The 144,179-nt window shown below is 38.8% G+C and overlaps 10 protein-coding genes, 1 long non-coding RNA gene, 1 other non-coding gene and 1 pseudogene across 12 annotated transcripts in view; 10 read left to right on the top strand and 3 right to left on the bottom strand.

The window, feature by feature from the left end:
* b3glctb (beta 3-glucosyltransferase b) overlaps positions 1 to 4,985 on the bottom strand; it is a 22,610-nt gene extending 17,625 nt beyond the window's left edge. Inside the window, exons 1-4 of the mRNA XM_042499625.1 lie at positions 4,925 to 4,985; positions 2,435 to 2,472; positions 2,297 to 2,336; positions 1,101 to 1,210 (exon numbers count right to left, since the gene is read on the bottom strand). Of these exons, the coding sequence (XP_042355559.1) occupies positions 1,101 to 1,210; positions 2,297 to 2,336; positions 2,435 to 2,472; positions 4,925 to 4,985 (249 nt within the window). The remainder of the gene's footprint in view (positions 1 to 1,100; positions 1,211 to 2,296; positions 2,337 to 2,434; positions 2,473 to 4,924) is intronic.
* A 3,198-nt stretch (positions 4,986 to 8,183) lies between these two features.
* On the top strand, positions 8,184 to 10,606 carry LOC121952088 (mesenteric estrogen-dependent adipogenesis protein-like). Its single transcript, XM_042498565.1, has 5 exons — positions 8,184 to 8,407; positions 8,827 to 8,963; positions 9,668 to 9,783; positions 9,882 to 10,055; positions 10,169 to 10,606. The coding sequence occupies exons 1-5, from the start codon at positions 8,208 to 8,210 to the stop codon at positions 10,181 to 10,183; spliced, it is 642 nt and encodes a 213-aa protein (XP_042354499.1). The 5' UTR covers positions 8,184 to 8,207; the 3' UTR covers positions 10,184 to 10,606.
* A 24-nt stretch (positions 10,607 to 10,630) lies between these two features.
* Positions 10,631 to 15,377, bottom strand: LOC121952089 (arachidonate 5-lipoxygenase-activating protein). The gene is made up of 5 exons (XM_042498566.1): positions 15,227 to 15,377; positions 15,044 to 15,125; positions 12,802 to 12,872; positions 10,979 to 11,060; positions 10,631 to 10,891 (listed from the first exon to the last, which is right to left on the bottom strand). Exons 1-5 carry the CDS (start codon positions 15,294 to 15,296, stop codon positions 10,729 to 10,731), a joined length of 468 nt encoding a protein of 155 aa, XP_042354500.1. The 5' UTR covers positions 15,297 to 15,377; the 3' UTR covers positions 10,631 to 10,728.
* Positions 15,378 to 18,661: 3,284 nt separating this feature from the next.
* Positions 18,662 to 18,733, top strand: trnae-uuc. Its single transcript has one exon. It is a non-coding gene; the product is annotated as a tRNA-Glu (tRNA).
* An 885-nt stretch (positions 18,734 to 19,618) lies between these two features.
* On the bottom strand, positions 19,619 to 33,321 carry uspl1 (ubiquitin specific peptidase like 1). Its single transcript, XM_042498981.1, has 9 exons — positions 33,179 to 33,321; positions 31,448 to 31,593; positions 30,933 to 31,055; positions 29,857 to 30,826; positions 28,442 to 28,552; positions 25,799 to 25,928; positions 23,837 to 23,962; positions 22,966 to 23,126; positions 19,619 to 21,968 (listed from the first exon to the last, which is right to left on the bottom strand). The coding sequence occupies exons 2-9, from the start codon at positions 31,571 to 31,573 to the stop codon at positions 20,164 to 20,166; spliced, it is 3,552 nt and encodes a 1,183-aa protein (XP_042354915.1). The 5' UTR covers positions 31,574 to 31,593; positions 33,179 to 33,321; the 3' UTR covers positions 19,619 to 20,163.
* A 3,636-nt stretch (positions 33,322 to 36,957) lies between these two features.
* hmgb1a (high mobility group box 1a) lies at positions 36,958 to 41,105 on the top strand. The gene is made up of 5 exons (XM_042499145.1): positions 36,958 to 37,051; positions 39,356 to 39,516; positions 39,791 to 39,936; positions 40,071 to 40,245; positions 40,395 to 41,105. The coding sequence occupies exons 2-5, from the start codon at positions 39,370 to 39,372 to the stop codon at positions 40,563 to 40,565; spliced, it is 639 nt and encodes a 212-aa protein (XP_042355079.1). The 5' UTR covers positions 36,958 to 37,051; positions 39,356 to 39,369; the 3' UTR covers positions 40,566 to 41,105.
* A 26,027-nt stretch (positions 41,106 to 67,132) lies between these two features.
* On the top strand, positions 67,133 to 112,044 carry ubl3a (ubiquitin-like 3a). The gene is made up of 5 exons (XM_042499178.1): positions 67,133 to 67,768; positions 102,692 to 102,800; positions 105,973 to 106,059; positions 108,120 to 108,197; positions 110,081 to 112,044. Exons 1-5 carry the CDS (start codon positions 67,742 to 67,744, stop codon positions 110,131 to 110,133), a joined length of 354 nt encoding a protein of 117 aa, XP_042355112.1. The 5' UTR covers positions 67,133 to 67,741; the 3' UTR covers positions 110,134 to 112,044.
* Positions 112,045 to 115,622: 3,578 nt separating this feature from the next.
* Positions 115,623 to 117,541, top strand: LOC121952446. Its single transcript, XR_006106447.1, has 3 exons — positions 115,623 to 115,681; positions 117,255 to 117,318; positions 117,458 to 117,541. It is a non-coding gene; the product is annotated as an uncharacterized LOC121952446 (long non-coding RNA).
* Positions 117,542 to 125,882: 8,341 nt separating this feature from the next.
* On the top strand, positions 125,883 to 126,868 carry LOC121952762 (annotated as a pseudogene).
* A 2,579-nt stretch (positions 126,869 to 129,447) lies between these two features.
* LOC121952761 (olfactory receptor 6C4-like) lies at positions 129,448 to 131,718 on the top strand. Its single transcript, XM_042499588.1, is given in 4 exon segments — positions 129,448 to 129,642; positions 129,645 to 130,402; positions 131,150 to 131,184; positions 131,705 to 131,718. Coding segments are annotated over 4 exon segments (1,002 nt in total).
* Positions 131,719 to 132,311: 593 nt separating this feature from the next.
* On the top strand, positions 132,312 to 133,295 carry LOC121952760 (olfactory receptor 1-like). The gene is given in 3 exon segments (XM_042499587.1): positions 132,312 to 132,606; positions 132,609 to 133,000; positions 133,002 to 133,295. Coding segments are annotated over 3 exon segments (981 nt in total).
* A 2,401-nt stretch (positions 133,296 to 135,696) lies between these two features.
* On the top strand, positions 135,697 to 136,684 carry LOC121952795 (olfactory receptor 146-like). Its single transcript, XM_042499621.1, is given in 4 exon segments — positions 135,697 to 135,768; positions 135,771 to 136,025; positions 136,027 to 136,335; positions 136,337 to 136,684. Coding segments are annotated over 4 exon segments (984 nt in total).
* Positions 136,685 to 139,931: 3,247 nt separating this feature from the next.
* Positions 139,932 to 140,939, top strand: LOC121952759 (olfactory receptor 1-like). The gene is given in 3 exon segments (XM_042499586.1): positions 139,932 to 140,408; positions 140,410 to 140,806; positions 140,809 to 140,939. Coding segments are annotated over 3 exon segments (1,005 nt in total).
* Positions 140,940 to 144,179: the final 3,240 nt, after the last annotated feature.

Here is a 144,179-nt window from a genome sequence, read left to right as displayed (position 1 = left end):
CATTTAGTCACTATATACACAACATGAGCCCTTAAAGCTATAGTTATATAGCTTTAAGTATAGCTATAGTCATATTTGCTAAAACTACTACTGTATTCACACAGAATGTAACAAGACAAATAATCTGTGAAAAAAAATCATATTCCTCAGCGTACTCTATTGCCGTGTAGCACGTCTCACTGCATATTAAACAAGAAAAACAGATCACAGTCTCAGAGTCTCTAACGCAGCTGTCAATCATGTCAATCACTGCCCGTGAACTGTGGTCAAACTGTCAAACTCATTCATGATCAGAAATTAGTTAGCAAGTTACTGCATTGCCTATTTTGCACCTCAAATGCTCAGAAACATGTTATACCGTCTATCTGTGAAATAAGACATAATTATTGAGGCATTAGTGTGACGCAATGTGACAAAATATGATGGTGCCCATGACATAAAATTTTCTAGGTGCACGCTGTGAAAGGAAAGTGTTAAGAGACACTAATTTAAGTACCTTATGAGGAACCATATTAAGGTATACAGGTGGGTTTATGTTGTAGTCCATAGATTCATAGTTTACTTAACTGCTGCTACCTTTTCTACAAGGAACTCCAAAGTTGCTGATACTAAATAAATAAATATTGTGAAAGTAATAATTATATTAAAGTAAAAAATATAGTAACAAGACCAAGAGTATTCATCCTCAGGGGATGAAATGAATGGCTGGACAAAAATTAAAGGCAATCCATCCACTATTCAAAAATATTTCACCTAAAATCACATAATAAAATAAACAAAATACCTAACTCATGGTGGTGCTAGAGGAAAAGTCAGGGAATTACCAACATCAGTAAGGTGACAGATCTTAAATTGTTGCAATCTCGACCAAAGTGGTGGACAAATCAACTGGAAATCTAAACTAAGTTTAACTCAGTATTTTTGAAAGGTTACGGGTCTCTTATTATTTTAATGGTGAGATTTTAGTTTGATTTTTTAATGACACACAGAGAATCTACCTAACACACATATGTGGTGGACACACAAACAGCACACAGGAAAGACCAGTGTTAAGATCTATACCCAGCAACAGTGCTGATCCACTGCCTGCCAGATGTTACCTGTCCCACTTCAGCTGCCTGCTGCAAAATCTCTGTCTTCCTCTGACCAGCTCGACGGGCGTGGAACGAGTTCCTCTGACTCTGAATCACCACAACAACCTCCTCCAATCCTTTAAAAGAAACAGAGGATGCAGAGCGATGACTTATGAGGAAACTCAAAGAGGCAAAGAAAGAGGGAGTTTGTGAAATGCAAGAATTTGTTTGCTTGCCAGGAAAACCTCACAGTGACAACAAGACTCCACAACGTCACTGTCTGGCTTTCCCACACACAACCACTCGTAAAAATACAACTTGTGTGCTTTAGTTTTTGTATGGATTAACCTTTAAACACCTGGATCAACATCAGTTTTCTTGTGCTGCATTCAGGCACCTTTCACAATCATTTTTACCTCTGAAACCTGAGAAAATTTGTTTGATTTTTTTTTTTTTAAACTCTGGTACAAACATAATAAGCAACTTGGCAGGAAATGCCCAGCAAACTACAAAAAAAGCAAAATTGACAAGATATTATTAATGATGCAAGGGAAAAATGTCCAGAAAAAAATAAAATATTTCTATAATTCCATTAGTTAAATTTTTTGAATTATGTACAGATAGAAAGAAAGAAAATACTTCATTTTTAGCACTTTATTGAGGTAATTTTCTTGTTTTTGTTTTGTTTTGTTTTTTTTTCCGTTAATTTTCTTGTAACTTCTTTACAAATTTCTAGCTAATTTCTGGGCATTTTTTTGTTCAGTTGCTCATCAATCTCCCCTGTTTTTGATAGTAATCAAGTTATTTCGCTCAGATTTCAAAGGGTAAAACAAACAGGATGTAGTGGATTACTTAGTTAGTGGGTTTTGTAACCTTCAGTAAGGGCCAGGCTTGCTTTTTCCCTCTGTTTGTCTCCTTACTAAGCTGAGCTAACCAACTGTTGGCTGTTGATTCATATTTAGAGCACAAACACAACAGTGGTATCAATTTTGTCACTGGCAAGAAAGGAAATAAATGCATTCCCCCAAATGTTAAAATCTAAGAAAATAAGATTTATTGACTATAATGAACAATCTTAGATTTTCTATGTCTGGGTCGAGCTTTTCATTCACTCTCTGTAAATCCAATCAAACCTCATTATACGCACCACATAACTGATTTGCTTTCCTAAACAGTGCGTCAATGTGGACAAAACATCAGATGATCTGAAATCCCTCACTCACCAACAGAGCCATGTGCCGCGTGCTCCTCTTGTCCTGCTGCCTGCAGGGAGTCAGAGGGATTCTCGTTAAGTCTGACACACACTGCTAAGCCACATGATGAAGCCATAATCACAACAAGAAACTGGAGGCAGCACTTACATCAGCACGACCTGAGCGATGGTCTCCAGCAGAGGCACCTTGAGGCGGCAAGAAAATAAGCTACGGTGTTATCATAGCATTAAAATGCATTAAATAGTTTTGCTGACATATGTGGTCAGTTCTTCTTTTTGTTACATTTAATGATCTGTGGATCAGCAGAAAGCTATATATCAAGCTATCAAGTTTTGGACTATTTGTAAAACATTAAGAACATAAAATATTTAATCTTAAATTTTTGATTGTGATGACGCTGTTCTCTACCACTCATACATTACACAAGACACATCAATCAATAACATCAATAACTGTTAGCTGCAGCCCATTAACAAGCAAATATTATGTCAATAGACTTATCTTCACTTTAAAGGGACCGTTCACCCCTTAATCAAAAATAAAGTTTCCCTTCCATTTGTAGTGATATTTATTAGACTAGATTGTTTTGGTGTGAGTTGCAGAGTGTTGGAGATATCGGCCATAGAGACGTCTGCTTTCTCTTGGATATAATGGAATCAGATGGCATGCAGCTTGTGATGTTCAAAGCACCAAAAAATTACATTTGAAAAACTCAATGTCAATGTCTCTTTGCAGAAATCATGAGCCGGTTATTCAAGACCGACCGGCCCATGCTCGTGACAGTACAAGATGTAAACATTCACGGTTTACTCCTCAGCTGAGCTGTAATGTTAGCTCGTTCAGTGGTGCTCAGCGAGCTGCTGCACACTTCTTTCTGTGCAGTGACATGATTGGCAGATCTAATGTGGCAGAGCAAAAATACTTATGATACAGCTCACAACAAGGTCTGAGGATTATCCTGAGTAACCAGGTCATAATTTTGTTTTTAGACATTGCTGAGCACCACAAGCCAAATGCCGTCTAGTCCCATCACAGTCAACAGAAGGAAGACAACTCTATGGCTGATGTCTCTAACATTCAGCAACTCGCACCAAAACAATCTAAACTGATGAATAGCAATACAGATAAGAGGAAAATGGAGTATTTTCAATTTGGAGGTGACCTGTCCCTTTAAATATTAGTGCAACAAGTATTAACTATGCAGGACAGGAACCACATTTAACAACAAAATGTCATCGTATGACATGAAATAATGGTGCAAGCAAAGTAGCAAACTCAGCAGTAGTAATGAAGTTAACCCTAACCCACCAACACCTCATCACTATCTTCACAGGATAAACCTAAAACTATGAATGCAAAAAATTTTAAAAAATAAATAAAAAAAAAAAGCCTGAATCCAGGACAGCTATATTTGCTACTGCTCAGTGATCAGACATATTTTTTCCAACTGTTTTCATTTGTAAAAGCAACATTTGTGAAAGTACAACATTTACGCATTTATATAGGCTATTTTTTCTTTTGCTGCAACTATAACATCACAACTCAAGATGTAGCTAAAGGGGGAAAAAAGACCCAAACAAACCGGAACCAAAAACAACATTAAAGAAAGTTTTTCAAAAGGCAAACAAAATGTGTTTTACATACCCTGGGCTACTTATGAGTGTCAAAAAGTATAACGGTGTACAAGATTGTCATTTTTTTGACAATGTAAGGAATATGGCTGGAAAAAGCAATTGTGCCGTTCTCTGTGGGCACAGTTAATATTGGATATTTCAAGAAAATAAATATCCAATATATTTCCAGCCCTATTAAGCAAAATGCTGCCTGCAAGACCGACATTTTACCTTGTTGTGGTAGGAAAATGTGTAATTAAAAAGATTGATATTTGACTGTCCAGGTAAGCCTAATAGAGGATGGTCAGGTGTAACGCAGTTTATTCCACAGGCCCTGCACACTGCATGTCACAGACCTCCTCTCAGGACTGTGTGATTGACACTTCCCATACTCTCCTGTTAATTTTAAAGCCCCTGTTAAAGACACTTTACAACGTTCACTTTAAACAGACTGGAATACTTGCAAGTTCAATTTGCAAAACTAAAGTTTAGCAGAACCACGGGGTTATAAATACACGTTAAGTTCAATTTCACAATCATCTTCATTCTTCCTATTAAAGCTTCTGTGAAATTCTAACTGTGCATACTCTGGTAGGAGGCATATTCACGGATGAGAAAATATCTTTTACATCAGATATTTGATTACCTTGACGTGCATCGGTGTACTTTCACCTGCATCTTGTTAGCAAACCCCATGGGATCACCTGAATTTGTTTGTGGAGCGTCAAGTTACACAGCATAAAATCACCACTTCCTATTTTAATTTCAAATTAAAGCAAAACTATCAATATTTCGTTGAAAAGCAAGTACCACTGTTCCCCTTAAATATGTATTAACAGATCATTTAAGCTCTAAATTAATCTGCTGATACATTTTTTAAACTGTGAAGCACTCTGTCATGTTATATTGCATTGACAACTTTACTTTGAAGGCTAAATCGAGCCGACCTGACGCAGTGTAACTTGCTTCATGCTAGCGGTTGAGCTAACACAGTAGCTGTCTTAGTAGGTAAGGACCCACTTACCAAGACAAAGAAGGAGCACAGCGACCAGTTTGCATCCGTTCGCCACATTATGGTGTGACATGGTTCCTGTGGCTGCAGCTTTTCGTCTGAAATCACCGTCTTTTCATGGCAATGTGGAGAAATTGGTTAGCTGTTAGCCACATTCCTCTACTGGCAGAGCTCGCCTGTAGTGACTGTTAGTGCGGAGCTTTAGCGACCTCTAGCGCTCAGCAGATTATCTAGTAAATACAAGACAGTAAATAACAACTAAATTAATACATATAAAATACACGAACAAAATTTAAAAAACAAATAATAAATTAAATTAAATAAATACTACAAATAATACATAAATAGGCTACACCAGAATAATACTGTATTCTTGTCATCATATGTGCAATATTTAATGTAATTTATACTAGCAGGAACTGTTTCTCATGTTGAGCAGCTCTAAAATGTCATCAAGTAGGACAATTTTATTTATTGTGCCTAGTAGCTGAGATACTTTTTGTTTGTTATTTATGTGAGGGGAGGAGATGGTGTAAAACAGAGGAGGTATGTAAAATCATTTTTTAAGCACCAGGGAGGGACTAAGGTTTTTTTTTATGTTTATTTAGGGAAGGGACATACAACTTTAAATGGTTATGTTTTGTTTTTATTTTAGGTAAGACAAGGCAACTTTATTTGTATAGCACATTTCATAAAACAGGGCAATTCAAAGTGCTTTATAGGGCAATAAAATAAAAAACATAATAAGGGATACAGATTTACATTAAAAGAGTAAAGACAAGACATATAAATCGATAACATTAATTACTAAATGATTTACAATTTTTAAAAGCAGTGTAATAAAGGAAAGTTTTTAGCTTTGAATTGACAGCGGTCAGAGTCAGGGCTCTGATTTCTAATACCTGATGGTGTGTTTAAAATAGTATTTTTTTTAATCTGTCAAAATCAAACCATTTATCATAGCTAGAAACTGTAAAAACTGTTTCCAAACATCAGTCTTACACACACACACACACACACACACACACACACACACAAAATCAAATTAAAGTAGTCATTATCATGGCATCATCATGGCAGAGGTCTGAGTTGTACAGCAAAGTTACTTTTCCACACTGTTACTCTAAACCCTATGCTGATCTGAGAGCAACGAGCCTGAAGATCTTTCTCTGTCTGTCTCTGTCTGCCCTCTAAAGGGAGGTTAGAGGTTGACCACAAAACAAAAAGATCAGCTGAACTTTATGTGCTTAAAAAAGTGTTTTTGTGTTAGTTGTGGAGAATACTGTATTTTGTTTTCCACATGGGGCAGGTGTTGTTTATAGACTCACATGAGCAAGAAGTATCCAAAAAGGAGGCTGAAAAGCGTGATGTCTGTTGTAGGCCTGCAGACTGGTAAAGACATCCAGAACAAATGAGTCAACGGCCTCCTGACCACTGAGTCTACTTGTTGGCTGCAAAAATTAAACAGGTCGGCTCTGCTGTGAAACCACAGCTGTGAGTGATCACATTTTTGCGTGACTTAAGTGAACTTTATGGAAAGAAATTCAAACCAGAGAGCTCTGTTCCAATGCAGCTCAGAGGGAATCGGGAAAGTATAAAAACTGGATGGGTAGAAGATAAAGCTGCTATGATTCACTCCAACAACTGGGTCACTTGCAATAAAAGCAAAGCTTTGATTTATTCATCTGTTTTGGACTGCCTGGTGTGTTGTTTGCTGAGGAAAGCTATAGTAAATAAGAAGGCCTATTCATTTCAAAGGTCTAGACAAACACATGGCTTATGAATAAAAGCTGCAACGTGATCGGAAAAGTCTGCAAGTGCAATAGGTTTGTTGATACGAAATACAAACATGAAGCACATTGATGTTGTCATTGTTAAACAAAGCCTCTCAGGTGACTCATTGTGTCTGAATTAGGTGCTATACTTTTCCTGCTCAGATCAAAAGTCCACCTGCTGTTGTTTCCCTGTGCAAGGCCAAATACAGCCTTCAAGTGGCTTCTCTTAAAGTCATGCACTCAAGAGTCATACTTTTATTAATTACTTATAACTTTATTTGCACAGCCACTCACTGGTATGTATGTGCATTATGTAGGCTGTTATTTATGCTTTACATGAATGTAGGACAGCGCCAGCCAGCCTTGATATGAGCCTTAATTAGTTAATAAAGTCCTTAGAAGTTACTTTGGAGGAATTGTGTTATATATACATACAACTGTGTCCCTACGAGCCATGTCATGCTTCATAAAACAGGAAGTAAATACACCTGCCTTCAAAATAAAGTTGCTTTGAGAGAAATTCCATGAGAAACATCAGATATCTCAGATATAATGAATATATTTGTATACTTTGAATTCACTTTAACTCTATCAGTTACGTAGGTAATCTGTCTGAGTCGCTGTCTACGGTGGAGTCTCTCTTAAAGACGTATTTCTATCGAAAAGCATATCCTGATTTTACCTGAGCTGTATTTTAATGCTACCTTATTGATTCATATTCTTGTTTCTTGTTTCTTATTTTGTCTTTTACTTTGATGAAATTTTAGTTCATTTCATTCTCCTTGTCTTTTAAATGTTTTTAGTTGAATTGTATAGCACTTTGTTGCTGTTTTTTTTTTTTTTAAATGTTCTAATAAATTAAGGTTATTATTATGATTAATCTGTTACCTCTCGGTAATTAGCATGACCAGGACAGGGTCTTTAACTTTGGGTCTTTAACTTTACTTTTGTACTTTTAAAATGTTATTTTCCTAATTAACCGATTGATTGTTCAGTCTATCAAATGTCAGAAACTACTGAAAATGACAATAACAAATTTTCAAAGCCAAGTTGATGACTTCAGCATGTCCAGTCCAAGCCCCCCAAATGTATTACTATGATTTACAATTAGCCTATATAAACTGGCTATTTCTGTTTGCTTATGGTTAATAAGTTCTCAGAACTGCAGTAAATACATTTTGATTGACAAAAATATGAACTGACTGTTCATGTCACATAATCTACAAATTAATGTTTTTTTGATGATATTATGAATGAGCCTAGGACATAAGACAAGCAGCAAATCTTTAAATTTAAGAAGCTAGTGCCAGGGAATGGTCTTTACTTGATAAAAACACAAATCGCAGCCACCAACAGTTTTCCAGATGAGTTTGTCTATTTTGACTAAAGGAGACCGGAAGCCTTCTCGTGTCAACATATTTAACTTGACCTTGGTTATTAAAGCCGCAGGCGCGAGGCACACTTTATAAACAGCAGCAGCCGCAGCAGCTGGAGGACTCACAGGAGAAACGCGTGACAGCATGACGATAAACAAACTGTCCCGCAGCAGGATGACAGTGACACAGGTGGAGGACTTCCTCACAAAACCTCCGAAAGGTTTCTCCGTGGAGGCTGTCCCCTCGGGGTATCGAGTCCACAGCGACTCGGAGAAAAACCTGGTGCTCATCGATGACTTCGACTCCTGCAGAGGGAGAATCGTTTTCCACAAGTCGCTGGGAAGGTGAGGTAGAAAAAAATGTAGGCCACTGCATGGATACTCTGAAGGTGTACACATTTTTGCTCCAGCTGCCATCCCACTGGTGACCAAGCTGTAGGAAAATTGCACAAGATCATTTGATCATTTTGTCATAGTTTTTTGCATTGTTTTTATTTTTAGTATTGTAGTTTAGTGTTTTGATTGCCTTTTATTACACAATTAACATTTTGATTAACATTTTAATTGTTTTATATATTATCTTCTTTTTATGTTTTATCCTGTATGTTGTCTGTGGTGTCCAAAACTGTGTTAATGGATGCCTTGCACGTCATACTACAAACCAAATCTACCTACGGGTAAAAATAAAATAAGCTGAACCTGATGCACAGCTCTGTGAATTTACATTTAAAAAGTGTATTTAAAACTGTCTGATTTTCAAACAGGAAAGTCAAAATGCACAATTTATGGGAGTACACCAGCATGAGAAAGAGTCTGCTGTCCAAGAAGATCTATCTGCTGATGTCTGCCTGCGAAGAGAACTTTTCAGTGACCAACAAAAAGGCAGCAGATGAAGCCAGAGGTAACTTAACTCTTTGAAACCTTGTGCTTCTTTCAGATGTCTTTCACAAGCTTTTTAACTTTGAACCTTGAGCAAATTGGTGTGATTTATTTCATAAACATGGGGAAAAAGGCAATGAGCAACTTGGCAAAAAATGTTTCAGAAGGAAAAAAAGGGAAAAAGTAACTATGAAAAAGTCAGGGGACAACCACGTGTAATTATAGTTACAGATCTAAGATTATTTTTTGCAAAATAGTTTCTTTCATTTCTTCCTTTTTATTTAAATTAAATTTCAGGTATTTTTTTAATACTTTCACCAATAACTTGCTTATTTTTTGGGTCATTTCTCCTCTCGTTGCTCCTTGCCTTCTTCCCATGTTTTTGAAAGAAATTAAGTCAATTTGCTCAGGTTTGAAAGGGTTAAACTGTAGCCTACTACCCATTTTACCACAAGACCTCAGCCCGACACAGTTTAAAAACACACAAAATGTAATGAGACTGAAATAATCTAGCTGTAAAAACACAAGTGGTCCTCAAAAGCACCCCTTGCATTGCATTGCTGAATGGGTCATGCAGTTTGGTGGCATGGGTGACTCATGCTGGCTCTCAAACGTGGGATGTTTGCACTGGGTGGAGTAGAGAAATTACAACGGCAGCACAGTACTTGTGGTACATGACAACATGTTTTTCTGCACTCTCTCCTTCCTTATTTCCTCTTGAATCAGTTCTGAAGCAGTTTGTGGTGTCCATCGACGGCAGCGATCCTTTCATCAAGTGGCAGATGGAGAGAGGCCTGGACTGGACCATCTCCTCTGTTGCTGGGGAGAGCTACAGAGTTGATGTAAGCGGGAGTTTTGGTTACTTTTACATTGTTAACTTCACTCCAGGAGCTGCTGTGTTTTGTTTTTTTGTACTGAACGTGTCTTTTTCTCATTTTAGATTGACTTGACCGAACTGCTGGAGAGCTGGGCAGCGAAACACATCCACATCATAACTGACAAACAAATAAAAGTCAAACCTGTGTGGAGAGACTCCTCCTTTACCCTGAAATACTACTCTGATGCCCTCTTTGACTTCCCACACTGGTTTGGGTTCAGCAAAAGAAAATTTAACGTGAGTGCCTCTTATTACATGTTACATGTTGATAGTAACCTTAACATTTTCTGTATTTATCAGCAGGCGCTTGTCTAACTTTTCTTCTCTATTCATCTTTGTTACCATTAAAGTTGAGACTGACATGAGCCAGCGGTGGATGAAGAGCAAGAAAAAGAGTTTATCACACGCCTGGTTTTTGGTGGAGTCTGCTTCCTCAAGAAACTCTCTTAAATCAACAGACGATGTTTGTAGCCTGCCAGGTGAAGGACAAGCCTACCTCTTGGGACTGCAGGAGCTACCTGATAACTGGGTCCAGAGATTTCTCATGATCAGTGAGTGGAAACCACTGACAAGGACTGACAATGAAATTCTGAATGCCATGAAGTTTATTTAGGCAACTTTTGTGTCTATATTGATGTTTTTTCTTTCTTTTTTTTGCTACTAAACTCGATTTACATTTGTTGTATGAGGGGTTAAAGGGGTCAAATCTGATTTACTGCACAACTAAAGGTTTGTAGACTTTTGTACTAAAGAATCAGCACTTGTTTGTGAGAAGTTTTTATTTTATACCAAACATAATAAATGTTCTTTTATAAAACAAAACAAATGAGTACAGGGTTTTAATGGCGTTTTCATCAATTGAAAGATAAATGTGGGGAAGTGTTGTTGTCATTATGTGACAAACACTGGACTACGGGATGAGGAGAAGTGTAGAGGCAGCTTTGGTTATGATCTCTACATATTCTTTGTGGTCGTTGCCATAGTGGCGTATCAGCAGGTAGCTGAAGATGCCCACGACGCACATCAGGAACAGGAAACCAAGGATGCGTTTTCCAAACAGGTAACCTGGGGTGCTACAAAGAAATGTGAAAATATATTAATTATATGCATACCTATAAACACAAAAACACACACAAAATAGATCGCTTGTGTTCGTTTACCTCTGAGAGGTTTGTCCCATGTATCCAACAAAGTACTTCTGTCGTACTACAAGATAGATGATCCCAGCAAAGGCAGCAGGAGCTTCAAACAGATGGCAGAAAAGGCTGAATTCAGTATATAATCTCTGTGGTTTCATAATGCACTCTATGGCCAAAATTATACAGACACCCCTGTCTACTGTTGGTCTACAGGCTGTGTTTCACTGTTTGATCTAGGCTCATTTTTTCAAAGATTGTAGTCATGTTTTTGTTTATGTATTTATCTTATCAGTCAAAACTGTTTTCAGAGGGCGAGCACGCACATGCCGACTGAGTGTTTGTGCTGAAATTCCTGCTCCCTCCTCAGACAGTCAAACTGTGAGACTAGGAGGCTCCCCGTTAATTGTTTTATAATGTGTTTTATATGCTATTTTAATGTGTTGAGACGTGGTTACTGATGAAGCTCTGAGGCAATGGTGAGTAAGCTTTCCTTTGCAAGTAGCCTAGAAAATTCATGTTAAAATTGTTAATAAAAAGCATGTTAAACACTTTTTTTAAAGGGCAGTGGATAAACTGGAGTGTTTAAAAAGAATAACATTCATGGGTAAAATATGACTTAAGTGGGGAAAGTTGGGTTTCGTATACATGTTCACACATATACACATAATAATAATAATAATAATAATAACAATATTAATAATGCTTCTGTGTTCTGTGGACAAGATCTTCCACTAGACATATATGAGTTAAATAAATAAATAATAAATACATGAATAAATACATAAATGTCAGTTTTAAGTGGTCATTCTTAATATTGGGTTAATTAAGTGCTGAGCTTATGAGAACCTAAATGTGTCAAAATTGAATTTTGACCTATTGTGCTATGAGTGTGAACATGAATTTATGTGAAGCTTATAGCAGAGTTTTCAGGAGCAGGACCACACCTCTACTGCACCTCAACCGCGCCTCTTCCGGCTTAAATATCCTCCTAACCCGATCTCCCCCTTTCGTCTCGTTATTCTGCACCCCCCACCCCCCCCCCCACCCCTCCCTCGATCTCTTTCTTTCTCTTCCCTCTCCGTAGGGTCCTAGGGGTCCGTCATGCCCGGGAGCCACGGCGAATTCCCACCGGAGCTTCCCCACACTGCACTCAACCATCCATTCCAATATTCAGAATCTATGTTTATACCAAATTTACATTCATGTCAATAAATTGTCAAAATCAATTCACGTTGAGGTGTGGTCCTTGCTAGTGAATACATAAATTCGTTCTGCAGAAAGAAACCTGTCTGATAAGAACAAATGCTGCTCCCCTTATTTCTCCTGTTCAAAAAAATTCCATGAAAAAATGATTTTCCCAGTTACATGGCCTGCACAGATCCTTGACCTCAGCACCATACAACACCTTTGGGATGAACTGGGATTCCAACTGTGAGCCGGGTCTGATCACCCCACCATAACCTAATGCCTTAAATCTCTGATGCCGGGGTGGCTGAACAGGAGCAAATCTCTGCAGCCAGGCTCAGAAATCTTGTGGAAAGTCTAATCTGAAGAGTGGAGGCACATTAATGCACATTGCTTTTGAATGAGATGTTTGGGTGTGTTCAAGCATCCACATACTTTCCACCATATGGTGTACATGTTGCTATTTTTAGTATGGATGCAGTTCTGAACGTGCTGGCTCTCAAACATAAAGATTGATCTATAGACAAAAAAGGATATTTATAGAACAAAACATACATAGGAATGTTTTTCCTCCGCTGAGTTGACTCTGTGTGGGTGTGTTGTGTTTACAGGACACAAAAGTGTGACCGTCTCCTATATGGTAACTGATTAATGATTACCTTGACTGAGACACAGGCCGGCACACCACATTACTGCCAGGAAAGTGGGATAAGCATCCATGCAGTTACGGCTGAGAGAAACAAACAAGAGCTGCAATTAACACATTTCAAGGAAGTCACCTGCAATAAGGAACCATGGAGCAATCTGCAAACTGTTACCGACAGCGTGGCTGCTTTTTCTATGGCTGTTACGAAATTTTTTTCAGACTGCAGAGCAGAAGTGGCTGTAAGGGGGAAAAAAAGGATCCAAGGGATAAAACAGTACATGAGTTAGAAAACCCAATGTGTCTGTCTGAGTGTTGGAGGAACAGAGCTGAAGTGGGAAGCCAGGAAAAGTTGAGCCCACTCTCCCAGTCAGCACAAACTGGCTGTTGCAATACATTGCAATAATCACTACAGTGTGTTACACAGAGCAGTGTCCCTCAAACCTTTTCCAATCTCACACGTCAGAAGAGTCCTCCAAAAAACATCATTCCTCAGAGCAGGGATTCTCAACCTGTCGGTGGCGACCTGAGAAGGGGTCCCAAGATTAATCTGAGGGGTCACAGTCTGATTTCTTTTTTTTTTTTTTTTTTACACAGAATTATTTATTTCCAATGAAATAATGGATAGTTTTACCAATAGGATATATTACAAATATGAGTGATTTTTAAAATGTCACCAAATGTTTGCATCACATTTGAGAGGCAAATGTTCAAAATCCTCCCATTACATACAAGACAGGATGTGGCTCAGATAAAAACAGGAAGTGCATTGCTGCTGGTGGACTAATAAAGCCTCTGGACTAAAGACGGAGACGTTGTGTCAGTTACACTTATTAGATTTGAATTACGAGTTTAAGCCTGATTTTCCAAGTACATCAATGTGATGCAGTGGTGCAACATCAAGCATTATCACTGAATAGCTGCAAATTATGATTACTTTTAAGATAGGGTGACTATTTTTCTGATTAGCTTATTAATTGTGTGGCCTAAAACAGTTCAGAAAAAAATGAAATAATTTTCAGATTGTCTGATCAGCAGTCCAAAACACAATCACATTCATTTTACATGATATGAAACAGAGGAGAGCAACAAATCCTGACATTTAAGTTAGCAGAATAACAGAAAGTAATGAGTTTTAGAAATCTATTCATCTGAACATCAAAGAAGTGAAGACAAATTGCCAGAAATCTTTTTTTCTCTTGTTTTGTTTGTAACATTACTTCTCGAAAAAACACTCAACTGAATATCCTCCTCTGAATATCCTCACTTGTTAACACACACAAAACTGCACGACTTATTTCTAAAGGAACATTAAATATGTCATGATTCTGAGTTAAAGGAGCAGAGCATTTTATATAAGACTGCAAAAATTCAGTTAATTAAGTTAATTTAACAAGACGCTTGTTTGAGAAACTTTTATTTACATTTCTGTAAGATATCGATTCAAGTTTGTTGGTTTTACTAGTAATCCTGTGTTAACTGGATTCAGGTTTGTTAAACTTGAAATTTATTGTTAGTACCACTAAAATAACTTGCTGATTGAACTTAATGTTTAAAGTTGATGGGACTAATTTGTCAGCTTGACACTGATCGTCCCAACTATTTATTCTATAAGTTATATATACTATAAGTTTAAGGTACTCAAGTTTCTCAGCTTGCCTAATTTAATATTTAAAGGCAGCCAATAATTTTAAGCAGAGCAAGCTTGTTTTCTTTATCTCAGTGTGTCTGGCATTTTTGATAATTAACAAAATATTTGTAAACTCAGCAGTTAATTGAGTAATTGTCAGGTACATTTACTGTTGAGTTGGCAAACCTTTATGCGTCAAGTGGTTTTGCAATATGCGTAAAAGTCACATTTTTGAGAAACAAGCTTGATTTCATGTTGCGTATGACATCAATTTTAAATATCCACCGGTCACAAATTGCAAAGATAAGAGCAGTTCTCACTCCTGTAACTTAAACCCAGAATGATGAGTCACCTAACTAGGAGGCTGGAAGAATAAATGTTTTCCTAATGGCTATTGTCGCCTTCCCAGCAAGCATTCAAATAAGCTCTGCACTAGCTTTTTTTCCGCCTATCTGGGACTGTGCAGGCAAATGAGGCCTGCCTCTCAAAGGACGTCATATTAGAGGAAATGTTAAACCCAAATGGAAAGTTCCAGAGTGTTATTGTAGGAAACAAAAAGAACAAAAATCCTCATTGTTTTTTCACCATTTGTTTCATTAGATTCACAGAGTACGAGGATAACACTTACTTGGCGCAAGAAACTCGTTCAAAAGCAGATGTGTTGACATTTTGTCTGTTGCACTCCTTCTCTACCTTCAGGGCGAAGAATGCTTAAAACACAGAGATCAATAATGGCATCGCAAAACATTGAATTTTTATCATCTTTACTGAATAAGAATTTTAAAACTTGATGCTTTTTGCTCTTTCTTACCATTCTGAAGTACGCTGATGAGGGTGACGATGACCAGGAGGTAAATGCTTTCCACCACTATGACGTCCATGATGCGCTTGCGAGCTATAGGAGCAGGTGGATGTAGAGGTTGAGCTTCTCTTTCATGTCCAGAAGTGTGTCTTTGCAGTCAGCTTGCAGAGCATAAACCTGATCTGTCCCTCTATGACGTCATGTGCTCTTCCATCCCCTTGCCACCACCAACACACACACACACACACACACTTGTTTGTGGCTTCCTCTTTATGTAAATGATGCTCTGGCTTAATACAGGGTGTTACAAACAAACTGCCTCCTCTGTGTGTGTTTGTGTGATAGTCATCAGATCACACGCACATCGACAAATACAGTTTTACTTGAAGAAATTTGCATCATCGTCATTGTACAGGTTAATGTTCTTTGAGGCTCTTTGAAAGACCTTTATAGAGTTTTCAGGCAAACAAGCAAGACTAATGCATGTGAAATCTGCTAATATTATGAATATGTGTTTGAGAGTAGTTAACCCTATTTCACATTCTTGATTGCAGAGGATACCATATTGTTAGCAGTCAATGTCTTAAATACCTTACCACATGTGGTGTTCCTTCTATGACAGGTCAAAACATCTGCCGCAGGGGTGGAGGAAGTATTGAGATCTTTTTCTGAAGTAAGACCAGAAATTCCATATTCATATCTTACAGGTGCTTTATTCTATCATTCTAACTTCATATCATTGTTTTCTGTCTCTGTTTTAATTAGTGCTTTTAAATTTTCTGGGTTCTGGGAAACCCCAGTCAAAAGCAGCCAATTCTGCCGATGCTGTTTTCAGAGATGGAATTAATTATTGAGTTCATGTTTGCCATGGGCCCTTATTTAGACCTTTTAACCCTGGAGTGACATTATGTCCTTGTGCTGCTTTCAGATGACTTTCAAAGGTATTTAAACCTTGAAAAAAATGGGTATGAGGAACTTAGTTTTTGCTTCATTTTTCCTTTTAATTGTACATTGCCTTCTTTCCATCTCAAAGGTCTCAAAGGGTTAATGTATCAAACACTATTAAAGGGTGTGTGTCACAGGGTGAAGTTGGATGAGGGCTCAAATGCAAAACAAAATGATAAGCCAGGTATACAAACAAAAAGTGACTTATAACGCACATAAAATGCCCCAGAACATGCAGATATTCATAAAACCCAAAGTATAAATGAAACACGAATAAAACAAACTGAACTCAAACCAACCAGGATAACAGGGAAGAATTTGGGTAAAGACAATAGCAAAAAACAGAGAGGTTAAGACAGCATGGTCAAAGCAGGGCTAACAGCAAGGATAGCAGACAAACTGACAAAGAACAAGGGGGGGACACACAGGTATTTATACACAGAGGACAATGGACAGACGACATGGATGAGGTAGCGGACAATAGGAGGGAAACAATTGGCTAACAAATGAAGGTGTAGTGGGAAACACAAGGGTGAAGCAGAATCGACTAAAACAGAACAGGTGTGCAGGGAAGACTCTAACAAGGGAGGACAAAAGAGACTGATAGAAGACAGGTGAAACTAATCAGGGAAACACAAAAACAAGGAGTAAAACCGGACATGACACATGAGGGTAGATAGTACAAAAATTAAGCTTGAAACAGAGTGCGGGTAACATGAAAAACATGTCTAAACCCAAAAGCAGAGTCCACAATATGATATATAATCATGACAGTGTGCTCTACTGACGACCCTAAGTATTGCTCTTCATAATGTAAAATGATGTTCAACCAAAACAGAAAAGTAACACTCACAAAGGAGCACTGGCTGTAGACTTAAAAGTATAAGAAACAAGTGTCACACACACTGGCTCCATATGCATTTCTCTTTTATATAGATGACATTTGGGCCCACAGGCCTTCTTCAAGACCATTAATCTAGTTGACAACAGTCAATCAACAATTGTCAATCTTAAGAAGGCCCGAGGGCCGAAATGTCATCTAAATAAAAGAGAAATGAATATGGAGCCAGAGTGGGCAACATTTGTTTGCTATTCCTGAGATGATGTTCAAAGTCAGCTAACTGTAACTTAAATGTAAATTATCCTAAAATAAAAATCTTTCATTTTTTCTTAAGAGATTAATAACATGACAAATATTGTTTAGAGAAGCAATAAATTAATATTTTTGCTATGATAGTTATTTCTTAGTAGTTTAACCTTGGGGTCCCTAGTCAGTAGGCCTTGTATGTTAAATTTGGATGAGGGTTAATGTTTCTAATCATTATTTCTCATAAGTATTTTATGTAATATGGATGTAAATTCTTGATCTTTAAAGTAGGCTGTCTAACATAAAATGCAGCACTCTAGTAAAACACAAGTGCCTCAACATTGTGCTTAAGGACAGTACTTGAGTGAGTGTTTCCCTCAGCCACCTGTGATAAAAGGTTTTGAGTGTTTGAGTACAGTATAGTATGTACAAGCTGTCTCAATGACTTGGCCACCAACAGTCAAACAGCACCTGCATGTGCTGTTTAATGGTAATGCAGCTGCTTTTATTCACAGTGATTATAGTCTTACTGTAATTTCTCAATAATTCAATCCAACAGATGTTGCATAGAAACCTGTACAATATTCTCTTTTCTCCTTTTGATGGAATGAATCATAAAAAAGCCACTAACTCCTCCTCTGACTACAGTGTTATGATCACTTATTAAGATGATAAATTGAGTGTTGTCAAGGTGATACATTTTCTAAAGATATTAAAAAATGATACATTAAATTGCCCAACAATTGATAGCATAAATCAAAGCCCTTTAATCTATGAAGGGAAATAAAGGGAAGAGAACGTTAAATGAATGAAAGAGAAGAGAAAGAGAAGAGAAGGTAAAATGAATATGAAATAATTTTAAATCTAAAAATATTATAATTTTAAATAAATACTCCCGTTTTTTAAAACTATTCTTTTTAGGTAATTTTCTTTTTACTTGTTTTCTTGTCTTTTTACTAATTTCTTGCAATTTAGTGATTTTATTATTAATTATTAATTATTCAAATAAATTAATCTGATTTGCTCAGCTTCCAAAGCCTCAAATAGAAAACTGACTGTCATTCCAGGTTTCAAAGGGAAAATTAACTCGATTAATGTATTAATTGATTATCCTAAAACACTATAAAACTCTATTATAATTACTCTGGCATAGGCTAATTACAGCATACAAATGAGGAGATACACTATGGTGTCGACGTAGCAAACTGAGGCGCTGGTTTTGAAAAAATGGTATTGGTACAGTATGTGAGCAAACTAGCAACAGTGTCAACATTATGATCAAAGAGGAACTAACGAAACGTGATAGTACAGACTACATAGCACGCAATCTTGAAAAACAAACTGAGGCCTTACCAGCGTATCTCTCGTTTCTCTCGATTTAAAAACATTGATGGAAAAATTTTACACGTAAGTCCCATATGGTCTAGCGGTTAGGATTCCTGGTTTTCACCCAGGCGGCCCGGGTTCGACTCCCGGTATGGGAACTACCGTTTTGTTAATGATCCTGTTCAGAATCATTGTCTTATATTTACGTTTATGTATGTATGCGGGTTTGACAATACATACCAGTGGTGATCTTCACACAAGCTGCTGGATAGCTTGTTAACTCGAGTGTACACTGCTTAACTGATCCATTTCAGCAGCATTGATTGATTCATTGGTATCAGCTGATATAAAATTTAACTGGTAATTGCAGAGTGTTTGAATATATATATATATATATATATATTGAAGACAATGATAATCTGGATTTAATGGAGGTTGTTTTTTAAGGTTGTTTGTCTGAGTCCATGTATGTTTCCATGGAACATTAGAAAATTACACACAACACTATATTAGTGTAAAAATCATTATTTGTGGGTCCTAAATGAGAGGTGCATTGGAATTCCAACAATGAAAAGGTAGATCTTTATTCCTTTTTTCTTATAGGTTGTAACACCACATTATTAGATTTGCGGGATTCATCTATCTACAAAGTTGTATTGCATTTTCACTTCCATTTTAACCATATGTTTTTTTTTTTTTTATTTCAAGGGTCTGATACTCTATTGTCTGAAATTTTCAACTATGATTCGTAATATCTTTCTCAGGTAACCACTGATATCAACACATTAGAGGTCAAAATGTATGTCTCTCTAAACAATGCATATTTGATGTCTAATTGAATGCATCCTAAATGGTGTTGAGTTCTGTTAACCGTTTTATTTCTACTTTTACGAGATTATTCATCTTTTAGTTACAGTATATGTCTTAATCAATGAAACTTTTAATGCTTATCAGTACATAGACTTTTAGGAATTTGTAATTGTATAAAACTTTGACTCATAAGTAACTATGTATTTTAGTGACTTCAAACAACTAACATTAAAAAAAGCACAAAATATTAATATTTTATTTCCCTATGAGAGCTGAAACAAAACCGCACACACGATTTCTTAAATTTCCTAATAATAATGACATGTTGTACAACAACCATTAGTCACCTAAAGTATTTATTAAGTGACACTTTAAAAAATTATTTCATGAAAATCTTCAAGTAATTTTTCAAAATAAAAAAAACGAGCAAACAAACAGCTTTGGCTGTAAACATGATTGCCTCATACCGCCCAGTTACATACAATATCTACAAGACAAAGTGCCAAACTTACAAATATCAATCCATGGTTCACCATACAGTCTCCAACAATGAACAAGCATCGAAATTTCATTAACCCATCAAAATTAACAGCAACACAAATACAAAGAGACTTAACTACTGTAAACCTGAAAAAAAAACTACATCTACTACTACATCTCCACTGCTTCGGACTGACATGTCTGGGTGACAGATGAGGTTTAGGCTTCATTTTGTGTAATTTCCAGAGTCCGGTTATCTGTGCTTGAAGCTTGCAGACAACACCCATCGCCCCACAGCTCAAATAAAGAGTTCAAGCGCACTGAGCGCTTCCGTCTCCATCTCAGTCGGTCTCTGAGCCACAGCCTGCGAGAGGTACTCATCCAGGAAGTTCTCAGTGTGGGGCTCGTTCATCTGCGACACCGCACCGCCTGCACCGACTCCACAGTCCAGCTGCTCGGCTCCATCTTGCCCGTTGGCGAGCAACTCCAGGAAGTCGGTGCTGTCCGGTGAAAGGTTGCTGGCTGTCGTTGCTGGAGAGAGCAGATCCGAGAGGAGGTCGCTGCACACGGAGCCGTCGTAGGTGCTGGAGGAGACCGTGTTGGGAGAGCACAGGGCGGTACTGTCCGGCTGGAGACCGGCTCCCCCCTGATGACCCAACTTTTCGTTCAGCTTGGCGAGCTTCTTCTTCTTTGCCTTCAGTTTCCTCATCAGCTTGTACCTGAGAGCTTCTGTGTCGCTGAGACCCGGGGGAACCTTCGAGGAGTGGCTGCTGTGTTTCTTTGAGGAGGATATTTCAGGGAGCCGCTTTGCTCCAGGCGCAGGAAGCAGTGTAGCAGACGCCGCTGTAGTGTTCATGAGGGATTTCTGCCGGTGAGATGTTGTAGGTTGAATCAGCTTTGATTTGCCATTAAGAGGTGCAGGAGATGAGAGCGGAGTCGTGGCGTTCCAGCTCTTTGTACCGAATCCACCGTACATTTCTGCAGCTTTTAGCGGGAGACCCTCGCTCTCCTCTGTCCTGAGCTGTGGTTTCGGGAAGAGTCCTCCGGGGGTCTGCTGTCTTCTCACTGGTATGGGCGTAGAGTGAGCAGGAGGAATGGGCTTTGCTCGTGTGGCCGAGGTAGGTGTGTGGGTGGGGGAGAGCTTACCAATCGACTTGTGACATTGGTTTAGTGGGTGTTTGCTGAGCAGGAAGGACCAGCTCGATTTCTGATTCGGCATTGTGGGACTTTTCTGAACCGAGGACAGGGGTGAGGCATCTGTCGAAGAGACAGGGGATGCTCGCTGTGTGGTTTCAACAGGCGGTATGTTATTCTCACGAGCATCAGCAGTTGCAGGTTCACGACCGACTGCTCTGGAGGACTCCGAAGACGCAAGTGGTGAAATCTGTGCAGCTGCTTTCTTTCTACCTGTTTGTCTGCTGGCTGTTTTATCTCTGCTAACTCCTCTTCCTCTCCCTCGTCCTCTCCCGCCACCAGGCACAAACGTGGGATCGCTGGATGAGCCGTCCCCAGAATCAGATGAAGAGGAGGTGGAGGGGAGCTCAACATCACGGTTGCACGACTCTTCACTAACCTTTACAGCGGAGGAGCTATCTGGTGCGGAGTTAAGTATTTCATTCCCGCTGGGAACACTAACGTCCGCCGTTTGTTGGTTTTCATTTAAAGGCTGCATTTCTGAACCAGGATTTAACTCCACCAGCGTGAGTGTGATGATGTCATCATGGGAAAGGCCCTCGAAGGCGCTGAGCAGTGTTGTGGAGCCGATCGATGTATCAACACCGGCTGTTACAGTTGTGTCTATGTTGCCCTCAGAAGCTGAGAGTGCGCTGACGATGTCAGTGTCGTCGTGGGACACGAGGAGAGAATGATCCGGAGTGCGAGCCAACAGTTCATCTGCTGTTAAGTCTTTGCCATCCACACTGGTGTTCATCTCATTTTTGGATGGGGGAGATTCAGGAAATGTGCTGGAGGGAGAACAGGCACGAGGCTCTTTATCCTCCTCCGCCTCCCAGAAGACGATGTGCATCTCCTGAGCAGGGACCGGGAGCTTCTGATGGGTCTTGCAGTCTGGATGTTTCAAATCGTCATATTCGAGCCATGACCCTGAAATGTACAAGAATACATGGTTAGAGCGCGCACATGCACACACACACACACACACACACACACACACACACAAGCAACCAAAATTATCAATAAATGACAATGAAACCATCCCTGATTGGCTGGAGTGTTCTGCAGTTTAACATTGCATGAATTGTTCAGCAGAATGAGAAAGAGAAAATATCAACCTTCATGTGACTCAACTATGAGCTAAAGGGTTGTTACACAACAAGTGTAAAGTATCTTACAAATTAATACGGAGAAGCACAAAAAAAAAAGAACAACGTTTTGATTCAGTTCAGTGATTCATGTTAAAAATACTGAAACAAATTAAATCCTCTTAGAATGGCAGTGATTCATTAAATATATTTTAAAACTGTTCTCTGGCATGTAAACCAGGCTGTCCAGTTAATGAATTTACTTACATTTTAATAGTAACGATATCATTTACAGATAAATGGTAATAAAACACACGTACTCACACACCCACAGGCCACTTCAAATGTGGTTAAATACCACAGCTGTGCCATGACTTTGGCCTTTTCAAAGATAATGATGTTCAGTGTTGAGAGGTAAGAGAGGTATCAATATAACTATTTATTATTAAGGAAGTAGTTTGCAGTGATGTCAAACAGAGAGGTGTTACGGATATTTAATCCACCTATTACATACACGAGGGGCAGAATATATGAAGCACCTTCTCAATATAATGCACTCAATACATCACATTAGATTGTAGAAGAGTAGCTAATGAATTGGCCAGTAAGTAAGGCTGGATATTACACCAGACCAGTACCAATACCCCAAAGGACACAGATACCAGGTGTGTACTTCATTTAATACCCTTCATGTATACAAAGGCATTCAGATGCATGCATCTGGCGCGCTAAACTGCAGCAAATACACTGTGTTTGAATTCTGCGCACCACAGAGTGTATGATATTGAATTAGTGAGACAGATATTTAGATATAGATACTCTAAATACAAAATACTTACCATCCAAATTACGAATCCAGGTGACAAAGTGCTTGAGTTGATGGTTGTACTGTATGACAGTGGTGACTGAGTAGCGTTTCCTTTTGAAGGTGAAGGTGTAGACTGTGACATCGTTGTGAGGAAGCCCCTCTACAAAGTGCAGCTCAAACACTGGAGGAACACTGAACAGAACAAAGCAGAAATCGGGTTAAACTGATGGAAAAGTAAAGGTCTACGAAGGACTTAATACGTTGTTCTTACTCCTGCTAATACACAGAAATGTTGTTATTACAACATATGCGCTTTTATATGATGGTTAGTTTGAATATTTTAATGTGGACAATGAAATTCCCAGTGCTGAGTTCTAATTAACTGGTTTATTTCATTCACCCGGGAAATTATTTACAGTTGCTTTAAGCAGGTATAAGAAGAAAATTAAAAGTGAATTAGTCATAGTTGGGGAGGCACACAGTTTCTGTCCTGCAGAGAAGTTTTTGTTCTTCTGATAACCTGCAGATTCCTGGGGGACTTTGAAATGAAGGTTTTTTTTTTTTTTTTATGATCATAAAATTTATCATATCAACTTGCCCCTTGTGTTTCAAGAATTACAGGATAATCATTTCTTGGCAGTACATGTAATTACCTTGCAAATGATCTACTTTGAAGCAAATTTGAATTAAAATTACACTACATAATCATTGTTTGTTTACAACACACACACACACACACACACACACACACACACACACACCCCCCATACGCAGCTCCAACAACAAGTTAATGCATCTTAATCAAACAGTTACTTCCAAAAGGGCCAGTGTTTGCAAAGCCTTTGTTATTTAACAACATTTTTAAACTAAAGAGGTAGATGCATTAACAGTTTAACTCTTACCTCTCCAGCGTCATGGTCCTCTTCTGATTCTGCTTGCAGCACACATTGCACGGAGCCAAGTGGACTGCATCAAGTGGACTCCAATCAGGTAAAATGTTTGTGAACGAGGGGAGCGTTTTCGTAACCCTGAAAAGCACAGCATGAAATACGGTTAGAGATTTATAGTTTCATAAAAGACGAGTGTGATTCAGAGAACATTTATTTTCCTGACAATGTGGTGTTTACGTGGCCACACTAAAGTCAGATGTCGTATAAGCTATAGCAACATAAAATGACCACCAGTCAAACTTGTATCGTCTATTGGTTTAGTTGCACTTAATACAGCTGTCCCGATTAGCGTTTAATCATTTTGCTGGGGTCAAGACTTCCTCATTACCAGAATGTTTAGAAAGACTAACATCGAACCTCCATAACCATCTGTCTCAGCCATCCAGCAGATTAGTATTGAAACATTTAGCCCCTTAATCAATTAGTCAACTGATCTTTACAGTTTGATCATTATTTAATTCACTTTGGGCTCTGGGAAACTGTGACAGGCATTTTACTCACTACTCACAAATAAAGTGAAAATAACCGACAAAATACTCATTAAAAAAATTATCTATTAGTGTCACCCCTATACTTGATTCTCCAAAAAATTGGAGTTCTCCCAAACACAACAGAGATTAAGAGTTCATAGCAATTACAGGAGCATATGAGTGATAGCATAATTATGTATCATATTACCAAAATCTGACCATGCACTGTTGGACAGGTTTCAACTGACTTTCTTTGCACATGTTTTTTTGTCCATCAAACCTTTGGCTAATAACCAAAACTAAGAGATTTAAGCGAGCACTCGAGATCAATCCACTAGTCACGTCACTTGTCAATATATGTGCCAATGTTCTCTGACACTGAGGACAAAAAAAGCAATTTCTTACAAGAATTGTAAGAAATGTTTACCAACTAAAAAAAAAAACAGGCAGGCAAAACATGAAGCCATTACGGACGCGCCAAAAACTGCAGTTCATCGAGAAAGTAGATCCCCATAGATTCCCATGTGAAAATGCCCAACTTTACAGCAGAAATAAACATGTTTACAGCCTGGTACAAAAAACGGTTTTAGTCTCTATAGGTAATTTCAACAATCATAACAACTGTCGGGGGGTGAATTTTTTTATTTGTTTACATTTTATCAAGGATTACATTTACACATATTAAAGGGTGGGACCGCTTGAGTGACAGGCTGTCTGTGAGGTATTGGTCCAATCTACACCTCAGTCCTCCAAAGCTACAACCTCTTGTCCAAATATGGTCACTTCTGGCTCCAAGAAACCAAGATGGCAACAGCCAAAATGCCACACTCATTGCTTCCAAACGAAAAGTCCACAAACCAATGGTTGACTTCAGGGTGGCTACAACCATTATGTATACAGTCTAGTTTAGTGAATACTCACATATCTTATGTGCCTCACATCTCAGTGTGAAAGGCTTGCTTAACCCACTTCAGATCAGCTTTTCAACATTTCCTTTTTCCTCTCCAGACGTGACAGCGTGTTAATTTCCACTAGAAGCATGGTGCATTTAAATCAGCAACACAATAAAGGTATTTTGCGAAACACCGGACATGTCTTGAGACAAAAATAGCTAAAACAATGAATTCAAAACTTTTCTAAAAACATTATGTTAATTCCAAACCATTTCCAGGCCTTGAATTATTTTTCACTATCTTTTCCGGGAATTTCATGACCATAGAAACCCTGCATTAATCTATACTTTTCCCTTTCCAAAACAAGCCTGAGGCAGAGTGGGCCCTATTCCAATTGCTATATTGAGCCATGTATTTGTTCCCGGCATAATCACTTTCAACAAAATTACTTTCTGTGCGCTCTCAATCTCTGAGGCAAGTTTCAAAAGGACAAAACACTCCAGTGAATATAGTAAAATCTATAGTATTTTATGAAAGATTTCGTCATCTACCTTTCTTTCGTGGTGGTTTTGCATCCGCTGCACTTGAACTCCCAGTGAAAGGTTGACTGGAAAAGAGGCTCTGCCCAAGAGTCCATCTTTAGCAGGAGCGGCATGGCAAAAACGGGAGTTTCCATCCGACCTGAAAAGCACAAACATACAGCAGTTTAGAGCATCATCACAGGCAACGTCGCTGACAGAGGCTGTGGTTACACTCTCCACTTCCAGGTAATTTTAAAGAACTTAATCTGCGGGTGAGTTACGGGCTACATTTTAGAGACCACATGTGGCCACACGCCTAAAAATGAATAGTGTCTCTTCTGTTTGTAACTAAACTGCTTCTGCATCGTTCGCACCCCCCTCACTGTCTCAGCCCATCCTTTTGTGTTTTCAGTTTGCAAGTGACAGCCAGTGAGTAAGTTTTCCCACTTTCATATAAGGCCGAGCAAAATCCAAGGTTTGCCTGTCTGAACCTGTCACTTTCTGTTATCAGGCGGTAATGGCTGCTTTGAAATTTCAAGATTAACTCTTGCCTTGGATTCTAAACAGGGACAAGTGCCAAATATCTAAAGCAAAATACATCCAAGGTGGAAAACAAATGAAAACACTGAAGGTAATTAAGCAATTTAGCGGTTTGAAAATCTTACAAGGAGCCTTTCACGATGTGCCAAAGCTATGCCATTACATTTTGCAGAATCAACTTGCCAAAACAAGGCTGACTCCTTTATATACTTCTTTTTGTCACTGCAATCTGTTTGGCAAAAAAGTGGCATTAGGCAATATGACATCTAATATTCATGAACAGAAGGCTTGAGGGGCCCTGGGAGCCCTGTGTTGTTGAGTTTGAAAAACATTCGCTCAGACATCTCTCCCTTGCTCACAGTAGCTTGGCATAATTTGCATATTGTTGATCTAAGACTGGTTTCCTATCAGTGCTCCAGAAACACAGTCCAAAGAAATATATTATTTCTATATATTTATTAACTTTTTTCCTTCTATCAACTTCTCTACAGCTGTGTGGGACCATCTGTTCTTGCCTCTTACACTTATTAATGAAATTGAATCCAAAAATTAGCCTCAGCTGACCTCTGGTGTAATTTAAAATTTTAACCGTATGTTGTTTCATTAGTGTGTTCTAATGGGAGAGATCTGTCGAGTGTGAAATTATGGATCTAGATATACTTTGCACACTGTTCATACCAAATTGAACGCAAGACGGGAAAGAAAAGAACACTGCAGCAGCGCTCATCAACTTAAATTTCTTCTCTTTACTTTCTCGCCACATGTACTTTTTGATACAAGTGTGAATAAACCTGGAGTATGATACATATCCATTCAGAATACAATTTCTAAATCGATTTTTGAGCGGGAATTTCACATCTTGCCCACAGATTTGGTCACAGCCCTTTTTGGCTGCTACTGGCCTGCAGTGATGCACAGGTCAACCCACAGCTGGCAGGTGTGCGGTTTGGGTGAAGCTTGTTAAAAAGGATTGCGGGTCATAGAGTGGCAAAGCAACCTTATGAGTAAATATCAATACAACTTACAGAAACATTGTGCAATAATGCTAATTATGCTGTCTTAGCAAGTGCCTCCCTGTCCACACTGAATCAATTAAATATGCACCTCTTTAACGACATGTAAACAAACCACTGTAACAGCCAGCTGCCCGCTCATGTAACAAACCACGCAGGTTTATCACCTGCGTGTTTGAGATCATACTTAGCCTCTTAACGGATAGGCGAGTAATACTTAAAACAGAAAACACTTGATTATATTGTCATATTTACTGGAAACTACATGCATCAGCCTACAGACAACAGCAAGCAGGGTTGTTTTTGTTTCCAGTTTGCGGGTCAGGTTTGGGCTTTGATTAACGCATACCTTTACGGCTTGGGCGAGGCAGACAGGCTGTCGTAATGCTCCAGGTTGGTGTAGGTTTTAAACATCCTGACCCGTGCATCACTACTGGCCTGGTAAGAACGTGCAAACCGCAGGGTTGCATATTGGTGAATGTAAAGACCTGCACCAATGGTTTAAAAGTCCAGAACAGCATCTTGGTACTGTGCATCAACTGCGACAAAGACGTTCACTGTGAACAGGGTTTTCCATACATTAACTTGTGGTAGCCCCCCCACAATATCAACATGATGGCTGCATATTGATTTTCTTTTTCTTATTTATTTTTTTACCATTTAAAATGGTTTAAATCTTATTTCATTGTAGACTTGTGAGCTGCACATTGTCTTGCTCAGCCCCTCTCCGCCTTGCTCTTTCTCTTTCTGTTCATCAGATGACAAGGGAGACAAGAATAAGCCAGTGTAGCCAGCTGCCCTTCTACGTCATTTCCCGCTGCTAACAGACTACTTTGTTGGAAGGAGAGCAGGTGGCAGTGCTGCAGAAGGACCTTCAGTTAGCAGCTGCAGCAACTATAATTCATCCAGCGAAGTCTAGCCTGTGTGACAGCATCAACAGAAAGTTTGCTGATCTTATAGGGAGTCAGGCGGTCTGGGATCAGACCCCCAACTTTGGGGTATGAACTGACTGAATTTGAAGGTGCTCTCAGCCAACTGAAAGTCCACCTTCCCCTCAGCAACCAACACACACAGAATGTAGTTTTATGGGAAAACACTGGTTAAGAGTGACTGAGCTTACCCAGTTTGCAGTGCAGCTTAGACTGAAGTAGTTTGAAGATCGACATCCTGAGACTGTGTAGATCTGCATTGGCCTTTTGCAGCACATGATTTGGCACCCTCACAACGCCATCTAGAACACATGTACAAGGATTGGGATGTATTATAAAAACATATAAAAATAATTACCAAAAAAACTGAACCTTTATGGTCACCAGGATTTGCACATTTTCCCTGATGGCAGCACTATATTTACAGTCGGATGGCAGTTTATTTGTGTAAAGTCCAAACTATTTTCATTTCATGCAAACATTTCAGGGTCAGTTCACCCAAATTACACACACAAAATCTCAATTAACCCTTGCGGTATGTAGCAATGCAAGCTTTTTCTGGTTAATGTGCCCAAATTGTGAGTCTCCAGCATCCCAACACAATAGAGGAAAGTCCTAACATTGCCATATTTCATGTTCAATGTTTTGTTTCAGCACAAATACCTCTATTATTTTGAAGTAGCACAAGTAATCTCAGAGATCTCACTTATCACCCGGGCAACTCCACCAAAACAATCTGCATGACGATATGCCACAATCAGGGCTCGAAATACAACATATGTATATGCACAACAGTGCATAAAATTTGAGCTGTGCACATAATTCTCAGCTCTACATGTACCAGTGCACGTAACTTGGTACAGAAAACATACTGTAACAACAATCCCACTGTGCATGAAACACCAGATTCCCGCAATTGACACTTTTCACACACTCACAACACCATCCTTTGTCTCACAAAGTGGAAAAAAAAAATCTATAACTGATAGAAACCTTACAAGCAAAAAAAGACATTGACAGCACACAGACAAGACAGATGAGCACAGCACAACAGCAGCCCTGTAAATCACTGCGGTCAAGCCCGGCCGCTGCACTGCGGTGAAGTTAGATTGAAGTCGGATATTTAAAGTAAGGTAAGATAAGGTCAACTTATTGGTTTCATTTAAGAGATAATTACTCCAGAACCAGCGGCATCTTTTTATTCAGCGGCATCTTTTTACCAAATGTTGGTAGAAGGAGGATGGTTAGTTCGCCTCCCTGTCCTTAGTTTAACTGCTGGGGGGTTATTTTGGGATCATCGGTGTACTTCAGTTTTAAATTTGAGATGCACCAGTCCAACACTGCCTCAAACAGCTGGATCAGGTATCGTGACAATAGGGCCAATGCATTCAATTTAATTGTTTAATCCTGAAATTTTAACTCGGTTCTTTAAGTGACATTAGTAATTTCAGATGAGTGCATTTTTTTTTTTACAAACAGGAGCAAAGAGGAAACTCAATATTATTCTTTTGATTTTAGATGAAATACTATGAAATAAAAATACCACACACACTGTTATAATTATATTACACTCAAAAGTATACTGTTGATTATCTGTTTAACTTACCTTTGCCAGTCCGCTGATGAACTTGGATGGCGGCACAAATGTCTTCATATTTCCTAAGCAGCTGCCAGACAGATAACCGCTGCGTCTCATCTTTGGGGTGACACCTTTTCAAGCTCTTACAGTTTACCAGAGCAACAAGCAGTGAGTCCAGCCAACACAGGTTGTCGCTGTTCCTCCAGAAAAGCTGATTGGGAACAGATACAAGCTCCTCTGACTCCATTATCGAGGTAGAGGACAAATTCTCAGTTTGTGACTTAATGCCTCTCACGTCCTTACACGCAGTGATGTCTGCAGTCAGTGATTTGTGTTCCGTCCTTGCTGTCTGCTCGTGGTGCTGAGGCGATGGAGTATTGACTATGGTTGAGTAAATGTCCTGATTTTTGAAAAAGGACTGACTGGAGTCCAGACTGCAGCATCTGTTCGGCACCTCAGGAGGACTGTTCACCTGCCTCAAGTCGTCCTCTGCCTCTGATGTAACAGGAGCACCACTGTGAGGAGAGAGCACAGACCCATCCTCATCAGCGGTCAACAAGGCTCCTAACGAGCTCTGCAGCGGTCCAGCTGGTGTCGAACATGCAGGAGCAGAACTGCCATCTGCATGAGCATCATTGACTACTTCCTTGTCCAGAACATCATCCTCGACTTGTTGTGACTCCCGTCCTGTTGTCTCTGCAACTGGAGAATCCCTGCATCCATTTACCTTTCCATCTTCCGTCTTGGGTGCCTCATGTTGGCCATTACTGACACAGTTTACAGCACTGTGCTCTGCTTGGCTTATAGATGTGTCAGTACTACTTTGTGGCCCAAGACTGTAAAGTTCACTTGACCGCAGGCGTTTGTGTACGGGTCTAATCAAGTCTTCCTTTTCCAGTGCCAAGGCATGTTTTCTTTTCTTCCCAATAGTGGGCTCCACAGGATCCAAGCTAGCCAAAACATCCTCCAAGGAGCGGCTGACAAGAGGGAAAAGGCACTGTTTGGGAATGGATACAGAAAGTTAACATGGCAGCAAGCAGAAAAGACATAAGTCAGCTGTATGTGTGAGTGTGTGTGTGTGTGTGTTTGAGTGTTGGACTTACCTGTGGGTTTGTGCAGAGGGTGATTGACTCCTGGAGGTTGATGCGGTAAGAACGCAGAGCATAGGTCAAACCCTTCGAAGTACACCAGGGACAATGCTCCAGTAAAGCGGCTCTTTCCTGAACCTTTAAAAAAAGGGGAAAAAAACCCATTAAAATCACAGAAAAGTTGCATTAAAAAAGACCACAGACCTCCAAAACAAGAATGAGTTGTTTCACTATTTCATATCTAAACTGAAGTTATCAAACATTTTTTAAAGAACTTGTAAAACTGAACAAAACTCCATGTTCATTACAATTTTGCCTGCATATATTTTCATCAGAAGAATGCATTTTGTTCCTACATAAAGAACTGGCATCAAGCCAACCCAAAACTTTCGCCTTTTACAACCAAAGATTTCCATTTGTGTTTTCGTTTGTTTAATTTGGATTGGTACTGCCAAGTCACAGTATTTTTCAATTACAATTCAGCTTTGCGCAAGTGACATTTGTTAGAGGAAAACATGAGTTCTACTGACTTTTCCCAAATACCCCACCAGTGGCGAGGCCAAAGCCCCCAAACCAGTGTCTTCACCAGTCATTGGCAACCCGCTGCTGTTCTTCTGGTCCATAGCTGTCTGGTGCCATTCAAAAAATATTACCATGTCGCTGCAACTTGGCTCACCTGAGGAGAACAATATAGCACCACAGGAATCATGTTACTCAGTGCTTTCAAGTTATGAAGGTACACTGAAATGCACTAAATTCTGGTGCAGAATTATAAGCTTATACATAGACTACAAGACTTTGCCAACCAAGACTTTTGTGTATTGTTCAGATGGTGATAACTGCTACTATAATATCTCTAGGTATGTTGAAGTCCACTGGTGTAATGTAACATGGTAGTACTACTTGGAACTTTACTTGAGTTTTTACACTTCTGTCAACTTTCACTTTTACTCCACTACATTTCTTCAAAAAAATGTATCCTTATACTCCAAAAAAATTTCCATAATCATCTTAGTCACTAGTCATCTTAGCCCACTGGAGGGACTGACAAACAAAGGAATGGGAGGGAAGGAAAAACTGGATTTTGTTCTTTAAATCCTTTAAGTTGTGAAAAAAAGGTCTTGCTATTCTGTCACTTCATTTCATAATTCTCAGAATTTTTTTCTATTACCAGCATGTACTTGAACTTTTACTTTCAATACTTAGGTACATTTCATGCTTATAATACTGAGGTTCAGTAAATATGAGATACTTTAAGACTTTTAGTCAAGTAATATTGTAATTGGTGACTTTAATTTCTACCAAGGTTATTTGTTGGTAAGATAACTGTACTTTTACTAAAGTATGGATTTCATGTACTTAATCCACCAATTTTGAGGAAATATTGTCCATCAATCAGCAAAGGTTTATTGGAAATATTGGGTTTATAGGATTGTGCATCCATGTAGTAAAGTACCTTAGTCTCTCAGGTATTCAAATCGCCAAATCTGTATACGTTTATTTTAAAAAATCTTTTAATTTCTTTGTGTAATACTTGATAGTCCTGTTTATTTTGACACACTATCTAATTCATACTGTCCATCCACATTCTGTAGGTTTTGTATAAATATATATAATTTTAGGAGTTTAAGAGTATTTGTGTTCTTGTACATCAACAGGCTGTTATAACAATAATAATAATTAATTTTATTACTTATATCAACAATGTTAAAAGAAATAAACCAGAAAACAAGGTGTTTCCCTTTCCAAAACTAGCCTTTAGACTTCTATTGTGTGCATTAAACTAGTCTAAAGGCACATGTGGGACCACCGGGTCACCCACGCTGGAGCACAGGAGTAAATGCATTTAACTATTTAAACAGCACAAAAACTTTAAAATATCATAATATTTTATGTTAGAATGAGCAGTCTACATAAAGGATCATAAGAGAAAAACACAAAGCTGATAACATAAGTAACGACATATCTCAAATACATACACTCAACTTAACTGCATATAGGAGCAAAGTTTAATGTAATTTTCGAAAATGCTTACCGCCTATCACCCATCATAATGCACTGTGGTGTAATTTGATTTATAATTAAACCAGTAAACCTATTGTTGAGATAAACTCTAGAAAAAAGCCGACACGAACTAACTAAACCATCATCCTTTGCACGGGCGGCTAGCATGCTACTAACACATTAGCCTAAGGCCGGGCGTTCATTTCAGCTGCCACACGGACTTATTTTCTGTTTTCCTGAATAAAACGCATACTTACCGACACCAAATTTAAATCATATTTGATATTACGATGCCGATCGGTGAAATCCATCCACACAAAGCTGGATTTAGTAATCCCTGCCAGCTGAGTGAGTCCATGTGCAACCCTTCGCCAGTTCGTGTCAAAAACGTTGTTGTTCCGCTCGCCGGCGGTTGTGCAGCGGCCTTTGTGTTCCCCCCCGTGACGCTCAAAGGTTCCGCTGGTCCTCACCTCGCAGCAGCATGTGCTTAATTGTTCATGCTGCTACTGTTACTATTAAAATCCATAGGTACTACTTCCTGTCGGCAAAGCCCATGAAACTGTTACTACTCAGTGCGTGTACATAAACACGGACGTAATAAAAGATATGCTGCATTTACTCACATTATTAATTATAATAAGCATTATTGCTTAACAGTAATAGGCCAAAGTAATTATCATTACGTCATGTCTTCAAAGGCATCATTGCTGAGGGAAAATATAACTTCAGTGCCATGTTTAAAATAGTGAAGTATAAACAGCTTAACTGAAGTTTAAGAATGTAACAAGTTCAACAGCAATTCTGTTTTTTAATATCTATTTCAACTTTTTGGTATATAATGATAATAACAACAACAACAATAATAATGTCAATAATAATAATAATGCTTGTTGTTGTTATTATAATTATTGATAATAATAATAGTTTATTTCATATTAGTAGTGGTATTAACATTAGCACTTTAATTAGATATTCAATGATTCATATTAACAGTACAATAAAAAACTTGGGACCAGAATTGTTAATTGTCAGTTTGAAACTGATTAGCCTTATTTTCTATTCTGATCTTTCAGATATATCCTGCTTGCAATACAAAGTCATCTTCCTACTTCTCATTAGAAAAACTAACCTGCACTGACTTGTCCTTGATCCAGTTTGTAGTTAACTTTTCTGATTTTGTAAATATGGCTGATTTATTGTTTTATTTGAGAGATGGGTGGAGTTGATTAGGTGGGGGTGGGGGTTACATATGTCCCTCACTCTGGTTTTATAATACAGCCCAACTAACATACCTCCTGTTCTTGAACCCCCCTCTACCCACACACACATACACACCTCCCTCCATACAAACGTCTCCCTCCACCCAATCCCGCCTCCTGCATGTGGCCTCCTCCCTTAAGCCCCTCCTGTATCTGCTGCTCTCCTGTCCTCTATTTTCCTCTTGATGACAAAATGAATTTGCATATCTTTCCCAGGGAGCGCTCATTAGAATGCATAAACCAGCCGCCTCCTAGCCTCATGAGCAGGCTATAGCTTTCTGCCGTGGCATCTCCTGATGCAAAATGAGACACAGACAGGCAGCATCACAGGCAGACATGTGGCCTGAGTCTGGGTTGTGATTGGCATTTGGAATCAGTTCACCCTTCCCATTCTTAATTCAAGGATAAGAATAAACTCTATGTCAGCCATTTTTCTTTGTTTCTAAATTAGTTGCTAAGCAGAAGCAGATTTTTTAGCAACTGATTTTCTCATTTAATGCATATAGAAATATTTAATCATTCATTAAGCACATATGATTGGAATATTGCCTTCAGTGGATATATGGCTATATTTTGCAAATCATGAACATGGACATTTTTCTTCTTTGAGTACCCCACCCCCCACCAGCACATTTAAACACACAGACAAGCCTTTAAAGTCACATAACTGCATTAGCTCCACTTTGAGCAAAAATAAGGAAGTCATCTTAAGAAAAGGCCTCTTTCACGGTTTGAAATCACTGTCCTGAAATGTGCGCAAGCTGGCCCGCTTTATGGATGTCCATTTCCACTTCTGTTTAAATGTGACAGCTTTACCCATGGTGGCGCCTAAGCTCAGGTCACAAGGTCACCAACATCAGTATTCTGCCTACTGAAAATGTGACTTTATAAACAGAAATATACATATCAATACAAATCACAATTCTTACAGAACATGTAAGTTATATTCCTTTGTATTGTTAATTTACACTAATGCACACGGCAGGTGTGATGTCTGCATATGTTATGAATCAGGAGATACCGTGAAGACACAGTTAATGGCAAATAGATTGGTATTTTTGTTAAATAAACTCTAATCTTTGTCTGATGGTGGCCTAGAGCAAGGTCACAGGGTCATCAAACTCATTACAGGAAGATTGTTTGAGTAGCGTGCATGTGCAGAGCAATATATACTACAAATATATATATATTTATATATATATATATATATATGCCTAAGCACAGGTCACAAGGTCACCAACATCAGTATCCTGCCTACTGAAAATGTGACTTTATAATTACAACTTAATATAATATATATTCTGGATTGTAAACTGTATGAAATGATCAAAAAGGAGAATATTAGTGTTAGTGTTTAAACAAAATATTAGTTATTAATTTGGTCTAGCACAATGCAATTGCAATATAATTAAATATAAAAATCTTTGTGGTAAAAGCGCTGATCTGTTTACATACTATGGGCGGGTTGCATTAAAATGAGCTAATCTTCACTGCTGTCTGTCTCCAATTTAGCCTAAGTGTGTTGTAATATAGGGCTTTGGCCATTTCTTTGCAGATAACATTGTGTATGGGGGAGTAAAAAGACCACTGCTAAGCTATCATACAGACCTGGCATATATATATGTGACCTGCAATTTGCAGGTTTGAATATATTATTGCAAAACAACAGACGAAAAGCAGTAAAAAATAAATTAATAAATAAAAATTAAAATAATAATAATAATAATAAATCCAGTGGATCCAAATTATTGCCTGAATCCTTATTGTCTAATCCTCTTGCTATAATTTATTTTCCCCATGCACTCACTTTGGCTTAAACTGTACTGTTGCTCTCTGATCTTCATAAGTGCGTTTTAAATGTGGATGAGCAGACTATCACCTTTCCATTAGCTACTGCATAGGGAGACTTTTAAAATTAGTCCAAAAACATACTGTGATGAAAAAAAACCCAAAACGATCAATTTCGAGACCTACTATACACATTTTATACATTCATAATGATTCGATGTCTGCCGATAAATTCTCATACAAGCCTGATAGGGACTATAGACTCATTAGCAAACATAGCTATAGCACTGAATAAGTGCCTGCTAAAGAAATAATGTGCACATGCCCTAAAGACTAAGAAAACACTGATTGGTACAGTAGGCGGAGGAACGTTTTCAAAATAAAAGGCTGAAATGAAAATCACGGCTTATACAGTAATTAATAAGCAGAGCATTAGCTGAAGTGTTATTGTGTTTTCAGTCAAACTCAGAGCCAAATCGTTTAAAATGTCAAATCCGGTGCGTAACTATCCCGTATGGAACGAGCAAGCGTCTCTTTTGTCGTTTACACGTGAAACCGCGATGTTAACCTTATGCATTTTCAAAGTCATAATTTGCAAATAAGCTCACGTGTATTGGGATGAATGCACAATGGGGCTGGTTGATGAAGAGGGGACAGCCCATCCGACACCGTCGCACGGCGTTTCACAGCTGCCCCGGTCACTGACTACAAGCGCTCCACGTTGTCTCATTCATTTAACTTGCCTACTGTACACTGAGCTCAACGTAGTGAATTCAATACTATGGCAAACGCACTACACTACTACCAGCTCCAGCATGCTGGGACAGAAATATTTTTGTATCCACGCGCCTCAGAAAACTTCAGTGACGTTTCACAAAAGGCAGCCAATGGGACCTCGTCTTCTATTAGGACAATGAAAAGCCACCGGCCAATCAGAGGAGCGCCAGACTGGGCGCTGGCCAATGGCGTGAGAGCCCCGCCGAGAGTAATGTTAGAGAGCCGAAGACTGAAGACACTGCGTATCGCCTGTGTTCTCTCACATACAGCCATTGCAGAGCATTGAGATCCAGCGATAGTCCCTAGGTAAGTATCACACACGAAAATTTTAAGTGTTCGTAATGATGGTAATGACAATAACATTTATTAATATCTTACTTGTGTGTTAGCCACAAACAAATACGAAGCCTTTCACAGCTTGTAAATGATTTTATTGCGGCGAAACGTGAAGAAAACAACAAAAAATATCCGGAGCTGAGCAGGTAACGTTAACGGACATTTACCCTGCCTAGGAGTGTGGAGCAGACGCTCCATAAAAAAAAGGAAGAAATGAATTTTAATCTCGAGTGAATTCGACGAAAACTCTCGATTTCGTCAAATACGAATAATTTTGTATATTAATGTCGTGTCGTTTTCACAAAATGGAGTCAAATCAAACGGTAGAAATCGCGTAAAAATTCAGGAATGTCTAGCGGACAACACGGTTAGCGACAATGGTAGAAGACTCACCGTTTGCTAGCCATTGCAGTGCATTGCGAAGCTGAACGCCTGTCATGGGAAGACTGGAGAGCGTGCGGGTTTTTCATCCAAACATAAAAATTTGCAAAAACCCAAGAAAAAGAGAGACCGCATCGAGATATACACGGTCACATGTCTGTTTGTGAAAATTCACCCGAGAAGACGGTGAAAAAATTAACTCACGATCTGCGCTTTACTGTAATGGCTGACTGTATTCGCATAGGAGGCAAGGCAGCGAGGCAAATGGGAAGCTAGTGACAGAGGCGCAGTTCAGTTCAACTTTTTCTAACCGTGTTTTCTCGAGAAACAAACCCGTAACTATTAAATGTAACGACGAAAAAATAAAGTTCAACCTTTCGTGGTTCGAACGACACCATTGCGAGATTTTTCCGATGCTCAGAAAAGGTTTTAATCCGGGGTTGAAATGAAGTAGTCGCCGCGGTCGCTCTGCCCTCTATTGCATGCAGTGCAATGGCTGTGCGTTGACACAAAGAGAAGGAGCCATATTCTCCATGTTAGTGGATGAAGACGAGCGGCCATTAGGAGCTCATAGAAACCAAGGCAGTAGCACAGCCCGCTCATAGACACAGTGCAGACCCAATGTATTACTATACAAACCGGCTAGTGCAATAGGAATCAATCGGGGAAATATTTTGTCAAGATCGCCGGCTTTCCAGACATATTTGTCGTGTTGCAAAGCGAACTGAAGGGCGGGAGGAGACATTTGAGGGGGACTTTCTTTCATGAAGAAGGCATTCTCACAAAATGGAAGAAGAAATATTGCCGTCGTTGTTGACCTCCTTTTCCTCAACGAAAGCCTATGCGCCATTACTACTTCGGTCGACACCGCTTTACTGGGAGTTACAGTAGCATATAATAGGAAAATATAACGGGAAAAACGAGCGGTTTTAAACACATTCGCAAATTTTGCGGAATTTATCCAGATTAAGCGTACGTTCAGACTGATGAGAGAAGATTGTCAAATCACACTGAATCGCAGTTTTGAGTGTTTTATTTTCAATAAACACGCCTTTATGTGTAATTTGTGTCTTTTTGTGTCAAAGTTATTTGTTTGATGCAAACATGAACATAAATGAAATAGGGAGTTTCCAGAAGGCCTGTTGTTATTGCAGATGGGGTTTGAGGTTTTTTTTTTTTTTTTTTTGTGCAAAAACACGAGTCATTTTGTCTGAGAGCCAGGTCCACTGTTGTAGTCCCACTGAGGGCTAAGGTCTATGTTATGCAGTTGCACTTGGGGAACTTTTGTGATACGCACGGAAAGTGCATCGCAGCACGGAAAAAAAACATATTTATGGGTTTTGATTTGATTTTTATTTTTGAATACGTAGCGAAGTGTTAAGCCAGTTTTAACGCACACAAAATGGGAGTTGACCACGGACCATTGAGTTTTATGTAAAGGCCACAGCACATATTACATCAATAAATAAAGTCGTTTTCATCGCCTGTGCCGGGCGGCTTTATTTTAGCGGATTGTTATAAGGGACCCAACTTAGTGGCGTTTGACAGCAGGGAGGGCGGGTCACTTCAACAGTGCTACCAGCGGAGGGAAATAAAAGCTGTTTCCATTGTATGGCTCAAGTAACATGGTAGGCGGTCATATCTTACCTATTAAATATGATTTATATTTTGATTTTGAGATAATTAATGTATTTAAAAAAAATCAGAAAGCCACTTATGGATTTTTTAAAAAATGTATTTCACTGTTTATAAAGATTTTTAAATATAGAATATGGGACATTTATCACAATTACACAGCCAGTTGTCCACCTGTTCATCTTTACAAAGTACACTCATCATATACATTTCATATACTTGTGCAGTTGCATAGCTAATCTAAACCTTTGTTTTTAGATACTGCCGCCAAGATGGGGAAAGAACATGGGAAGCCGAGGGGCAAGATGTCCTCCTATGCGTATTTTGTCCAGACCTGCCGGGAGGAGCACAAGAAGAAACACCCCGAAGCTTCGGTCAACTTTGCAGAGTTCTCCAAGAAGTGCTCTGAGCGATGGAAGGTAGGGTGGATGGATGATGGTGATCTAGTCAACTTGTTGTCCGTTTCATAAATATCATTTTTGAGAATGTATTATATACCACTCTTCATAATCAAAACAACAAATTCAGGTCCAGGACTTTGTTGGGTAGTTTTACAGCTGTCGATAATTGCACCCAGATGCTTAGGATGTGCATATTGCAGCACCCTAAAAAGCCAAGGGAATATGAGCAATACTCTTAATACTTATTGTTGCCACCGAAAGTACAATCAGAAAGTTACCTCTCTGTTTTCAGACAATGTCTGCCAAGGAGAAAGGAAAATTCGAAGAACTGGCCAGGCAGGACAAGGCACGCTACGAGAGGGAGATGATGAGCTATGTCCCACCCAAGGGAGGAAAGAAGAAGAAGTACAAGGACCCTAATGCCCCCAAGAGACCCCCGTAAGTACTGCAGGTCAACACTTGGCGATAGAAAAGTCTCTTTCTGCAGAACAAAACAAATCTGAATCACGTGCACCATTTTTACATTGTAAAGACAATACAAAGCTCACTTTTTTTTTCTTCTTCTTGTACAGATCCGCCTTCTTCATCTTTTGCTCAGAGTATCGCCCTAAGGTGAAAGGTGAGACCCCTGGTCTGTCCATTGGAGATGTTGCCAGGAGGCTGGGTGAGATGTGGAACGGTACTGCATCAGAGGACAAGCAGCCCTTTGAGAGGAAGGCAGCCAAACTGAAGGAGAAATATGAAAGGGTAAAGAAACTGTGATTTGTTGCATTAAGTCGACCAGTGAATGCACATTTGATCATTCACGCTGTGCGGCGCTTCCTCGCGAGCTTAAATCAGGAGTCAATGTTTGGGTCTCTGCATTAGTTTAATATGTTTTCATTCCATGGTTGCAGGAAGTCGCAGCATATCGTGCAAAGAGCAAAGCTGGTGGCGGAGGTGGTGGCGGGGCAGCGGCGGCAGCAGGAAAAGCCCCAGCCAAGGCAGAGAAGAAGGATGACGACGATGATGATGAGGACGATGACGACGACGACGACGAGGAAGACTATGATGATGATGACGAGTAAACGGCGGGTGACATATGTAGTGGTCATTTTCTTGTTTATAAAGCATTTAACCCCCTTGTACACACTTCACTTACCGAAAGAAAATACATTAGTATCCAAGGGGTAGGAAAAAAAACAACAAAAAAGGCTGTGTATATCAGTTGTTTTTATGCTGTACAGTTTTTTTCTCCTTTTGTATAGTTGACACTACACAAGTATCGTGTCTGTATCTTTCTGCCAGTCTTATTTTTTCGGTGATAGTTCCTAGACCACTATCCTGCCTGGTACAGTGTAAAAGGGTGGGCTTACAGTATTTACCCTAGCTAGAGGTGCACAGCACATAAAAATGTCCTGAGTTAGATCTGAGTGTTTCTTCTCTTTTTTTTTTTCTTTTTTCCTGTGTGTTTTTATTTTAAATGACATGTTATCGAAATTGACGTATCACAGTTGTTTTACTGATCTTTATGTACCACTGTAATAGCAAGAATAAGAGAAAAAAACGCCTTGTTTATTGTTGAGATTTAAATTGCTTCTGATGTCAATAAACATTTTTTTTAATAAGTTGTGTGATGTTGGTGTTGCTAATGCTAATTTTCTTGCCCCTTCCTAAGATTATATAGGTATTACTGCATTTGAGCGAACATTAAAACACAATTCCTCGTAGTGAAAACCGAGTAATATGAATGGTCTGGAGGAGCAGAAGTAAGATAAGTAAGAAAAACAACAGCTCTGTCAAAACAAATATGTTTTCTGCACTGCCAAAATCATGCAAACAAATAGATGATTAAATACAATATTTTATATGACTGACAATATTCTGAACAGTAAATGTTTAAGACCAAAGAGTCTTTCTGGAGTTTTGTTTACCAATTTGCATTGCTGTCAAAATAACATTGACTTGTCATAATGATGCTGGCAGACAACTGAATAGAGTGGGAAAACACTAACGACTCAGGCCTTGATAAGCTTTTCTTATGAAGTATGACTCATCAACAAAATGGTTTACGCATCCTGTGTTTTAGCCCTCTGTGGTTGTATGCAAACAAGCTGTGTATTGAGGCTCCTTGGCTTGGTGGAGATGCGCTGAAAATTGTAGCATGATGGCTCTGCATGCCGACATGCATCACTGACTGTTCCTGTTTTATTTAGATACAGCTGCTTCATCTCTCACGTACTCATCCAGGGTTAAAAAAAAGACCATTTATATAAGAAGGATTATGTGCTTTGAAAAACCCAGTGACATAAGAATATGGCTGATGTGTACAAACCACTCCAGTCCAAACCTAAAAGGCACACACACATAATGTACATTTGTCAGCGACAGTTTTTCCCATGGGAGTGAGCTTATTCAGATAGGGGGTTACCAACTCAACTCGAGCATACACAAGTATTCACAGGAATGAGCCGAGCAGCACAGACATGTCTGAGATCTGTGGTGTAAATTACAGGGATGTATTTTCTTCTGTGCTGCATATCTGCTCAGTCTCAGCACTAATGTCAGCCTTGGCCTACTAAATGAGCCTTGCTATCAAGTACGCTATAGAGCACAGGCAGACACAGGGCAGCAGCTGACCTCTGCACCGCTCTGATGAAGCCCAGCCAGTCTCTGAAGGTGACATGGCCTCCTGCTATCCCTGATCATTCCTCACACTCACTGAGGATGCTTGCTTTTCCTATTAAATCCAGGGGATGATTGCAATCATGGCAAACTGTCCTAAACACCCAACCTTGAGTCATATTATGGATGTGTTGTCTAAATCCGCTCTTGAATAATAGGAAAGCTGCATGGAAGGCTAACTGGAGGCAAACATATACAATTACCAAACATGTGACAGCTGCAAGCTGCTGTCACTGCTGATTATTATTTCCCCACTGTTCCTGCGTGCACTGTGCAGTATGTCCTGCCTACAGTTACAACAGATTGAGGGAAGCAGTTAAAATGGATAATGTTTACACACACATCCGCTGAATTGGCTAACAGATTGTCCTTTCAATATTGCAGTGGATCATGCAGGAAACTGGGAAAGTAAGCTGGGACGGTTGCAGCACCTTGTGGCTGCACTCAGCTGTTGATCAGGATCTGTATGGGCCTGTACAGGCCAGAAGTGCGCATACAGTATAGCAGCTTTAGCTACACAGCGCCACTGCCGGCCCCAGAGCCTGTTAATCCCAGCCACCTGGTGTCCACTGTATACACTGTGCTCAATCAGTGGTCTCTGGTGACACCTAGTGCTCATATGTATACAACTGCATCAAAACTGGTGATGAAATCCATCATCAGCGGTGAGGTGAGAGGTATTTCCAAAATGCAGGCAATTTTCAATCCATTGGGGTGGAGGAAGTATAGATCATTGAAACTCAATTCACAGCCCACAGGCCAAATCTGGCCCCCAATAGGGTGCACAGTGGGGTTTTTTTGTACTCTTAGTATACATAAGGGGCCAGCTAAGCCCCCAATGTCCTTTAATCCTAGAAACATCCTAAAATCCTAAAAATGTCCCAAAATCTAGAACTGTCCTAAAGTCATAGAAATGTCCTAAAATCCTAAAAACAGCTGAAAATCCTAAAACTGTCATAAAATCCTGGAAATGGAAGAACAAGCAATTACTTTTCATAGGTGAATAATTCCTGAATGTGCACAAATAAGAAATCCACAAATTGTATCAAGTAAAACATTACAAAATCAATTAACAGTACATAAAAACAGTTTAACAATTAAATGGGGATTTTAGTTTTTATTGGTAATTATTTAGTGATTGTCACAGTTTAACCACAACTACATCACAGATCATATTCCAGTGCTGGTCTAACCAGTTATAAAAATGTTGTAGATGTTGAAAATTCATGCATATTAGACTCAAAAGGCAGCAAAGATTAATGACAGAATTCATATATTTCACAGCCCAACACAACACTGATCAAACTAAAATTAACTGATCAAATTAACAATTTCATTTCTAAACATAAGAAGGTGGGCAGGGCGAGGTGCTGCTCGCTCAGGAGCACTGTGGATACTTAAAATTACTAGTTTACAAGAATGTTAATATCTGCAAAATCCTAAATATATATATGAATCTTTGTACTTTGTGAGGATATTTATTATTTTCCCATGGAGATTCGTTGTCCTGAAAAGCATCTGATTCTGTGTGGAAAACTGCTTTTCAACAAGATTTGTTACAGGGGATGAATCCTTAGCTGTCCGGTCATTTTTATCTCCACCTGGAGGTAAATGTGAACTTTTACAGTTCGAGAAAAAGCAGTTAGTCTTTATCCTGAGTCATTAAAAGTGGTGTATTTTCACAGTTTCCCTGCATTAAAGGGTGTTAGTTTTATTTTTGTTGACAGAGCAATGCACTTATTCAGTCTTGCCACTCCTCATAACCCCCCATACCTGTCACAGCTCCACCAGCCAGACAACGACATCCGTTCTGTTGCATTGTTACTAACTCCGAGTCATGACAGATCAGCCTCTTCCTCCTGTCCTGCAGTTACCCTCCATTTCCACCATCTAACCTTCACACCCACTTACTCACCTGCTTCCTATTTCTCCTAATCAGCCCAGTACAAGGCTACCAGCTAGTTTCACATCAATCCTGCTTGTTTCCTGGATTCTTCATCCCCCCTAAATTTTCTTTCACCTGGGCCCAGTTGTTCAAAAATTCCTATCATAAATGATCCATATTTGGAAATTCAGGAACAGTTAATCCATTTTATTTTTGTGACAGTTTATCAAAGCATCATTGGATTAGAACAACCTGACTGAGATTTAAGGCTTAATGTGTATCCTAATGTTTAATTTCACTAACAAGATCATGGTTGAGGTGTGGTAGAAAAATAGTTTTATTGGATAAATGGAGGAATAGGGTTGATGGGGAGAGAGTCGAGTTCGATGGGATGATGGGGACTGAGGGAAAGGATGAGAAGAGGGTCTTTTGCCAGGGAATGAATTAGACCCTGAGAGTATCAGGGACATCTATGATGGGATGATGGGGGTGGGGTCGAGGAGAAGGGATGAAGTTCGTGACCACGGATATTTCGTATGGAGTCGTGGAGAGGCTGGAGCATGTATGAACCCAGGGGTCGAGACTTAGAGTGGGGGATATATCTTGATCAGATCTTTGCTGTGTAATCCCCCTGGGGTTCATAACTAGGAACACCTGATGTGAGGCAATGGCGCTGCTGAGAAGGAAAAGAGACGAACAGGGTTAAGGGGGGAGGGGTTGTGAGAAGTGAGACGAACAGGGGAGAGGGAGTTAGACACACCTCAGCAGGTGATTGAATTGATGAGGCACAGGTGGTTAACATAACAAGGTGCAGGTGATTTGAATCAGTGGGAGAGAGGAGCATGGTCTTGTTCCTGAACCTCAGTTATAGTAACTACATTTATCAATGTAACATTAAATTAGCATACCTAAGTGCAAAAATCTAAATAAATAAATGCAGGAAGGGGGAAGCTGTGTCGACAAAATATTTTCAGGGTGATCTTAATCCCCACTAAGCTAAAAAAATCTTAAATGGTCATACAATGTTTTATATTTCGCCTTTTATAAACTTTTATTAAATGTACAACCGTAGAAGTAATGCAACCCTGCCAAAATTGAGAAAAACTATGTGTAAGTATTTCAAAATAACAAAATAACAAACCGTGAGAGTTGGCTGTAGTCGAACATTGTCTCTCTCTATAGTTTTTTCCATGATTTATCTTGAAAAATTGTTCCAAAAAGCGCCAGTTAAACTTGTTTTGACTCTTAAGACTCTGCCCCCAAAAACAAGGCATGCAATTGAGCTTGTGTGTGCTTGTAGGCCGCAAAGCAGGTTTACCTCCGCAAATATCCGGAGCACAGTGAGTCTACAGCACAGATACTTACGGTTGTTAGCTGCCTACTTCCCAGCAAGCTGTAACTATGCTGCATGTAAATGGCATTAGTAGCTTTGTTGCTGATAAAGTAATTTGAAAACCAGTTCCAGGAGTCTAAATGAATAAACTGATGTGTCCACTTGATACAGTGTTTTGCTTGCTAATGTTAGCAATTCCACCAGGTAAGCAAACCAATGTTAGCTAACATTATACAGCTAAAACCGAAATATCACAATATTTTTCACACGTGAATGTTAACTCTTTTTTTTCAGCACTGGAAAGCACTGAAATTATGATATATTATCAAACCTCAAATGAGAAACAAAACACCATGCTGTCCCTCTGCTTGCTGCTCAGAGATTGGTCCGGAGGAACGCGGGCGGCAGCTTCAGAGATGGACCCTCGGCCATCGGCTGTAACATCTCTAATTCAGCCAGAACAAACCTCAGCAGTACGTGAGTTTCCATTTCTGAGCTGCCACTGCAAAATGTTTATAACGTAGATGCAGTATCTAGGTAGACTTTGTGTTGTGGTTGGTGCTGGTCATTTGTATTAGCAGACTTCATTTCTTAGCTAACATTAGCTAGTGTTGCACAGTGTAGCACAGTAGCTGAGCTAAGGAGAGATGCATGCTGGTGGTGGGATAAGTTTGCCTAGAGGGCTTTCGTACTGAAATTGATTTCTTGGTTAAGGTTCATCACATTATCTGGATTTTCCCAGAAATTTTGACCTGAGTCATGGAAGACATAGAAGTCTTACTCAGGCTGTTATATACCGAGAAACTGGGGTATGGTTTACGTAGTATAGATGGATAGATAGGGATAGTTTCTAAATTCATTTTAATCTGTTAATCTGTCAATTAAAAATGATTGACACATGTAAAAAATACAGTAGGCTGCCTCCTAAGGTAGAATAATCAGACTTTTTTTGCATTATTGCAGGCTATGTAGCCTACTGGTGGCTTATGTTTGTCTTTTTTGTGCATTGCTGAGTCATTGACACTTTTGGTGGTTTAGGCTATACCATACACCAATTTACTACTCTCCTTCATATCATTTCCTTGGCACTGGCCTGTACAAACCAGCAGCCTCATCTGTACATCAACAAAAACAATGTTTACATGTCATTCTCTGTAGCCTGGCACCTTTTATTGACACTATGATTTGGTCAGACTAAATTTGCAGTTGGTTGTGCACCTCTAAATTTTTGTAAGGTTCCAGCTGCTGTCCACAATTTTTTTTTAGAAGTGATAAAAGCACATAAATTATCAAGTAAAATAATGAAATAATTTTTACAGATAATTATCTCATTGTTTTAGAAACATGTCCAAATGTTTAGTAAGAAACAAAACATTTACTGGGAAAAAGCCAAGCTTAAAACAACACACAGAGGCCTCCAATTAGTTTTAATTATTTTACCAAAGGGGTGCCAACAATTACATCGGTCTGTTGCAGCCTATGGCTTTTATTATTATAAAGACGGTGTTTTGGAAATATGATGCCTAATGATAGTCCATGGCAGAAATATAATTCAACTTTTTCTTTCTTGTAAGTGTATTTCCCTTTTCTACCTGTGTGGGAAGGAAAATGTGCATTAGACAACTATTAGTCCTTTTCCCTGGCAGAGAAATTAGTCACTAAAATGCACAAAGACTCAGTTTGTATTAAGTGTAGAGTAAGCAGAGGCCAAGACATTGTGATCAGTCAACCCCTAATAAAGACCTAGACCTCACGATAGTCATTTCTACTCAAACAACCACTTTTCTCAAAAAGCATTTTGCACAACCAGAAGTCTGCAGCTACCATGGAAAGCACATCATAACCCAAGGCCTATCGAGGCTGTGTTCACTGAAGTGAGCATATCAAGGCTCTGCAGAAGACTGCAGAATAGTTTAATTAATTGCTTTTTTTCTGGATAAGAAAAGTGACATCCCATAGGATTATGATTCATGGAGGTTTTTCTTCATCAGAAAAATACTCTTTATCTGAGTTTTTAAGGAAGGTCCGCCATTTACTAAATCACCAAGAAACAACTACAGGTTTATGTATGAAAATGAAATGCTGATATCAAAAATATATTTTTATATATTTTTCTCAAAGCATTAGCCTAATCGAGAAAAAATGCTAGAAGTCATTTCAAGCCAGGTGAGGCCAAATGGATTAATTTATAAAACACATGGCCAGGTCCATATCAGTTCCTGCCTTAGTCTAAGTGGTAGAAGGTGTTTGGGTGGTGGGTTGATCAGGATTATTAGAACCAGTGGTGCAGCCAAATCTGCTCCAGGGTGGCGCAGCCTTACGGGTTTATAGCTTAAACACACATTCAACAAATGTTGTCAGTCTTAGAAGTGAGAGGACTAAGAACAAAGCAAAGATTAAGTAGGAAGCAGCAGTTATTATCAGAAACCAATCTCAGGCACACTAGCATTGTTTTTACCTTGGCACAGATTATTGCTGTATTTAATTTTGTTTTGGAGGAATTTGGAGGTAGTAAAATGCCTGTATCCATCCAGCATTTCATACAGCAGTGCACCCAGCTGCCAGACAGCGGTGGGGCCAGCCTCACACGTCCCCTGCATGTCATCAATCAAGAGATCAACAGATGGATGAAGAACAGCAGCCAGAGCTAGTACTAGAGTAGATGAGAAGTAGATATGTTTGTTCTTTATGAAGCAGCCACATCTAAAGTCGACAACCCGCACTTGAGAGACTTCAGAGCTAGTTTCAATGAGGACATTTTCGGTTTTAATGTCCTGATGAAAGACACTTCCACAGAGTGTATCTTAGTGGCTGCTACCACCAGCTGCCTTAATATGATCTGAGTATGAGATGAGGAGAGAAAGATGAGTTATAGTGGAGTAAAAAGGAAGTATAGGGTTGTATTTTTTTATTATATAACAATGTTGCAGCTTTCAGACAAAAAGTTCCAAAAGTTCCAGCCAGCTTTAGTACCTTTGTCTGGTCTTCCTAGGGGACGATTGTTATTGATAAAGTTCCACAGGTCCATAGAGGGGACTGGTTTCTCCATGACCCTGAGAGACTCCTGGTCCAGATCATACCAGTTGAGCAATGTCATGGCTGCAGATGTCCCCACTGACTGTAGTCCACCTGCCACTCTAATCATGAGGTACACCTCCAGGGGTGATCAAGTGCAACACCCCGTGATCTTAAAGAAACAATACACACAACAAAGTTAGTGTTTTAATAGATGTGGTTGTATTTGCGTGTTTTCCTCATCAACAGCAAATTAACAGGAAAGTGAAAAAAGTTATACAGTGACTTTACAATTGGTGCTGAGACATCAGATCGAATCACTCGACAGTTAATACTTTGCATCAGCTTTTGATCACTGCCTACAGGACAGAATCACGAGTGCTTTGGTTAGTACAAAGAGGAGTGACTATGTGATAATATCCATGCTCCATGCTTACTGGTAAATTATCGGCCTTTCTTATCTCAGCATAAACTGAACTGGAGTTTCATTCTCCAAGCTTGTCGAGCTGCAGGTACATGGCCTAAACGCTGGTTACACAAGCAAGCACACAACACTCATGTTTTACCTTAGTCATGAGGAACGTTTAACACTTAGCCTAAATATCTGATATTACCGTGCATCTTGGGTGATGCATTTAACCACACATCTTTTCTAGCACAAATGCTAATGCATCCTCGTGCATCCTAAATGAATGAGGTACTAATCTATTGACAATTCTGAATATAAAACAGGCATTGTGAAAGCACCTAGAAAGTATATTACAGTGATGGTTCCTTTTAGGCTTATTATCCTGGAAAGCCTAGCCTACAGCAGTTTTTGGCTCTATTAGAGGTCTTAAACATACCTGTGTTTATAGTGCCAGGATAAATATTACTGTCAAAGTCTACGAGGCCCCATGTTCTGACCTTGATGGTCTCAGACTCACCTGTATCTCAATGGGTGAAGTCAAACTCATTTGGGGAGAAGTCATCACAAGCTACAGAAGCAGCAGGCTTTTCTAACCTGGCTTTGTTGCAACAAGTTGTGGAGAAATAAGTTTAGTTTGATTTGCAAAACCATGAAAACAGATGACCTTGGAGCTGAGCGCTTGCACTTTCATAGTCCCAGGGACTGATTAAGGATATGGAGCAACTAGCTTGAATGCTACCATATTCCTGTACTGTGACATTGGCCCATCTGAGAGGAAGTGGATGTTTTTTTGCCAGGAACGGTTGGCTCTAATCTGATCCAGGACTGAATCCAAATGTGCCCATGTGGTAGCAGTGTCATGTTGTAGGCTACTAGATGCAGTTGGGACGGATTCAGCTTTGAAGTACATCACCCTTGTGTGCAACGTGACTCATTGGTGAGATCCACCAAAGTGGATGTCCTTGATTTCTTAATGCTATTTGCAAGTGAAGTCTTTGCTGTAGTCGACATTAACTTTAAATTCAGTCTCGGTTAAGCTACCTTTAAGGTTTCTATATGTGTGAACAGGTGTCCAGTGTACTTGTACAAGTACCTGTCTGTCTTTGTTAGATCAAGAAGCCTATCAGTGGTTGCAACTTTCTTTTCCAGGCAGGTTGTTTTTATCTCAGTCTCAGTGGTAGTTCCATTCTGCATTTATTTATTTTTTGACTGAGTGACCAGTTCACTCCATGACATGTTATATTTTGTTGTAGTATTCATGACCACAGAGAATTGAAGACCCTAGCTGGCATTACACCTACCATATGCACTGAATATTTTCTCTGTCATAAACAGATGAAGCCACCATACTGGTTGTGCATATTGTGCTTGTTACCACAAGTGCATGCATTTTTTTCTTTTGCTTTGCTGCTTAGCACATGTCTCGATCTTTCTCTCTGGGTTTCACAATCCAGACAGGCCTGTACTTAAAAACCTTCAGGCTTTTGTTCTCTCTGAGAAATTTCTTGTGGAAATCTGCCATTGTCTCCATAGAGAACCTCTTTATTTAAATCTGCCCAGCCATTCTGACCTGATTACTGTAACATGATCACCCATTCTCCTCCTTTTGATTTCTAACACACTTTTTAAATTCTCTCTCCTCTCCTTGACTTGACTTTCAAGCAACAGTGTGGATCTGTTTTTCTCCAGTTTCCTCTTCCAGTCAAGATCCTTCTGTTTTTCTTGAGAAACATTTTTTGTGTCTTCCTCATTTTTTCTTTGTATGATTTTATGGCGTTGATGTCTGTGGTGGGTGATTATGGTTTTCGTATATTGGTTTGAAGAGCCTACAGGATGTTTGCGGGTGGGGGTTTGTTTTGATGCAATTCCCTTTATCTGCATTATCTGAGGGTGAATTTCCTGCAATGTTTTGGAGGGCTCTCTTCTTTTTATGACATCTGTTCCAATTTTCCCACCATTTTTGTTTCTGCAGCTGTCTGGGTGTCAGATCTGCTGCTGGCTTCAGCAACCCTTTACTCTCCCGCTTTCGATATGTACGAACATGTGATAAGCATATTGAAAGCTCAGCCCAGTCACCAAGAGAAAATGTTGGCACTGTATGTTTCTTCAAACTACGAATATGTTACATTTTGCACGTTTCATATGTATCATATCAACATTTCAAAGTGACAAATTATATAATCTGACTTTGTCATCAGGAGGTAGAGGGGTTAGTGGATGGCATAACCTCAAGCTGTACACCACTGATCGAGACCATCAAAAAAAACCTACTGGTTTTAGTTCAGAGAGTCATTGCTGTGTTTGCAGCTTTATGCACCAAACTTCTGTCCATGTTTTTCGAGTGGAGACTGTGGCACAAAAACTGATTGATTGAACATCTGTGCTTTTTTAGTACCACATATTTTAAGCCGAAACATGATCTTGTCCTACCCAAATGGTTTTTGTACCTAAATTTAACCACAAGTTACCCACAGTGTTGTCGAAACATGAATTTTCAACAAATCTGCTACATAATTGCATGCAAATATAATGCCAACGTTTTTTTTTCCCCAGTGGTTGGGTTGTGAAAATGGCTTTGAAACAGTAAATTTCTGAAACAGGAACTTCTTCAGTTTCGTACATCTACTTTGAAGGCACTGGAGTTTCACAGGCCTACAACAGTAATATTGTGTGTGTGTGTGTGTGTGTGTGTGTGAAGTTTCTTCAATTAAAAGAAGCATTTTAGTCATATGACTGTATCTCAGGGACCAATCGGGTGCGTCACGTGAGTACCAGCCCACCTCTGCACCAATCATGTGAGGCCTGGTTCCTTCAGGCCTGTAGCACGAGGGTCAACACTGTGTTTAAGCTCGCTAAATAGAAACAACATTTTTATGTGAAAGATCTGTGAATGAGGAAATTATTTTATGGGTCAGCTGACTGAAGCAGCCTTTTGAATACGGTTCTGCACCATCATTTCACACAAGCTGCATACTGTTATAAACTTCTTCCTCCACTGGGTGATGCTGTTGCTAAAGACAAGGCTAGTTTGTGTTCACATGCACCTTCCTCTAATTACAGCCCTTCTGTAATTTCCACAGCCAATTAATTAAAGGAACATTAAGGTGTTGCACATAATATGTTAATCCTCACATGTATTTAATTTCTTTCAAGAAGCAGCAGAAAATAGTGAAAATGCATTAGTGTGGGGTCCAGCACTTTTCTTTTCGAATTTATATTTTACAACAGGTGTAACAAATCAGCTAATTTCATCACTTCATTGCCTCCAAAGAAACAAAATGAAGAAACAAATAAGGTTTTCAAGTGCATATAAGTTGGTCTTATCTGTTAAAGACGCAATAAAGTGTGTGTTTGCATGTTCCTGTGTTGTTAAACAGACATGTTGCAACTCTTGAGTGGGCGGCTACATAAATGTTTAGTTCTTGTGAAATCAGATTTGTCATCCTGCACTCATGGTTGAGTCATCTTGGTTTTTGTGTGTGTGTGTGTGTGTGTGTGTGTGTGTGCTTGCTTATGTGTCTTTTGTATGAGACAGTGTTGGTGTTTTGGCAGTGAATGTTGAAGTGTACATATGGGTTTACATATGTTTTATATGAACTATGTATAAAAACTGTATTGGCTTGTGGGTACACAGGAGAACTGGTTTAGTGCAGAAAAATAAAGACAGGCGTGGGCAGAAAGACAAAGAAAGTGACTAATACCACATGGAACAACACTAGCCATGATGTGCCTTCTGTTGAAGTAAGGACAGATAAGACACAGAGAATTATGTTAGGGAAAAACAAAACATAAAGACTCTGTTAGAGAAAAACTGAATTGGCCTTCATAAACAATTGAAGATAATCTGAAAAAGAAATAAAAAAAGAACCCAAAACAATTCTACAATGTACTAAAAATGAACTCATACGGGTGTACAAGCTCATTCCTTATGACCAAACATGTCCAATACATAGCTCTGACTTGGAATACACAGAATTTAAACATGAATTAATTCAACCTCCAGTCAGCAAGCTTCATGCGAACATGGAGACATACAAGTCCTGGACTTATATTTTCAGATTTGCACGGGGAAAATAATGACATTCTTCAGAATTTGACTGTGAAGTTTTGATGACAGACAGACAATAAAACATGTAATAAAACATTTGCACAGAATAAGACGTTGACAGACAAGTCAAACGTTGCTTCCAAAATCAAATGTGCACAGAACAGCCCCGTGCTTCATATATGTCAAAGGAAACAAGCAATCATAATATTTACTGATGGGTTGTTATTTGTGTAGGTTTTCAGTTATATGCCAAGAATAATTTTGACAACAAAGCTCAACTGTGACATTTTATTATGATGAAGATTAGCACTGAATTAAATGTGAGTGTTGTGATTAACACTTACAAACTGGAGGAAAACAGATCGGAAAGCTGAAAAAAAAAATAGAAATGCGCTCTTATAGGCAACATCCAGTTATTGATCTGAAATCAGTTCCTTTGTGTGATGAGTCTCCATCAGTTTGTTTTGTGAGTGCATGAGTGCTGCTGTTTCATTATTTAGGCAAACAAATCAAGCTGGAGATGAAACTGAAAAAGTCAGAGGAGTTGCTGAGTATTGTCTTCATTTAATTTTGAGATAATATTATGTTATGGAAAAGGAGCTGGGAAGGAAGGAGAACCAGGATGTGAAAACAGAAAACAGATTAAGTAGCTTTGGTGTGCTGCTGCCTCAGTGTGTGGAGCATGGTGAGACTGAAAAGATTCAATAAGGTAATCAGGTCATCAACACTTTACAGGTTTGATTGACCCTGATTATACTGTAATCAAAGAGCTAATATAAAAATAATTCCCAGTTGGGAATTGCAAATAAGGCATTTTTCTAGCTCAGCACTTAGAGGACTGGCCTGGCTTTAACAGACTGAACAAACAAGCCATCACAAGAGCACAGCTAATATTTTCATCTTTTAGTGACTGTGTCACTTCTCTCTTAAGCACCTTTCATACATACACTGCAAACCTGAAATTATCTAGACATTAATAGCTCCCTAATAAAAAAATCTGTGTAATGTCTGATCATCCATGGGTTGTTGTCCGGAAAATTCACAGCAAGCAAGCGTGCTGATGAAATCTCAACAATGCGGCTTACTTGAATACCGGTAGGAAACAAACTTCAGAGATCGAAGAAGAAGGGTCATCTACACGAAGACGACAATAAAAATGTCTTTCTGGAGAGATGACGAGAGTCAATAACTTCTGTCAGTAAAGGCCAAAGCCGAAATTATCAGACAAATTCAAGGAGCGTCAAGACACTTTGTTGCTTATGACCAAATGACAAAATCGTCTTATGTGACAGCTGTGTAATCTGAACCATATCCCGCCTCCTTGCCTAAACCAGTCACGTTATTTCCAGCAAGTGGGAGCGCTTCTGACACTGAAAATGTCCTGTTGTGTGCTACATGTGTGAAAGGTAAACTCCACACAAGTCCTGGCTTACAGGAGACATTGTGTAGAGTTCATATGAGAAAACGGTTTAGAGTAACTCAGATTGTTTGCATAGGAAGATTAACAGAAAGAAACCATTCAAATGTGTCACTCTTTGATACAGAAAGTGTACACGAAATATATATTTAGACCTAACAGTTGAATCATCTACATCTATAAAGTACAAACACAGCACTACGTCACTCTTTTGGTTGTATAGCAACAAAAAGAATGAAAAATTACAATGGTTTTTCAGACCTTAAACCTGCATGAATCCAAATTTTTGATACTAACACTGACTGACAATATATAAAAGGGTAGCTCATTCTAACAAACCCACAGAGAATTACCGCCGAGCTCTGCAGCTCTATGTAGCTTTGAAGCTTTTAGCTCTGATTAACACACTGTACGCTACCTGCGCAGCACCAAATAGGAGGTGGTTAAAATTAGTGATGAGCTGTTGAAGAAAATGATTATGAAAGTGACATTTTGTCCTGTTACAGTGGTAAAAGCATGGTGTTACTAACATCATTAACAATGGCGCTGTTTTAAGTGTCCCTGTAAGCCATGACAGTGTGACAATACATGGACCCTGAAACTGAAGCAGCTAAGTGGAATTCAGCCATCATGCTTTTTATTGTTTACACCTTGGCTTTCCCTAAATGTAAACATGTCTTTCAGTGAAAAGGCGTATATTGCTCCACGCGTGCTGTATGTGTTCTTCTAGTTGTGTGCACATCCAGCCTGTTTTGAGGGTAGTAATGGGAGATAATTGATGAGGCAGGTGTGCAGCTAGATAGATGGGTGGGTTACTGAGACGGACGTGGGTATACTCTTCTATATATTCCAGTGATTCCAGTACTTCTGCGATTATGTAATGTTCCTTAAAGCACCTTTAACAACATCAATATTATAAGGCTGTGACATGTGCTGGCTATGCATGTCAGCTTGTTTTGATGTTTTTCTGCCCCCTTGTGTTCAAAAAACAATTATTGCAGCTTTAAAGAGTAGGCCATGTTTGGACTGACTTAACCGCTGCATGAAAAAACTCAGCCCCACTCAATTTTTTAAATGGAGCCACTCTTTAGACTGTCACTCTTTATACTGTCCACCTTGTGATCATCATAATAAAATGTAAAATTACTGTTACAAGGAAAGCTTTCCAGTATTGTTAAGTCCTGTAAACCACTGTTCAGAGTTTCAGTGTCTGATACACTCTCAAACTTTTTGATCTACACCTCAAAACAACCTGAGTGATGTTTCATCACTACATAAAACAAAAAGCTCCAATAAACATAACCACATAATTTTTTTGTTGTTGTTTTTGATATTTTTGGTCCACTAAATTCATGCCAGGCTGAGAAGCACTGTTTCACTGCCATCTCAGGTTGATAATTTTAAAGTCTGCTGGACCTCTAGACACAAGCAGCATCTGTTCAGTTGCCCTTTAAAGATGAAGTAACTGATTTTGTTGTAGCGCCCCAGGGAAACCCAACCTCCCTCAGCTTACTGATGATGTTTCGAAACTTAACAGAGTCCACCATTTAATCTTAAACCCTCCAAAGTGAGCTTGAAGGAAGATTGAAGATTTGGGCATTTTCACAGAGTCAAAGCGTGCACTTTGAAAGGGGTATTATGAGTAACTATGTGCCAGTAGGTTTTTATTATCGGACTCAAACGAATGTCTTTAGGATAAGGACACAGATTTTTGGCACATTCATTAATGGAACAGTTATCAGCCAAAACCATCAGACTGATTAAAATTTACAACTTGATTGGATATTAGTAAAAAGCCATTATTATAACAGTGCACCCAGATTGAGTACAGAATGACAATGTAGTTTCACCATCGGGGTGAATACAATAACATGAATACCTCTATGAACACTGAGTGAATGATTTCGACTCTTTGCAACATGTCATGAATTTTTTTTGTGTGTCATGAGGAAGTAATCATTTAATTTTCGATATCTTTCATCAGGTCAACTTAGAAAAAAAAAACAAGCAAACTGCTCTAATAAAAACCCTAGATCACCCACATCCTTTTAGGCCATCGGTGCCTAATCAACTTTATGTGTTTGTGTGTGTGTGTGTGTGTGTTAGTGCACACACTCACACACACATCCTCCCTTGAGCTGATGCCAGTGAATTTCAGCTGATGGAAAACAAAACAGGAAGTGAGGTGCTGACAGAAGAGAAGACACAAACACCCCTCCCTCCTAGAGTGGTGCAGAGATTACATTTTTCAGTTTCTTGTCATTTCCTAATCAAAATGTCAAGGGGATTTTCCATTTGATTATGATCTACTGCAGAAAATAAGGTCTGTGGCAAACAAAAGTGTATGATACTACTTTGCTCAGCAAGATCATCTTCACAAATCATCACCATTTTTATGAATTTTGGAAGGATTGATAAAATTGGAATCGGAATATATAAAGCTCACTATAACGACTTGGGGGACTTAAGGATTTTTCTAAAAGTCGAATTATTTGGACCACGTGGAGAGCAACACTGGACAGTCAAGGAGAGATGACTTAAAATCTAGTTAAAGGAACAATAATTTATTCAAAAATAAACACAATAAGAAGGCTAAAATGTCTTTAAATATAAGAAGGGAAGTTCAATTTTTTTTTTTAAAAAAAGGACAAAGTTTAAACAGTCATTTGAAAACAGTCCTAAACAGAAAAAAAATGAAAATGTCTTAATTTTGGAAGTTGGTTCTGCTGTCGCTGGCCATCTGGCAGGGCCTCGCCCACTGCTGTGCGTCACTCTGCCACTGTCTCACAGAGGCTCTGTTGAAAAAACAATGAGAAAATAGTGGCATTAATGCTTCCATCACAGAACCTATGCTACTTATTTTGTTACTAGAACTCCCATAGTGGCCGGTTTGGGTTCTTGCAAGGGCAGAGGTCTTAAGGTCTTAACTCTGCCCATCTTTGTGTTTTGCCTGAGAAGTGGGTGGTGTGATGATGCGTGATGTCCTCGACAACATCTTGTTCATTTAGCAACTTGTTATAAAACACCTTTTTACATGTACAAGGTTTTACATGTAACAGCTTCAAGATCCACAAGTGGAGTGTTTACTGATTTATGTTGTAGAACAAAAAAGTCAATATCCCTGAAGGTTGTGTGACCCTATTTTTTTTTACCAAAAACTAAGGCTGTACCCCATTCAGAATTATACCAGTCAAATTGGATTTGGCTGGTCAATATGAATAGTCAACGATATGTTTTTTCCATACAAAGTTTTAAAGTCAGTGGAACAATCACTGTGACTGTGGCATTTCAACCATGTTGTAAAGAAGCTAATGGCACTAACATCAAATTGCAGATGCACAACAACTTTTTTGCCAACACTAGATGTCAACAAAAGCCAGAAATTGTATTCTATTAACTTGCTGTGAGATGTAAATTCATCACCTCTTCACCTTATGGTGTGGTCTTTCTCTCCCACCGTGCCGCTGCCTGCATGTCCACAGCAGCAAAGAGTAGCGTGAAAGAGAGCAGTTACTCTGCAGCAAAATCTGGGGACCAAAACGTCCCTAGAAATACACTGCACAGAAAAAAAGACTGCTCAACTTGAAACAAACTTGAGGGTCGCTGACTGATGATTAGAGTCTCAGATTCTCAAGGGTCAGCTCTACCACAAAACCATTCAAAAACCCCACTGAACTTGAGATGAGGGGACCAGATGGCAGCAATGCTAACTAATTTCCGTGTTTTAAGACCCACTCTGCAGCACTCTGACAACTTTTTGAAGGGGAATTGATGTAATATAGTAAGAGTATATTTTTTGCCTTGTATTTAAATATATCATTTTGATAGTGCTATTTTATTGTGTAGTATACGGCATATAGCAGACAGAAGAAGGAAAAATAACGAATGTATTAAATGTTAAAGACTCTACCCTTAATTACAGGTGTGTATCACTTGTATTGTCCACATTGTCTAAAGTTTTTGAATTTGTGAGATGCTGTATGGAACCAGGAGTTTGTTTACATGCATGCTTGCATTACCCTTCAGATTCTTGAGGTTTGGATTTGTTAAGCCCAGGGGAATCCAAACAACATCCTCGAACAAACACCAATGACCACCTGCAGAGCAGCTGAGAAATGAGCGCAGCAGAAATAACCCTTCACGTGTTCATTGAATGAAATTAAATGAAGCAGATGTGAATCTTATCTGTTGTGTCACAAAGTAATGTGACCAAAAGACAACCATGGGAGACAAACAGCCACAGTCGGTGTTGCTCACAGACCCGTCTTTGTTTTGAGCCCTATGGGGAAGACCGCAGCTCATCTAATCACAGCTATTTTGTGCCGTAATAACTGCCTGACATCCACAGAGTAGCTATAATGCCAGTCGTGCAGTGCTGATAACTCTGCTTCACCCTCCACTTTATACCTGTGTAGTCACTATGAGACAGAGAGGAATGGATAAAGGAAGAACAAAAGATAGGTAGGTGAAGAAGGAAGTGGAAGCTGACTCAGGTACACAGAGGCTGGAGCTGCCTGCGGTTTAACTCTAAAATTGTGTGTGCTAATAATGTCTAACTATAACTACTGAAAAGGATTGAGACAGTATCACAACAACAGACACTGCAATTATGCCAAGAAGGCAGGCAGGGTGATGATAGTCATAGTCATTGCAAATGCATATAGGCTTGACAATGTCACAGTGACAACTGGATTTTTCTTTTACGATAACATTTTAAAGATTTACTGCCTTCCTGATGCCATATGACTCCTTTACAAATCAGTCTGTCTGAAGAAAGAAAGAAGATGGAAGAAAGAAAAAAAGAAAGACAGAAAGATGTTGTCCTTAAAGAAAACCAAAATCTACAGCCTTACAAGCAGCTCTGTGAGGCTGTATTGTTCATAGTATAAAAACAAAACAAAATTAAGCTGTGCTGAAATAAATTTAGAAATTGGCCAGAGGGTTGTTTCAGAGGGTTTTTGGTGTCCTAGTGTAAAGAGATGTGTGTGTGACAGTATAGTTTCTTATGTGAGGGTCCCTGGTGTAAGGTAGTTATGACATGTTATTATGATGATGCCTAAGATAGATGAATATTTAAAAAGTAAGCATAACTTCAGATTAATAGTAATTAACTAACCCTTTTCAAGGTACTTTCCTAGTTCGATCAACCTTTCAAATTTAACAGTTCATTTAACTGAATAGTATATAGTTTTATAGTTAGTTATAGTTATAGTTTTCTAGTTTATGTAGAATATGCAAATCATTTGGGTATGGATTCATATATATTTGAAATACCCTTTTTGAGGGCATGCATAGTTAATGGTACCACTTCTAATTAAATGCAAGTTCTTCTTTGATCACAGTTGTAGTTAAGAGGCAATAACTTGAATCGCCAATAACAGCCCATTCTTCAGTCAGCACATTGTTGGAGAGTACACTCACACACACCTGTAGCCTACATAGATAGGTTAAAGAGGCAAGATTTTGTAAAAAGCCAGTTAATGTTGACTGAATAGAGCCTCACTGAGACATATTGTACAAACACAAACAGAGAGACACATGAAATGCTAAATAAATCCCACTCACGGGTAAACACAAACAGATAGAGAAGCATCTATACTCAGAGGCAGGTGCACAGAGACAAAATACAAGCACTGAGCATGGATGTTATTCTCCTTCTGTGGCAGACAGATGGCAAAAACGTGAGATGATGACAAATTGTTTTCACAGCAGAGAGGAGGAGGCTTTTAACTATGACGAGTGTGTAACTGTTGTTTCTCTCCTTGTGTATCACCCAACAAACCGCCAACTGCACTCCGCACGGATTCAAAACACAAACACTTGTATCTCAGATTTAGCCTCCAGCAAAAAGGTCTTTCAGAGGGATCTCAGGATAAATCCCTGTGTATATTTACCACTGAGTGTATTAGACAGGTGGGCAGATTAGTGGAGCGCCCGCCTCCTCCTGATCCCCTCGACAACAGTTCGTTGTAGATAAGCTCAGTCTCCTGCTAAGTCTGAGCCAAATCCAACTCAGGTTTAGACTGTTGTTTTTGAGAGGAACATGATCCCGAGTAATAAAGGCAGCTCTTTGAGGATTGGTGACAGTGTACCAGAGCTGTCAGTCACAGAAAAGACTGGGCTAATGAGAGCTGTTCATAACAATGGCAGAAGAAAGTATTTCAACTGTAAACTAGACAAATCCAGCGGTTTGTACAGATGAGTGAAAGTGAAAGTACTCTAGCCGATGATGGTAGATTAGCAATGTGAAAAAGGATATTATAACACTAAAATCTGACAAGTTGATCTCACTTGAAATAATACTGGAAACCAATTGCCTTGAAAAAAAGAGAGTAAATATAGCTATAAATCTTAATGTATGTTTGGAATTACCTTGTTCTTTCTCAGTGTTAAAAGCTTCAGTAAACCAAGTTAGTCTGACTTAACTTGATCATCTCAGAGGATTTTGCCATTTATGTAGTCAGAAGATCTGTGAGTTCTTTTTTCATAAACATATTTAAGAACGTACAAATATGATGGATTAGTATGTAACTGACAAAATACAGATATATAGTGCAGTAAACAATTCACATAGTGGCCAAATGTAGGATCGCAATTTTTAAGTCCATCATGTGATGCCACGTGGCCCAATAATGTTCTTTTCTCATTGACTTACTTTGTGAGAGAGGTGTCTGTAAATTGGTGTATAAATTTTTTTAGCCCTCGTTAAATGACGTTTCATCAGAATTTTTAACACAAGCTGCTTAATTACATATTTTTTTCCTCAAAATAAGGCCAAATAAGGAAAAACATTAAATTTGTACTGTTGATGTCACAGTCTGCTCTACCTCTCTCCTGCCGCTGTGGGATTTTTTCCACTTACTCCACCCAGCCACTCCCCCTCATCAGCCTCATCACCTCCACCTGGTGCTCCCAGCTGCTCTTCATCTCCAGTCAAACCAGTATTTAAGTGTAAACCACTATAGGAAGTGAGATTTTCTTACTTGGGTGACCTTATCCTTTCAGAATAAGACTGTCAGTGTTCTTATCATCGACCTCTCAGTCAAGGATTGATGTGACTGAGGGAGAGTGTAGACGAGCAGGAAGGGGGCATAAAACAGAGGCCTAATGTGGTTATAGTGGGGAAGTAATTGCTCACACCTGTTCTGGGAGAGCTGAAGTGAATCGCCCTCTCAGTCAGGGGATGTGAATTGCACACTGGGTGTTGCGTTGCGTCGGTGGCTCCCAACACCAACCTTAGCACCGCAGTCTGAGCTCAAAGTCTGCTGCAGGATCTCTCAGAATAGCTGATGGCACACGGTGCATGTTAATAATCTGTGGGAAACATGGGGAGGTAGTGGAAGCAAAGCAGTGGGATGTTGGAGCGCTGCTATGCTAAGCGTCAGTGTTTATATATGGAGCAGTGGCAACCACCAAGTGTGCCGTGCACACTGCCCTTCAAAGCCAAAAAGCAGCAACTGTTTTGTAGTGACACTGCAAACAGAAATAGATCAAAGTCTATCTTCTTTTCTGACAGCATGCAAGTGGACACAATATACGGGTTAAACTCTAATCATGCCCTTTGACATTTCAAAAACGTATTCTTGCTGATTCCTTTCCGTTTGCGGTTTCTGTACATGTGTTTCATGTGTATTATATGTGCGTGTGTGTGGTCTGAGTAAGACCGCAGCTGCTCAGATGAATACCTGAACAGAACAGAGTCGAGAGGCTTAGAGGATTACAGAGTTGTATTGTCTTTACACAAAATGTAACATTTATGTTTGATCAGCAGACCTTAAAGAGAGGAACCGAGGGACTGTAAAGGTGACCTGGTGGTTCATATTACACAGACCTGCACTGTCGAACAAGTACAGGCAAGTGCTGAAGAGGGAAACACACACACACACACACACACACACACACACACACACACACACACACATTTTACCCTTATGCACTTCTGTTTGATCTTGATACATGTTGGTTTGGGTTGGAATATATGACATGACCAGCAAGTCAAATATTGATACACAAGCACTTATGTTTTATATGACACCAAAGATATGTACTGTTATTATATATATATTTTCAACCTCTAAAGATTTGTGTACATTTTGAACATAGCTACAAAAATCTTAATCCTCTACTACAGTACAACTCAGATAGGCTAAATTTTAAAGCTTTGCATTAGACATTAAGTTTTCATTGAATTGTTGGGGTCTTGTACTTGGATTATTTGTCACACAGGCCATTCTTTACGAAAATGACCACAATGACTGAAAAAAGAGCGAGTCGAGTGCATCAGTAGGCTACATGGGTTTCATGTTCGGATTCATGTAACCTATTAAAGCACCAGCGGTCGGTGAAAGTTAAACACAGTTCTTGTGGGTGATAGAAAGTTCATTCACTATTTATAAGCACAGACAACTGAGTCTTGTCTTGTGTCACTTTAAGTTGTATTTTATACAATTTGTGTAGTTATACTGAAGTCAGTAAAATAACCAATCAATGGGTGTACAAGTATTTTTGTAATGTACACACAACATATACAAAATATTGGTAAAAACAACATAGCTACCTTGATGTTACCCATTGGTTTGTTGCCTATCTGGGTTTTTTGGAGCCATGAGTGGCCATATTTATATATTTATATTTACATTTTTCATTTTATACATTAAACAATTATGTCCTAATCATACACTGACCTTAATTTTGGAAACACAGTCAACAAAAAACACATTCACACCTCACTTTTGTTTTTGTGCAGGCGTGCTTATGCTGTTGTGTGTGTGTGTGTGTGTGTGTGTGTGTGTGTGTGTGTGTGTGTGTGTGTGTGTGTGTGTGTGTGTGGTCAGACTCACTACCCTCTCTCCACTCTCCCTTTATGGTGAGGAGATTAGGTAGTTAATCCTGTAGATCTCAGAGAAAAAGCCACTCCTGATGCCACAATGGATTTCACTCAGTCCACCAGAGAGGGGACAGACCTGCTGCCGATACACATCTCGACCTCTGACGGAAACAGGGCCCACACACACACACACACACACACACAGAGGCACACGCATAAGACAGAGCACTTCACCAAGGACAGGATATTATATTACATATGTATTAGATGCATGCTATAAATAACCCCACAGCCATATTGAACTAATATTATTAAAGTGTCACATCTTTTTTAAACTCCTTATGATAATATTACTATATATATATATATATATATATATATATATAATATATACTGTATGGAATGTATGTAATACTTTATGTAATGTTACTTTTACCTCCAAAAGTCTCTCAGGCTGCTTAACAAAGGCCATTATGGAATTGTTTCCACTATGTCAGACATTCGTCACTCTCCATGACAGCCCATGCCATCCTGGACACTGATTGGATAATTTATTGATTACAGTAAGTCATTACAGAGAGATGAACAGCCTTTTATCCTCGTGATATCCTTTAAGTCAATGATCGCTTCTAGTGGACTAACTGTCATTATGCATAAATGCAAATTTAACTAACCGTTAGTAGCGGTATGTATTAGGGGTGGAAATCACCAAAGGCTCCATGATATTATATTATTACGATATTTAACCCTCTGAAATCTGGAGCAACATAATTTATCTCATGCTGCTTTCAAACACCTTTCACAAGTATTTAAACCTTTGAAACTTGAGCTAATTTGTTTTGAATCTTCTGAAAAATCAGAAAAAAAGACAATGAGTAACTTGGTAAGAAATGTCCAGGAACTGCAAGAAATGAGTGGATTTAAAAATATTTTTTAAAAGCAACGGAAAAATGTCTAGGGAAAAAAAGGTTGGAAAAAACTATATTCATAATCAGATTCATAATAACACACAAAATTATGTTACACAATTTCTTCCCTTCCTAATTGCTTTTTTCCTTTCTTCACAATTGTTGGATTTATTATTGTAATTGGCTACCCAGAAGTTCAATTAGTATTTTCAATAATAGCAATTTATGAAATAAAAATATCTATACTTGGCATCCATGTTACTGCCACACAAAATATCTTGTGATACTAAACTGTATCGATTTTCTTGCCCACCCCAAATAAATCTGACCTTTGACCTTTATTGACATGACAAGTTCTGATGTTAGAAAAGGCTTGATTAAAACTTTTCTACAGCCACAAAACAGACACTAAAGGCTTCATTCCTGTGTGTGGACGAGGTGTAGCATATAAACATGATCAGCAGTCTGTCATGAAATTCTTCTTTTCCCATTGATAATCCACACCTGCTCTCCTTTCTGTCACTATTCAAAAGGAAACCCCCCCTCCATGCTTGTTTCTTAAGAGGTGTGTCCCTCCACCCAAGCTGTACTCTTCCCCCACTCAGGCACCCACTACTTCCAGTACTCTCCTCCCCGTTCAACTCCCCAATCCAGGGACTGCCGCCATGTTCTTAAAGGGGCTTCATAAAGCAGCCCGTTGAAAAACATTAAACCCGGATATACAGTAATGTCGATTTCAAAATAAAACATAAATTTAAAATGGAAAAAAAATAAAGAAACCTCTGAATAAACCTAAAAAAATCTCAATGACAGTCATGGTAATATATTGAGCATTTTGTAGAATACTGCATTTTCAGGTTTTAAATAAAGTATGTCTTTATGTTACGGATTTGTTGGTGCTATATTCAGTTTTGAAAATGTTTTATTATCTATTCATTTTATGCTAGATATCAATCAAAAAGGTTTTGATTACAGTGCCAAAATAATACTATATAAAACTAGAAATAACAATAAAATGCTACTTTTTTTCTTATCATACGTAACAAAGTGTAATCACACCTTCCTTCAAAACCTCTTTAACAAAGTTAACATTCTCATATGCGTCCATTTTTGTGTTGTTTTTCGGGTGTTGTTCTGTGTTGTCTTTCGGGTGTTACTTTGTGTTGTTTTTTTCGGCCTGAATAAAACAATCTAAAATTATTAACAATATTAGAAACTAAATATGGAACTGATCAAATTGTAGGCCTATTAGTTCTCACTTTGCTTGTTACAAACTTCTGCTATGTTAGGACTGAGACCTAAAGGCTATATGACAATAAAACATGTTGATTTGAGATAATGTAACTAATGAGTCTAAAGGCTGAATTGTACTTATTTAAATGCTTTAGGCTGATGAGTCAGATGAATACAACCCCATTTTTGCTAAAATTATTTTCTCTGCTGTATTTCTACCCATTCCTCTTCTCTGCTGTACACATACACATATAAAACTGCATTAAGTCTATGCGTAAAAAGAGATTTTGTCTTTTATGGTTGAGTGCATAAAAGGAAAAAAAATATGATATTTTAAATTTACAGTTAGCATTCCCCTAAAAATACATAGGTCAAAGGATCACCATGCTCTTTATAGCAAAGGTGAAAATGCCACATTATTTATCCTTAAATATCATGTCTATATTGAAGAAACTAAAAGGGATTATGGAGTAAAACTAATAAATACACAAAGAGTTTCTTTCTCTTTTGTACAGCTTTAGTATTATTGAGAGCAAGATAACCAAGGGTATTATTTGCTGTGTAAAAAAGTACACAGGTTAAATGCAAGAAAGTATACAGCGTCCTTTTTTTTCCCTTTGCGTTGGGAATACAGGCTAATCTATACTTATACAGGCTACCTCCTGCTATTTACTCCATATATAATGCCTTACTTTTGCCATTAACTGCTCTGTTTTTTTTTTTACTGTATATATGGTATCTTAGTGTATTCATTTCACATCAATCCTATGTATGAACTGTGCTACATTTGTATCCATATCCTCACTATTTAAGCAATTCTCTAGGCCAGTAATACTCAACTTACAGCCTGCGGGCCAAATCTGGCCCCTGTGGCTCACCAACCATTTTCTCTTCCACAATGAAAATAAACTGTTCGACACTGGGATTTCTTTAATGCACTTTTAATATAAATATGGTGTAAATATGGTGTCAGAATGCATAAAAAAAGGATAAAACTCTTTTTTCATCAAAAATGTGCCAAGGGAGGAACCTAAATGTCCTTAAATTCTAAAAATGCCCCTTAATACACCATACCTTTTTGGGGCTGTTGCAGCAGGGCTTATTATTAAAATTTTGCAAATGTGTGCAAAAGTGGCCCGTGGGCAGAGAAAGTTGAGTTTTCCTTCTGTAGGCTATATTCTATAAAGATGCTAAACAATATTTCATTGTCCAAGTAACTTTTCTTGTGTAGGTTATTCTGTGCAATGACATTAAATTTGAGGCTAAAATAAAAAAATAAAAAAACAGAAGTCGTGCATGCCAACAGTGACGATTTAAGCTGTTTTAATTAACCCTTCAAATGTCAAGTAAAATTATTTAGGAATTTTCTTGCACACTAAGTATGCATGATTGCTAGCTCTTAAATGAGTGGGGACAAAAAATAATTTGCACCCAGTTTATTAATATTATTTCAGTCCTTAGACCTTTACTCATTCAATAATTTAGCCTAACAGCAGCTTCACCATATGAGCTCTGGTTTAATATTATTGTTGGGAAATGCTGCTGGTGTCCTTTGATGGGAACATTGTTAATAAAGTTAAAGTACAATTAAACTTAGTTATAATAAACATTGGGAGTTTGTTGGTTGTTATTTAGGGCTGCAACTAATGCTTATGTATAGCTACTGTAGGCTATATTCTATAAAGATGCTAAACAATATTTCATTGTCCAAGTAACTTTTCTTGTGTAGGCTATTCTGTGCAATGACATTAAATTTGAGGCTAAAATAAAAAAAAAAATAAAAAAAAACAGAAGTCGTGCATGCCAACAGTGAAGATTTAAGCTGTTTTATTTGGAAAAACTCAACCGGAAGTCCCGCGTCCGTTTCCGTTAGCAGCTTGGCGTCGCTCTCAGAGGTAGGGTGACAGCTGAACGGGTCGCAAAGGTAAAACAGCGCAGTCTGCAACATTAACAACAATCCTCACAAATTCCCGCTGTAAAGCGAGGGACGGACAAATTTCACCGTTTTTGTACCAGCGCGCGGAAGTGTGTGAGTTTATCGCAGGACGGTAACCTTGCGGATATTTTTTGTTCTTTTTCAACAACAGAGAAAAAGGTCCGTGTCCGGATGTGCCAGCAGTATTGGGTTTTTCGCATGGCGTAGGCACCTTTTCTAAAGCAGGATATTCTTGATGTTTGGAGGGTCGGAGGAGGCCCTCGGGTCGACAGCTTATCCCGCTAACATTAACTACACCTCGAAATTTCCCAGTTTGTGTGGAAAATGATCAACGAAATGATTGTGCAATAGAGAGGAAGAAGCGTCGTAACACGTCTCGTCTACCTCAGTGTTGTGACTGTGGAGAGAGAAAAGTCACCGGGGAAATACACCGTTGTTTCCTGCTTTTAACCCCAAACAACGACGTGTGTTTGAGCCCTGACAGGGGGGACGAAAAGAGGGGATATTTGTGTCCTTGTGTTGTGTGAGTGAGTGTGAACCCCCTCCGAGGACCGGGAAAACCTTCACCATGACGGGCAGCACCCCAGCGGACATGGTGAGAGAATTTACAGCTTTTCACACTTAACCATTCACATCCATTCATTTCCGCAAGGTTTTCCGCACAAAAAGACCAAATGAGAGCAGCGTTTGAGCGTCAAAGAGTGCTGGTGTCATTAGTTTGATTTGAGGACATCACTGTGTAGTTCCTGTTTGGTATTTCAGTTATGAACTCCAGGCAACACTCTCCTACCAGAGTTGGGTTTGTGGATCTGCAGTACACCTTGGAGAGAAAACTGCATGTTTTACTTAATTCTCATCAGCAGTGGTGGATGAAGTATCTTAAAGCCATACTTGAGTAAAAGTGCAGATATCATGCCAGATTCTTCTACTTTGGTAGAAGTTAAAGTCACCAATAACAATAAAGTATTTGATATTTACTTTAGGTAAGAATCAGAAGTAATTTTATGCTATTAAATTTACTCAAGTATTGAAAGTCACAGTCATCCAGACTGTGGAGCCACTGCTACTCCAATTTGTTTGTGGGAGCAGTTGCGTGAATTTGGTATTTGTCATATAAACTTGCGTAATGTAGTGTTGTGTATTTCCTGTTTTTTTCTTTAATTGTGTTTTGTACATAGACTATTGTCTGCTTTTATGTAGTACATTATGTACCTTTTTCTGTGTCCTTAATAAAGTTATTGCTATCATAATTATTAAGGGTCCACAGATTATCGGCCTGGACGATTATTTGGGCCGATATTTGACATTTTGCCGATTATCTGTATTGGCATTTTGTTTCTATGATCGCTGATAGCACTGAGACATTTTTACTTTGTAAAAACTCAGGGAGCTATTTTTATTTATTCATTTTTAATTTAAATTTTCACTTGACCTAACAAAAAAAGAAGTTGCTGGGAACTTGCTGTATATGATGTTGAGCATTTCAGTTTGATTTAACATTTTCTAAAGGCATTTAAATAAAGTTTTGTGTTGGAGTTTGTTATGTCCCAAATTCTAAGTATTGATGGATAGATTTTTATTTTTATTATAAACAACATTAGCTGGTTCTGATTTTTGAAATGTAAGAATATGCCACTTCTCTCTGTTTTATATAGCGATTACATGGGATACGTTTGAGTTTTTGACAAAATGTATTTATGTATTTCAGATTCTTTATTGATTAAATCTAAGAAATTGGAAACACAACATACAGTTTGGTCAGTAATGAATACAGTTGCAGTCTTGATGCACACTGTGACAGATCCCATGACTCAAGCAAGTTTGAAAAGCCCAGTTATTTATTTTCATATTGTATGGAAGTGAATGGAAGCAGACATCATACATCCGTATTTCTAAAGGAACGCATACGTTGAATTTTTATTTTAGTTAGGTGTGTTTGTATTGGAGTCAAACAGGGATTTCCAGTTTGGTCATATGGGCATGTCATCCAAAACTTCCTCTCAAATCAATCCGCCAAGCTCTTAATCATATCTGTTTTCTTTGTATATTTTATGTTAGACATTTTGCTGCATCTCAGATAGTATAGCTGTTTAATGGAAAGGTGGCTGCTTGTCTGGAGTGCACGACGACTGGTAATTGCATCGCTGCAACAACCCCATCATGTCACACCAACTGATGTAGTGGTGCTTTAGGAGGCTAAACTGTAACCTTAAGTCTGTGGCCATCATCAGGTGCCTTTATCAGCTTATCCCCACCCTCACAAGACACTATCCTCTTATGACTTATTTTACACTTGCTTACTGACTGTGTGTGTGTTACGAACTCTCATCAAAAAGATTTATGTCAGCATCTCGTGGGTAAGCCATCCCACATATTAAAAGGCGTATAAAATGCGTTTAGTTGGGCTCACCCAGTCTTAGACATGATATTTCCTCTCTGTCTGGCAGGTTTATGCCTATCATCTTTGCTGCTTGTGCGTAGTGGCTTTAAGAATACTTCCAGGTCTATCTATAGACAGGATAAACCACGTAATGTGTGCCTCCACGCAGAGATCAGCTAACCCAGCTGTGCCTCCTGCGTCCAAGTTCAGCTGATCCCCTGAACAGCAGGTCCATTATGTTGTTGGGATAATACTATGAGGAAGTAAGAGGTGAGCGGGCCTCTGTGTATATGTCCAGTCAAAGCTAAAGCATCTAAGTATAGCACATCGCAAGGAATTTCCATGGATTATGGACATAATCATGAGCCAAATCTGTCCACTGCTAACCCTTATTTATGGTAGCTAAATCTAAATAACGTTCATAGAAGGTCTTACGTTATGTCACCATCTGTGTGGATGTGTGAGGCTTCATATGAACTTCAGTCACAGTGTTATGGGTCAGTTTACAGTCCTAATAGTGTTTTTTCAGCTAGAGAACTTTGGTTCAAGCCTCCAGCCTCCCTGCTGAAGTGTCCTTAAGCAACACACTGAATCCCCGCCAGCTGGTTTATGGCTCAGCCTGATTTGCACTGTGATAATTTCCCCGTGGGGGAAGTATCACATTATTATCGCATCATTTATCGCCAGTGCCGGGCATAAAGTTCAACGGTGAAATAATGATATTTTTCCAACTGCCAGCTCTCAAGCATTGTTTTAAAATGGATTTTATTCCTGTCAGAGATGCTGTCGTCACACTCACGTTATTAACATGCCTGCAGCAGAAACATAAAGGTCAAATTCTGCACATAAGCGAGACGTTTCAGTGAAAATCTTAAGAGCGATTGCTTCCTTTTGCTATTTAGCTCAATCTATACATCAAACTAGCTGCTTGTGTTCTCCAAGGAAATGTTTGCATTTATCGCATCCTGTGTGGTTGAAATCAGCAGCAGATGCCCTCTTCGTTCTCCTCCCAACTCTCTCTCCGTCTGGGGAAGGAGCAAGTGTATGCACACACTCTTATAAAGGCTGTGTAGAGTGGGAGGGAGAGTAGGAGGAGAGGAGATTGCCGGTGCCAAACATTGTGGGTGAATGAATCTGAGAGGAAGAATAGGAGAAGAAATAGTCATGCCTCTTGAGAATGAAGGATGGGATTTTTTTCCCCGTCTTGGAAAGGAGAAAGGGAGGAGGGGTGGAGGGATAGGAAGAGTGAAGGATGGGGAGGGGAGCAAATTACCGTCGCTCCAGGCAAAACCTCAGAAGTGCTGACAAGGCTGAAATGATCCCCATGGCAACAGCGGGACGCTTGAATCGGAGGTCTGCCCGTGTGAGAATGTGGAGGGATTGTGTCGGGGTGCACTGCAGGTATGTGTGTGTTTGTTACCACGAATAGACAACAGAGAGAGCAGTACAGAAGCAGGAGATGAATAAAGAACCTCAGCTCAGATAAGATACGCTGAATAAATACACTCCACAAAAAAATCTGACAATCCCACGGAGCAGAGTGAGTTTCAAACACAGCTTTTGATATGTCCCAGCACGGCAGACAAGATAGAGAGATACAGGTACACACACACACACACACAAGGGAAAATACAAAACGGTAACACTTTACTGTGAGAGCAGTTCAGAAATTAGCCCGTTTCCAGACCTTTAAATCTATGTCCATGTATCGGAGTATTTAAAAACATTATTTAATTGAAAAGCAACTTTTTTTAAGCATAGAAATTAAATAAATAAAGAAATAAAATGGCTCCAGCATTCTCAAATGTAAATAATTGCAGATAATAGTTTTTAATAGACTGACTATTTTGTGGTTTCAGACTGTTGGTCAGATGAAACAAGTCATTTGTCTATATCCTGATTGACTTTGGGAACTTGTGATGGACTTTGTAAACCGTTCCATTAGTTTCAGGTGTTTTCTAAAATCAAAATTCATTTTTAATAATTCTTACACAGCAATTTTCTTCATTGTTTTAAGTTTCAGTAACAAGAACTGTCTTTGTTCTTCAAACTGATGTATAAAACATTAATAAATCATTTGTTATCCATTAATGAAGCCAAAGGCGGAAGTGGTAACAAGATGACTGCGTGGTCACTCCTCATGGTCGGATGTACTTGCTGAAGGCGTGCAGGCACACATCCCGATCCTGATACGAGATGAAGAAATAAACACTGCAAAAACACTTAAACATTCATACACACTCAGTGGGTAGTATTCAAACACCCTGTCATTTGTGCAGTGGTGAGTATGTGTTAATTTGTGTTGGAGGTGGCAGTAACAGCCCTTGTGCTCACCCAGACCAGGAGGTACGATAGAGCGTATTAACCCTTCAAATGTCAAGTGAAATTATTTAGGAATTTTCTTGCACACTAAGTATGCATGATTGCTAACTCTTAAATGAGTGGGGACAAAAAATCATTTGCACCCAGTTTATTAATATTATTTCAGTCCTTAGACCTTTACTCATTCAATAATTTAGCCTAACAGCAGCTTCACCATATGAGCTCTGGTTTAATATTATTGTTGGGAAATGCTGCTGGCGTCCTTTGATGGGAACATTGTTAATAAAGTTAGTACAATTAAACTTAGTTATAATAAACATTGGGACTTTGTTGGTTGTTATTTAGGGCTGCAACAGATGCTTATGTTGATTATCGATGATTATGTTCTCGATTATTATTTAGTCTGTAAAATGTCAGAAAATGGTTTAAAAAATTGCCTGTCACAAATTCCTAAAGCCCAAGGAGGTGTGTTAAGGCCCAGACACACCAAACTGACATCAGAGAGCAAGCAGCGACAAAATCACCCTGCTGCGTTGCCTCATGTTGCCTGTGTGTTGGCCAAAAAGACTACAACTGATGGCCAACCAGCACGTACGTAGGTTCTGTGTCTGCGTGAAAGAAAATACCCCTCTATACCAGCTGAGGATGGACGTTTGTCATCGACTTTCAAAAAGGGAAACAGGAAGACTGTCTTTATGCTAAATAGCCAATTAGCACATTACCACAACAAAATCCAGTGTTGAAGAACAAATGACATTTACCGTGGGCTACTCAACAATAACACAAACCATCAGGAAACATTTCTACTAAAGAGCTCAATGGCTAAAGAAAAACAGTCTAGCCAAATATAATAAGTGTGTTTCATTCTCACTCCCTCTTAATTTTAGATGTTTGTTGGCATTACTGCAGTCCGTTTCTCTTCTTGTGCGCTGAGCTGAACTGCCAATCTGAGTGATTTTATTCACCGATGGGCTTCGCAGTAGCCAACGCTGATTCAACATGCTGAATCAGTGGAAATAAAGCCAAGGAGGGCCAATGATGGGGGACACTTGGTAGCAACTAAAGTGACGGACACTCACGAACAGTCTAACTTTGATCATTAGCCGACCGTTGGCTTGGTGTGTCAGGGCCTTTGAATCACTTGTTTTATCCAGCAAGTAGTCCAACCCTCGATATTCATTTTACTATTATAAAAGACCAAAACTCAGCAAGATTCATGTATACGAATCTATATCTAATGATGTTACTTTATTTATGTATTTATTTATCAGTCGCTGTATGAAGATACAAACAAAGTACACAAGAACACAAGTAAACATGTACCATGTATTAAAACACCAAAAATGGCTTCTTCAGACTGAAGTCAAAATTTATTGTGAAACATGGAATCATACAAACAATCAATATTGAGCTTTGGACATGTCGTGAATGCAGCCTGATGTAAATACACCAGAAGATTAGCATTGTAAAACTCATATTGTTTGCCAAAGAGAGTTTAAATGGAAAGGGAGGTCACACTAAATCCTTGGAACTTTAGCCTGTTGAAGTTGTTTTATTCTGAAATATTGCGGTTTTTAATACTGTATACATATTTTCTTTATTTTCTGGTTGTATTTTAGCAAAAAGACCACTGAGAAATATATCTGTATGATCATTATAACGTAGCTATCCAGAAGAGTGGATTTTGTACATTACTTTATCGGTATATGTCTAAAAGTTAGTAACTAGATAGTGTTACTTTCTGTGTGGCTAATTATAATGTTGATGCTTTGAAAGCTGTCTACAGTTTTTTCCGGGATTGTTAAAAAGTTCCCTTTTTGGCACACTCAGATACACACACACACACACACAAAGGAGTCAAAGGTTAGGGTCGGAGGTCAGTGGTGTGTCGGATGAAAGAACGATGGGGTGGGGAATCCTTGTTGCTGAAAACATCGCTCCCTGTCCCCTTCCCACTCGAGCTTGGCTCAGCACTGACACTGAGAAGCTAGAGACGGGGAAAGGTCCGCAGGCGGTTTTCAGCCTCGGGCAGAGAGAGCTGCTGACAGGGCTTTGATTGACACATTCAGAGGGAGAAATAACACTATTGAATCCTGGCAGTTGGATGAAGCATGTCGGTGAATATGTGTGTGCTTGCCGATGCCATGTGTTGCAAGCCTGAGTCACAGATCAGGATTACATCATCCCGCCTGGGTGCAGGCGCTGATATATCGACTCTGACATTGTCACATGCAGGCCTTGGAGCGCCACAGAAAGTTCTGACAGCAGCTCTGAAGGTGCAGGAGTTGTGCTCGATTCATATTCATTTCAAGGATTTCAGGAAATTGACGACACAGAGTTCAAACACTGACAGATGTGCAATGCAGGAGCTTAGTATTTAGTTATTAATGGTTTTACTTTGCACTGAGTCGGTAAACAATAACAGAGGAATTAGTTGTTATATTTTGATTAGCTGTAAGACTGTGCTCTGTCTCCCTAAGAAGGATTGCAAAGTGTTTTGTTATTGTTTCGACAGTAGCTGGTATTAGCAAAGCTTTTGTCAGTGTGTATGTCCAGCAGTCCTCTGCAACTGTGTAGAATTAATTCAACTGTATTGATATATGTCTGCAACACCAACAGGAAGTCCTATTGAGAACCTCTCATCCATTGATTGCTTATGTAACTGTTGATTTGCTCATGTTTGTATGTGTATTTTTCAGTGTGGCATGTGTCTGTGCATGTGCTTCCTGTGCGATGTCCTCTATGAATAATGATTCCTACTGTACCTGTCAACACCCTGTCATGTCTTTTTCAGCTGATCAGTTATTCATAATATTCTCTATAACTGCATGTTTCCTCTATGGGAGTCATATTGCTCTTGGTGGTTAAAAATATCCGGAATATCAAATTTTTAGGCGGCAATAACTATTACCCTTTTTGTAGATTGACAGCTATGAGATTTTGGATTTTCATACTTGCAGGTGCTGTGTCTTTTACTGATCAGTTGGGTTCTTTTAGAACAATTTTTTCCTGATGTTTAAACAGATACCTAAATTTAGTCGACTAGTCTAAAAGAACGGAAAAACAATCGGAAAACAGTAAAAATGTAGCATAGTAATACATTTAAACATTATCTGAGAAGTACTGCCATTTGAAATGCTTGATCACATTTTTCAATAATAAATTGCAAGTCAAATGCCACTGAAATGTGTTGCACTTTACACATTATCCTGTAAAACATTAAACAAAAAATAACAAATAACATTTCTTGAAAACAATATTCTTTAAGAAAATCTTAAGAAAAGTGCAGGAATATTCAATGGCATTTTCAATGGGTGAACACAGTATAATATACAAATAATTATATTGTTAGTTTCTATTTTTATACATGTTGAAATACCTCAGGTACCTGCTGCAATGAACTGAGTCAGACAAAAATATACCCATTTACTACTCTTGCTCAGATTAAATGGTTACTAGTTTTGTATTAAACTAAAAAGATCTTGTTCATAGGGAGGAATAGTTAACTTTTTTCACCGTTTTTAACAAAACTCCATCTAGAAAAACCTAGTGGGGGAGTGCGTGCCCTCACCCGAGAAGGATAGATGGAGAGTAATCACAGCGGCTGTGGGATTTCTTCATCTGAATTTGGGCCTTCCATAGAAAGCATGAGGCCCCTGCCTCCAGCAGATCCCTTTAATGCAATTATAGAGGGCCACTCTCCACTGTGGCAGATGCCTGCTACCATTTCGTTGTGGTGGATGTTGCAACATATGGCAAAAGTATTGATGGTGGCATATTCGCTGCCTCTACATTTAGAAGAGCTCTTCACTGCAAAGGAGGTCTTGACTTCCCAGAGGACGCAGCTCTTCTTGGTGCCCAACATCGAGGGCCAATGCTTTGTCATGTCTTTGGCGCTAATGAGGCATTTCCCCTGCAATGCCTCATGACGTGACTGTACCCTAGGCAGAACCTAGACGGGGAAGCTGGTCTACTACTGGCTGTCAAGGGCAAGGGGAGTGTTGAAGAGCACTTTCGGGGTTCTGGCAACTCATTTCATAGCATTTATTTTGCTATTACAACAGTGCAACTGTAAACTGAGTTATTATCATTGAGAAAACACAGAAAAAGTAATAAGCAGCCAAGAGAAGGAAAACAAAACAACCGCAATTAACATGAATGAGGTACAAAATATTAATACATGCAACAGTATTTTTTAATAAACTGAAATTCATTAACTGTGAATCAGATAACAGAGAAAGGTTCCAAAAATACTCAGTGTGTGGAACATTAAGAGGGAATGAATAGCTGTGTGTGTGTGTGTGTGTGTGTGTGTGTGAGTGTGAGTGCACGCGTGCATTACTCTACTTCATATCTTCGTACCTCATGCAGAGACAACCTCCTATAAGTCCCCAAAAGGCTCAGAAAGTAAAGCTCATCATCATTTTGGGGCTTTTCCAAAGTAGACATAGCTTTTCTCTGGAACTGGACATCCAGTTAAGGCAAAGGTAGAGGGGACAGTAGGGACAGGGGTGAGAGGAGTCACAGATTGACTACTGCCTGCTCATTTGGTGCCTCGCTCCCACTCTTACCCCTTTGTAAGGATTATACAAGGTTTTACTAAGTTGCACACTAACATTACTTTAACCCTTTGAAACTTAAGCAGATCGGTTTGATTTCTCTCAACTTACTTATCAAGACATGGCTCAAAAATTAGCAGGAAATAACTTAATAAATAAAAAGTAAAACAAACAAACAAGAAAATGACCTAAAAATTCATATTTATTTGATATATTTTATTTATTTTTTTTTCTGTAACATAATTTAAAATATTACATTATTAATAATTATAGTTTTGTGTTTTTTTTTTCTATTTTTTGGATAATTTTCTAATAACCCCCTTATTTTTAAAAACAATTTTTAGGTAATTGTCATGTCACATACAGTTTCTTGCAATTTGTGGGACATTTCTTGCCAAGTCGTGTTGTTCTCCCATATTTTAGAAAGAAATCTAACTCATCTGTTCAGGTTTTGAAGGGTTAAGCACTTACATCTTAACCAGGCCCAAGCCGAGGTTAATAAGCAACCAGAGAGTTACAGGAAATAAAACCGAAATACAAATAAAACCACGCTAGCCCTAGCTGGGTAGAATACAGCTAATGGAGACAAGACGTTTTGAGACATGAGTTTTTACTTGGTTGGATTTAAGGTCTGGACCGACTTACTTGTTTGGGGCATGTTTGAAGTTGTTGGCTTTTCTTTCACAAAGCACTTCAAGAAACTAAGAGCAAGCCTGAAGCACCACTTCCTCTCACTGCCTACCTCTCAAATCAACTTTTCATATGAACTTGTCCTGCAAGTACTTCCACTTCTTTCTGCAGTCCACATCTGAGTAAAAAACAAGACAGTAACAACCTATCATGCATGCAGGTGATAACAACATAAAACAGCATAGCCTACTAATGTTGTCCATGGGAAGGATTGTAAAGGTCTGGGTGGCCCTGCACTAAAAATAAACAATCAACTTCTCCTCCACTGCCAACTGTCATGGCTACATAAGAGTCTGGACAGACATGGATGTGAACTGCATCTTGACTGGGTGGTAGAGGCCTACAACCACAAGTGGGAATTCTTCGTGTGTATATTGTCTGTGGGGCAAACGTAAAGCTCAGGGTAGCCATGTGTGGTAACCTGGGTTATCGGATGCATGTCTGTTAATATGGATGTCTGCTTTTGATAACTCATTTAAAACTGGAGTTAAGAGGTTTTTGCTTGCTTTAATGCTCATGATAATTTAAGCTAGAGACACATTGCACAAAGCAAATTTAAATCACACCACCAAGATGAAGTCTTCAGGATGAAGCCAGCTCTTAGATTTCACTCACCAGGCTTGAAAGCGAGACCCTATCTCCTTTGTTGTCAGTTTGTATTTCGGATCAGCCCAGCTAGAAGACTGAATAGTTCTGTGAGTAACCCAGAGGGTTTCTAAAAAAAAAGTTGGTGTGTGCGTGTTGGGATAAGGGCTTATTCTGCTGGAAAATCCACCTCTTTTCAGCAGTCAGTGTTGGCAGGTATGGCTTTGCTCAGGCTGAGGAATGTGTTCAACTACTTCACCGTCTTGGGGGCTCCCGGGGTCTTGGTTCAAGAGGAAACTTTTGGTGTATTGATTCCGGTCCTGATCTCTCTTGACAGTGAATAGGCACTTGTATGCTGCATGTCTTCATGTCCTTGAATATGAACATCACAGAGGAAGTGATAGCAATGTAATTTACACCAAATTAGCAGTGCTAATTACTGATTCCTCAGCACTGAGCTCTTGCAAAAACAGCTCTGTACATGCTGGACACCTCAGGACAGAAGTAAAATAAGGACAGTCTTTAGTTTTATGCCAAGTGTTACAGAGTCAGAGCATGACATAAATCAGTGGGTGTAAGTATGAGTAATAAGCGAGCACTCAGATGGCGCCAAGACGACAAAGTCCTAACAAGAATCTGTGAGCCTGCAGCCACTTTCGAAGTATGTGTGTTTTTGTTTTGTTCATGCCTGCACACATTTGCATAGAGGAAAACAACTAAAGCACAACCTGTTCTTCCTGCTAAGTGTGACCTGTTTGCTGTTGGGTAACACCCACTCCAGTTCACTTTTGCAACAGAGAACAGTACAAACTAGAGGTGCATCCAGAGGCAATTATTTGCACGTAATAGTGATGTTACTCTGTGCCACTGGTTCCTTATATCTCTCAGTTAAGTCTGACAAGCCACAAGAGACCCAGTGAAATTCTCCACCTTTTTATTTATTTGTTAAAACTGTATTTATTCAATTAATTGTTAATATAATTATTAAATCAAAATGCAAATTTCTTTTTGTTTGAAAAAAAAAAAAAAAAAACTCAAAAAGTTCCATTGCCCCTTTTGGTGTTTTACTGAATCTTAAAGCAATACTTTGCTGATTTCTAACCAGTTTTCTATCACAACTGTAAGGATAGTATGTGGTAAACTTCCTTCCATCTAACCAGTACCTAGATCTCCCTTCTCCCCTATGTGGAAATATCACTGAATGATGCAAAACTTGTCATCCGGCGATGTTTCGCTTGCTCTCGTGACTGTTGCTTGAGCAGGCTGTACTTCTGCATTTTTGTATTGCCCACCACCTCTTTAGACACAAAGTTTATAGAAGTAGATCAAGAAATAAACCTGTCCCTCTCTCTTTCTTTCTCGAAACTCAGACCAAACTCTCTGTCCAGACTGTAAAATCACATAGAGCTGATCAAATATAATCCAAGATTCTGTTGCTGCACTGCGTACTTGCAGTACGAGTACGATTTGTGAACTGGATGTAGGCATCATACTGTTTCCTGCACAGGGTGAAAATGCTGAGATCAGGCGGTAAAATTAAGCAGCACTCATCAAAAATAAACCATGATTCTGTTTCTGTGTTGCCTATTTCCTCGCCTCAGATGTTTTCAGAAACATGTTTTAGCTTAACGTTTAACTGAAATATGTGATCCTCTGTTACCACCTGGCCGCCATTGTGTCAAAGGGGCGAGTTGGAGTACGTCGCCGACCAGTGGGAGTGTTTACTGGTCTGGTGCAGTGCATTCTGGTAGTTGTAGGTTTTCTACTCTGGAGAGCAAACGTGAATGCCATAGCCTTTTTCCTTTGTTTTCTTTTTATGTAGCACCAATTTACATCTATTTACATCTTTCTACTACATTGACAGGGTAGTTTTATTAAAAGACCATCCTCCCAGCAGTGAAATACATCTTTAAGTTTAAAAAAACGAGAAAAACAACAATGTTTTGGTTAGAATTAATGAGGTAGTGCCCTGCTGGTACTAAATGAGATTCATAGGATGCTGTAGGCTGGTTGAATTGCGAAACTAAAAGGAGGAAGAGAAACTGGTATTAAGGACTGGTCAAGAGTTACATGCAAAGCTGAAATGAGCAGCCATACATAAACTAATGTTGCTGAAATGTATAAAGATCTTATTTTCCAAAGCAGTAAACAGTGGTGAAAAACATGTGGCTCATTTGTATAATTTCTAATATCAACTGATTTAGTTGTGTGAAGCGGCATGTTAGTCTCATTAAATATTCTACTCAGACAATTTTTGGCCAATCAGTAATGTGAACTAATGTGACTCATTAATGGAGACTGGGAGTTGGGTAGCTGTTAGATAATAAGTTACTTATGGATATTCTTCACAAATGACGTGCTCGATCAATGTTCTTAGTGCACATACTTTATTGATTTCAGTTTTAAAGCAGGCATTAATTGCACTGACAAACTGGGAGATCTTGATACAGTCTTTTGATTTAACGTCCTTGTCATTCCAGTAAAGTCAAAGTAGAGGGGACTCTCCATAAGCTGTAATTTTCCTACATATTATTTAAATAGATGTAAAACAAAAGCTCTCAGGTAAGAAAAAAAACTGCATTTCCCTGCAAGTCTAAATGTTGAGTAGAAAGAGAGTATGGGTGTGTGTGTGTGTGTGTGTGTGTGTGTGTGTAGGAGAAATAAGGGATGGGAGGGTAGTGTTTGACTGGCTCAATAAAAGGAGCCTTTCAGCTGCACTGGAAACAATTTCCAGCTGAGGGGACATTTATATTAAAGCTTCGCCTTTGCCAGCACAGACCGTTCGTGCGTGTGCGTCAGAGCAGCAAGCTAGCAAGAATCAACTGTCCCTCTTCCTGATGCATTTTGGGACAGGCTGACATCTCTAAATCAGTGTTTAAATCTGTCCCGATATTCAAACGTCCTGTGCCAGCGCAGTCAGACAGACAATTCGTACTGAGGGAATTAGAGGGGCAGTGTTGAGACTCTTCAGGTCCCAGACAGGGCAGACATTAGCCACGGAGCAGTCATCCAGAGGTCAAGCCTCATTGACTGGATGTTCCAGCAGGATCAGCTGGCCTCCGGTCCCCACACATATGCCTTTAACCCATTGTGGGCTTCAATTAGAGAATAACTTTTGCATGTTTTTAAAATGAAAATGGTCCGACAGGCTTTTGTACTCAGCACTGCAGCATATTTGACTGTCAACTTGTTATTGCCTTCATAATCAGTTGATTTGATTTTTTTTTTTTTGGTTCATGGATTGTTTAGTTTGTCACATGCTAGAAAATATTAAAACTAGAGCAGGGATCTTGTCTGATTAACAGTCAAAAAAACCCCAAAATATTCAAATTTGTGTGATATAAAATAAACAGAAGGCAGGTTATAATGACATTTTAAGAGATGGAGCCTGAAAATGTTTGCTTGATAGATGTGTTAGTTGTGTTAGCTCATAACTCATACCACCAGTGTATTAGACTATATTTATATTTTTAACTGTTTAACTGACACTGTTAATCGTTAAAAATCTTCATCAGTAGAAGTTATTATTCTAATCTCTATTAGTATTTAGAGCCGTCCACTGTGCCAAAATGATGGACAAAACCTGATTCCTCAGAAAAAAAACGTCTATAGTACCAAGCACTAACCAAACTAGAGCCTTAATCCTCAGCTGAGAATGTGAGCCAGCATCATTATTGAAGCTTTCAGGGGTTTGCCCCTATGTGAAAAAATTGTATAAGCACCATAACCTGCTATTTTTTTTTGTATTGTGAACCCAAACCCTTTTATTTTTCACTTTAAATAATTTTCTACCACTCCTGAGTAAACACTTCTTCTGGTGTACGCTTGAACGAAACTTACAAAGACAAACTGCATCGTATTTGTTGCACAGCAGATAGTGTTTCCGATCCGTGTGCTGAGAGATTGTCAAGTTCACGTGGAACAGGAAGTAACAGTGCATTGTTTTGCCTGTGGTGATGTCAGAAGAAACAATAGGAGATGGAAACTTTTTTTTTAACATCTTTTCTGATTTTAAGATATTCACACAGACACACATACAGAGATGTATGTCGGTGGGAAATAGAGTAGAGTTAAAGATAGAGACAGGAAGGAGTGTGTGTGTGTGTAGTGTTGTGTGTGTGTGTGTGTGTGTGTGTGTGTGTGTGTGTGTGTGAGTGTGAAATGAAAAAAAAAGCGAGCATGGAGAGAGGGTATATTTGGCCTTCATGCTGTCTTGCACAAATTTGTCATTGCATGTTGGATGCTATGGAGCACTCTGACTATGAATATCTCTAATGATCCCAGCAGGGGCTTGTGTGTATGTGTGTGTTTCATGTGTGTATGTTTCATAAGTGTGTGTGTTGTCTGAATGAGCTAGCAGTAATGAAGCATTGGACCTTGGACTAGAATGATTGAGGGCTTTTCATCTACTATTTTTCTCAGTTTCTCCTAATGAAGAAGGATCAGTTTATCCTGAGGGAAGCAGCAGAACGTTGACTCACACAGAGGACATCACATATTGACCTTTTGTTTAGTTTAATTGCACATTTTTTGTGAAGTGGTTTCTCTTTGCCGATGACCATTTGGCTAAACATACGGTTACCAGCGAAACTGCAACACTCACTGACTCTTAAATCCTTAATCTAGACTAGTAGGTTTGAAGCCTGGGATGTTTGTGCGTGTGAGAACGGCTGACACAGAATAGCTCAGTCAGCTGATCTTGGTACAGTTACGGTTCATAGTGCAGTGTGGTTGAAGGCTCAGAAGTGGCAGGTAAAGTAATCCTGTTTAATTTTTAATCTAAATGTCACAGTGTTGAATAAACAGGGCTATATCTGTGAGGCCAAAGTGTGCTTCGTAAAGTGTTCTTAACCTCTATGCCACCTCTGCATTGTGAACTCAGGTGGATATATTTGGGGTAAATTATTTCTTACACACAACATCCCCTAAACAGCACCCCCTTGGTCGATTATGTCATCTGTATTCATATTTTTTTCTGCCTTTGGGTGGAACAATGTTTGTCAAAGATCTTGATTGGGTCCCCAGCCACCATCACCCCCCCGAACCACCTCCTCCTCGCTGCTCTGTTCCTTCCTGTTTTTGCTTGTAAGTGGTTGCCTCCACCGTCTCCCCACTGACGCTGCCTTTTTCCTGTTATGCACAACACAAACAAAGCCGGTGGCTCAGATCTCAAACCAGACAACAATGTAAAAGACAACAAGGAAACCCATCCAGACACCCGTCTAACATACTGCAAACACAGACAAGTTTTTTCTGTCGTGATAATTTATTCAGTTAATTTCACTTCAATTTTTACGTCACTGTGAATGAAGAACCAGGGTTTCCAGTGTGCTTGTTAGTGGACTCTCTGCAGAATTAACCAATTATTGAGGCTGGATTTTGTTTCAACAGACACATAGTATTGTGTAAGAGTAGGTAGATTAGGTTATACCTAAAACAGCTTCACCCATATTGCCTGAAAAATAACCTTGGTATTAATTATACACCTTTTAGAATTGTATGGTATTGTGTCTCTGTCTAAGTGCCACCCCTTTTTCGATCTGTGCTCCAGCAAGCTTGAAACACGGTGCTGCTTTCAGACTCCTTTCACAAGTATTTTAACCTTTGAAATCTGAGCAGATTGGTGTGATTTTTTTTTTTTTTTTTCAAAAACACAGGACAAAAGGCAGTTTGCAACATGGTATGAAATTTTCCTCATCTTGCCGTCAATTAGTACATTTTAGCATTATTCAAAAAAAAAAAAAGAAAAATGAAAATGTCTATAGGGGAAAAAAGAAAATAGCGAGGCAAAAATATCTATTCAGAATGATCCTTATTACATATTTAAAGTTATGTTACAGAATTATTCTAACTTTCTAAGCACTTTTTTTCCAAGTATTGTTTGCCCTGTGTTTTTTAACATTCTTTTTCACCCCCCCCCCCCCCCCCCCCCCCCCCCCTTTTTTTTTTTTATATTGTTTTGTTATGTTTTGAACAACTTTAAGGTAATTTTCTCGTACCCTTCACTTATTTCCACTGATTGTTTTTGGATCATTTCTTCTTTCATCGCTTATTGCTATCTTCCCATGTTTTTGAAAGAGGGTTAAAGGGTTAAAAATTTTAAAAAGAAAAACAAAAACAAAAAAAAACAAAAAAAACAAAAAGGATGGTCAAAAAAGATGGTCAAAAGATGTGGCTGCAGACTTTCTCTTCACGGACACAGTACACTGTCGTGTTTCTTCATGTCTTACTTCACTAATGTCAGAAACGCTAGCTAGCGTATAGCTGCATCAAGAGGAGCTTCATCTCAGCTCAAAAACATTATTTCTGTGGTAACGTTAAAGAGATTTAGAAGAAACACAGGCACTGGAGAATGGTTTCTGACAAATTTTTAAGATGACAACCTCAGTTCACGTTGTTTTGCCTTGCTCACAACACTTAACATAGCGATTACGTCCTCCCGTCATATAGTGCAGTCCTTGTCTGACTCCCAGAAACTCTCTCATAAACACTGCGGCACTCACTAAACGGAACGGGCATCACCAAATTTGTTTTTGTTAGGTTTGTCCGTCCTAGCAACAGTAACTATGGGGGTGAGATTCAGGATGGGTTAATGTTGTGTGCTTTAAATTGTGTGTGCTGCATAGCTCTACAATACATGTAACACGCTTTTATGGTAACTATTACACATTTTATAAATGGTTTTGATTGCATCATTTAAACCTGCATCTATTCTTGTCACTGTGTGCTACATTCCTGAATAGGCATAGAAAATACAATGAGTGTGTGTGTGTGTGGGGGGGGTAATACCCCTGGTTGTGTCCGTCCAGTGCCATCTGGTGATTCCAGCACAGAGGGCATTTTAGCTTGCCAGCAGTCTCTATCTGTGTGCCTCTCTCTTCTTCTCTGAACCCCCTCCCCCTCACACACACCCACATGTAGACACACATTTCCTCTGCTGCTACACACACACAGCATCACGTGAGTTGTGACTGCAGGGCAGTACTCTTTTCTGAGGGAGAAAAAGAAAATGCAGCTTTGTGGATGTAACTGCTGTCTCCCAGCCGTTTCCTCCTCTCTCTTGCTCTCTCTCTCACATGTTACGTCAGTTTCTCCTTTAAACGTCTGCTAAGCCTTTTATAGTATCTGTGGAAAGGCACAAAGACAGTAGTAGAATGGACTGAGTTTTGGATGTGCAGCGATGTGCTTTGCTTTGTCAATTGTGTGAAAACCATCTACAAAAACAACTCAGGATTTGAGATACAGAAGTGGATTTACCTGCCAACCATTCACTTTGAAATAATAGACTTTGTCTTTAAAGATTTTCTTAACTCACAAATCACCTTCATTTCAGACTGAAAAGACAACACGGCATTTTCACCTGCCAGCGGCAGTATTCTTTTCAGGATCGTGATAGATGATAGATGGTAGTGAATATTTTACTGGTATGTTGGCTTGAGCTACATTTATATGACCCCATCCAAATCCTAACCTGCAAATATCTGCATAGTCAAAGAGGAAAGCCAACACATAAATCGTGAAGTACAGCAAAACACGTCAAACAATGAAAAATGCCCATCGTAATTCTCCAGAGTACAAGCTGACATCTCCAGATTGCTCATTTTGTCTGATCAGTAGTCCAGATCCCAAAGGAATTCAATCATTGCAAAATGATATAAAGCAAAGTAAGCAAAAAAATGTCACATTTTTAGAAGCTGAAACTAGTGAGTGATCTGCATTTTTTTCTAAGTTAAAGGCTAAACTGATTAATCAATCAAAATAATCTCTGTCAGCTGACTGATACTGACTAATCATTTCAGCATTTCTGCATTTTGTCACAGGAGTTTGTTTTTTATTTTTTAAGGGCCAGCTGTGAGTCTGAAATGCTTAAAATCAATTCATATGTTAAAAAAAAATCATTATTCTAAACCTTAATTTCGCAATGCACGCATGAAGACAGGGAAAAGTGCTTGGAAAGGACAACCTTAAAGGTTACAAATCAAGTTAATCCTGACTGCAGGGCATCAGCTACACACCGCTGGGGGGGACCACCTAGGAAAGAGGGTGGGGTGGGGGGGTGGGGGTGTAGAGACAGAGGACGGAGGAAGGGGGGAGACGGGGGAAGGCAGAGGTCACCACGGTGTATGTAGTTCTTGTGGGAGGGGGAGAACAGCGTGGGGATGCTTTACTTGACTCCAGGGCTTTCACGTGGGGGTGGGGTTCAGGAAAATATGAGGGAGGAAGTCACGTTGGTGAGACACCCTGTGATGGAAGTGAGGGAGAGGAGGAGGAGGAGGAGGAGGAGGGGGGAGCAGACAGGGCTGCTGCAGAGCAAATGGTAAGACGAAGGAGGTAAAGGACAGGAGGTCCTTTCATCACAGCCTTCATCAGGGATCATCAACCCTCTGTGTGGTCCCTTCACACCAGCAGCACGCCGACACATGGCATGTTGGCCTTTGGGTTTGAGTCTCCGCTGGTGGCTGTTGTTTTCATGGTGCCTGAACAGACAAGACGCAGACGAGCAAGCTGGACAAATTAATCTACTTTGCCAAACAGAAATGCACAGAAATGAAGGCAAAACAAAATCCATGGCTAATTCAAAATAACAATAATCCGGTTGTATTTAAAAGCTTCCAGTTCAACAGTATTTTATTGTATTTTTTTCTCTTTTTGCTTGAAACACAGAAAGAAGTTGCTACAGTGGCCTGAAAAGCTGCAAAGCTGAATACTTTACATGTAAATTAAAGCAAAAATGAAAGTCAAATTGACAACTTTTGTTAAATCAAGACTTTGATTTCTATATGTTAATGTTCAAAACAGTTTTCTAACGTGGTTTTGCATATACATTTACGCCAAAATAAGTTATCATCGACCTTTCTTTTGCTTAACTGATGTTTCCTGAAGGAGTTTATTTTTTCTTTCTGCTTCCCGGCCAACAGATGGTTGTGCCATTTGCCACATAGACCTGACCTAACTATTCAGTGTGCTTATAAGAGAAAGATACATTTTTCATAAACGGGACATCATGTAACTCTGCAGCAACTAACTGAAAGCAAGTCTGGAGATCAACAAGTGTGAGAATTGGGCTTTAATGTCAAAAGAAAGTGAGTTTGGACAACATGCTAAAAAAGTAGTGGTGCGCATTAGATTATTTGTATATATTTGGGGTAATGGAGCCAGAAGTGTCTGATAGGCCCTGTGCGATATGCTGCAGAGCCCAGCACAGGCAGCATGAAGGAGATCAAACTTCAGTGGAGGTGGGAGGACAGAAGAGTGGTGCACGTTGTGTTTGCTGACAAGAAAGTTCAAGGGTTTTCTGGGGTGAGTAGATGAGACATGGCAAAGTTAGTATCTGAAAAAAAAAACAGTGGCAAAATGACAACGTTTTGGATTTGAAGCCAACAAAAGAGTCCTAACTGAGAGCGACACAGTTTTTGAGCTGAAGTTTTGTTCAACGTGCTGTTTTATTTTTTCCTGCCGCTCGCTATGAGGGTGCTGCTATGGACGAAAAGACTTCAGTTAAAATGAGGAATTACTTACAGCGTGCCTTATTATTTTACTGCAAAAACCTAAATGAAGTGGCAGCTGGCTGAAGGGAGAACACCTAAGGAGGTGAAGGTTTTTGGTAAATGACCGTCGCTAATAACAACCTACTTGTTGCTGGCTATATTGCATGTCATTTCCAGTAAATATCGCAATACAAAACATGTTTTTTTCTGTTTAAAAAGTAACATTGTAAGTTTAGGAAGGTCAGTGTCCGTCTTTGAAGTGGTGGTTACATCTCCAGTATGAGGTTTGTTTACATGAGTCAGTGTGGATGGAGAGCCTCGATGTTACACAATGCAACATGTTAATCGGACGCTTGTTTGCTAATGGGACACCATGTCCTAATGTTTCACTTGGGAGTGGCTGCTGAGTCAAGTGCATACAATTTGATGTATTGGTTCAGTCTGGTGTTTGGCAAACTGGTTTGAAACTGTGTACTTTTCCAAAAGCCTTACACAATATTGTTCATATATGGGGATGACAGTGCATTGTCACATTCACAGTGTTGTTTTGGTTGGTCACTTGAAAAGTGAAAGAGATAACTGTGTAAAGAATGAAAAAAGAGACAGAAGTTTGATCCCAGCTTTCTCTAATCACTGCGTGAAATGGGTGTGAATGTGGGAGTGTATTTGTTGAAATGTTTCAAATCTTTGATGTTAGGAAAGGTGTGTGACCTTCTATAGAGCCCCAAACGTCTTGTGAAACGTTTCACAATAGGTGTTGCTTTCCTTTGCTTTCACACTGTTTGTATCTGGGGAAGCAGGGTGATGTTATCAGCTGGGTTTGGAGCTCCATTTTGGCAAACATCTGCAATCCTTATCAGCCCCGTAGCTGCTTTTTTTCTCACAAACCTTCATATCACTACCTGTATAACATTGTCAACCAATGATGGCAACCACAGATACATCTTTATGCCCCATTCTCTATCTCATCTTTTGCCTCGTGTTCGGGAGAAAGGGACAGACGGTCGAGACGCTGACCGAAGGGTGAGAGGAGAATTGATTGAAGCGTAGAAGAGCAATTTCACGTCTCGGGCCACAGCATCAAAAGCAGAGCCTCAGCAGCCACCTCCAGTGGGTATTTTGAGCGTGCATGCAGAATGTTTGTGTGTCCATGAGCAAATGCGTGTTAGTGTAAAACACCAAATAGTTAGTGGATGACCGAAGGAACTAAGTGGATTTCACCTTCACGCTTCCTTTTTTCGCCGTCTCTCTCTGACCTTGTTTTCTCTTTGAGTTCCCTCTCTCATTTCCTCCCTTGGTCCCACGGGCTCGCCTCCAAAAGTGTCAGCGTTTCCTCCGTCCCTCTATAGCATCGGACCTTGTCATCACTATCACGGCGCCTGTACAGCATCAACACTTTGGAGGTGATGTGCGATCCGGGACTCTGCTAATCTCCATTGTCTTTTTCTGTCCTCCAGCTGTTAAATCTCTGTTGGTCACAGTTTTTTTCTTTTGTTTTCATGTTTCTGTGTCCCTGCCTGTTTTATATTTCCTTTCTCTCTCACTGATATTTATTGGAGTTTTGTTCTCCCTGATGAGATGAAGACAGTGCAGCTTCCCCTGGCTAAGGTCAAAATTTGGGATGGGGCTCAGTGGAAATATTCGAGTGAAACTGTCATCTTTTTCTGCTACGTGACAGTCTTTTCTCACTTTACAGCGTTTCCATTTTCCCCTCGCTTTCTTTGGTCATTTGTAAATCGTCTTTACTTTATGTCTTCTTGACTCTGTGAAGATGTGGAAACGTTTAAGATGTTCGTCCTGCAGACAAAGGGAAGAGTCAAGCTGGCATATGTTTGTGTGAGTCTTGGTGAATAGTGGCTGGTGCTATGTGACCTTGTGTCCGCGGTTTTTAGACCATACGGTACCTTCAACTTCTGTGCAGTAGCGACATCGATGTGTTTTTTAATCCTTACATCTAATTTGCAACATGTGCTCACTGTAAAGAAAAGCAGTAGGCAGATGTCTAGAGCTGCAACAATGATCGCAATAACCGATTTGTTGATGGACAGAAAGAAATCATTTGTTTTGATAATGATGATTAATCATTAAAGTCATTTTTCATTCAAAAACAGCAGAAAATACTGTTTTCAGCCTCTCAAATATGGAGTCTCTGTTTTATATTATATTATTTGAATATCTTTGGGTTTTGCACTGACCAAACAAGACATTCAAAGACATCATCTTGGATTTTAAAAACACTGACATGGACATTTTCTACAATTTTCTGACATTTTAAAAACCAGTAATATGGAGGAGGGGGTGATAAGGTATATCAGGTATATAAGTAAACCTGAGATAGATGGGGTTTTTTTTTTTTGTTGTTGCTGTTTTTTGGACATATGGGACCAGCTGAAACAAGTTGATAATTCAATGTTAACATGTCATCACATTTAGGTTTATATTTCAGATTTGTAGCCATAAAGTCAACAGCTTTGTTGTCATTTGCACGGAGATAAAATACAATGAAACTGCTAGTTTGCTGTCCTCTCTGATCACAGTCATGCTTAAGAATGAAACACAGGAGCACATTAAAAAGAAACAAATAATGTTAAGACAAATGGGGAGTTTAGATGCATATACAAATATAAATATAAATATAAATAAATAAATAATAATAAAAATAATAATATAAAAATTATGAAAGAAACTACAAAGTGTGGAAGTGTGGTCACTGATAACCCACTAGGTGTCAGAGATTGTATCGTGGACTCTGTTTTGTTTTTCTGCAGATACAAACATGGCAGTGAGCTCATGCATCACTTAGTTTGTTTGTGTTAAAAGCTGAGCAGCAAAATGAGGAAATTGTTGAGCCGAAGACCTTTGTGACCTCAAATGTCAGAGAAATGAGACTAATCAGATGTTCATCTCTTAAAAGTGAAGCCTGTCTAGTCTGGCCTGAAACAGTAATGACATTGTGTTTTTAACATTTCATGAATGAATCCATTGACACAGTTTTTGACACAAAATTTTACGTGTGAACGAATAGTTTGATAATTGTGAAATGCAGTTTTCTATTGGTTACTGTCTTGCAGAAACTTAAGGGGGAAGAAGTTTGTCTCTCTATATTCTCCTGGTAGATCTTAAGTTTGTGTTGTTGACAGCCAATAAATTTGCTTTGTGTAAATATTTAGCCCGGCATAAACCTTTAATAACTTGTCACCAGGCTAGCTAACACTGCAGCATGCGATGCATCAGCTCCTGCATCATCGTCACACCTTCCACACATATTCGTCCCATCAGTGTGCGGTGTGCCAGGAGGCAATGTACAGTCCTTTACTTCAGTTTTGGCTCACATTCGGCATGTTAATTCATTTGACCCCGGGGTGTCGAACAGCCATTTTAAAATGTGAAGAAGCAAGACGTAGAGTTGAGGGAGAGACAGGAGGCAGCCATGCAAAGTAAACCTGCGTCAACCTCTTTGTGACAGCTCTGATCACAGAGAGGAAGCGATAGGAGGAATGTGTGATCAAAGGCACCTACCTGGCACCTGTCAGGAGAGAGGAATGCAGCCCTGGGTGTGTGTGTGTATGTGTGTGTGCGAGTTTAGCGAGGCAAGTTTTCAGAGAAGACACCAAGACGGGAGATGACAGCATGAAAGGAGGCTCTCCCTGTTTCTGGTGAGAGGAGAAGCAGCTGATGGATTAAAGGGTTATCTGTTTGTAAACGGGGCAAAGAAGGGAGTGATGAAGAGAGAGGACGGCGAGCGGAGAGCTGTCGGGTACAGTGCCGGCTGGAGCGCAGGAAACTGCCTATCATGCTGGTGACAGGAAGGAGAGGGAGGGGAGAGAGGAGCAGAGTGGTTTCATGGTTGTGATGAGAACGTCAGCATATCAAAGGACGGGTCTTTTTGAATGGCAGTACAAAAGGACGAGGGCTTGGAGAGAGATATGAGGTATGATGGGGCAACTAAGTAATGAGACATGTGAGTGATAGTAGTGAGAGCAACTAAAGGGAAAAAGGAGATTTATCGCTCATTTTCTCCTGGATCCAAAGCCCAGAGATATCACTGCAGCGGTGGGATAATGATGTTCGTAGCTGCAAGCCCAGCTCTGCGAGGGTCAGAGTTAAAGGCTGAAAAAGAAGACATTAAAATACCAAAATCCTCAACGTCAAATAATGAGTTTTCCCTAGCTTAGTTTATGTATTTTTTGTCTTTGCAGAGGAGCTGTAAGTGGAGGGTTTCTTTGCTTTGTACAATTAAACTGCCACCAGATGTTTGATGCTATAACGAAGAAAAGAAACCTTAATTTTACAACACTAGTAGAACCTTAATGCAGCCATTAGCGCCTCTGCCACAGGAAGTTAGCGTGAGGCACCAGAAAGTGCATCTGATAAAGGTCTGTGGTGTTGGCTCTTACAGTGTCTCTCTCAGGAGATCCTCTCTTTAATGATTCATGGCTGTAATAGAGTCCAACAGGAAGAAGGCCTGTGTTTTATGTCCAGTGAACAAGCAGCTCACTTTATACACAACCAGGGACACAGGAAAGGTGGGTATCAATCCCAGGCCAGAGGGGTCACGTGTGGCTTCAGAAGTAAAGAGTTCATATTTTTCCTTTTACCTGTTAGGCTTTTTATCAGTCCAGATTGATTTGGTGTGAGTTGTAGAGTGTTGGAGATACTGGCAAGTACACGTGCTGCATCACCGCACAGAAAGAGGCATGCATCTACAGCTAACTTACCTTACACCACTGAGCAAGCTAATGTTACAGCTCTTCAACTGTTTTGGTGCTTTGAGCACCACAAACTGAGTGCTATCTACTTCCATTATGTTGGAGGACCGACATCTCTATGGCTGATATCTCCAACACTCAGCAACTTACACCAAAGCCATCTAGATGGATAAATAGCAGTGCAGGTAACAGAAAATGTGAATTTTTGTCCTTTATTGTCCCTTTAACTGCCTAAAAGTTACAAGTTTAATGTTATGTTTTTGATTTACATACATTAAACCTGTAAGGACATTTTTTTTACCATGTGTGAACAGATCATTGACTCTTCATCACCTTTTAGTCTTGTTAGGTTAGGTAACAGTTGCTTTTTTTACGCATCCAGCAGCAGTTACAGATCAGCATTATCATGCATCTGGTCTGTCTTTTAGCTTTGTTTTTGGACTCCCAGGTAGCTTATAGAAAACTTCAAATGAAAATAATTATGGAAACAAGCATTGTAAAAATAGCAGCTCTAAGAAAGCCCCCTCACGCTCATAGTGTATTAAATAATGCCATTGCCACTGTTGATGAAAGTAATATTACAAGTTATACTATGTTAGAGTCCACTAGAGTGCTTAAATATGATGCTAAGGTCCGTATTGTACTGTTGTGAGTATTCAGGCATGACGGCAATGCCTGAGTGAATGCAGGAACAACACATTTCAAGGGTTATTTGCATTTTCTACAACAGAAACAAACACACGGTATCCTCTTTGCTGTTTAAGAAAAAGACCATTGTTTGCTTTTTAAACACATGATGAAACTTAATCAAAATCAAATTAAAGATTTCACGCTTTAGCCACGTAGCTGCAGCATCAGTGTGTGAAATTACGACATGTATAAATCTTAAAAGATGTACACGTTAAAGTAAACAGCTTTCTGAAATATTATCTGTGAAACAGCTAATAGAAGATATAAAAATCTATATAGTTTGAGATAATAATGCAACTCAGACATTTTTACTGCTGTTCATGCTAAGCGGTCATGTGTTCTGCTAAAACGGGAAGTCTCTGAATGCTTTGCTGAGCAATGCACTGTAGTGTGAACCCCATTTGCCTTAAAGCAATAATCAGAGCAATGACCAACTAAAAATACACACATGGTGTAAGAGACTGCGAGAAAACTCCTGCTAACTTTTCCTGGAAGTACAAAAGTACGACATGAGTTATCAGGTCGTCCAATGTCATTCTGACCTTTTGATTGACATGGTTTTTGGTGGTGGAATCCGTGAAATCTGTTGAATTTAATTTCACGTAGCAAGATATGAACAATTTGCTTCGGCTGAAATGGTTGTTAAATTATCTCTGGGCTGATGTTGCTACAGGCTTAGATGAATGGACTTGAGTTGATTTAAAAGATAAAAGAAAAGCACACTAAGTTCAGTGTATGCATCACATTTGACCTCCAACTTTTGAGTCTGAAATGACATCAGAGTAACATATTGTTCTACCTGACAAATGAAATGCACCTTTTTTGAGTAAACCCTACTGTTAAAAGTGTTTCTCTTTATTGCCAGCTGGTACTAAAGTACTGCAGCTGATGTTTGGTCTCAACTGCTCTGAAGCATGACCAGAAAATCTTATCCACCACGAATGTGCATATGATTTTAGATATACAAGACCAGCTTGAGTTGTTTCATCGTGCCTTGCATTATTATTTTCATTACATGAGTGCTGTTTACGTAGCGTACATGCATAAAGACAGAAAAACAAGACATAACAGCACAGATGACTAACTAGCTCCCTGGTTATCACAAGTGTTGGCATGGCAACCAGCAGAGCATGACTGTAGGCATAATCGGCTGTGATTGTTGCAATAAATCTTGACCAGGCAGGTTCCCTCGCTGGAGCTTTCTTTTTGTCTTCAGAACAGGAGCTTTTCTTCCTCTTTGTCCAGCACCTGTAAGAAAGATTCTCACTCTGCTTCTCTCTGTCAGTTTGTTTCACTCTGCATGTGGTAGATATGCACCAGATATGGGAATACATCACTTTCTGTCTTTCTTTATTTTACAGTGTATGTATTTGTTAAATATTCTTTGTCCAACCTTTGCTCTCTGTTTATGTCATGGAACAGAGACCTAATGTTTTGCATATGGTGCGTGTTGTGTAATACAAGCAGTTGGTTAAGCAGGTCAAAACAAACCATGACACACTAGTCATTATAGATAAGTGCCCTGTAGAGATGTTAAAGTTAATAATAAACAAACTTTAGTTGGGTCAAGGTCCTGCTGTTTATTTCTAGATCTTTACTGCAGTCAAAAGATGAGCTGTACCTCTTACCGGAATACAGTGACGCAGATGTTTGTGCTATGCACGTATAGTCATGTGCCTTGATGTCAAAGCTATATTCAGATACAAACTCAAACTACAAACTCATCCTAAATTTGCTTTAAAGGTCCAGTGTGTAGGATTTAGGGGGATCTAGTGGCAGAAATGTTGTTTTCATTAGTTCACCCAAAAGTAAGAATCATGGTTTCGATACCTCAGAATGATCCATTTATATCTATAGGGACATTTATGTTTTTGTCTTTGCCACTCTAGTTCTACATGCTTGGCACACTGCAGAAGTTTCAGTGGGGTGCGATCCGCAACCTTCCTGCTATATGCCTCTCGCTGCCACATGCGGCTTGCCACATGCAAAAGCATTCCCCCAAAAGCTTAAGTGTTTTTAAAAGCAACTTCTGCCGCCCTAGTCTGCAGCTGTGATGCCAGGCAGGTGCTCCGGTGAACACTGACGGAAGTACGAACAAGCTTGTAGCTGCATAACTGTAGCAAGACAACTGAAATAACCGAAATTACCAAAAATTTCTACATATTTGGACTATTTGCCGTCTTCTAAAATTTGTTGGAAATGTTATTCAAGGCCCAATTATACATGTGGTTGTCCTTTCAAGTTGCTAGTGCCATAATTCCAGGTATTTTGACACCAGCATTATCAGCTTCTCCATCTTGTCTTCTTTCTGCTCTGTGATGTTTGATCATCCAAACCCAGGCGACAACCGCCAGAAGGTCAAAGTGCAGAGCAAAAATCGTGGGCACCAACCGCCTCATTCAGAATTACTTCTTCTCTTCCACCTTCCCCTCATTTAAATGACCGTAGGTGGCGAGTTACCGCACAGCAGTGTGGAAGCCGCGCAGCTGTCTTCAAACTTGGCCTTCATACCTGTAAAGTTTTGTGACTGTGACACAGTTGTGATTTTGGTGCATTGACAAAAATCTGTCCATAGGCAGGCATACCTGGCAAAGTGCTCAAAACTGTTTCTGTCTTAGTTTCTGGACCACATTTTGTCATTATGACACACTCCCAGACTGTGGAGGTGAAAACAATACCAGCCATCAGGCTGGAAAATAGATGGCATGCAAGATAAGTCCATACTATGGTATGTCAACATGCAAAGAAATTACATTCTGTTCAAAAGCATGGACAGCTTAACCTAAGTGTCATAAATTTCTCTCATCTGAAATAAGACAAATATGTTTCTTTGTCTTTCTGAAGTTCTGTCAAAGTTGCCTTGTAACTTCAAATCTTCACTGCTTTTATTTTGAAAATTCTCCATTTGCATTTAATGTGATGTGTTTCTGCCAGCAGGTAGCCTCAGCGGGTGTGTTTATCTGCAGTTAATATTGTGTTGGGTCTTGAAATAAATATTAAAGAACACATTGTGAGGAGGGGAAAAAAAACAAGTTTGAAAAAGTACCAAAAACTGCAGTAATGCACTATTCACAATACTGTTAGACACAACTCACAGACACTCTGAGATTACAAATCCTCGCCTCAGGCTTTTTTTTCTCATATCACACTATCGTCAGACTGCCATTACATAACTGCTTTTTCTGTGTGTGTATGTGTGCATACAAATGAAGAAACTCACATAAAGGAAAATAACACTATTTATAATATTGTATTAAATATGTCGAAGTAAAACTGAGGCTATTTGACATATCAAAAGAGTTTATTTTCCTGTGAGCTCGCTAGCTATTCTAACATCTGAGGAAGTGAAGCTGCAGTCAGCCTGCTGTTCTATCACATACAGTGATTTTCTAAAAACACCCTTTTCAGTGCGTTTTTAATTAAAGAAAACAATGTCTCCAAGATAGAATATGAGTGCTAATGGGGGCTAATAATTGCCATAGCTCTTTATGTGTTTTCAAAATTACTCAGAGCTTGCAAAGCTGTTTTATTTACTCTCTTTTGGCTAATTAAAAAAACAAGGCGCCTGTCTTTCCAGCTTTGTCTTTGTTTTCTGTAGGTTTGTTCACAGTTTGTCCAACAAGCCGCAACATAACCTTTTATGCTTCCTGTTTTGTAGCTTTTAATATTCATTTAAATTTGCTAAAAGTTCTGCTAGGAAGAAAAGCATCTTCAAGTACTTATCAATAAAATCAGCGACTGATTTGTACTCTCAAAGTGCTGCGTGGCTACGTTCTTGAGCTTACAGTCAAATTTTCTCCAGAATTAATGGGCAAGTTAAAGCAGGCTGGCTGCAGGATTCAGCTGGCTTGTTTTAAAACAGACCCCAGTCAGACTAATCACCCACCTCTTCTCCTAAAATCATTCATACAGTTAGGAATCCACACTGACAGCAGCGGCTAACCTTACTGCTCATATAAAGCTGCTCTAATATATTCCCACAGGAAGGCTTCCCACTCTATAATTTGTTGACTGCTGCAGAGGGTCTAAAGAGCAGCAATACTCTTTAATGCACTTATAAACACACACACACACACGCACGTACATAAACACACACGCACACACATACGCCTTGCCATGAGAAAGAGTTGAGAGTGGTACTCGGGGAGGAATAATTATAGATGGCATTGAATTTCCTGCTCTCTACCGTGTGCAAACAGTGTTTAGCCAAGAGGCTTTGCTTACTTCACATGTTTACACCCTTGCACTACTTGGCAGCAGGGTCACATTGTTGTAGCGTGTCTGAATGTCTGCAGTGGAGGCTTGACAAGCGGGGAGCTGTGTCACCACTTTCATGCACAAGTAGACTGTTTCTTTATTTTATATCTTTCCAGAAGTGGACAGGAATGGAAGCCGCTGCACCAGGATGCCTCAGCATTACAAACACTTTCACATAGTCACAGTAGGAGAGAGATTCACTGTCCTCCAGTTCTCGTCAAGCTTTGCAAACTAGGAAGCTCTCACACAGCTGATTTGTGGCATCATGAGCTCGGAGTGAGCCTTGTGCAAGCTAGGACGTGCTGTTTGTATGCATGAGTAACTGACTGCCTGCAGATATGTGTATGCATAAATGCATGAAACACTGCTCTCCCCCATACCTGGAGCTGTTGTATTTGTTCCAGAGAATAGATGGTAATTGAATATAGTTCCCTGAGCTGGCTGTGAAACCTCATTATCAGCCCCCGTGCAAAAGAGAGTCCAGGGAGAAGGCACGAGGACCCTCAGGGAGAGGGGGGAGGGGGAGGGAAAAGAGCAAGGGAGAGTTAAGACCTTAATTCAGGTAATATCTGAAAAAGGGTGAGTTGAGGAAAAGTTGATGACATAAGTTCACCTGTAGAGATACACAAAGGTGATAAATGGAAGGAAAAAAAACAACATAATGTGTTCCCTGGTGTGGTGCTGCCCCACCAGAACAGCCACAGCGTTCGGCACTGATCCTGCAAAACTCTGAACCCAACTTGAGGTTTTGATGCTGGTGGACAGCGCTGTTTGTTGATTTAAGGGCTGTACCCGACACAGAATTATGTCAGTTGAATGGGATTTGGCTTTTCGATATGAATATTCAGTGTTTCATTTTGTTTTCTATACAAAGTTTTTGAGTTTGAACGGGCTTTGTGGACTGTTGTGTGACAGTGGTGTTCAAGTAATATAGTAAACAAGCTAACAGCGCTAATGACGGATTGGACATGTGCAGCAACATCTTTTGCTAACACTAGAAATCAAACAAAAGCCAGAGACTGGGCTGTTTTTAAGGTGCTGTGAGCTGCAAATTCACAACTTCTAAGCAGAAGGTCTCTCCTCCTCTGTGCTGCTGCCTGCATATCCGCAACCCTCTGTACCAGAGAAAAGCGTGAAAGTAAAGAGCGCTCACGAGTGACTGCTCGACTTGAAGCATTCTCAGTCGACTGAGGGTCTCCAAATGCTGATTCAAATCTCCGACTTTCAGGGGGAAGCCCTCGGTGATTTGCATAATTTTAATGCTCCTCAAACCATTCAGTGACCTTCGTACCTTGTACGAGATCGTCTGCATCTATTATGTATCTTTCTATGTAGGTTTTTGTTTTGATCTGTCACATGTCTCCAGGAAGAACAACAACAGTGAGCTGCAAAAATAGAGAAGAGGAATGGATAGAAGGAGAGAAACAAATACAACTGAAAGTTGTGCAGGTTGATGATAAGAGATGATTTTATGCTCTTTAATTGAAGCCAGCTTAGTGCCGCCTGTTATTCTGTCCTTGTACATTCCTCCACTGTACGCCGTGCAGAGCGAGAGATTGACAGAGTGGGGGAGAGAGACGGAGTGAAACAGACAGAGAGAGGGAGGGAGGGGGGATGCAGTGATTGCTGCAAGGAGAGGAAGACAATATGATGTGACACTGTAGGAAATGGGCAGGAGGAGGGGGGGGGGGGGGGGGGAGTTATCTTGTCTTGTAGGTGTTATCAGGTTAAGCCACCCACCACTGGCTGTCGCCATGGTGACACCATGGTAACGGCCAGGTGTTAAACCAGGATGGAGCAAGACCTTGCTCACATGAAGGAGCTTCCTCTGTGTGTTTCCTCCTCATTATTTCTGTCTTCATAAGTCTCGTTCATAGTCAATCTAAGGTGTTGTTTGTCTTGAGGGTGTATTTATTTGTAAAGAATTATCATAATTTACATATCCCATGCAGCATTTTGCAAATTCCCTCTTGATGATCTTTATCTCATCTGTAAAGTTGAAACTATTTCTTGTGAATAACAACAGGAAACTGCTACCTATCTTTTTTCAGTTTTTAAAAATGCAACACAAGAAGGGCGCACGTGTTTGCATACAATGTGGTTCAATTAGGGATGGAAATTACCGAAGGTTTCATAATATGATACTGTCACAGTACTTTACAAGGTTTTTTCAGGCTTTGAAAAAAGTTATGGAACTTGTAAAAATCATTGACAGTTTTGGAAAAATCATGGTATTTTGTTGTGTGTAATGACTTTGTGACAGTAATCTTCAGTGGACAACCTTCCACTTAATATAACAAAACTGCAAATTTATTTTCCCTAGCTGTCAACTTCAAAATAGCTCTAATATGCATCGATGCACGACGTTTTGTTTACCACTTATCACGTATGTTTCTCCGTTGTCTCCCCCAGTTTGAGTCTGATTTGTTTTGAAAAATGCCAGGACCAAAGAACAAGAAAAGAAAAACATTGTTAATGATCCTTTAAAAATCATGGAGAGATTTTTTAATTTTGTCCATGAAAATGTGAGGGATTTTAGTCAAGGTACAATATCATATCCGATTTTAAACAATTTTGCGTTAACATATATTGCAGTATATTTTAACTGTCAATCATGCCCCAAAAGGAAAACTTTTCCAACATTTGTTTTATCTAATAGATTAAAGTTTTAAAGATCAAGTTGCTCACGTCAGTCATTTCTATTGCAGTAAGATGTACCTGAAAAAGCAGTTGATTTTATTATTTTAGTAGGCTACCAAAATTTTTATCTGTATATCGAGTAGTTGTGATTTGTAGAACAAAAAATTTATATTTGCCATCCATGCATCTATACAATATTACCACACAAAATATTGCAATACTATGCTGTATACACACAACCCTACACCTTATTTTATGGCCAAGGTTATTCTGCATATATATATATATATATATATATATATATATATTATATATATATATATATATATATATATATATAATAAAACCTTGAAGCTCAAACTAAGTTCATGTAATCTCTTAGGAGCAGCTTTACTTAAGTATTTGAATGTTTGCTGCTGGGTCGATGTTGAGGTCAGATGTGACTTTTTTCTGATCATTGCTGTATATTTGTTGTGTATGTATAAGTATGTGAGTGTATATGTCTCTCTATGGCTCTTTCATTCTTAAATCTGTAAGCTGATTTAATAACCTGTTTAAAGAGATCTCTGTTTCAATCCGTCGGTGTTAGCTCTGTTACATCACTGCAGCCAGCTCTGTGTGCGAGTATGTGTGTGTATACGTATGCACGTGTGCGTGTGTGTGCGTGTGTGTGTGTGTGTCACTCAGTGGAGGGGTTTTGTGGGGCGGGTGGGGGGAATAGAGGGCTCACAGACGCTCAGCACATGTAAGCACACTAACAATGACAAACACGTGCTTGTGCCATGCGCACACTGAAGGCCAGACACACAAATATAGAAAGCAAAGTCAAACACACACCATAGACCTTTGCTCTGGCTCTTAAGGGCGCAATGTACCACAGCCAAACACACACCATGCCAGTTAAGAGATAACCTCTAATTTGCACTTTAATGACAGGCAACGGGTGTGCAAATTAATGGTTTTAAATGAAAAATAACACACACTGTGTTCACTTCTATATTTGGGTGATTTAAGGTGAGAAATTCACAAAGAGATGAGGCGCTTAGCAACAAATATTGGGCCTCTCGTGTTAAATGGGATTATTTTAAGCAGCAGTCGAATATACATAATAAATGTATCTCTCTGTTTCTATTATTTGTTGGCATTATGGATGTCAGATTTGGTTATTTTAGCTTTGATAGTCAGACACCCATTAACTGGTAATTGCCTGCTTCATTTTAAAGGGAAAAAAGGTATTAAGTACAAGAGTTGCTTTCCTTTTAGTTTTGACTCAGTGAACTTTAACGCCAAATTTTAAAGGGCTGTCTATTTAGAGGTAGCCAGAGTTCACTGTAATCTAAATGTCTTGCCTTTTATTTTACTTTCTGATGGCTTTGCTGACAGACAGCCAGCTAGCCGCTTTAACATGCTTCATTTTCAGTTGCAACCCTCCTTCAACGTTGTTAACCATGTAAGCACCATTAACCACGCTATCTGGTGCTAACTTTGCATAAAAGTTAATGATGCAAAAGGGGTTTTGTGGCTCAAAATGAAGCCCCTTGCTCACCTACTGTGTTTCTGCACTAGCACCATCCTGCCATCATGGGTTGAGACAGCACCACTAACAGTAAACGGTTAACCATTGATATCCCTGGTTGGCATGTTTAAAATGACATTTTAGACAATAAGCGCAACACAGCGAGTGATGGCAGAGAGGGAAATTTTGGATGTCACAATTGGAACAATTTAGACAGAGTCAGATGGTGCTCATCTGTCATTCACAGTATTTATGAAAATAACAAAATAATTGCAAAAAAACACATGAAGAATGAATAAAATAGGGACTGTGCTGTGAGCGACATTGATGCAGTTCAACATTTCACAGTATGCAGCCAATGTTAGGTTTAAGTTCTTAGCTCAAGAGTTAACAGTCCTTACTGTTGTTGTGTCTCTGGTTACAGGCATTTTATATGAGGTTTTATGTTGTTTGAGGTTTTGAGTTTTCTGTGCAAAAAAGCAGTAAAAAGTAGCATTGCAAACCATTCTGACAGATATACATTTCTGTTTTGGTACACTAATATGCAAGAATTGTTTTATCTGGAGGGAGTTTGACAGTATAACAGCCTGTGTGTTTTTTGTTCTCTGTATTTTTTCTGTTATTCAATATGTGCTCTTATCAGTTTCAGTGCAAATAAATCTGTGTATAATGGTAGAAGTATTATTACTTTAATTGATAGAATACTCTGTACTCATATTTGTATGTTTCCAGTGGACTTAAGAACACCAAGTTCGGTTCCTACCTTCAAAATCATACAGTAGACCCCATAATGACAATTCTCCACCTGCTCTAGAGGTGCTATTCAGTAGCTGACACGAAAGGGAACTTACACACTGTGAACAAGAGTGCCACACTATTAGTCATTTGTTATTATTAATATACTTGGCTGTCACCACTGACTAGTGGGATAAGCTATCAGGGGCAGGTTGCACATTTTAACAGCCTTTTGTTTTCCAGCTAATTGTTTGTGTTTTGTGGGCTGTTTCACACCGAGAGCTGGCTGTGTTGAAGTTAAAAGACACAGTCTCATTCATAAATAATAGCAATCTAAATTTGCCTTGTGTCTGCAAGCAAGGGCGGGTTTAATAGTGTACTCCAGGAATTCAACCTTAAAATGCAAAAACATAGCATAAGCAATGAAAATGTGAATGGAAAATGCTGTTGGCGTATAAAAGGAGAAAAGCAGATAGTTGACAGGATGTGCACAAAGCCTCTAATTGTCAGTTAAATGAGTAAATTTCTATCATAAGTATTGAAATAGAAACAGGATATATTCACACTATTATGAATATTATTATTATACATTGGATTTTATGGAACACAATAAGACGAGACGTCTGGTTTGTGAATGGTTAAAGTGAGAAGGTGACAAACTGCTAGAGGTGACAAAATTGTGAACCACAGATAAAAACAGAGAGTTAGAGAGATGAGAGATACAGGAAGTTGAAGAGACAGATGGGAGTTAATCCTGCGGAAGGACGGTCCTCAGGGTCCTCACGTCCTTCTCCTGTTTCCTATTAAAGTGCTTCCCTTGAACCTGCGAGCTTCCTGATTTGACTGCGTTTAATGTGACATATGGGACAGCTGCTTATGTTGTCCAGTAATGTTTCTCACACACTGTTCTCACATACCTGTGTTTTCATTTTTTATCTGTGTTGCAGATAAACCTGCGGCTTATTTTAGTCAGCGGAAAGACAAAAGAGTTCCTGTTCTCCCCCAACGACTCGGCAGCGGACATCGCCAAACACGTCTATGACAACTGGCCGATGGGTGAGTGGCTATCCCTGTTATTTCTTAATATTCAGACAAAACTTATAGTCCTACTTTTGGGCACCATTAATTTCAAATGCCGTCACACATCCACAATTGGGGCTTGGGGTTATAGAGAAAATGAAATGTCACAATATTTTTGACTAAATTCCTTGATATCGATATTGCAACAATATTGTAGGGTTGTCTGTTGGTGCTTTCAGAAAATATTTACACAGATTTTTGATAAATAATCATCAGTAATGTGAATATAATGATTATGTCGGTAAAGACAAACAAAACAGCTAGATAGTCTGTCAAGTTCAGAAAATTAGATCACTTTACTGTAATGCAGCCTTCAAAAACAGGAAGAGACAACATTTACAATATCGTGATATTCAAAATCTAAAACATTCAGCTGTCCAGTCTCATTTAATAATTAGGGGTGTAAATCAGAATCAGAAATACTTTATTGATCTCCAGGGGGAAATTGTGGTTCATTACAGTGGCTCTGATGCCAAGCATGGAGAATTTTAGAAAGTAGAAATAAGTAGGTATACAAGGTATGTAAAAGTATAAAATATAAAATTGAAATACAGCAGTAATAAAAACAATGAATGTGCTGCTTGTGTAAACTGCACAATGTATAAAACCAGTGTCTAAAGTTAGAAAAGAACATATGTGTTTGATGCAACGAATCACAGTTTTAATCGTGATACAATATATTGATTCTTTGGAAAACAATATAATATTTGCTGATATCACAAAGTCTGCCACGCTACTGTTTCTTTTTGACTTCATTCAGAACCCTGCGATCGGTATAAGACGATATCAGTAAATATCCTCATTATCTTTTTCTTGGCTGCTTCCCATTATCTGCCTGATGCTAGCACACAGACTGATGACACTCACGTGCCATGGAGATTTCAAAATAGACGTATCTTAAAAATGAAGTTCTGTATCTACTGGTATGTTTTCACTTTGCATCAATAATACTGGATCGTTGATCGCTGAAACTATGTGTCATTATATCAAAGTACTGTTACACCGCTAATCACAATATCCATATATATTATCATATTGCCTGGCCCAAACAAAAAATCTGTTGTCAAACTATTTGGATTTTTTCAGGTTAACATACTGGGGCATTTGCTATTTTCCTACATCCCTGCACATAAATACAGTAGACCCATGTTGTGTTATTTTGTAATACATCACACTGCATAAGCACAGCTGCGGAGTGTTTGCACAAGCTATAATTGCTACCATTTTAGCTGCTAATGCAGTTGGAAACCAGACAATCAGACTTATCTTGACTGTACTTTCTAAAACAAAGATAAAGGCAGCTGAGGAGCCACACTGCATCAGAGAGCTGAGATCACATTCAAACCCGCTGCTAATTACTTACATGTAGGTCTATACAGCAGTGTAGGAACATGCCAGTCTTTGGTGTAGGGTAATTAGAGCGCACTCCTCCTTTCAGCCTGATTATCATTGCATACAGGAATGTGGATTCGCAGTGTAGCCTCCTCCTTTCTGTAATACACCCACTCCCTCACTGCTGCTACACCAGTGTTAGAATTCACTGCTGAACTTGCACCACCTTCAGATCTGAGCACCTTTTCCCAGGGTGCTGCGAGTGTAGTCCATTTTTTGGAGGAGCCTAAAGTGCATGAAAAACTATCATTTTTACTGTAGATTCTCCTGCACTTTCCCTTTCAGTCCTGTCAGTTTTTGGAATTGTTCCTCCTAGTCAACAGATCTGAACCCCGTGAGACCCAGAGCAGGCACTCAGCACCAACACCCTTCGCTTAGCCGGAGACAAACATCTGGTGGCCAGACGCTGCTGCTGTGCAACTCCCCCTGCTGTTTTCTCTCTCATTTAATGCCTTCACTTTTGTCTGCAGCTCTTCCCAAGCCACACCTCGTGTTCCTCTTTTGCTTTCCTGCTTTCTCACATTCTGCAGTGCGTCCCACAAAGCCCACATATTATACACGCTGCATATAATGATCTAAAATAAAGGCTCTAACTGTCTTAAAATATCTACAGTGCGGTTGCTGGTGGTCTTCTTCTTTCACCATGCGATGACTCATTTCTTTTCACTACACTGTTTACAGTATTTTATACTGTAAGAGAGGGCTAAATGGTCGTTTAAAGGGATAGTTCACCCTAAGATTATATATACACACCGTTTCTCTTACCTCTAGTGCTATTTATCAGTCTAGATTGTTTTGGTGTGAGTCAACGAATGTTGGAGATGTTGGCCGAAGAGATGTCTGCCTTTTCTACAATATAATGGAAGTAGATGGCACTCGGTTTGTGGTGCTCAAAGTGCCAAAAAATACATTTGAAAAACTCAGCAACAATGTCTGTTTCTTTCCAGAAATCATGACCTGGTTATTCAAGATAATCCACAGACCTTAGTGTCAGCAGTTTCAAGTAGAAACTACTTTATTTCTACTGAGCTACACCCGCCAACTGTATCGCCATGCAGAAGGAGGTGTGCATTTATTCATGGTTGAGAGGCTCAAGCTCAAGACAGGGTGAGATGTAAAAATTAATGGCATCTTTCTTGGCTGAGCTGTAACATTAGCTAACTCAGTGGTGCTCAGTGAGCTAGAGGTAGATGCACACTTCCTTCTGCATGGCGGTGATATGTTTGGCGGGCTGGTTTGAAACTTCCTACATGAAACCGCGCACAATGAGGTCTGTGGATTATCTTGAGTGACCTGGTCATGATTTCCAGAAAGAGACATTGGCATTGAGTTTTTTGAAATCCTATCTGCTCTTCTGAATTTATTCAGAGCCCCTCAACAATTAAATTCCTTCTGTTCTTTTCTAAGCTGTTAAACCAGAGTTTAGGAACCCCCGTTAACAACGTTCACTGAGAAACTGACTGTCATTGTGGTTTTTAAAGCATTTTCAACCTCAGGTAGTACTTTAAAGGTCGTGAAACATCATTATCGCACTGATGTGTTCTCAGTTTATAGATTGTATCATAATAATGATTGTGTTTTATGAAAAAAACAGTAAAATAATATGATTAAGACAAAAGAATACAACTTTCAAAGACAATGAGGAAGAAAACAAAGAAGAGATGAGCAAGGTTAAATATGTAAAGCTTGTTTTTCTCCATGTCAGATTTTCTCTTCAACTGTCTTCTATCTGCCTCTGCTCCGTTTTTTCTTACAGACTGGGAGGAAGAGCAGGTCAGCAGTCCTAACATCCTGAGGCTGATCTACCAGGGCCGGTTTCTACACGGCAACGTAACACTAGGAGGTGAGAAAACACAGAAAGTACACCCCCCCTCCAAAAAAAATCCTTACATGCTCATAGACGTGCGCATAAAATCACAGCAGTGTGTTGCTGGAAAGTTCTTTGCTGTTCTCATCTCTTTCCTGAGCCGCAGAACAGAGGTACCTCAGTGCTCTGGACAAGCCTGCTTTGACGGAGAGAGGGAGGAGAGGAAATACGGAAAAAAAGGAGAAAGAGACTGGTCAGGAAAGGGGCAAGACTGGTGTTAGAGTAGACCTCAAGCAGCACAAAGAAGAGACAGGAAGGGAGGGGGCAGGGGGGCGTGAAAATGAAAAGTGGAGAGTAAAAGAGTATAGCAGCCCACTTCACTTTCCCCTGGCTTTTAGGCTTTTTACTCCACTTAACCCAATTTAGATATGACTAGTATTTTGTGTGGTTAGTGGGCTTATGGCTGCCCCTAACCCTTTTACACGCATCCCATCACTGCCATCTATCTGATAATTCCCCTATCGTTGGTTTAACGTGTTTGCACGCTGACACAGAGGAGTCGAGTCAAAATTCCCAGTTTTGAAATACAAATACAGACATGGCACACATGTATAAAAGAACGCAAACATAATATTGATTGGGAGTTTTAGCAGTTATACAAACTACAACTAAGACATTAACTACATCTCAGCATGTGATTTAAGGTGTTTTTATAATGTTGCACCTTTCGTATTTTTTTCTTCAAATATCACAGTAGTATTGGTGTTACACAAATCATATGATATATGAGTGGAATGCATTTTACTTTTCTTCCTGGCAGCCATTGATTGCCTTCAATTTTGCTTTAAAAGTTACCTGCTTGATAGCTTTAGATAGAGACTACAGTGAAAATCATACTCATAATATTATTTTTGTGGTGTAACGGAGTTGAAAGTAGGACATGGCGAGATGTTTGAAATAAGATATTGTGTCATCCCAAGTGCCATCACAAAGTGACTGATGAGTTGTAAACCACAAACAGACAGTGACATGAACTGATTTTAAAATTCCCACTCATTAAATTCACCTCAGCAATGCCTTTTGATTATTTACACTGACACATACACACAGCCCGTCCCCACTCCCAGCACATCATATACCGCCGCTTTGTCAGTGATCTCTGCGCCTGACACCAACACTCTGAGGCAGCTTTAGCGACAGTCTGATACGCATCACGTGGCAGCAGTTGTTGACGCAGCTGGAAACAACCCAACTCATCAAATACCATCGCTTTGTCAATGGATGTCAACATCAGAAATGGGTGCACAGAGGAACCCTTCATGTTGGTACAACACTCACCAGACTCACCAGACAGTGACACTTTGAAACGCCAACAGCAGCAACCGTAGTAAAAAAAACCTCTAAAAGGCCATATAGGGAAGTCCTTGGAGGAGCCCTCGGTTCATTTCCTGAAACCAGTCAATTGAGTTATTGGCAGGCATTTGACAAGTTGGGATGAAAACACATTGATTAGCACATTTAAACACTATGACAACAAAAGAGTTAAATGAAAAAGAATCTTCATTTGTTTTCTGTGGGTGGTTTTATGGGGATGTGGATATTTCAAATCAATTTGAAGTTTAACATTTTCTTGAGAGTGTGTCATACAGTGTGGGTCTCGCACTGCCCTAGTCCTGGTCTTCTCTAAGCCTTGATATACTCTGGTCTCAGTCATGACTTTTTTCTCAGTTTAGGTGGTTTTGACTACAGAATTGCTTTTGGGAACAGACAATCATATCCTGTGAAAAAACCTGACTCAGTTCAGATATTTGGTTCATGTAAAGGATTACTTTCTTGGCCGTTTCAGGCCGCTTTTGTAGGAGATTATTAGATTATTATGACCTCACAGTCATATATGAGACCTTCAGCCATAGACAATTATTTTTTCAGCAGCTCACATCTTTCCAGTGTAGCATAATTTGTACTCTGCAGTTTCAGAAAGCTGTTTAGGATGATACTGATGGTGAAGGACTTTGCAAAGACATACATGCTGTAGCTCACTGAATAACCTTTGCATCCTCTCTCCCTCTCTCTGTCTCTCACTTCTCCCCCGCCAGCTCTCAAACTGCCCTTGGGGAAGACCACAGTGATGCATTTAGTTGCCAGAGAGACTTTGCCTGAGCCAAATTCCCAAGGTAACCAGCCCCTCTTTCCTTTCAGTCGGCCTTTTCACACGCTGAACAACTTTTAAACGTTCTGCTCCCAGCCATTATTTATCGCCACACATGGCTTCTGTTTTAGGAACAGCCACTGGTGCAAATAATTGGCTCCTTTGAGTGTATCCCCAAGACACAACACAATGTGTAGAATATACAGCTGATATAAATCATATTAGGGGACAGGTCTCTTTTTGTGACTGCATAATAGAAAGTGATTGTGTGTAGAGACAGGGGCTGATTTTAACCTAATAGAGTTAAATAGAGTTCAGAGGGACATCTAGGGTTGCACAAAGCACTCTATTGACTTTCCTCAGTTTGCTTTGCATTCTGGGCAAAATAAAGGTAAAGTAAGATAAAATAAATAATGACCTCAGTTGACAAAGCTTTTAATTCTTAGATGTCTAGAGATTCAGTGGTAGACTTTTTAGCATTCAGTCTTTGCTTTTATGAAACTGTCTAAGTTATACCAGTCTAACAGCAGGAGGAAGTGGACGTGTTGCGTCGAGCACCGGTGAGACATGACATGCTCTCCAGGAAGCGTCACAGATCAACGAGTCTGATAAAATGCTGCAATGTAGTTTCCGATAACATGAGAGAGGATTTTCCAGCTGTTTTATTTATTATCTATCTACAGTATTACCTATTTTACTTTTTATTGTAGGGTTGCCCCTGAAAGTCAAAGATTGTAATCGTCAGTTGAAAAACCTTCAGTGGAGCGCATGTTTTTAAGTGTGTGTTTTTTTTCTGTCAGTCATTTAGCAGTGTACTTTCGGGGATGTTTCGGTCCCGTGATTTTAAGGTTCAAGGATCAAAGTTTCTTTAGTAGTACCCAAGGGTAGATCTGTTGTTCATACAGGAAAGTCAGTAATCCAAAACAAGACATCACAACAACACAGACTGAGACAAAATACAGAAAAACATAAAATGTGATAATAAAGAAATGAATGAATTAACAATAATAAATACATTAAAAAATAATGTAATCCACAGTAGTATTAATGTATAAGGGCTCCTATAAATGTCATGAGAAAGTGCCTTTATATACACACACACTCACTCCAAAGTTTAAAGTGCAAAGTGGGTCATCTTGTGATTTAGCTGCAGAGTGAGCGTTCCTCACTCTCATGCTGTTCTATGCCAAAGACAGCTGCAGACACAGACCCACAGTGAGTCTGAGTGAGACAGAAACAGGTACCTGGAGGAAGAGAGGCACTGCCCCATCAGGCTCTGAGATAACAATATCTTTTGCCTTCTGCCTTTAAGTGGTGAATTTACAGCTCACAGCAACTTAATAGGAAGTAGAGCAGATCCTCCACTATCAGAAGATTGGGAGTTTGGTCCCTGGCTCCAGCAGTCTGCACATCGAAAAATCCCCCAATTGCCATTTTCAATTTACCTGTCTTACCTGTTACTTGTCTCTGGCTTTTGTTTGCTTACCAGTTTTGGCAAAATGTTGCACATCTCCCATCCATTGTTTGCATAGCTAGCACACACTAGCTCAGAGGACTAACTTGACATGTTTACTATACAATGTGAACGTCACTGTCACCCTAAATGTCTCTCTGAACCCTGTTCACACTGTCAAACTTGTTGTGCAAAAAAAAAAAACAACAAATAGTTGAGTATTGGTACTAAACAGCCAAATCTGATTTAACTGATATAATTCTGATATAAGTCGGGTACAATCATGTTTCATTACAACAATTGCAAAGGAAACAGTAGAAATATAACGTTCAGCGGTGTTACAAAGTAATCTACTGGGAATGTGTGCTTGTATTAACCGGCCAACGAAGCACCTTGTTGGAGGATGACCTTGTCTGACTGTGTTTGTCTTGATGATGATGTTTCTGTGTTCTCAGGTCAGAGGAATAGAGAGAAGACCGGGGAGAGTAACTGCTGTGTCATTCTGTAAATACACACCACCGCCGCCGGCCCTCCATCCTTCTCATCCGTTCTCGCCCTCAACATCCTGAACCTAATGAGCTTGTCCCCTGTCCTGGAGCCTGTCCACAATGCGGATATGCATACAGACACACACACACACACACACACACACACACACACACACACACACACACACACACACACACACACACACACACACACGCACACTTCTACCCCCCCCACACACATATAGAAAGACAGCAGGCTCAGGCTGATTCAGGACGCAGAGCTGGGAGCAGGAAATTGATTAATGATAGAGTTGATTCCTTTGTTGTACTTGATTTGTTGTCATAACTGAAAATTAGTGGAAGGAACTGGATCTGCATGTGTTTTTGTTTTCTTAATGCACACCTTTTTAAGCCTTCTGCCACAAACGCACACAAACACACACACACTCACACATACACACACAACAAAAACACACAACAAAAACACACACCTTGTCTCGCCATCCTCAGTCGGTCTGTCTAAAGTCCATTTCTAACTCATCTTAGATGGTTGTCATAGTAATGGGGTGCCCAAGTTCGTGTGTGTGGCCTTGTTTTCTCATACAGACTGCTGAGACTTTTAACCACTAACAACTCGCCAACATGCCAACACACATACGCATGCGCACACACACACACACACACACACACACACACACACACACACACAATGACATCCTGTCTACACATACAACCATATGTGCTTGTGTGATCTCCCTCGGTGCAGCAGACGAAGCTTAGATGTGCCTGATCAGAGAACTCAAACCAGGACACACACACACACACACACACACACACACACACACACACACACACACACACTCACACACACACACCTGTGTCCTTTTTACTGCCCTTCTCTGCGTGTGCCCTTAAAGGTCACAAGAGAGAAAATATTCCTTTTTGTCTGCCGAGCGCTGTAGAGACAGAACACGTCCTACATCTTTCAGTTGTCATTTTCTTAGCCAAACAAAGCCTAACAAACAAACAAATAGACAAACAACCAGTGTTGGTGGTGTTGCTTTGGTTATTTGTTTGTCCATGACATTTGTGACTGTGTTTTGACAGTCCGTGCATTTTACTGACCGACCAGTGTTGTGATTATTAAAAACGTCATGTCAGTTTTCTTCCTTCCCTGATGCACCATCCTTCTCTCACAGAGGAAAGGCTCCTTTTTTTAACAGTGTTATGAAGGATCTCTCCCACAAATTGCTGTCCAAGCAGGGAAATTAACGCGGAATAAAAATGTTCCTTATTTGTCTTAATTCGCCTCTTACTCTCCTTAATTCTCTCTCTGCATTAATAAGTCCATTTTGCACAACTGAAGCATGTGCTCCTTCATCAGATTATTAATAAAAATGTATAAAAAGTTCTATTGTTTTATTTTATATTTTTCCAATGGAAGTAATGTTCCAGACTAAGGTAACGTGTAGAATATATTTAATATGAATCTTATATAGAACATGATGACTCTAGATCTTGTTGATATACAGTATATTGGTGTTTAGTCTACGATTGTGTATATGGTTAGCTTCTAGCCAGTTCACAGTCACTCGCTGACAATGTCTTGTGCTTAACAGCAGCAAAACCTCCCTAATCATTGACAGACTGTATTTTTATTTTCTTTCTTCTGTGCTCTTTTATTATGTTTTTTTTCATTTGTTTATAATTTAATGTAATCCTTTTTTTCTTTGTGGTTTTTTGCTTTAAGGAATCGCTTTGTAACAGCACTAGGTCTTAAAAAAAATGTTGTTTATATTGATCAGGGTTCAAATCTGTACAGAGATAAACATTTTCAAACCAATTGTAAATAGCACTAATGCTCCCTCTCCCCCTTCAAACTTCAAAATGGAATACATCTGTAAACTAAATAAAGGTTATTGAAGTGCAAATGCCTTTTGTCGTGACTTAAATTGTAAAGTTCTCGAGTATCACCTGATTTTGACAGCCTGCTGTTGACCGTCACCTGACAGTAAACAACAATTTCAGCGGACGCATAAAGTCGTTTTAGCTGACTAAACAAATGTTCAACTCACTGATGACAACATGGAAGTGTTTGTGAAGTATTTCTGCTGAAATCGTTTTTATAGTCTGCTGGGAAACAGCCTGAGTCAGGAAAAAGGGAGTTTAAAATTAGGATGATTTAACTTTATACTCCTAGAATGACTTACAAACACGCGGAAATCTGACAGCAAAACTGCTGTAAAACTGGAATAGTTCAACACTGACAGCGATTGATGGCCATGTTTTGCAACATAACAGGAAAGAGGAATGTATCACTTACATGAATACTTCACCCACAAAGTCACTGTGTTCATCACTTAATCTTGCTGTTACCTTGAACTTGTGAAGGGAACTTTTGTTTTCTTGCATGCCTCCATGGAAAATGGCAAACATTGATGTACTGATGGATTGGGGAGCATGTTTAACAACAGCAAAACAACATCAAAACATCTGTTAAACTCAACCACAACTCATGCAGTATAATCCAAGTCTCATTTATACATTCGTTTGTTCATGGATGTGTGTGGAGCAACCATGTTTTTACAGACATGGATGTAAACTTTAAGTGCAACGTGACTGAACAGTGTAAAAATATCCCTTCAAATTTTACCTAAGTAAAAGTAATGTGTAAAATGGACTAAAAGTATAAAAAGATAAGTACTCACTATGCAAAATGTACCATTTTGGAAGTGGTACATCATACATACATGGTGAAGGCCTATCCGAAAAAATAAACTCTTTAAACCATGATCAACCAAACTCAGTGCCTGGCGACGCTGCAAAAAGTACCTTCCAAAAATGACTGATTTAGTCACATTATAAATGCTGACTTGTCAGCAAGAAAACATGCGGACATCACACACCCTCTAAATTTCTCAAATTAGCCCAACGATGTTAAATTATCCATTATTTTACAAAAAGAAGTATATGAGAAAAACTTATTTCCTGCTCCATTAATCATCTCACAACCCTACCACTGAACAAAATTATCACATGTTAAGATTTATTTGTGAAATAACTCTAGTGTCAGATGTATAGTGGTGCAAAAAAATGTAATGGAGTAGAAGCTTAAAGTAGCATGGAATAAAAACACTTAAGTAAGGAACAGGCAACTCAAAAGTGTTCCTGAGTAGCACTTGAGTGAATGTGAATGTGAATTTTTAGATTCCAGCTCTGTGTGTAGGAATGTAAATCTTGGGAGTTAACAGCCACCAGACTCTTACCTGATAAAGACTGTTCATTAGTACTTGCAATGCCAGTGTTAAGTCAGCTCATAGCTGAAATTGTTACTTTGCAGTTAAGACAAATCTCATCAGCAAACAACTCGCATGAGGGACAGTCAGCTGTGAACTGTTAAGGACAATGCTTTTCCAAAGAGGAACACTTCCTGCTCGCTCAACTTTCAATAAAGATGAGACTGATAAAGTCTTAATGCGTCATTTTTCTGTAACAACCATGTGATGTTGTTAAGTCACTTGTCCAGTTTGTACAACTGTCAGTAGGCCAAAGTGCAGCAGGAAGAACAGAGAGGAACATATTGTACAGTTCAGCCTGCCTTCCTGAGAGTACTTTTTCAGATGTGTCAAGCCTCACTTGACACGTACACATACACGTATTTTGATGATGACACATTGAGCAAACAAGAGATGTTACATTACTGTGGGGACAATTAAATTGAATAAGTAAAAAATCAAATTCTTGGGATATCACTGCGTTTTGTGACATGGCAGGTATAGTTTGAGGTTAACTCTGATTTATTAAAAACAGTTTTTTAATATTTTTTTTTAAGCATAAGTTGGTGACTGGACTTATGTTGCCTCCTGTGTAGGTTTTTCCTCTCTTCCTCCCTGTTTTCATCCCTCCCTCGTCTCCTCCTCGCAGTCAAGCTGTGTCCGGGCAGTGACATGAATACAAGTATTCTTCTGTTATTCACACACACACACACACACACACACACACACACACACACTTACAGTAGTACCACTCAGAGCGACACATTCTGTTTGTGTGACATTAAGCCGCTCGGTATTGCTGCGGCTGCCCGGCCTCTGAACAATACACTACTCTCTTTATACAGACAAATGATTGTTTCAAAGGCACTCTGCTAGAGTAAACATTTTGCACCATCTTTAAATATGTGATGTTAACAACAGCGGCATTTGAGTATATGGCTAGACTGTAAACATTAATAAAACAGGTCAGACAGGGTCAGCCTGTACAGGGAGATCCCTTCTTTAAAGCTACAGTCACACCTTCATTACTGATGTCTGAATGGATTATATGGGCAGAAATATCACTATGGTGCAGTATTCACCAAACATAAGCCAAACAGCATGGCAAGATATGCTGCTTGTCTTTGCTCAGCGAGGTAAAGTTTGAGGATGTCACCATCTTGTGGCCAAATTGCTGTACAGCAACTTTAATAACCACTGGTGCTATGAACACACAGTAGAGGGCGCTTTGAATGAAATCTACCACCATTATGTTGCAGTCAAAGACTGAATACATACAGTCTATGGTTACAGTAGGTGGGTTTCTGTTGAGGTGAAAGTAATTACCTTGTAACTACATTTTAAACTACAAAGTGTTGCAGTTATTGTTACATAGTTGTTATGTTGTTACATTTCTTGTTTTTTTTTTTCCAAGCATATTGATCATTCGCCCTTTTGCACATTTCATTGCGTTTATTATAACTTTGAAATAAAGCTATGATGCCATTTGTGTCCTTCTGTGTAATATTTAAAGTATTTTATAAGTTCCTGTTTAATATTTAATAGATCTTATGTTTGCAATAATTGTAACTGCAGATCACTTCACATCTCATTTAATTACGGTGGTCCTTTTTTTCATGTCATGTCATGTTCATATGTTCATGACAACCATTACTTAGAACGTGACAGCCACTTCTGCATCATATATATATATATATATATATATATATACACGTATATATATCAGCTAACATATTCCATGCTTCTCCTGCTCCCCCCTGTTTGTTTGTTTGTTTATTCACAGAGTTGATCGAAATATAAAAACAAACATGATTTAAGTAGAATTAGACATGTGAAATGGGACACCCTGATAAATATTCAAAGCTTGTAAATAGGGGCCCAGACATTAAAAAAACATGCGAGTTAGCAAATGTCAATTTCATTATGGCTAACACTGATTTGAACAAAGTTGAGACCAACATTTGCAAGAAAAAAAGTATTTTGTGTGCATATAAAAATTTCAAATCTTAAACCCAATCAGGAAAAAAAGAGGAGCAATGAACTTCGTTCAAACTTTTGTTTATATTTTGCACTTCCTTTTTAAAATAGGCCGCTCTGCTGCAAGTGGACTGGTCCACGTTTGCGATTGGTCACATGCTACAAACCCCGCCCCCTCACCTACGTTAACGCGCTCGTGAATTGATTGAGAACACCTGCTGATATCCGGATATACCGAGTTGATATTCGTCGTAGGACCGCTAAACGTGATTCCGGTTGTGAATTAGACAAGACAGTCAAGGAAAATACATTCAGGGTATGTTGAACTTGTTTTGTAGTACAGGACAGTCCCCTAATTTAATTTATTAAGATACATAGGCTACAAAACCTGTAGTGCACCAACGTACCAAAGCTGGAGTTAATCCACGTTGGTAGCATGGAGACTTCAAAGACTGTTAAAAACCCAGCCTCAGGTGTGTAGCTTTCAGTTTTTGGAGAAAAAAAAGGTTATTTCACAGCTTCATTTTCACTGACTTGAAACGGTCGGTCCATTAAACAGTTAGTCAATTCATAAATAATAATGGTCGACTATTTTAATGACAAACAAAGTATTAAATGTATTTTCAAGCTAAAATGCGAAACTAAAACTAGTTTTAGCTACTCAGTTATGAAGATGTCTGCTGTGGTGTTTCTGTGTTGGTCTGGTTTTTGACAATATAAAATGTAAACAGTGTGACAAAGACACAGGAAACAGTGACAAACTTTTATACGATTGATTATACCTGTGCCTTTCATGTAATGACAAAATGCCCCGGGAAAGGTCCCTAACTACACGGTAACACATACAAAAAATACATGTAGTTTTTAAAGAAACCCCTCATGTTATGTTGCCATTTGTTAAGTCTTTCTCTTGTTTGGATGCTTGCCTTTAAAAGGCCAAGTGTGTAAGATTTAGGGAGGTTTAGTGGCGTCCAGTGGTGAGGTTTGCAGATTGCAGCCAGCTGAAACTTCTCCAGGTTAGAATTTCTTCAGTGTTCATTGTTCAGAAGGTTTTTACGAGGAGATGAATTATACGCAGAGGTCTCTTCCTCTCCAAAACAAATGGAGCTGGTGATTTAAACACATTGGATAAAGAAGTTTCCTGCTATGGATCAATGTTTCTCGTATGTTGTTTGGCACGTCAGTCAGGCGAATCACCACACTCATGCTATTTTTAGTGGAGACAAATAATCTGCAGTTGTCTCTTCCTCTCAGATTCGGTGATTTAGCAGTTTCAGTTACAATTCATTGCACACTGGACGCTGTTTGGCATGTTGTCCAACACTTGCTAATGTGTGCTCCCCTTTTTCCTCTGATAACTTTTGAGATCCAGATGTTTAAGAGTTTTTTTTTATCAGGAGCTGAAGTCTCCCAACGTGGTTATTTAAACTGGTAAAAACACTGAATAAAGCATTTTCATGTTGCATATATATAATTGATTCTGCGACACCCCTCCGTTACAGGTAGGCTTCTTGCTATGGTGGCCGATGTTAAAAACTTGAAAACTCAGATGACCTTACCTAGAGGTGGGGTCATTTGAGTCAGGTGATTATACATTAAAGAAAAACAAGTTATTATTTTATATTTAATTTCTGCAAATATATCCTCCTGAATCCTACACATGGACAGAAAATGTATCAATTTTCATTTATAAGGTGACTCATATCATTTGTTATGTGTGTGTTTGCTAACACATCAGCCATAACTGAAAAGCTGGTGATATACGGTTGAGTCTGCCAGTTTTTTCTGATATATTTTTTCTCCCTTGTGGCCAAAATTTTGCTCACCTTTAATAATTTAGGGCAGTTTTTAACAGCAGGGTGCTGACCATAAACTGTTTAATTGTTTAGGCCTGTGTGTGTGTCTGACCGGCACAATGAAGACACTAAAGGCCAAGCTGTGGTGTCACTCAAGGTGAGTTGTAATTTCCAGTATTATTAATTTATGATGTGTATTGTAGTTATATAACACAAACAGGGAATTTAATACTAAAACTGTAGCATTGGATTATATTGCCTTAAGCTGTCTGGATTTGGTCCTCCACTTCTTACAGTGCGATCAGGCTGGGGAGTCTGAAGGACCTGAATGGAAAAGTGGATCGATAACTGACCAACAACCACCCTGAGGTGTATATCAGCGGTGAGTACAAATAAAGATATACTTAAAGAAGTATTTCACTGTTGGAAAGATGGTCTTTCCATAAAAGAGGGCTGTCTGTCTATGCAGTAGGAGGACGTAAATACTTTTGAAATTTATGCTGCACGACATAAGCAAAATATTCCTCAGTTGCAACATTTCTTGCATCTTGGTTGCCATATTGGTTTTGAGAGATTTGTGTTGCATTTGCGATGGCTAGCCAGTGGGCAGCAGTGTATGGCATGACACACTAGAGTCTACTGTAGTGGCATAACTGCATCAAACTATAGCATATTTACTATTTGTGAAAGGATAAGCTTCCATCAGTTTTGGTTTTGCCCTTATTCTGAAAGAGACAATATTCCTACCAAGCTATGTATATGGCTAATGAAAATGAATATTCCACCAACAATCTCGTTTACAGGCAGCTGTGCATACTCTGATTAACATGCCCTTACATGTTGTTTATTATGTCAAATATGGAAAATTGGAACGGCTGGTACTTCTTGTCATTTTGCTTCTTTGCATCAAATTAGGATTTTCTAATAGTTCCCTGCTGGTTGCACACTTGCTGGGCCATGTGAGCTCAGCCTCCCTCTTTCATTCCTTCAACTGTCTTCTTGTGAAGTTCAGCGCTGCAATATACATGCTTATCCAGAAACCTGTTGATATATATATACACATACTGTATATATATAGTCTTAAGTAATGTGTAAAAGCAGGTATTTTGCCTCCTCTGGCCAGAAATTAGGCTTTCCTGCATGGATTTCTACCCCACAGCCTTGCAAACGTTTTGCATGTTGGTTTTTGTACAGTGTATCCATGACAGCACACAGAGCTGACAGTAAGCGGTCGGTAGGCCGTGTGTCAGAAACCTCAGTAAAGACCCCAAGTAAGACACAAATTCTGAATTGGCTGTATGCATGTCCAAATAATTCGCCTGAAACTCGAATAACACCAGCATATCCCACATGTCTTAATCAGAAAATGCAAAATTCAGAAAACGGCCTAATTTGGAATATTTAAATGGAATATGCTGTTTATATGACCTGTATCAAATTCAGTATATTGTCATATTAAGAATAATAGAGGAACGTTGGTGTGCATGTCAACGTAGCCAGTGTCACACGTTACTGCCCTTCAGAGGTTACAATCCCTTGCAAAAAAGGACACATGCTGCCATGTCATGGCAAATGAAAGAAATACAGTTCAATCATAAGACAGAAATGCCAGTCAGAACACATAATGTAAGGGAAATTTCTGTGATGATACTTCTGTGTTTCTTATGTGAAAAACAAAAGTACTTGAACAACAATAAGCTGCACCACATGTGTGATAAATATTTGTGTCTCTGTCTGTATTGGGGGCAGAACCCTCCCAGGATCAATTAGTCAGTAGCTCATAACATGTTTAACCACGACTGTTGTCCTCTGGGAAACAGCCTGCTTTGAGGAGAAAAACAGTTCATGTCTCTCCTGACAGTATCATTGTAATGGATTCCCCCGGGTCGCCCTGCAGGAGGGCCGACAGACCCGTTTGTAATGGAGGAAAGTCAAGTTTACTTCATCACCCATGATGATTGTTTTAGAGTCTCTTTTCTTGTGAAAGTATTCATGCAGTCCAGGAAATGCAATGTGCTTAAAAACCTAATACCAATACTACTTTCACAGCACTGTTTCTTCTACTGTTACAACTACTACTATCACCAATACTTAACTGCTGTATCTCAACTGCAACTATTACAACAAGGGAACTACTTCTACTAGTATTATTGGTATGATTTCAACTTATACTACAAAACCATTACAACCGTTACTACAACTACAGCCGACATACCGCTAAAACTAAACTCACTACTGGACATATTACTACTCATTATGGTTCATCTTTAGCTAGTGACAATACTATACTAATACAGTGATGAAAACGGGCATTACTGCGAATTTATATTCTACACAAGTGCAGAGTAAGGTGCTAAATGGATTGAATGACAGAAAATCAATCATTTGCATTGCATTTCTAAAATTAAAATGCCCACCATTTGCATCTCATACTAAATTAATCACTTATTTTCTGGTATCTTGTAGACAAACAGCCAATTGATTTGTTGAGCAAATTAACTGAAAAATAAATTGAAAAAAGATCATTAGTTGCAGCCCTACTCTATATATTGGTGGTTGATTTCCTCAAGAGGCTAATTTGTGAGCTTTTTTTTTTTGCACAGCGCAGAATAGTGTAATGAACTGCTCCCCGCAGGCCTGAGGCAGTGGATGCATCCTGACATTTCCCCATTTTCAGAGGAGATCTCTCTCTCTCTCTCTCTCTCTGGGAGATTCTAAACACCTGTAATATACCCAAGGAGCTAATTTCATTAATTTGGTGACAACACCTGTAATAGTAAATCCCTATAGATAATACTCATATTATAGATGGAGTCAAGATGTCTCATGGCCCTGGAGCTTCAATAGTCTCTTAAGTAGTTTTTGATATTGTTTAAGGCACAGCACACTGAGCCAAATGACATTTAAGGGAGTTATAATTGTATCAATCCCAGGAATTTACGATGCATTTTCTCCAAACACAGAGTGCAGTTTTATTGCATATAAATATATTGTTTCATTTTTGCAGGTTTCATTTGAAATATTTAAAGGATTAATGGTCAAAGGATCAATGTTGCAGTGCGAGTACTTCCTCTGGAGTTTGGCCTTTGATTTATTTATCTTTCAAAATAAATATGCAACTGAAAGTGTGTTGTTTTCGGAGAATATTAGAATGAAATAGAATATTATGGCAGATGTTATTTGCATCCAGGTATCAGTAGCTAGCAATTCTGTTTACACCTTGGTGCAAATACAAGGTATAAGGTAGATTTTTTTTGAAGATAATTAAAAAATGAAATTAAAATTTGTCCTTGATACTGCTACATTTTTTGGAGTTGAGGGAGAAGTTTAGGTTTCTCACAGCCTGGGGAATGAAGCTCTTCTGTATCTTTTTCAGATTGTGGCCGGGGTGGCTGCTGTCTTTCAGTGTCCTTTGGGCTTTGCAGACACCTCTCTTCACCGAGGTCACTGATGCGCTGTAGACAGGTACCAGTGATTTTCAGGGCAGTTTTAATTACCCGCTGTAGAGCCTTTCTGTCCTGGGCCGTGCACGAACCATGCCAGTTTGTGATGTTTCCAGTTAGTTTGCTTTCTATTGCTCCTCTGTAGAAGTTAACCAGGATCTTGCTCCAGAATTGATATGATAATGTGGCCTTTCAAATAGCCACATCTGTCCCTCCCATTCTTGTGAACACGATACATCAAGAAGTCCTTGAGGGAGGTTATTCAAATTTGGCTTAAATGTCCACTTGGACTAAAGAATTGACTGATTAAAATTTGGTGGTTGAAGGTCAAAGGTCAGTGTGACATCACACAACATGTTGTTGGCTGCAACCGAAGAGTTCATTAGTAATTATGACTACATTTAACATAAATGTCTTATAGGACATAATGATGATGTGTTGACATTTTATATCCAAAAGGTCAAAGGTTCTGGCTGTTGTTAAATGCCATAACACAGGAACAGAGGGTGAGATAGTTGGTCAGACACTACACTGTTTTCACTAATCTTGAGTTTGCATCTTGAAACTGTGCTGATTGTGTAGATCTTCGGTGCTGCTGGGTCGAAGATGTGTCTGAGGCATTCATGTTTTAGAATTTGTATCTTTTTTGCAGCAACATTTGAGGCATTGCCTAATGTCATGGCTACATACGGGTCTGGACAGACATGGATGTAAACTCTAAGTGCAACTTGAGTGGTTCGTGGAGGCATGTAACTGCAACATGGTATTCCAGTTCTGTCATATGTAAAGGGCATCAGTCTACCTACTTGATACTTGCTAAATGTGAAGCTAGAGTATAGTATAGCCTAAGCACTGGAAGTGCTAATTTGGCACTGTCTCAATGTAACAAAACAAACAACAACAACAATAACAACAAACAACAAAAAACAACAACAACACTACCAGCACCTTAAAGCTTACAAGTTAATGTTCTGTCATGCTTGTTTAATCCATACAAAAACCTAAATGTAGACACATTAAAAAATGAATGGTCTTGGTGGATGTTACATTTGAGGCTTTTTTGTTGTTCATCAAAAATACTTTTTTGTGTTTGTGAAATGTAGAGGATGATGAGAACTGTGATTCCTATGCAAGTTTATATGAATCTCTCCTTTACATGTTGTATACAACCCCAGGTCATGGACCGAATATGGCTGTGTTGTGAAAACTGGGCAATAGAATAAGTATCCATTTTTTCAGTTATTCTAAATAAGTGTTTGCTCCATTGGTGGAGATTAAATGCAGCGATAGCTGTCCTATTATGATTAGTTTTGGAACGCATATAATACTGGTGGTTTTGGAGTCCTCCATGAGAAAATTTTGAGCATCAAACATTTAATTTCGTGCACTCTGGTGAATTTTTCTGCTCAAATTTTTGTCTTTTATGCATCAACATAGATGTTTTTATTTGGTAGTGGACAAATAGATTTTTTAAATATTGATTGGGACTTATCCCTTGTGCCCCCCCCCATAATCTACTCCTATGCAAACAACTACTTAGGTCAACCAAACACACATTTATTCTATTGTTGTTAAAGTTATTGAGGTCATGGAACATTTGTAGCCTCATGAAGTAATGTAATTGTTGCTGTCTTACAATTTACCCAACATAACCTCCTCCCTTGACTGTCCCCTGCAGTTTGGGACAAAGTGTTTACCTAACTGTTCTGGATGTGTCATCATCCCGCAAGAGCAGCGTCAACAACTCATTAACAGCTTCATTAAGCTGAGCTGTTCCAGCTTTCAACAAGGGAGTAAAGAACAGTCCAGTTGTGAACTTTTTACTCATGAGGACTGCAAGAATCAGGCAATCATAATGGAAGTTTTTCCCATCTGACTTTATAGACATCTGTTAATTATGTAAAAAGCAGCATGGTTAGAAACATGAACAGGCCGTTTCCTGCTGGCACTGAATTATGCTTGTACTTGAAAAAGTAGGTTCTGAGCAGGATCTTATTCATTTGATTGGTCCATTATTACAAGTGAGGGAACATCAAATGTTTGTGAATCAATAGTTGGCTCCCATTTTTATCATAATGGTTCAACATAGCATCCCCATGGCTCCAGACACCACCAAAATGCCTGTTAATCATGCATGAACAGGATCTTGAAATACCTGAACTTTTCGTAATTACTGTGGTCCATTTCTGAGTGTCATGACGTAAACCAGACTGCTCCACACTTTGTGTTTGAGGTAGCAGGCAGACAAAGCTGGCAGGAACTTGTGCAAAGAGATGAAATCTGTCCTCAACATCCTCTTCTCCTAGATTGTGCCTTCAGATTCTGTCTAGCTTTTGAATAGTAGCGTCACATGTCTTTCGTTTATGTCACCACAGTAACATGTAACCCATCAGTGACTGCTTATACTCTTCGATTTACTTAGTGTTGAGTGATGATGGTAAGATCTGCTGCGTTTCATCACTGAATATGACACTATTCCGTCTAGTCGCTGTGTTGAAGCTGTTTCTTGTTTGGTTTAGGGTTATAGAAGATGAGCGGTGAGCAGTGCTGTTTGTGATGGAAATTGCTTTGCTATATGTGTTACTAGAGCTGTATGATATGGCGACATGTATTGTCTGACCATAAAAAATGTCTATCGTTTCATATTATGCTATATCATTTATTTCATTTATGCCATCTTACAATGCTTTGCATTCGTCCACATTGCCGAGGGGGTGTCCACACAACGCACAGCACCAAATTAAAAATATATGGAGGAGGTGTAAAGTGCTACCAAACGTTGGAATACTCAAAATGAGGAGGAGCTCATACCCAAAAGATGGGCTACCTCTGTCCTTTGGACGGGGTTTGGGAATGAAAGGTCAAACACAGAACAAGGGGTGGGTGAATATACCAATTTACTTGATATATCGCTGCTTGTTCCATGTGCATAAATGCATAAAATACCTTTATTGCAAACATCAAGTATAAATTGTCTTGTTTTTTTTACCACTGGCATGAGAATTGCTTCGGCATTTCATTTTTCCCTCTCTGCCTCTCATAGACATACACACAACGTAGGGTTTTTGCAGAGCTCCAGACGGTTACTATTTAGTCACATTTTGCTACCATGGAACACTACTATGACCTGCAAATACTATTATTATATGAACTGGAGAGCTTTTGGTTTGTTTCCAGCTCACAATACTTTACTTTATTTAACATTCTAACTATAATATAATCATGATATTATTTTAAATTACCCAGTAACCGAAAAGAATGAAACAAATGAGCCTCTCTTCAACTTATTTCGTATTTTCTTTACAGTCAACAATCTGTACCAACATTGAAAACTCAAGTAGCACAAACTGACCAATCACAGTTCTTGTGGTCTCCAAACCCCGACGTGTAGTTTAAGGCTTAGTCACACTAAACTGACATCAAAGAACTAGTGGTGATGAAGACTGACTGTTGTGTCCTCTCATGTTGCTTGTGTCTTGGCCAAAAAGTTGCGCCTGAACACGTTGCAAAGACTTCAGCTGATGCGCCTGTGCAAGAGAAAACAAGTCTGCAAATCAGCAGGCGTCAGTAGTCAGCATTCATCAGTAAAAAAAAAGGTAATGGGAAGACTGACAGGATGGATTCTTGATGCAGGTTAGCCAGTTTCTGCACAACGGTTTCGGCTAAAGAGCTCAATGTTAAAAAAAAAAAACGTACTTAATATAACAAGTTTGTTTTGATTTCACGCCCTCTGACTTTAGCCGTTTTTTTACTTTCTGTTCTTGTGTACCAGGTTGAACTGCCCATCAGTAATTTTATTCACCAACAGGCGTGCGTCGCTGTAGAGTTTGCATGTTCCCCACGTATCAGCATGGTTTTTCTCCAGGTTCTTCAGCTTCCTCCCACAGTCCAGAGACATGCAGTTTAGGTAAATTGGTGACTTTACATTGGCCGTTGGTGTGAATGGTTGTCTGTCATTGTCTGTATACGTGTCAGCCTTGTGATAGTCTGGCGACTTGTCCAGGGTGTACTCACCTCTTGCCAAGGGTCAGCTGGGATAGGCTCCAGCCCACCAGCAACCCTCAAGAGGATAAGCAGTTATGGCTAAAAAAATGAATGACAATAAAAAGGTTTAATGTGTTGAATTTAGGGGCATCTGTTGGCAGAAGTAGTATGTATGCTCATAACCATGTTTTCATTGGTTTATAATAGGGCTGCCCCTTAAAAGTCAGAGATTCAAATCATCAGCTGGCAACCCCTCAGTCAACTGAGATTGCTTCAAGTAAAGCGGTCTTTTGTTTGTTGTCTTGGCTAGTCAGTGTGCTTTGCAGTGTACTTCTAGGGACATTTTGGTCCCTAGATTTTGCTGTGTAGTAGCACTTTTGACTTTCATGCTGCGCTTTGGCACAGGCTGCATTGGACACTCAGGCATCTGCCCGAAGGAAGAGAGCCTTTACACTATAAGGCTCCGGGATAATATTGTTTTCTCTCTTCTGCTTAGAAGTGGTGAATTTACAGCTCACAGCAATTTAATAAAATACTGTCTTCTGCTTTTGTTTGATATCTGGCGTCAGCAAAAAAAATTGCACATTTTTGACACGCCGTTAGTGCAGTTAGCTTGTTTACTACATTATGTGAATGTCACAGGCACACTGAATATCCTGCAGAGCCTGTTTAAACTCAAAAGGTATATATGGAAAAAAAGAACTGTCAAATATTTGTATTGAACAGCGAAATCTGATTCGACAGGCATCATTCTTAGTCAGGTACAGCCCTAAGTTTATAATCATCTGAAATGAAGAATTATTGTGTTTTCATTATCTCACAGATACATTTTCGGTCAGACAACATGTTAGATCCTCAAAAACACAAGCGTGTCACTACTTAATTTAGAGCCTTTTTCTTTCCCTTTAGCTTATTGTGTTTTGCTATCATTGTAGCCTAAGGCATTCAAAGTTAAGTCACTGAAAGACAAAAAAACTACATAAAAACACAGTAAATGCTCCATATAGAAAGCTGCACCTGAGAGTCCTACAAATAGATTTCATAATTTCAGTAAATTATTTTGATTGAAAATGTTTTTGATTATGACTTACAGTAGACTCAAAGGATCAGACATTGACTTAAAGAGGAGGACTGTGGAACAGTCAAATCTTGTGACATGTTAACCACCAGAGAGATAGCAGGACGGGAAGAGCTCACCTCCCTCTATATACTAGAATACAGTGCTGACCTGCAGCACTGATTGCTGCAGTACAGACTGTGCTTTAGACAGTATGAGTTTAGCAAGAATCTTAAAATGGACTTTTTAAACTCACCTCTCGGGAAAAACATCACTTTTGTACGTCCTGCATATTTTGTAATACGTGGTTTTTCTGGCATCCCTAATGTCAAGTATTACAATGTCTTTCTCTTTTTTGTTTATATTGTTTCAGTGCTGGGAAACACAGCTGTAATGGCTGTAATATACTTGGATCATAATCTGAGAACTCCAAAATATGTTGCAGTTCTTAATTTAGCATTTGTGGACCTGTTTGGTAGCTCTGCTCTGGTGCCGAAGCTTCTTGACATCTTTCTGTTTAACCATCCCCACATCCCATACAACGACTGCTTGACGTACTTTTTTTTCTGCTACACCTTGCCTCTCAATGCAGGCTCTTAATCTGGTTGCTCTGTCCTATGACAGACTGATAGCTATCATCTTCCCTCTGCACTATCATGTGAAGGTGACCCACAGGTCCATGTTGTCTTTGATCGCCTCTTTCTGGGTCTTTATTATAATTGCTGTACTCACAGCCGTTGGCCTTCTTACAAGACTTTCCTTGTGTAAATCTGTGGTTATTAACAGCTATTTCTGTGACCACGGCCAGATATATCAATTGGCCTGCAATGATTATTTCCCCAACTATGTCATTGGTGTTTTGTTAATATTTCTTATTATTTGGCTTCCACTGACATTCATCGTGTTTAGTTATTCATATATTGGCTATGCATTGTCTAAAGTGCCACAGCTCAGGAGAGACTCAAGGCCTTTAAAACGTGCACAGCTCATCTTTCATTGGTGGCACTCTTTTTCATACCTTTATTAATCACATTTACCATTGGTTCCAAAATACATCCAAATGCCGGATCATTAACCTGTCTCTGACCTCTGTCTTTCCTCCCATGTTGAACCCAATTATTTATGTTCTGCAGACACAAGAAATCAAAGAATCTTTAAAAAAAGGCATATTAAAAATCAGAAGGAAATCGAAAGTTACAGTGAAGAAAGCGGTCATAAAATGACCTGTTGCGCATAGTTTGTACCTTGAGTTTAGGTCATTATGTACATTATAGTACAAGTTTTTAGAATAAAATGAATGAATTATGCAATAGCTATTGCAAATACTACTTTGTTTTTAACATATCAACAAATACATTAACATAAAAAATTATCTGGAATGTATTACACAAAAATTACTTCATAATAATTGAGCTCAAAATAAACTAGTCTACAGTATAACATGTATAACACTTCTACAATAAGAGTAGTTTTCCGCCAATTTGTTTAATATGTGTTTATATGCTTGTGTAGATAATCTGTTTTTTTGTGATCAGAGTTCGTGTCTCCATGTCTTGATGGAGTCTGTATATTAGGAAATGTTTGTTTTCATTTTCATCTTTTGATATGAAATCAAAAGAAGAAGCTGCTTTTTATTTCTAAAATGTATCGTTAGTTGTTATTAGTATTATTGTACTTTTCTACTTCTTATGGTTGTGCATAACTTGTTTTTTAAAAGGAACAAGACCAGTCTTGTTTTCTTGCTGGCTTCTCTGAATTAATCTACTGTGTTTTCTAACTCAATTCTGTCTCACATTCAACCTTTCTAGACATTCATCAAGATACCAACTTAACTTGACATGACAAAGTATTTGGGGATACACTGATTGTGAAATGCTGGGCTGATACTGATGTTTAAAAATACCAATTTGGCTGATAGCCGATATTCGATATCTGATTCTGTTGTTTTTATATTGATGTTTATTTTACTTTTGTTGTTATTTAATTCCCCTTTTGTGCTAGGGGAACAATAAATATGCAATATGAAGAAATAAACTGTTTCAAAGCAAGTTAGCTCCTCATTATGCTTCCTTTGAATGAGCACAAATTCAATCATACAGATTCATGAAACAACCTCTAATGTAAACTTTTTTCACATGAAAAACTGGTTTTAATTTTGCTTTAGGGGTTAAAAACTGTCAGTGGACACCTACCAAGTAGTTCTGATGAAACTGTCTGTTGGCTGTTCTAAATAAATGTGCTGGCTACATAATAGTGTCAGACTGTATCTAATATGAGTAAGGGACCGGTCAAAGCCTCTGACACTGAAAGTTGTCTTTCTGTGCCTCATGCTCTGAACACCACAGGAAAGAGACTGTAACACATGCTGCAGGTGCTACGCTGCCCCTCTGAGCTCATGCAATCATTTCACATCCCATTTGTCATTCAGCTTGCTACTTTAAGCTACAGCAAACAGTAATGTTACAACATGGCACGCTGTTTATTTGTGAAAGTCATCATATCCATTTGGGGACAGTGACATGGCTGTGACATTATATTTGCTGTTTGCCACTGTCCCTGCAGGAAAAACACTCAGTATGTTTACATGGACAGTTTAGTTGAGCTACGGTTATAGCTTCATTAGGCCATTTAATTGGACCCCTGTCCTTTTCCCAGCACACAACACAACCCGGGGGAGAATGGATTTATTGATGGAAGTATGTCCAACTCTGCCACGGATGGTCGTGATATGCCCCGTTAGCTTGTTGCTATATAAACCTATATTATTTACACAGTCTATGATATAGCCAGAATCACAATCACAATCTTTATTTACAATAATGTCGGTAGAAAACTGCTGTGTCATGTACATATAACCAAACAGCGTAGAGTAAACGCTGCCTTAATTGATTAGTTTTAAGCCACCAAAAACCCCAATATCACTTTTAATTGTAGCCCTACGCTTTATTGAGAATATTTTCAAGGCCTTACCTGTTTTGCAGCAACCCTCCCCCCCCCTCATAAATAACAGTCCCTATCCGTAACCACCGAGGGAGGCCAGTCGAGGTGAAGTCTGACTGCAGTTTTACTTGACGGAATAGCTCAACTTCAAATCAAATTATTGAGGTGCGTTAGTCTGACTTTGAGAAATTAGATTTAGTCCGATTTCTGTTGCACTAACACGTTTATATGTATTTTTACAGTCCATTTTTAGTTGGACTAACACAGTAATTCAACTTTCCTAACATCATCCAAATGTACTCACTGACAGGTTGCTACAGAACACCTTCGTTTGGAGTTTAGAAAGCAGGCAACGCAACAATGACTCTGTAAAACACAACTTTTGTTGTTGGTCTCAAACAGTGGCCTTCAGCTTGGCAGACGTGTTGTGACAAATCATTTACCATCCTCTCCATGCCCTGATGAGAAAGTGCACATAAGCTTTTTCATTTTAGAACATTGATATAGTGCATATGAAACGTGCAAAGGTGACAAATTTATGTTTTGCCAGAAATGTGCAATGCCAACATTTACATCAGGCGACTGTGCTGGTATCTAAATATGTAATAATGATTAGCTTGGATGAAAAAGGGTTTGTCTGATTCTTAGAGGATTACATACAATAGACACAGGGGATCGGACACTGACCTTATTTAACACGAAGTCAGAGGAGAACCGATTAGTCGCTCCTGTCAGAACGGTTAAAGCTCAGCGGAGCTTCAGCATCACAAAGAGAACAACACAACACAGCACTGACACACTGAAGACAACATTTATTAACATCAACCAATGCACTGTGGACAGGAAAAGCTTGAGTTTTACAATGAACTTATTTAACTCAGCTGTCGGGAAAAACATCACTTTTGTGCATCCTGCATATTTTGTAATACGTGGTTTTTCTGGCCTCCCAAATATCAAGTATTACTATGTCTTTCTCTTTTTTGTTTATATTGTTTCAGTGCTGGGAAACACAGCTGTAATGGCTGTAATATACTTGGATCATAATCTGAGAACTCCAAAAAATATATAGTTGTTTTTAATTTAGCATTTGTGGACCTGTTTGGTAGCTCTGCTCTGGTGCCGAAGCTTCTTGACATCTTTCTGTTTAACCATCCCCACATCCCATACAACGACTGCTTGACGTACTTTTTTTTCTGCTACACCTGCCTCTCAATGAATGCTCTTAATCTGGTTGCTCTGTCCTATGACAGACTGATAGCTATCATCTTCCCTCTGCACTATCATGTGAAGGTGACCCACAGGTCCATGTTGTCTTTGATTGCCTCTTTCTGGGTCTTTATTATTACTGTTATTCTTATTGCAGTTGGCCTTCTTACGAGACTTTCCTTCTGTAAATCTGTGATTATTAACAGCTATTTCTGTGACCATGGCCAGATATATCGACTGGCCTGCAATGACTATACACCCAGCTTTGTCATCAGTGTTTTGTTACCAGCTCTTATTATTTGGTTTCCTCTGATATTCATTATGTTTAGTTACATATATATTACCTTTGCATTGTCTAAAGTGGCCAAAGCTCAGGAGAGACTCAAGGCCTTTAAAACGTGCACAGCTCATCTTTCATTGGTGGCAATCTATTTCCTCCCAGTATTAATCACATTTACCTTAATGGAAAAAATACATCCAAATGCCAGGATCATTAACCTGTCTCTGACCTCTGTCTTTCCCCCCATGTTGAACCCAATCATTTATGTTCTGCAGACACAAGAAATAAAACAATCTGTGAAAAGGTTGTTAAAGCTCAGAGTGCAAACCAAAATTATAATAACCAGAGTTAACATAATGTGATGATGATGTTTTAGGTTTTCTCTTTTTGGCTTTATTTCCATCACTGTAAAACAGGAGTTATAAATGCTAGATTTATCTATATGTCTGAAAATTATGCATTTTTAATCCAATAACATTTTGTTTCAGTAAAATTGTTTTTGAAGATGACATAATACAAAAAAGTAACTGTAACACATACTTCTTTTACAGTGTATGAGCTGTCTTACAATAATAATAATGCAACTGATAATGTTTCTTACTTGTTCTGCAAAGTGCTTAGTATTGGGCATGCTGGTTCCAGCATGAGGAGATTTAAAAAAAATGTATAAAATATAAAAGTCTCAAAGAAATGATTGCATTATTCTTTTTTGTTATGTTGACAATTTATGAAAAAAGGCAGGGGTATAAAATTGTTATCAGATGTGAATATTGGTGTAAAATCAAAACCTTCGCATATATTATTGCTTTTTAAAAGATCAATTCTTTAGGAAACAAGTCATTGTAATCAAACAGTTAATATCCCTACACAGTAGTAATAGACTGCATACAGTAGTACAGTATAGTGTACTACACATGGAACGCAACCTTTCTTCTATTTTATTTTATTTTACACATTTTCATATATTTTGATAAAGAAGTTAAAACCAAAAAAGAAGGTTAACCCTGCATTTCTAAAATTAACCATTTTATTATGAACAAATGTGATGATGTTTCTTAGCATGACAATGCAGCTTTCTAACTACACCTAGAAAAATAACTTTGCATTCATTTTGTGACGTGGAATACAAGAATTGCTGGCAGTCTGTACATTTACGGTCACGAAGAAGAAGATATGTTATCTTAATAACAGACATACTTTTTTGTAGACTAGAGTATTTCTTCACGACACATGGTGCAACTGCGACTGTTTCACAACATGTTAAAACTGTAAACATTAATGGCCATACACAAGCTATTTGGTCATGCATCGGTGGGGGGTGGGGGGGTGGGGTAATTAGGAAGCACCTCTGTGGGTTGTTTTCATAGGGACACACGACCTGGGTGTTATATGGTTTGGAGAACGTTTTTTTTTTTGCCACTTGGGGGTTGTGAACACAACAGTGAAAGTTAATATGGTAAACTTGTAGCAAACAGTTGCTTTTTTTTTTTTACTCATTCAGCAGTTACAGGGCAAGATGATCAAATATTTTGAGTCTGGTCATCTGACAAATATTTGTTCGATATTCGCTCTCTTTTAGCCCTGTTTTTGTTGTCTACCATCTCCTGAGACGCTCTGGCTCTTTTTCTGCCAGATGCTTCACTGTGATCTCCAGCTGGTTGTTAACTATATGCTGTTTTGTGTCATCCATTTCAAATGAAAACAATAACAATGTTATGAGAGCATTGAGAGTGAACACCAATGATAAAGTTGTGGCGAGGGGAGCTACAGATTCACGAGATGATCCTCTGTAGGTTTATTACTATGAGGGACCCTGTTTCACATTGTCAGTGATGCATTATAATCACTGATTATAGTCACTTTAAACAGAAAACTAATTGAAATGTCATTCGCTGAAATACTATTTTAAAAAACAAATTGTCTTTTAGTAGCTGCTCTTTAGATTTGCAGATGGGAAACTGGAGTCAGTAAGATGGCTTGAAGTGGGTTTGTCTGATGATTACAGGATTACATACAATTTACTCTGGGGAACAGACACTGACCTTATTTACCAGAAATGCTAAGGAGGACTGCTTCTCGTAACAGCCGCTCCTGTCAAAACACTTAAAGCTTGACAAAGCTCTGTCACCAGAAAGAGAGAGGGAGTTAATCTCCACGTGAATACAACAGCACAGTGCAGATTCCGAGGCAAAGAAGAGGACAATTATTGGCATAAATCCTTGCGTTGTGGACAGTTTTTAATGGAGTTATTCAACTCAGCTCTCGAGAAAAACATCACTTTTGTGCATCCCGCATATTTTATAATAAGAGGTTTATCTAACATACCAATAATGAAACATTACTGTGTCTTTCTCTGCTTTGTTTATATTGTTTCAGTGCTGGGAAACACAGCTGTAATGGCTGTAATATACTTGGATCATAATCTGAGAACTCCAAAATATGTTGCAGTTTTAAATTTAGCATTTGTGGACCTGTTTGGTAGCTCTGCTCTGGTGCCGAAGCTTCTTGACATCTTTCTGTTTAACCATCCCCACATCCCAACAACGACTGCTTGACATTCCTTTTTTTCTGCTACACCTGCCTTTCGATGCAGTCATTTAATCTGGTTGCTCTGTCCTATGACAGACTGATAGCTATCATCTTCCCTCTGCACTATCATGTGAAGGTGACCCACAGGTCCATGTTGTCTTTGATCGCCTCTTTCTGGGTCTTTATTATAATTGCTGTACTCATAGCAGTTGGCCTTCTTACGAGACTTTCCTTCTGTAAATCTGTGGTAATTAACAGCTATTTCTGTGACCATGGCCAGATATACCGACTTGCGTGCAATGACCATTTCCCCAATTATGTCGTCAGTTGTTTGTACCCTGTTCTTATTTTTTGGCTTCCACTTGCTTTTATCTTGTTAAGTTACCTATATATTGGGATGTACATTGTCTAAAGTGGCCACAGTTCAGGAGACACTCAAAGCCTTTAAAACTTGCATAGCTCATCTCTCTTTGGTGGCAATCTATTTTATTCCACTGTTAATCACATTTACCCTGATGGAAAATATACATCCAAATGCCAGGATCATAAACCTGTCTGTTACCTCCATCTTTCCTCCCACGTTGAACCCAATTATTTATGTTCTGCAGACACAAGAAATCAAAGAATCTGTGAAAAAGTTGTTAAAATTCAAAAGGAAATCCAAAATAACAGTAAAGAAAATAATCATGAAGTGACCACTTGTGTATGCTATTCAGCATCAGTTTTGGTGTTTTCTCTGAAATGGCCATTGTAAATGGTAGAATTATCATTTCTAACATGATGCAAATGTTTTTAGGTGTGAATTGAATGATACTTGTCTAATCGTAACAAATCTGTGAGTGAAGTAGATATTATGTAACATATATTAAAATCAATTTTTAAAAATCACCCCAGAGTAATGGCTACAAACGCCTCTTACAGTGAATTAAGGTAAGACTGGAGTTTCTGCCTGTGTTATGAGAGCTGCATTCAAGAAGAAAGCAACTGAAAATGTTTTCAAAGGAATGTTAAAATACAGCAAACAATATTTTATATATACATTTAGAAAATATATATTATTTTTATAATTTTTTTTTATTAACATATATATTAAATAAATATATATACGTTTTCAAAAGTAAAACTAGAAGAAAGATGAAAGGATATATAATAATGATAATGATTTTTGTCCGTATGTGCTGATAAGCGAAATGTCCGATGTGTTATTTGATTTTTTTTTTCAGCTTCTGAAAGGAGTTAATAATAGCTGTCTACACTGAAATTACACCACAAATTACTCTACAAAGTAATTTTAACTTGCAAGCATAAAGCCTGGAGCAAAAGACACAGCTTAAAAAGAGATGTATGTCTTACCTTCTTGAAATTAAAAATTGAGCAAACAAGTTATTTTGATCAAACAGTTTGTGTCTCTGCCCGTTACCTTGTTGGAGTATCCAGTCTACTGTGTATCTTGACATTTATTTTCTGTTCATCTTCATATCTTTGGTAAAAACTAAAGAAACATATAAATAGCTTGAGTTTTGTGTTTCTGAAATCAATGATAGCTTGGTTATTGTTACAAATGTTATGTTCTTTCTATGTTATCATAAACAAGACTAAAGGGCTGTACACAATAAAAACAAAACACAATAAATTAAACAATATCTTTAACAATGGGAGTATTCACACTGATGAACATGAGAGTCTCTCTGTAATGTTATTCGCCATGTTGAATAAGAAGCCCTGTAAATTCTGGTGGATTGTGATAAGTGATACCAAAATCACTTGCCACTGTTGTCCTTTGAGTGATTGTTGGGAATTGGTGTTTAAATGTATTAAATGGCTATCACATTTATATAAAATATATTAGAGTAGGTTAAAATAAAAAATAGGATCTCATAAAATACACCAAACTATCAGTTTGGAACAATGATTAATAATGAAAATCATAATGATAAGCAAAATACTGTATCAATAGTAAAGATTTAGATAATTTGGAGTTCTGACAGCAGGGGTTGACAGCATTCACTATTGTGCAACATTAAATGGACATCATGTGTTTATAAAAATGTATTTAAATCCAGCAAAATCAAAAACCTGAATGTAACCGTAATACAATGTACTATAAACTAAATAAACATAACTTATGTCTCATAGGATATAATGATGACGTTCTGACATTTTAGATCCAAGAGGTCAAAGGTCAAATGTGACATCATAATGTTCTGCAAAAACACTTTTCTTGCTGTCACTCAATGTCATTAGTCAGGAACAGGAGGGGAGATATTTGGTCAGATACTATGTTGGTGACACTGATATTGAATGCCCACCTTAAAACTGTGCTGACTGTATAGATCTTTCTCTGTGTTGCCGAGGGGTGTGTGTGTGTGTGTGTGTGTGTGTGTGTGTGTGTGTGTGTGTGTGTGTCTGTGTGTGTGTGTGTGTGTGTGTGTGTGTGTGTGTGTGTGTGTGTGTGTGTCTTGTGTACAAAGGCATATAACTATGTGGCAGTATTTCTACTTGTGGAATTTTCATCTTGCACTGATTTTTTCATTTTTCTGTTTATAATTTATGACAAAAGTTTGTCCTCCTGGTTCTCAGCGATGTCAGGAGAATGTCAGCACTAATAAGCTTTGTAATATGGCCTCACACAAAGTTTTTGCTCAAGTTGAAGGCTGTCATTTCACGCAGACATGTATTTGCGTCACCCGAGGCAAATGTGCATTTTTATTTAGTCTGAACACATTGTTAGTCAAGTTAAATGTCACTCCTTTGCATCTGTGACATTGGAATTTTATTACTCATCATGTCTTATCTTTGGTTGTCGGTAATGATCAGGTAATTGTCGTTGGTAATTGCATCTGATGACATAAACTGTGAGACAGGTACACACTGATTGGCTGTGACACACTGATGTGACACAGTCTCCTGCATTTCTACTGTCTCTCGGTGAAAGGAGCAGGATATTAATATCAGGTGTCTCATTTCAGTATACTGTGCACTTAATGTTGTCTGAGGTGAGTTTGGTAACAAAAAAGCCTATTAAACAACTGTGCCATCCTTTATTATATACTCTGTTATTTTCTCTTTGTACATCTAGGCAAACAGATTCTCGTAATGACCCATGAAGAGAGACCTGCTACCATATTTAATTCAACATTTGTTCGTCCTGCAAAGTTCTATATCAGTGTGGGTTTACCAACATCCCTCATGTGAAGTATTTCTATGTTTTTATGTGTTTCGTCTACATCATGACTGTTCTTGGGAATAGCCTCCTTCTCTCACTTATTTACCTGGTCAAGACTCTTCGTACTCCTAAATACATGATTGTGTTTAACCTGGCATTGACAGATTTTTGTGGGAGCACGGCTCTTATCCCAAAACTCTTGGACACATTTTTGTTTGACAGGAGATACATTGTTTATGAGGCATGCTTAAGTAAGTTATATGTTCTTTGTTTTATTCTTTGCAAGTTTGCAGTCATGGACGCTTGTCACGATGGCATTTGACAGATTTATAGCAATTTGCTTTCCTCTAAGGTATCATAGTATTGTGACTAAATCAGCTATTGCTGCAATGCTGCTGTTTGCGTGGGCCTTTTTATTGGCTCTAGTATCATTTACTGTTGGACTTATTGATCGCCTCTCCTTCTGTAGATCTTTGGTGGTAAAGAGTTTTTTCTGTGATCATAACCCAGTATATCGCCTGGCTTGTAATGACACGTCTTTAAATAACATAATGGCATATGTTGCTTTCATTTGTAGCTATCTGTATTCCTCTTGTTTTAATAGCATTGACATATGTTTGCATTTCCATAGCACTGAGCAGGATTGCATTAGGAGAGGAACGACTCAAAGCATCTAAAACCTGTACTTCTCACCTGATTCTTGTTGCTATTTTTTATCTACCACTTGTGGGCACCAACATAGCATCAGTAGCCACCACCTCCATCCACCCTAATACAAGGATTATAAACTCCACTTTGACACACACCATACCAGCTTTGCTCAATCCTGTTATATACTCTTTAAAGACAGAAGAAGTGCTGAACTCCATCAAGAAGCTTTGCAGAACAAGTATGGTCAATCTCACAGCCAACAAATAATGAACTCTATGACTGCTATAATGACACATTAACGAGTTCATAATAGCATAATTGTTTTTGTATATTTGTAGCAATGATACGTTTTATAAGCAATATAATTTTACCTTTAGAGATGGTTATGTGGTATCTTGTCACTTACTGCACTCTCCCTTAAAATGGTTTCATTATTATTACTGTAGCATAATGATCTCCTACCCAAAGTGAAATGAGGAAATTCAGTCTGTTATGAATGTTTTGGTTATAAATTCCTCAACATAACATTTTTTTTGATACAAAGATTCAGTGCATGCTTCTCTTTACATCTATTTAATATTTTGGAAATTACACATAATTTCATAATGTGTTTGGAGGTTGGAGCTCTCATTCAGAGCCTTTTGGTTAGTTTACATATACATTTGAATCCAGGTTTTGAGTGTTATCTTAATTTAGATCAGAGTTACAATTATTCATTGATTATTTAACTGATAGATTAACAGAAAAATAATCTGCAACGATTTTGATAATTGGTTGTTTCAGTTATTTTTTAAGCAAAAATGCAAAATACTATCTCATTCCAGCTTCTTACCTGTGATGATTTAATGCTTGTCATTGTCATGTACATATTAATCTGAATATATTTTGGTTTTGCATTGTTGGTTGAATAAAACAACATATCTGAATGCATCTCCTTGGGCTGCTTTGTGCATCTGACATTTTATAAACAAAAAAAAAGTTAATGGAGAAAATAATTGGGGGATTAATCAATAATGAAAATAAGTGTTATAGTATATCCAAGTCTGCTCTTTGTTTTTATCATGCAGAAAAGTACCGGACAGTACTAATTGCATTTATGCTCTCTGCCCCAATGCTTCGACAGAAATTGGGAAAAGGGCTTTTGGGTATTTTGCACCCTCAGCCTGGAATTTGTCGCAGAATGACTAGAAAACTCACGGAGCTTTTTGATGTCTTTATATCTGAAATGAAGGAGTTAGAAGCAGATTCTATAGAATGTTGTTGTAGCCTGCCTGGTTTTACAAATGACCCCCGGAGCATGACCTTGACTGATAGATAGGTCCCTTTTAATGCTGATATTAGAGCTTGTTAATTGTATTTTGTCTCCTTTGTGTCTCTGTCTGCAAGTTTGTGTTTTCACTGCTGACTGTCTTGGCCATGTCTCCCTTGAAAAAGAGATTCTTAATCTCAATGGGACCAACCTGTGCAACATATAACTGGGATACTCCCCTAAGATAATTGTGTGTATCTCAATGTGCTCATCTAGTTTTAATAAAATATTCAATTTTGTCAGTATTTAATATTATCAATATTAAACTACATGCTGGGTCGGACCAAACTTCCCCCTCAGTTATCCAGAAAAATAAACAGCAACATGTTAAGTATCTTTGAGGTCACATTGACTTAAGTACTATTTATAAAAGCTTGGCAAATTCCAAATACTATCAATTCTGTGCTTATTTTATCATTAAAATACTGACCACTGAATTTAAAATTTTCAAGCTGAAACAAGGTTTAGGAGTCTACAGCCACACTACCTGTGGTGAGACTGTACTTGTGTGCTGCAGTAACTTGAGCTAAATGCTATATGCTGGTATTAGGCAGGTATGCCATGTTCACCATCTTTGTTTAGAACACAAAACACAAAGTCCAACTGAGTCTGAAGAGACTCACATTACTTTTGCAGGTTTTTGGTCATAAAACCAAATACTTGATAATTTAAGTATTGTCCCGATGATGGCACTAGACGAAAGGTTAAGTGATCACCAAACAGTTCATCTTGAGGGGAACATGAATGTGTACCAGACTAATGCAAATACAACTGACAGAAATATTTCATTACAAACCTATTATGTCAGGAGATTGCTCCATAGGATTCATCCTCAGGAGATCCCGAATGAGTAGGTGAGCATCTCATCCAGACAAATCCTTAAAACGGCATGCAGCGATGGAAATATAACTGTGTATTCAGGATACGTCTGAGGCAAAGATTGCAAGTTGTCTATGTTGCATTGCCAATACCTCTAACTAAGATGTTTGACATGCTTGGGCTGCCAGTTTTTCACAAAATGAATTTAAGACAAATTTGATCTCACACATAGTTAATTTATATTAACTTGAATGTGACCCATATAACCAACAATTTTACATCACTTCAGTTCTGGGGGATACAATAGGTCAAACTGTTAGTGAGTTGTAAGTGAGCCCTTTGTTAGATCATGAGGCAAACTAATACAAATGATTTGTTCTGCTTAGACTGTATTTTTTCCCCATATTTAAATGAAATTTAAAATTTCAATTCCAAACTGATGGCCTATGTTAAACATGCTTAACCATAGACTTGCTAAACATGAGCATGTTGGCATGTCACCGTGAGCATGTAAGCATGCTGAATTATCATTTTCATTTGCATTTATGCTAATTGAAAAATGACTGTGGCAGATGAGCACTTTCATGTTGTTCAATGTCGGTTTGGCACTTTGCATTGTGCTCTCTTGCTAGTGTCCAACATGGTGAAGTTTGAATACTTCAGTCATGGTATGTATTTTCCACTGTTGAAGGAATTTCTGTAATTCAGAAGGTCCCTCGGAGATGGTAGCACTGTGTTATGATTTTGATGATTTCCATTTAATAAACACCTCACAGAAATGCACAGGGATGAGTAGACACATTCACCTTGCTTGTTGCCTTATACAACTGAGGTACCAAGGTTTGAGTTAGGCAGATAAATAGAGTATCTTTAAAACTTTATCCTGGAGACAGTAGTTAACTGAGGTGATTGCATCAGCACATTCATGACATAAACTATTAGACAGTTTAACACTGAATAATCATATGACACATCCTCCTGTAGTTCCACTGTTCCACGGTGAAAGTGGTGAAATATAAATATCAGGTCTCTCGCAGTACAGCTCACTTCGGTGCACTGCACACTTGATGTTGTCTGACTTGAGTTTGGTCACTGATCAATCAACTGCGTCAACCAACATTATATATTCTTAATTTTCTGTTTGCTACTTCCTTTTATTAAATCAAATCATTATTATAAGTAATCATTTCTTGCACTGCACTTTAAATTTTATTCATGCATTTTTTTTATTCTAGTTTGTTTTTATTTCCTGTTCTATTGGCTCTTTAGTGACTGTTTCTTTTGCACTTTGTATGCGAAGCACTTTGAATTGCCCTTTTGCTAAAAAGAAAACTAGAAATACGCTTGATTTTTTTCCTTGTACATCTAAGGAAACAGACACTCGTAATGACGGCAGAAGAGGAGAGAGCTGCTACCATATTTAATTCAACATTTGTTCGTCCTGCAAAGTTCTATATTAGTGGGTTTAATAACATCCCTCATGTGAAGTATTTCTATGTTTTTATGTGTTTCGTCTACATCATGACTGTTCTTGGGAATAGCCTCCTTCTCTCACTTATTTACGTGGTCAAGACTCTTCATACTCCTAAATACATGATTGTGTTTAACCTGGCTTTGACAGATTTGTGTGGGAGCACGGCTCTTATCCCAAAACTCTTGGACACATTTTTGTTTGACAGGAGATACATTGTTTATGAGGCATGCTTAAGTTATATGTTCTTTGTTTTATTCTTTGCAAGTTTGCAGTCATGGACGCTTGTCACGATGGCATTTGACAGATTTATGGCAATTTGCTTTCCTCTAAGGTATCATAGTATTGTGACTAAATCAGCTATTGCTGCAATGCTGCTGTTTGCGTGGGCCTTTTTATTTTAGTTTTTTGTTATTCATTGTTAAGCTTATTGATCGTCTCTCCTTCTGTGGATCTTTGATCGTAAAGAGCTTTTTCTGTGATCATGGACCAGTATATCATCTGGCCTGTAATGACACATCTTTAAACCTCATACTCTCAGTTACCGCTATCACTATTATCATCTGTATTCCTCTTGTTTTAATAGCATTGACATATGTTTGCATTTCCATAGCACTGAGCAGGATTGCATCAGGAGAGGAACGACTCAAAGCATTTAAAACGTGCACTTCTCATCTGATTCTTGTGGCTCTTTTCTATCTACCACTTGTGGGTACCAACGTAGCTTCACTGGCCTCCTCCATCCATCCCAATGCGAGGATCATAAACTCCTCTTTGACACACACCATACCAGTTTGCTCAATCCTATAATATACTCTTTAAAGACAGAAGAAGTGCTGAACTCTATTAAGAGGCTTAGCAAAAGATATAGGATCAACTACATAACCTCATCAAAAAAGGTGAACTCTTTAATGACCCATTAAGGGTGTTACAAAAGACAATTGTGTGTTTTCATTAAGTTGATACAATTATATTCATTCATCCTTAGACAATAATCTTATGTACAAAATAAAATCAGGGATTTCCAATATAGTGAATTGCTGTGACTGCAGGCTTTTTTTTTTTTTAAATAATTATTTCTGGGAAAAATACCAAACCATCTGCAGCTCTGTTCTGAACAAACTTTATTGTCATTGTCTTAAAGAGCAGGTACAACAGTGACCTCCTCTGTCTATCTCTGAGAGTGTCTCCAACAACAGTAGCTATTTGTTTTTGTATTTTACAGCACTTCAGCAAATATATGTTGATATAAAAATATAATGTAATAGATAGAAGTTTAACTCTTTGAAACCTAAGCAATTTGGCCTGATTTCTATCAAAAGTATGCGAAGGAGACAATGAGCAATGAAAGAAAAAATATTGCCCAAAAGTTGGCAAGAAATTAGTTAAATAAATACCAGAAAATTACTTGAAAAACAACAAAACAAAACGAAAATGAAAAACAAAAAACAGGTAAAAAGTGCTTAAAAATTAATAATTATTCTGTAATGTAATTTTAAATATGTAATTATGATAATACGAAATACAGTTTTTCCATAAATGTATAAATATCTACACTTTTTAATAAACCCATTCTATCTCCTGTCTTTCTATATTGTTAATTACTGCTCTGCTTTAGTTTCCCTGCATAGGACTGTCTTTTTATTTTCTTTTAATTTTTCAGCTTATGTACTTGATATGTCCGGTCTCTGGTGGGAGCAGTCACACTGCACTCTTATTTTACAATCACTTACATTAAAATCCATGTAGAGCATTAGAAAAATTGGTCAGCTTACATCCATTTTGTGCAGAGATATTGCAAAGTTCAAGCTTGGTGAAATACAGTTTGACAGTTTAGATGTAATGAGCCTCGACAAAAAGAGGCAAATAAGACTCACAAAGACTGAAAATGAATTGAGGAGTGTACATAAGGGAGGCTTGCACCATCTAGTGTTTTGCTTTTGTATTTCACTGGATTAGTGGATTACATTTGAAATACGTAAACCAAAAAGAAACACGATGACTCACCAAGTCACAGTGTCTGCTATGTTACTGTTTTATTGTTAGCAGCTATAGATAACTGTAAGGTTTCAGTCTCTTGCAAATATATTAAATTGGATGACATCTGTAATAGCTAATGAGCTAAGCATCGGCCATTTCTATTAAAATTAGAAGAATGACATATTTTGTCACCTTTTTTATCTGGCGTTGAGATCAAGATGATTTGGATTCAATACATTGTGAGGCAGATGAAAATAAACCAGAAGTGATGTATTCGCGTGGCCAAAGTAATGAAGAACTAACATTTTCTCCCGTCTTATTTACAATTTCATTTCTGCCTTTCAACAAAAGGTGATCACACACCAGTGAAATCTCAAAGGTTTTAGGGCATATGATGGTTTCAACAGTAGGGTGAATGAGAATGTGAGAGATTTACTTATATAAAGGATTTAGTTAATGCCAACATTGGGGAGGACACATATGAAACGGAGGTTTTGGGGAGCTTCAGCTAGAAAATCTGGGCATCAAACACTTAATCTCCTGAATTCTGGTGTTTTTTATCAACCAATTTGTGCATTTTGTGCATCAAATTATGGTGCAGGTGTCTTTACTTTGGTCAAAATAAAAGTCCAATGCTACTTTCAGTTTTTCGGGGGGGATGGGGGAGGGGGCAATGCACATGTTCTTAATATTGACAGGGACGTTTCCCATGTGTCCCGAAAAATCTACATCCATAGATGGAGGATGTGATTTAACTCCCAAGACTAAAATCAGAGAATCCAGTTTGATCCATTATCTCCTCTCAGCATGAGGTTGATGTTTTTAAATTGTGAGGTCAAAGAAACTTTAGGGATAAGTGCTATAAATGATACAAACATGCAGATCTACAGAAATGAAAACATGGCAAATGAGATGACATGTACAAGAAAGAATGTACTCTTGAACTGAGCACAAGAAACAAGAAATAACCTAATGCAGTTTATGGAGCAACAATAGTAGACCATGTGATGCTGTCACAGATTAATACCTGAGTGTCATGCATGGTACAGCTTTGCACTGTACACATAAACCCACTAGAGGGCAGGCACTCATCATATTATCATTCTGTAGTCCTCCTTTAGCGCCACTCAGTGGTGAGTAGAAAAATAAATCAAAACCATCCACAGATATCACTCGTTAATTTGGACACATGAAACTCATAGGGGGCATTTTGCTTATTTAGATGTATATAAATGTACTTGTACACCAGATCGATGGATGCAATACAATTCTATTGCATAGTGTTCCTTGAAGATGCATTTAATGTTAAACAGGCCATGGGAAGCCAAAACAAAAATGTTTGTAATGAGTGCAGTTTGTGTAGCCGTCACCAGAGAATGTTAATGACCTTGTCTTTAACAAACAACAACAGACAACAAGGTCACTGTGACCTTGCGTCAATCATATTCTTGTGGACACAAGGACTCAAGAAGGCCTTGAGGGAGTTTTCTCAAATTTGCCACAGATGTTCTCCTGGCTTTAAGTATGAACTTATTAGAATTTGGTGGTCAAAGGTCAAGGTCACTGTGACCTTACAAAACATGTTTTTAGCCAAAACTCAAGCATTAATTAGCTAGTTATGACACAATTTTACACAGATGTCTACTAATGATGAAGTGACATTTTGTATCGACAAGGTGAAAGGTCAACTTCACTTCTACATCATGATGTTCTACAAAAACACTTTTCTGGTCATTACTCAATGTCATAACTCAGGAACACAAGGGTAGACATTTAGTCAGATACTGAATTGGTGACACTGATCTTGGGTGCCGAACTTAAAACTGTGCTGATGCATGGATCTTCTGTGCTGCTGGGGGAAAGATTTGAAACCTCCATCTTTTCACACACGTGGATATAAACTGTAAATGCAACAGGTTTACGGTGGCCTGCAACTGTGAGCATTTAGTTTAAGTGTTTTATATTGTGTGCAAGAGAGCCAAGGACAGTTGTAAATAGGGCTGGGTATTATTTTAAAAAACTGTGATACTGAACACCAGTAGGCTTAAAGTGATGTTGATACCAATAGTTGCCCACTTCATCTGATACCACTAATGTGAATGGTGTGGCGTGTGCTTTAGTTGTACTTTTGCACATTTTGGTGGCATCTTGGCAAACTGCCTGCTCGATCAAATACACCGGTT

Source organism: Plectropomus leopardus, chromosome 13 (genome assembly GCF_008729295.1).
Source record: "Plectropomus leopardus isolate mb chromosome 13, YSFRI_Pleo_2.0, whole genome shotgun sequence".
NCBI classification, from domain to species: domain Eukaryota; kingdom Metazoa; phylum Chordata; class Actinopteri; order Perciformes; family Serranidae; genus Plectropomus; species Plectropomus leopardus.
The sequence above is the reverse complement of the archived record's forward strand: the minus strand, read 5'-3'. Positions and strand labels throughout refer to the sequence as shown.

Bases quoted from the DNA above. Each gene is read 5' to 3' on its own strand.
- LOC121952088 (XM_042498565.1), top strand. From the start codon at position 8,208: ATGACGATAAACAAACTGTCCCGCAGCAGGATGACAGTGACACAGGTG. The intron at 8,408-8,826 runs GTGAGGTAGAAA...ATTTTCAAACAG, and splicing joins TTCCACAAGTCGCTGGGAAG to GAAAGTCAAAATGCACAATT. The intron at 9,784-9,881 runs GTAAGCGGGAGT...TTCTCATTTTAG, and splicing joins GGGAGAGCTACAGAGTTGAT to ATTGACTTGACCGAACTGCT.
- LOC121952089 (XM_042498566.1), bottom strand. From the start codon at position 15,296: ATGGACGTCATAGTGGTGGAAAGCATTTACCTCCTGGTCATCGTCACC. The intron at 15,126-15,226 runs GTAAGAAAGAGC...CTGTGTTTTAAG, and splicing joins CATCAGCGTACTTCAGAATG to CATTCTTCGCCCTGAAGGTA. The intron at 10,892-10,978 runs GTAAACGAACAC...ATTTCTTTGTAG, and splicing joins ATGGGACAAACCTCTCAGAG to CACCCCAGGTTACCTGTTTG.
- uspl1 (XM_042498981.1), bottom strand. From the start codon at position 31,573: ATGGTAATATTTTTTGAATGGCACCAGACAGCTATGGACCAGAAGAAC. The intron at 31,056-31,447 runs GTCAGTAGAACT...CTTTTTTTAAAG, and splicing joins TGGTGGGGTATTTGGGAAAA to GTTCAGGAAAGAGCCGCTTT. The intron at 30,827-30,932 runs GTAAGTCCAACA...ATTCCCAAACAG, and splicing joins CCCTCTGCACAAACCCACAG to TGCCTTTTCCCTCTTGTCAG.
- hmgb1a (XM_042499145.1), top strand. From the start codon at position 39,370: ATGGGGAAAGAACATGGGAAGCCGAGGGGCAAGATGTCCTCCTATGCG. The intron at 39,517-39,790 runs GTAGGGTGGATG...CTCTGTTTTCAG, and splicing joins AGTGCTCTGAGCGATGGAAG to ACAATGTCTGCCAAGGAGAA. The intron at 39,937-40,070 runs GTAAGTACTGCA...CTTCTTGTACAG, and splicing joins AATGCCCCCAAGAGACCCCC to ATCCGCCTTCTTCATCTTTT.
- ubl3a (XM_042499178.1), top strand. From the start codon at position 67,742: ATGACGGGCAGCACCCCAGCGGACATG. The intron at 67,769-102,691 runs GTGAGAGAATTT...TCTGTGTTGCAG, and splicing joins GCAGCACCCCAGCGGACATG to ATAAACCTGCGGCTTATTTT. The intron at 108,198-110,080 runs GTAACCAGCCCC...CTGTGTTCTCAG, and splicing joins GCCTGAGCCAAATTCCCAAG to GTCAGAGGAATAGAGAGAAG.